This window comes from Primulina huaijiensis, unplaced genomic scaffold (assembly GCF_012295235.1).
Source record: "Primulina huaijiensis isolate GDHJ02 unplaced genomic scaffold, ASM1229523v2 scaffold43369, whole genome shotgun sequence".
Classification (NCBI taxonomy): Eukaryota; Viridiplantae; Streptophyta; class Magnoliopsida; order Lamiales; family Gesneriaceae; genus Primulina; species Primulina huaijiensis.
Window position 1 is genome coordinate 155,259 of NW_027360496.1, and position 139,873 is coordinate 295,131.

The window sequence follows — 139,873 nt, forward strand, 5'->3', positions numbered from 1 at the left end:
TACAAAAGGAGGGATATCAAATGATGTGTTGGGAACAAAGAACTGAAGAGTCTCCCCGAGGAGTGGCCAGCCCATTGAACCTGGTGGGAGGACTCCATTACACCTGGGATTTTTCCAATTGTAAAGCCAGGTTGTAGTGATGATTATTAATAAAGTTCCTATATAGATTACCATGGGAAACATGTTTAGAGGAAATCTCAGTAGACAATATACAAAGATATTCCCTGCTCTTTCCAGAGATTAGATTTGTGGTTGGAGGGACGACGAAGAAAAAGAGTTTGAAAATAAAATTCTGGTTTGCATCTGATATCCACGGGAATACTGCTTTATATAGGCAGTAAAGAATTTCAAACTATATTATAAAATAATTTTTTAAGATAGCCTATTTGGTACTTGAAAGTTGGTTGCTAAAAAAGCTGTACTTATTGTTATAATTATAAAAAAATATAATAGAATAACTTTGTCAGGAGCACTCCCTTCCTTTGTCAACGCATGTATAATTGTGTTGATACCCTAGCAGGATAATGAAACTTACAGGATACTTCCTCTAGTATCTCCCAGTCTTTCCGTACAAACACTCGGCACTATTTTCATTTTCATTGAAAATTTTTAAAAAAAAACGCAATGCAACATGGTGCAAAAATTACATTTGAGATTTCTTGTTTCATCTCTGCGGTATCAGTCATGTTGCTAAACACTTGTATACTTTTAAATTAACTTATGCACACACACAAAAACAAATGCATCATAGCTCTCACCGAACTAATGTAATGTGGGAAGTATCCCGGTATAGTTGGGGTAACCTAGAGTCTCTTCCTGAGGTTTAAAAAATAATGGTTCTAATAAATAAAAGTTTAAAAAATACCGTGTTTCTAATAAAAGTTCATTCTAGGTTCTACATACTAATTAGTTGGAAACGATCATATGAACCATAAAGCAATAGAATCGAAAGGATGTCAGTGCATACACAAATCTTTCCGTTATCTATGCTAAATACTTGAGTTTGTAAGTCAGTAAGTGGTGTTGATGCAAGAAGACCAGTTCTTTCTTTTTTTTAAGATCTCATTCTAGATCTTCATTAGCTCTACATGATCCGTGTCCAATTATCAATCTTATTGATATGATGTCTTCTAGATTTCCATACAACCAACTGTGTCAACATTTGTAATGAGATGAGATAGTAGATAAAGCTAGCTTGTTGAATCATATGACCATTCAATACATGGAGCACCGCCCCCTTGGCCCTTTGAGTCACAGGTTCAAATTCATTCAACAACAATTGTAGACAGGTTACTGTGTATAGTGACTCAATTATTGTCATTAGCAGCAGTTTATGTTTCATGTTTGCTTAGTTTGACTTCACATTTTCACTAAGTAATGGATCAAGATTCCTTTATGGGTGACTTTGCATTATATTTAAGGCCTTGGGTTACATTAGCACACTGATCAAGAAACTTTGTCTGGTAACTTTATGTATTAATACTACCCTCAACACTGGTGAGCTGATTGGACCATTATAGTCAAAGGAACATGAGATCTTGAACTGTAAAGGTATGGCAACAAGTTCTTGTGAAAACTGTATTAGATTAGAGGTGGAATTGTTGGATTTCAGATCATAGATCTCCGATACATGGGCATTGCCTCCCAGACGAGAAGGTCACGCATTGATTCACATGATTGAATGGAGAGTTTGAAACGACGATTCGAACATAATAAGTTTTATTATATTTTGTGTAGCATATTGTATAGTGTGCATGTATGTCTCTCAAGTAGGCTTATTAAGTTGGTACGTCCAACAGGGAATAACGCCAGCTCAATTCGTTTTTAGTTTAAAACTTCCTAATATAAAGAATCTTCTCCTAGGAAGGGTGTAAAAAACGTAGTTGAAGTCCAATTCTCTGGACCAAAGTTTTTATTTTTTAAAAATAAAATCCAAGAACTGTATACCTATGTATACGTATCTATACAGATATATGTATAGGAGCAGTTTTAATATTTTGGAACATTATGCTGAAGCAGGAGTTCAAAGTCGTATAAATTAGACAACTTTTTTTTTTAATCCGAATCCAATAAATATTGCTCAGGCTATTTTATGATGTGCCCACAAATACAAATCAATTAAACACAAAACAACTTTTAAGAATATTTCTATCAACAATGATTTTATGTTGTGATACATTATATTTTAATAAAAATATATGAAATGATTTAAAATATTTCATATAATATTTTATTCACGATAAAACTAATAACTTACCATTAGTTTAGGGAAAAAATATATTAACTCAATCAATTCTATTTAAAATGGAGTTTATATAATTATTTTCCTTTCAAAAAATATTTATCAATACATAATATTTGGAAAAAAAAATTGAAATGTTTTTAGCTTTCGTGTTGTGGTTTTTGACGTCGATATTATTCCGAATAATTTTGAACAAATGGGCAAAAATTCATACTTAGGTGTGTCCCTTGAGCATGAGAATTATCTAAAAGTAAGGACAATATCCTGGTCAACATGCGAAAGATGATGCAGCAATTTGCAACAACTTTTCATTTTATCAAGTGACTTTTGCCATAAAATTTGGACAAATTTGGAACAAACTACAGTAAATCTCTTTCGAGGTAAATTTCTTAAAGTGACCTAAATTTCAAACCTACATTCATATGATCTCTGGCCTATGAATATTCCCATTCTTGAGAGCATTATAATGCCTATAAATAGGTCGTTGTCGATTGATATAATATTTACTCAAGAATAATAAATAGTAAAATAATTGTGTTTATTTTCCCCCCAATTAAAATAGCAACTAATCTCACTAGCTTAATATACTCATCGATTGATATATCAGAAAAAATATTATATTATATACATGATATTAGCATGAATCCGGCCTATTTCAAATACATATAAGATTCAAACATACAATGGTATATATGAGGAGAATGTAATATAGATTAACTAATATGTTCTAATGATATGCTACAAGTACGATTTTTTTTTTATTATCCTTGAAAATAATGTATTTTCGTTTGTTAATTTATTGATTAAAGTTTGAGTAAAAAACAACAAAAAAACTTCAGTGAATAATGATGACAGCATGCATTTTTTTTATGCTGCGAGTAAGATATATTATTTTAATTCTTTAAATATTATATTATTTCAGCATTATATGTTTTATTTTATTATAATAATCCATATTTCTAACATTAATGTGTTTGTTTACTAAAGACAATGTTGACTATTTTATTGATTAAAAGCCAGAAATGTAAATACATTGCTTTATTTTAGTTAAGTTTTATTTTACTTGAGAAGTGAAAACTGTTTTGAAACCTCTCTAAAAAAATTACGGCATTGCTCCCTCCCAATTTTAGTTATTATATATATGCTAGAATTTTAGAAATATAATTGGCAATTGTTTTTTAAAAAGAAAAAATTTGCGATGACCTCTTATTTGAGAGTGATTGCCGACCAAGTGTTTGTATATATATATATATTACAACCTTTACAGCTTCGTATATTAAGATCAATTATAATTATATATTTCGTATATAAAATTGTTTAATATGCAAACATTAAGTTGTCGAATTAATTTAATGGATTGTGTAAATTCCCTAAGCATTTGTCGGGGCTCCCCCGAAATATTGGGTTTGACCATATTAACTCCGAAGCACGTTAGCCACCTACATTTTTTTGATGCAGTGATGAGTTTTAATAGAGTTTAAAAGAGATTTGCGCCACGTTCATACACTACGAACCATTCGTCTTATATGACTTTTTAAAAAATTAATTAAAAAAAGCTTTAAATTTAATAAACATTCATGAGTAAGTAATAGTGAACCATAATATTTAAGTTGAAAGTTTTTTGTTTCATAAAATTCATGAAACAAAATTGTAATGTTAGTGTTTGTGTGTAATAATTTCCTTTGTTAGGAAAGTGACATGCAAGTGAAGCTTTGTTAGATTTTTTTGATTTTTGGTGATAACAAACAATACTTAACTGTTATAGGATAAAACCGCCTGTTAATTATATTGATAGATATTGGAACCATATCTCAAATAATTTAAACTCATTTCTTGCAACCAGACTGGATCATAGTGGACATTCAACCGGACCAGACTACTTATGTTATACAACCAGACGTTATCCAATCCAACTGGTTTATGTGTGTTTTAGTGCATATGATATTAGAACTGTACTTCACAATATTCAAAGATATCTTACCTACCAACTCGGTTATATGTTGCAATGATTTGAACATTAGAATCAAGAACTACTATAAATCGAAAATGTCTTCATTTATTTGAGGTTTCTTGAACAACTTACAACTCAATAAGCTCTTAATTTTCTCAAGATTTTCGAGCTCACTTATTTGAATTATTCTTTAACTGCTCACAAGCCCCCACATTCAAGTTTATCACATATAATCAAAGATCAAACTGAGGCTTCTCACAACTTCTTAGTCTGGTGTTTAATCAATGTCCATAGTTATTTGAATCTGAGAATTCATTTACTTACAGTTGTTATATTTTTATTCAAGTAGAACTAGTAATTTCAATTTAGACAAGTGATAAGTCTTAAATTAAAGTGAGTTTCTATAAACCATTGTAAAACCAATGTCTTTTAGTAAATCTTTTTTAAGTAGAAGAATGAGAGACGATTAAGGATTTAACCTTATAACTTCCACAAAAATCCTCAGTGTTGCTTTCATTACAACATTTACTATTATCCAGTTTACTTTATTAAAGTTTTAGTCATTTTATTATATAATTATTCAAATCCAATCAGACTGTTTCACAATTTCAAAATCACTTTTAAATTGTCCAGTCACATATGTTCGGTCAAAAAAATGACTTTAACGGTTAATAATTGTTAAGTTCGATTTGAGAATCATATCAAGCTTAAATATTTTCGAGAGTTTATTCACCTCCTCTAAACCCGAACTAACACGCTTGAACTTCTATAAAATTTAAAATATTTTAATTGTGTTGCTACAATTATCTATAACTTTTAGTAAACCGATAAATATTTAATCTTACAATTAATTTTATTAAAAAATAATAAGTATTAAATTAAAATTATCTTAATTTATTTAATATTTTCATTTAAATGGATTTTTATGATAAAAAGATTACAAACATGATAATAACTTACTATATTTATTTAAAATATTTACTGAAATTTTAGCTGGCTAATTTTATAATATCGAAGGAAAAAACTTTCCATTAGTAAAACTGTCGCCGATGTAGATATAGCGACGAATTTACGAGAACAGCAGCTAAATTTAGCGACGGTTTTTGTATAACCGTCGCTAAGTTTAGCGACAGTTTCGGTAAACCGTCACCGATCTATAATCCGCGATATTTAATATTTAACCGTCGCTATATTTAGCGACGGTTTATTATAACCGTTGCTAAATAAAGCGACTGTTCTTGTAAAAGCATCGTTAATTTTAAATCGACGACAGTTAAAAAAATAACCGTCGCTAATTGCGACGGTTTAAGTCAAAACCGTCGCAAACTGTCTATAAATATCATCACCCTCAGTCCATTTTCTACCCTACCATTTCACAACACTTAAAATTTTTCTCCCTTACACAATTTTAATTTTGTTTTTCTCTTTAAAGTTTAATAAATTTTTAAAATCAAGAATATAGTATTTTTGACAGTAAATCAAGAATATAATTAGTATTGTTAGTTTTTTTTGTATATTTATTAAAATATTAAAAGTGAAATTTTTTTTATTTTACTGAAAAAATAGCGACGGAAAGCATAACAAACAGTCGCTAAATACCGTCGCTAATAGCGACGGTATATAAAACCGTCGCTCTTTAGCGACCATTTTAATTACGACCGTCACTAAACGATGATTTCCGTCGCAAATTAATTTGCGACGGTTATTTAAAAACCGTCGCAAATTGTAACTACGACATCACTCCAACACCGTTGTCTTTTAGCGAATTCTTTAACCACAGAACCTTTAACAACGGTTTTATATACCTACGACAACGGTTTTTCACCGTCATCTTTAGACGTACCGTTGTCTTTGAACACACCTTTTAACCACAGGGCTTCTAACAACGGTTTTAAAAGGCCTACAACAACGGGAAAAAACCGTTGTCGTAAGCCTTTTTTCTTGTAGTGATAGCTATTCAATTACTTTAAAATATTTGATTTAAAATTTTTATAAAATTTATATATTACGATTCACTAATTATATTATAACACCTAATTAAATGAACGAAGATTCAAGTACAAATATTTACGTTTTCACTTATGCCTAATGAAAATTTTTTTATTATCATTATTATTTATTTACTAAATGCCTGATGGGTTTTTGATACCATGAAAAATGGAGGATTTTTTCGGAGAGAATTATAATTAGTTTTATGGTTTTAGAATAAATAAGGTTTTATAGTGGATTTTTTTGATAAATTTCCACAAGTAATGAGAGTTTAAAAATAAACTTACATCTTATTATAATATATTCAAATTTTAACAACTACTAAATAACTACTTAAAGATAAGGGTGTCATGCCTGAGACCGAGTCGTGTCAACATCCAACGTTGTTTAACAATAACACAATCGTAAAACAATCAGCTTCATTGGACAATATATAACTAAACTAGTTTTTTTTCATAAATAAACATTGCATTTATAATGAAACAAATGTGAAATGCTTAAAGTGAGGAAGCGATTACAATTTAACATAACTAAAACATATGTCAGATCTTGAGCTCGATCTTTATCATCGTTTTAAAACATCTTTGGTTCCGCCTCGCCTAATTGTTTTTTAATTCTTATATGAGGAATGAGTGTAACAGTGAGTATTTTGTGAAATACTCAGCAAGTGGGACTGATCGAGTACATATAACAAATACGTACGAAATATTCGAAATATCACATAAAATAAGAGTAGTTTTCTTGCGGAGGTTGGTGGTGGAATTTGAACAGTTGGATTGGGCCGAATGTTGGAATTCAGAACATGGTTTGGTAAATTCTAAATGGTAGAGATCGAATTCAATGATCTATATCGACCGACAAAAAGTTCTGGACAAAGGTCGTTGTGGTGTGATTTTTTTCCTAGCTTGAGAGTTCTATTTATAGGGCAAGGACGTGAGTTGAAAGTGCGGGCTATTAAAACCATTAGTTTTGATTTTTATGGCCATTTATCAGCCATAAAATGTTTGTTACAAGGTTGATCTAAAGTGGTAAAATGTTTCCTTAATTTCGAATTTAAGGTGGCTTATTCTTCTCCGTGATTGCGGTTGTAATGGCTAATCGAAATATTGCCTGATTTCAGCCTGAACTGCCAATATTTGAGTCCATAGGCTGAACCATCTTACATGTAGGGACACTACCCATGATAGAATCAAGGGCCCAAATTTAACTACACATACATGTGGTCCACTAATTTTTTTAAAATCACATATGTGTGTGAATCTTGTCTATCCAAATCATGTGGGGACAGTGCCCCACATGTAGCATCAAAGCTACCGGCTGCAAGTATTCAACTTTAGGTGACTTGGTCTCGAAAATTTCGGGTGGGTTCTCACGAAAGGTGAACAAACATGATTGGTTTCGTTTGTTTTATAAAAATTAATTTGAACCATGCATGTCAATTGTATCGTCTTTACTAAATAGCAAGCCAAAATGATTTTATTTAACTTCAAAAGAAATTTTTTATTCTCTTCGTCTCATATTTTAGGGTTTTTTCAAAAAATAATGTAATTTTAAAAAAAATTTCAAAAATAATGTAAATAAAAAAACATTTCCAAAACTACTGCAATCCGCGCTTACGGAGCGCGGACGCTGGTCCACGTAAGCGACGGAATATATATAAAAACCGTCGCTAAAATGGAATCCGCGACGGTTTATAAACCGTCGCTAATTTTAGCGACGGTTTTAAACCGTCTCTTTATTGGAATCAGCGACGGTTAATAAGCCGTCGCTAAGTAGCGACGGCTTATTAACCGTCGCTGAATGCCAAAATACCACACCAAGCCAAATTATATCAACAGCGTTCACATGTACGTCGCGGATAATCTTGAACTTTCAACGGCTTGCAACTTTGCAGCGTGCAATATGCACTGCGGAAAAATAATTTGCGCGCTGCGAAAAACCATTTTTGTTGTAGTGAAGATAGAAAAAAAAAAAAGACAATAAGCTCATCAAAAAATAAATTTTTTCAGGAACCTCTACTATTCAACCTAGTTTTTTCAGTGATTCAGGGGTGGCTGACTTTGGTTTGTTTGGTCAGCAGGATTTTAAGACTCCGTCTTGGTCGAACATACACAGTTTTACAAATTTGCTTAATGTTGGTCCGCAGCATCTTGTACATGACATTCGACCACAGAATGATGTTGAGGATAATGAACAACATTCAATTGAGATATCTCAGTCTTGATGAATTTCTTGTTTGTTTTTTTCTCTGTCTTCACTACAACAAAAATGACTTTTCGTAGCGCATATTGCATGTTGCAAAATTGCAAGCCGTTGAAAGTTCAATATTATCCGCGGCGTACATGTGCACGCTGTTGACACAAGTAGGGTAGTATTTCCAATTTAGCGACGGTTTCCAATGCAACGACGGTTTTAATAAACCGTCGCTAAATGTAGCGACGGTTGATTCACTTTTAGCAACGGTTTAATAAAACGTCGCTAATTAGCGACAGTTTTTATATATATTCTGTCGCTAAAATATTCCGTCGCTTACGTGGACCAGCGTCCGTGCTTACGAAGTTCGGACGCTGCTCCACGTTAGCAGCGTCCGCGCTCCGTAAGCGCAGATTGCAGTAGTTTTGGAAATGTGTTTCTTTTTTACGTTATTTTTGAAATTTTTTTTTAAAATTACATTATTTTAAAAAAAAAAAAACCCCATATTTTAATTAGGTTTTTGTGTGTTTTCATACAATTAAGAAAAATATTAAAAAATCAAATTTTATAGAAAAAATTCTCATTTTACTCTTATTTAATGAGTAAAGTATGATATAAATACTTATTAGCAGTAACCACTGTATTTACTTAATATGAGTACATTGATAAAATAATAATAAATATAGATATTTGAGTACTATATATTTAATATGAGTGAGAAAAGTAATGTGATATTTATATTTGAAACATAATATAATATTATTTATATCGACTTTGGTTTGGATCTTCTTTATTCTAAACTTTCAAGCAAACAAATTATTTCGGTTTGGTTTATCCCATCCAATTAAAAGCATAATTGACTAAAAACCTACTTGAAATAAATGAATTTTTAATAGGAGCGCACTTAGAATAGGTCTATGCATTTTTCAGACCTAATTTACAAGCTCAAAATTACATACTTACTTGAAAAAACATGATACAAATTCGTAAAAACATAACAATATTAATGATAAATAGTATATTAATATGTATAAAATCACGATATTCAATTCAAGTCGGCAAATTATATTGACAAATTCGATTCCATTTATTGACATTTCATTAATATTGAATTTAGTGACATGATTTATTATTTTTACACATATAATATGGGATATATTTAAAATTAAAGGAGGCGTGGAGCCAACTCAAACGTCATTAACTTCAGCCAATTTTCCTGTGAAAAGAGAATATACATCGAATATTATTATGTATGGAGTGATATAAATAAATTCCTCATCTAAGCTAGCTATATAGCTACTTACTGATATAAATATATTATTTCTTTAAAGAATACTTTCAAAATTTTGATAATACATTTGGCTGAACTTCGCTAAAGTTGCAATAAATGTAATAAAAAGAATAAATATAATGATAAAAAGTTTCATTGATTCAATCCCAAATTGTTTTTGGTCTCACCAAACCTATGTGAGTAAGGTATTCACTCTCTGATTATATCTATCGGCAATACGAAAATTATGTGGTATTGCCTTATAATCAAGGCTTTCAAAATATCCAGTTGATAAATACAACATAAAAAAATGATTAAAATCATAAAAAAAAAAAACACAAAACAAACGAACATACATGATTGTTGGGAAATATTTATTTTTGTTTATGTGATAGTAAAATAGAACAGAAAAAACAAATTCATTCATATCGACATACCGTCATAACAGAAGACTTTTACTAGTTTTTATATCGATCTGAGAAAATAAATCAGTAGACCTCGTGAGATAAGATTTAAAACAATATCATAATTGCTTTTTTAAATGGTTATATATATTTTCAAAAGCTCTCGAATCAGAAAGTTTTTTGGAACATAAGACAAATTCATTATTGTTGTTTGATATCATTGTATTCGTCATTAAATGTGACATACTATTTTTGGTATAAGACAAAAAACATTTGGCATTGAGTACTATTTTTGGATAATACCCTTGTGCGAGCTGTTTATATTCGTTCAAATTTAAACGTTGCAAAATGTCTATAAAAGACCAATTCAAGACTCAGATTTCAGACACTACACTCTGGGATCAACATTATCTGAGATATATTTTTAAAATTCAAAAAAGCTCTACTGAAATCTTCAAGCACACACAAAATTCTTTATCAGATCATTTGAAGGATCCTCATGTGTTGATCTGTTGCAAACAATCTACCACACAGCTACGTCCATGGTTATAAATGTCAGTTGTGAGATTAAAAAAAGATAAAAATTTGTTTGAGACGGTCTCATGGATCGTATTTTCGTGAGACCGTCTCACAAAAAATCTACTCTAACAAAAATTAAAGTCTAAACTTTTTGGACACGGAAATTTGTTAGTTGTTAAGCGGCGATTAATCCAATGCGAAACGAATGGTGAAAATTAAAAAAAAAAAAAAAAAAAGAGTTTAATATATTATTTGAAAATAAAATATTAAAATTTTTAATTTGGTTATTCTTTCTTGAAATAAATCTAGTTGGGGGAGTGTTGAGTTATAAAAGTACACCTCGTTTGTAGAGCCAAAACCAGACAACTACGTCGTTGATTAAGAAGCACCAGCGTAGCTACAGTTGAACCACACGAAATCCGAACGAAGATAGACTGGAAAATGGAGCTGCCGGCGATGGAACCCTTGGCATCTGCGATCGGAGTCTCTGTGCCTGTTCTGCGATTCTTGTTATGCTTTGCGGTCACCATCCCGGTCAGCTTCTTCCACCGATTCGTCCCAGGAGGACCTTCGGGGCGCCACCTCTATGCGGCCCTATCCGGGGCGGTTCTCTCGTACCTTTCTTTTGGATTTTCGTCGAACTTGCATTTTCTGGTGCCGATGCTTTTAGGCTACTCGTCGATGGCACTCTTCAGAAAGTTCTGCGGGATTATGACCTTTTTCATTGCCTTCAGTTACCTCATTGGATGGTACCTTTCACTTTGCTTTATGTTAACGTCACAATTTTTATTTTTCGGTTCAAGAGTTTGGCCGTTGGAGTTTTGGTGATGTAATTGGCTGTTCTATTTGGTTTTTTAAAGGTAGTTCGTTGAAAATTATTTGTTTTTTAGTGGAAATTGTTCGTGTAGTCTGCGAATTTATAATGATGAGTGGTTAATTGACTGCATTGCTTTTAAAAAGAGCATTCTTGGTTGATTTGGTTGCTGAATTTCATGTTTCCTTTCCTTGGAAATTTTGATCCAAAACAATTCTCTGAAATTTGGTGACATTTTTTTATATGAAAGAAAAATATGTTTTTGTTACCTCGGTTCATTGATGCTAATGCATGTGGTTTTACGAATTCATAGATTTTCCTTTTGATAAACCTGGGAGTTGGGGGCCACTTTAAGTCTTCGGTCGAACCTATTTTATGTCCTTATGAGGACAACATGTGTAATTGAGCATCATTTTGAGATATTCTCATTTAATTGCAAACACTCAAAATGTTTTGACCATTGGTATGCACGTGTAGCCATGTATACTACATGAGTGGAGATGCATGGAAAGAAGGAGGTATTGATGCTACAGGTCTGCACCATCTCAATCAGTGTTTGTGCTTTTAGACTTTATATTTAGTTACATGTACAATTCATCCAAAGAAATTGACCAAGTTAGTTTCGAAAGGATTGGATGTGGAAAGTTTTAATGCATTGATCTTGAAATTATGCAGGATCTCTAATGGTGATAACACTGAAAATTATATCATGTGCCATTAATTACAATGATGGATTGCTAAAAGATGAAGATCTACGTGACGCACAAAGGAAAAATAGGTTGCTGAAGTTGCCATCGTTACTTGAATATTTTGGTTACTGTCTCTGTTGTGGAAGTCACTTTGCTGGTCCGGTATATGAAATGGAAGCATATCTTGAATGGACTGAGAGGAAAGGGGTATTATGTTTAAATTAAAATTTATTTAATGGTACCAATCCATATTAGTCATCAGTAATGAATTCTAATTGCCTTGACAGATCTGGAAACCTACAGAAAAGGGATCGCCTCCTTCTCCTTATTGGGCAACTCTAAGGGCTGTTCTGCAAGCTGGTGTCTGTATGGGATTGTATCTGTATCTTGTACCACATTTTCCACTTACGCGGTTCACTGAACCAGTATACCAAGAGTATGGGTTCTGGAAACGATTGAGTTACCAGTACATGTCTGGTTTCACTGCTCGGTGGAAATATTATTTCATTTGGTCCATTTCAGAAGCTTCTATAATTATTTCTGGGCTGGGATTTAGTGGCTGGACAGATTCTAATCCACCCAAACCTCGATGGGATCGTGCAATAAATGTTGATGTATTAGGTGTCGAGTTGGCTAAGAGTGCTGTGCAGATACCCCTAGTATGGAACATTCAAGTTAGCACTTGGCTTAGACACTGTAAGTGAACTTTTCCTTCAAATTACATTCTCTTTTTTGGTCCGTGACCCAAAATTACAAGGATGTCAAACTTATTTTTTTTGAATTTATCAGCTGACCTGAATAGATGTGCCATTCTTTATTTTTGGTTACTAGTTATTATTTTTAAGGGGAAGAAGCCATTGCCATGTGATTTTCAGAAACTGCTAGGATGAACAAGCGACATAACATAGTAAAAGTAAAAACATAAGAGAAGAACAAAAATTGACTAAGATTCAATTTGGATCTTTAATACTTTTTCAAATTTGATAAGAGAAAGAAAATGCTTGTCTATTTTGTTGTTAAAGAAACTCTTTATAGTAGTATGGAATCTGATGTCATTTTTTAGAACAGATTATATTTGTAGTCTCTTGTTTTATGATTATGATTGCAACCTAGACTACTTTGAGGAGCAAATATGTTTAAATGTTCAAATGAAAACGCTCGCGGACCAAACAGATGGTCCTTGACTCCTTATTGGCATTAGAGCTTCAAATTAACTTTATAATCGTTGTAGCTTTTTGTTATATGACTGAGTTAATGCTTGTAGACAGTAATCACTTGTGGTCCACTGATAATCATCCCACCGTAACAGCGTGCATCAGGAAATGCATCAATTAATTAGACCTATCTGAAGTTTTGGGGAAAGACACTTGGCTAATTTGGATGATATACATGTGGGTGAGGGGTAGGTTAAGGGTAATAAAATGAGGGAATTATCATGAGGGAAGCAGTTAAAAATGTTTTCACTCTTTACCTGAGGATTTGGAGGCAAACAACAGCTAAGGACATGCTAGGGATACACATTGATCTGCCGTAGTCCTGTAACTTCTCGGTTGTGTAAAAAATTTGATCAGATATATGAAAGTGGCTCTCAGCCTATGATATTTTCTGGTACAGATTCTATTCTACATATGATCCACTGGCTAGGCTAGTAAATGTGGGAGCCCCTTTTTGATGGAGGCTTCTTGTTATGTTGATGTTTAACTGTTAATGAAAAATTTACTCTTCTTTCAGGTGTTCTGATTTTAATGCTCTGATGATTTTAGTCACATGAATACCTCTGTGCCAGACTAACTTGTGCTGTTTTATTTAGATGTCTATGATAGGTTAGCTCAGAAAGGTAAGAAATCTGGCTTTTTCCAGTTGCTGACAACCCAAACCGTCAGTGCAGTGTGGCATGTAAGCATTAATATGCCGTTCTTATACAAATTCTGTATGATGATTTTGTGGTATGCTTTCTTTTCAATTTTTAGTGTAAGTGAATGAGCACAGCTTGATATTGAGATCACTATCGTATCATTGTCAATAATTTTCACGTTTTGAGTTAGGAATGTCACTTGCTGTTGAACTTCATGATTTGGGTGATGATGGCTTTTGCAAGGTGGGTTACATCATATATGTGTGACCCTATAAGACCATGCAGGTTAGGACCATTTATTAAAACAAAACCAGCTTAGTTGTAATATCGAAAGCTAATCCAACACAATTTAATAAATAATAATTGTAAGTTTCAAGAAAAAATAATTATCCTCCACACGTATCAAAGTCTTGTATATACAGGACCTTGTGAGAAAAAATACGAATGAAGGGATGTATACCCACCATGGATCACCATTCTGGCTCAACAATTTTCTTCCACACGGTCATGATGTATTTTCAAAAATAGTTAATCACTATGTTTCTTCCTCTCATCAGTATTCTACTTATTTTTGTAAGTATGCTCTTTGTGAGTTGCAATCTTTTATTTCCATTTTTGTGATTCTTCTGGCCATCAAGTGTGTTGAAGTGTGCACTCCTTGTTATTTCACTTGAGTCATACTAACCCTCCATTTTGAAATTTTGAGTTTGATTCAAAGTATATTTGAACGCATAAACGATATAAGTATTTCAGGGCAGACCAAAGATTTGTAATGCTGGTTGGGGCATGCTGAAGGGGTTAACTAAATGGTCTTGAGAAGCGAAACATTTATTTTAAAAAAATTTATGCATAAAATTTTAAATATATTTTGGAGGGGCCTATTGGGTTCACCTTTGACATGTGTCTTCAATAATAAGTCTGTTCAATTGATTCAAGAGGCCTTTTTTTTTGTTTGGCAATTTTATTGTTGAACTAACAAAGTATAGCAGCCTGACTCAGTATCATTTCACTGTTTGACAGGGATTGTATCCTGGGTACATCATATTCTTTGTTCAGTCTGCCATAATGATTGCTGGTTCAAGAGGTACCATATATTTGCTATGGTTTTCATTTGTTTGAAAGCTAGTCACATGCTTTTTAATTACTTTCCTTACAAATCATAAATTTTTAGACCACCGCAGAGTTTTATGGCAAATACAAATTATTTAAGTTCCGAGCATGGGCTATAATAGTAGGGATAAATTAGTTGAACCATTTATGAGTACCTACTGAGCTTGAGCTTCACGAGCAGCTAGTTAAGAGTTAAGACCACCTTGAGTACATTTAAATCTAGATTGAATGCTGGTCAGTGGTCAAGCTGTATCCAGATTTTTTTATTTTGTAATTTTAAATTTATTGAAGTTGTTGGAGCTGTGTATATGCCCAAACACAAAGGTTTTTTTTTTTTTTTTTTTTTTTTTTTTTTTTTTGTCTTTTTAAAATAGAAAACCATTTAATCCAGTCATTTTTATGACATAGTAGTTATTAAACTTGCAAGGCGCACCAAGTATGCACCCGAGCCTTGCCTTTGGGCTGCGCAAGGGCACACACCTCTTCCTTACGGCATGTGCCTCTGTGATGCCAGTGCACCTCGGATGTACCAAGGCGCACTGTCTTGGGCCATGTATGACAGGCGCCCTGAGTGCAGCTTTGACAACTATGACTGAATTTGTTAAGCAGTTTGATGATTGACTGACTTCATTCTATGAACATAGTTTCTTGATTGACTTCATTTTACAAACAGTTATTTACCGATGGCAACAAGCCAGCAAATCATCTGTATTCAGAAACATCCTTGTATTGGTGAACTTCGCCTACACCCTTATGGTTCTGAACTACTCCAGCGTGGGTTTCATGGTTAGTCCTTTCCTCCACTTTCGTACATCACTTTAGATTGTCAATGATAATGCATACTGCTTAAGTATATGATACTCTACTGTAAACAGGTTTTAAGTTTGCACGAGACACTAACTGCGTATAGGAGCGTTTACTTTGTTGGAACCATTGTCCCAATAGTTGTTTTATTGCTTGGAAAAATCATCAAGCCAGCGAGGCCAGCCAGTTCGAAAGCTCGGAAAGATGAGTGATACTTGAATTGCTTCTTGGATGTTTAAGATCTTGGGATGAGATTAGGTAATGAAAAATAGTTGGGTTTCTTGATGTTTAAGAGCTTGGGATGAGCCATTGGATCGTTGAACATAATTTAAATAATCGGTTTCGTCTTTCACTGATCTAACGTTGTTGGTCAGCTCGATAGCAGAACCGAGTTCAGAAGGACAAAACAACTCCTTTTGCTGCTGCTGGTTTTTGTGTGTGTGTGTGTGTGGATATTCTCTAAATTCTTTTCTTAGTTTATATTCTCAACAAAATCATTTTTATCACCACATTACGAAAATATGTATATTATATTATAATTTTTACTGTTTCCAAAACTCTTCCCCCAAAAATTTCTCAAATCAAAACCAAGCACTTTGTAGTTTTATGGTTTGGGTTTGTTTTCCCTTCCCTCCCAGGTTTCATTCCGTTAACTTTATTTTTGTTCCATTATCAAAATAATTATCTGATTATCACCATATTAACCCAATAACGTATACAACCCATATGTAAATTATTAAAAAAAATTTGAAGTATTTATTGACATTAGAAACATCATCGAGCACAAACTTAAAAAAAAAAAAAAAAAAAAAAACCTAACCTAAAAAAAATTGAAAATCAAATGCCTCTCTAACATTCCATATAGATGAGTTGTCATCATATTTTATTATATAAAAAACCAAAAAGTCAAAAGAACGATGAGTTTGTGATTTGGCGCAACCCTTGAACGTGGACGCTGTTCTTTTGAAGTGCTAGCTCAACATACATAATGACATCAATCAAACTACTCAATTTTCCATCAACATCATGTGTATTGTATTCGTATGGCATACTAAGTAACTTGTTAATTACAAAGGAAAGACAAAACAAGGTACCAAACGAAATCAACGAGCGTGATTATTCCAATATGTTTCCCGTAGGACCAATATGTCAATAGCTAAAACATATATGCCTGAAAAAAGGCAGCTGGATAGCTGACTTTGCAGCCATTTCCCCCCGATAATAAAATTCAAACTGGACCACTTCTCATGCGTAGCTGAACCAAGGTCGGAGCCATGTTCGAAGTGAAGGGGATAACATTTTTAATTCATTATTTATTTTAATATTTTTCTGGAGCTGAAACATTACAATATCAAATTAATTAGGAGTACGTACTGGAAAATCTTTTGTAAAAAAAAAATTTGACTTGTATATGGCTCAGCCACTGGCTGAAGCAAACAAAGATTGTTTTCTATGTGCAGTCTTAATTACACTGCTCATGCATGTGCCTAAACCCTTCATTATTGTGCAGTTCTTCTCTATCTGAATTCCATCAATGAACTGGCAACCAAACCCCACCACCTTTTCCTCATCATGTTATCAAAGGATAAGTTTATGGATTTTGTATCTTCTTATTTGAAATTAGGATAAGTATCAAGACATCGAGAGCGACCGTTAGTATAATCGAATAGTCAGAGTTTGAATACTTTATATCATTACCGCATTGAGTTATATATATGATAAATATTTGAATTGGTTAACAAGGTTTTATAGTTCATCGTACAGTCACGCAGGCACAGTGATCGAACCAAGACAACATAATAGTTCAAACTAGATATATAACAGTTACTTAGCTTGCTTAAATATTGTACCAATCTATCATTAATTTTCTCAATTGATAAGTCAGTCATGCATATAGATACACACGTTCCCCCGGATAATATGTTACATTCCAATCTTTGGCCTAGCTAAGAGTCGTTATACGAAGTGATATTGGTTTTGCCAAAAGCTACGAATGTTAAAGTTTTGGGGTATATAATACTCAAAGTTACATTTCAATTATGATTCCTAATACTATAGTTGGATGCTCTAGTTTTGTTGGCTATTATCTTGCACGCGAGACATGTTGGCTGGCATGTTTTTCTTCCTTTTCTTTTTAAAACAAACAATATTCATTGACTGACACATTTTAATTTGAAGGCCCGTGAAATGATAGGGGAAGATTACATTTTTTTATAAGTATTTCCCATATCTTTGTAAAGTTACACAAAGATGGATACTTCACATAGCAGTGCACTTGTGATGCATGTTTACTTCAACATTGTCATTGGAATCTTGAAATGACTTCAAACTAACTTTTTGAACTAATCTCAGATGCTGACTAAACGTAGATACTCCCTCCGTTCCAAATATGAAGACCGTATTTTTGGATTATTTTATATTGAATAATTTTTTTTCCTATGATATGGTCAAATGTTACTTGTTGAATCATAAATAGATATGTCAACTTCCATAAAAATATGATAAAATCACATGATCTAATGATATTGAAATAATGAGAAAAATATTCTCGGTAAAAAAAAAAAAGCATAGACTAATCTCACATTTCTTTCATTTGTCCCAAATATATGATACATTTTCCATATTTAGTATTATTTTCTCTATTTTTTTTTACCAATTTACCTTCATCATTAAATATTTTAACTGCTTTCAAAATTTTTTTATCTTATTATAACATTCGTTAAATAATGGTAAAATAGGATATCAAAATTGTATATATATACACCTATGGGGTGAAGAAATATATACTGGGATAACCCAATGCATTAATAAATGGAGTACTTGGATCCATAAAATTTAGATCTTCAATTTGGTTTACGGTGCGAGTAATTTTTTTTTTTTTTTAAAAAGAAACAAATTAACTGTATACTGAATAGGTTGAATATAAATCATTTCGGCATGTGTAATACCTAATATACACACACACATACACACAACAAAAATAGTATAAAATTCAATATTATGTCCATTTCTTGTGTTGCTTTTTCCTTTTCTTTTCTTCAAGATATAGTGAACGGGAATAAAGCAACAATGTGGTTGGAATTGGATGCAAGTAAAAAGCTCATTTACATCTAAATAAAATGGGGCTAAGAAATTTGCTAATTGAGTTACACACTAGCAAAAACACAATTGATATTTAACTTAATAACAAGTTTAGGGGGTTTTATTTTAACATCATTATGATAATTTAGTTAATTAAGAGAATTTTATTTGACAGTCACTATATGCACTCCATTTAAATACATTGTGATTTTGATTTTAGAAAAATTTACTATTCTCTTACTTTTATTTTTATTGTTTTCCATTGTGAATGATATTTGGATGAAAATTATCTTTGTTAATTTGAGAGCGTTGTCGTTATGTTATAATCATGCAAATTGAAAAATGTTATATAAATAAGTGAATATATTTGATTTATCATTATGATGTATTTTTATTTATTGTGTTTTGATATATTTAGATCAATAAATACTCATAAACAAGATGTTATTTAAACGATTTTATAAATTATTTAAATCTTATTAATATATATTTCATTATTAATCACCACGTGCATCGCACGTGATCATTCCTAGTATATATATATATATAAGAAAAAGTCAATGTCTAAGAAATACTAACAAATTTTGAAAAGAAAGAAATATTTACATTTAATGGCTGCCATTATTCGAGTTTATTATTCATATTCCAAAGTAAATGAATAGTCACACTCAACTAAAACTGTATGGGAGTGTTTGATAGGGTGACCTTATCTCTCGTTTGATACGCGTGATTATTTAACCAAGTCAATCCCTCCTATGAATGAGGTTATATTAGGTAGGTTAAAATAATACCTCCTCATCTCTTAAGATTATTTATCCCACTCTTAATCCATCCTATTTTTCCAAGTTTACACTTCTCCTAAATTCAAACTCACCACCACTTCCTTCCACCGACCGTCCACCGGCAACCGCCACCAAAGGCCGACCACCGTCGCGGCAACCGTCGGTCGCCGCCGGCCACCTCCGCCGCCCGCCGCCGACAATCTCCGTCGACCACCGCCGCCGCTTCCGGCCGATCCCCGCCAGCCACCGACAACCTCCGGCCGACCCCGCAGCCGCCGACCGCCGCCGTCGTCTCCGTCCGACCGCCTCTGCCGGACTGCCGCCGCCGGAAGTGGAAGAAGAAAAAAAAAGAAATGGCAATTTTGTCATTTCATCAAAAAATTCAAAATTATCCCACACTTAAAAATCATACCAAACATAATGCAATTTTACATTATATATTACATTTCTATCACAATAATTTCTTTTATCATTTACATACTAATCATTAGTTTATTTTATCCTCCAAACCAAACGTAGCCTATATATATAACACCATAGGGATAATATGATATATATCGAGGGTAAATGGAGGTGCCTCGTGTAAAAAATCCAACAAGACAACAGTAAAAAAAAAAAAAAAAAAAANCAAAACAAAATTCTCGTTTTGATATTTCCAAACAGTACAATTAAATATGAAAATTTCAGTAATTAAAAATTATATTTTTAGATTTAAATAACTTCAATATATAAATTTTTTGTATTTTTTTTTACGTGTGACGTGAATTTACACCGCGTCTAGTTAATAATGTGTCCACCGATTAAATCCTCAAAAACCAATATAAAAAACCAAGATTCCTAGCTTAAAAAACAAAAAACAAAAAAAAAACCAAGCTTCCTCCATACATTTTGCATTGACCATCTCTTTATAAATATTAAGGTCTGGTTTTCTCGAGTACAATGAATAAAGCCAAAATGTTGATAATGAAGCCTAAGGTCACCGGAGTTTCATTCCCATCTCCGGTCAGGTGTGGTGGCTCACCCGGTGGACGAGGCGGCTGCGAGGCGGCTGCGGGGCTGGAGGTTAGGCCTTGTGGAATGTATGTTCAAAAGAGGACCAAAGACACAAAACCTTGTGTTCCTAATATTACGGTCAAAGTGAAATATGGCTCATATTTTCATGAAGTGACCCTTAGTTCTCAAGCAAGTTTTGGTAATTTGATCCCTTGCCCACTATTTCATTCCATTTTTCGTTTCTAAATTTGGATCAAGATGGCAAGCCAATGGTTTATTTTGCTAAACATGGCGATGAATGCCACTGCATGCAGGGGAATTAAAGAAAATGTTAGCAGGGAAATTTGGATTGAATCCACAGGATCAAAAACTGATGTTCAAGGAGAAGGAGAGGGATTCAAAAGCATTTCTTGATGTTGTTGGTGTGAAAGATGGATCAAAGATTGTGCTTATTGAAGATGAATTAAGCAAGGAAAGAAGGATTCTTGAATCGCGCAGGAATGCCAAGATGGAGAGAGCATCAAATGACATCGCAGCCATTAGATTGGAAGTCAACAAGCTTGCAAAACAGGTATACTAATTTGAAATCGGTAAATGACCAAATTCGACCCCAAATTAACCAAAATCCGCCAACGGTAGATACAGTATATTTCTTACTTAAAGATCCCTGGTTTGAATACTGTTAATGAAAACGAAAGGTCTTGGAGACAGCTTGACCATATAATAAGTCTGATTCAACTCGACTCTAGGTCAGTATGATCAGTCCAGCATAGCTCCAAGAACCTAATGTGTAGACCAAAGCTCCTACTACTTTTTTCCCTAACAATTTCCCCTTACATTATATTAATCATTCTTATGATAAAAGTCATTTTATTTTTGTTCTTGATGTATTGGTAGGTGGCATCAATTGAATCAACAGTTAAAAGCGGCAAGATAGTTGAGGAGCTTGTTTTATTGAGCTTGACTGAATCATTGATGATTCAGTTGATAAAATTGGATGGGATTTCTGCCGATGGAGAAATCAAATTGCAAAGAAGAATGCAGGTCGATAGCTAGTTACAATAATCTACTTACTAGAAAAAATTTTGTTTATTCTTAATTTGATTTAAATATTGGAGAAATGAAATGTTCTTGTACATACTTGCTATATGATTATTAGGTGAGAAGGGCGCAAAAGTACATTGAAATTCTCGATTCCCTAAAGCCAATGAACTCTGATATTCTAAACAAACCGAGACAGGAAAATCTTCATGAACAGAGCAAACCGGGAAATTTCGATCCTAGGAATAACTCGGAGCGAGTGGTCATAACAACAAAATGGGAAACATTTTGATTTCATATATATACCGCCTAAGGGTAAGCTGAATCAGAGTATCCAATTATGATCGAGTTTTTCCCATGACTTGTTTCTCGTGTCATATATATCATTCAGCGGACGAAAATATACCCCTTCAAAATTTACATTTGGTGCACTCCATCCACGCTATTTAGGAGATAATGCATGTGGATGGTAAGGTGGTATATATCTCGTTCCAATGTGTATATTAAAAGGGTCTATATACACTGATTTTATTTTATATAAAGAAATAAAACTAGGTCTTATAAGTTTGGGTTTGGAATTTAATTTTCTTTATTTCCATAGGTAAAATTAGATTAGATGTCCTTTCTTCTTTTCTTTTTCTTTTTTTAATGAAATAATGGCATTTATTATTATTATTATTATTAATTGAAAAGTAATGGCATATTTTATTGTTACACTTGACATCTTATAAAATAACACGTACGTGAGATAAGCGAAATCCAACTTTTTTGGAAATATTAATTTGTTCTAGAGCTAAATACCCGGGATTAAGATATTTATATAGATTTTGGGATCTTGGTATCGGTTATGATATTCGGTTGAGATTTTGTTAAAATTAAAGAAGGAAAATGAAATTAATCTATCTTTTTTACCACTGTTTTAAAACATAAAAACATTTACAAGTTGGATTTGATTAAATTATATTTTTTTTTTAAAAAAAAGACAATTTTCGAATTGCAAGATCCATTTCTTGTTTCAAAATAAAGGATTGAAAATTTTTACTAAACATTATGATCTTATCTCAACAAATTATTTTTTCATTAAATTTTGAAGTTAGAATCTATGAAGTTATAATTGCAAAATAAAAATGTTTAAAAAATAATAAATATTGTTGAATATGCATGTTTTAATGCACATTTTTTTGTGGCAGACAAACTATATTGACTCTTATATACTAATAAATTAATTGAATTAAGAAAAAAAATGTAGGCTTAAAAAAATAATTGAACGTAAATTTTAATTCGATCTACAATCTAAATTAAACGTAACACGAATAAAATAAAATTTAACAATGTCAAAATTAGATAAAATAGTTGATGAAATACCGAATTATAAACGAGTATGATCACAATTTATTAAAAACAAAGGGTAATCATTCTTTTTATTTTATAATTTATTTTTAACATAGTGATCAATATGACCAGAAATCGAAAACCTCACTAAACATCATTTTAAGTTAAATAGGTTCTAAAACGATAGTATATAAAAATTGACTAAGACGGAAAATACCAAAGCCTAATAAAAGAAATTTAATTGCAACCGAAAGTTCTCCATGCCAAATCCTAAAACTTACCTATTTAAACCAAAACTAACAAATGTTTTTTCCAAATAAAAAAATATTATCAAGGCAAGTCCTTGACAATGGTGATACCCTCGGACATCTCAACTTTAGCATCCTTATTATCATTCTCATCAGTAACAAACTTCTTCCAGCGGGGGTGAGCCTTCCATATATCGGCCATCTCCTCGATCGGAATGCCCTTTGTCTCCGGGAAGTAAATGATGATGAAACATGTCATAACAAACACAAAGAACGCGAAAAAGACGAACAACAAATACCTCAAGTGACATAGCATCATTGTGAATATTTGGGCTATGACAAATGTGAAAAACATGTTCACACAAACATTGACACTCTGTCCCGCAGATCGAACCTCGAGTGGCAAAATTTCGCTCGGCACCAGCCATCCCAACGGCCCCCAGGACCACGCAAAACCAGCTATGTATACGCAGATTGCTATAACCACCGAAGTCGCAAACGGTTTCGACAGTTCTTCAGCGGGGTGCCCGCTTAGTCCAAACTTAGTCGCAATACAATAGGTGATAATAATCTGCATCAATTTTATTTAATTATATTTTTTTAAAAAAACAAAAAATGTTACATATGATGAAAGTTTCATGAATGAAAGTTAATATAATAATAGATTACCTGACAGACAAGCATCTGTACGCCGCCTTCGATAAACAGTGCCTTCCTTCCAAAACGGTCCGCAGATAAAATGGAGACAAAGGTGGCAACAGAATTGACACCCCCGGTAGCAACAGAAGAAATCAACGAGGCGTTGTTTTCAAACCCAATAGTTTTAAACAAAACAGGAGAATAGAACATGAAAACATTCATGCCCGTGAATTGTTGGAAGAAGGGAATAAGAATAACAAACATAAGTTGAGGCCTATATTTCCTTTTAAACAGATTTATCCAAGGGTTCTTTATTTTCTTGGATTCGATGCTAGCAACCACTAAATCATTGAACTCCTCATCAACGTCATGGACTCCTCTGATTTCTCTCAACCTTGTTTTGGCTTCCTCTTTCCTATCTCGTTCAATCAGTGAGTTGGGTGTATCTGGGAGGAACAACGACCCGATTATGAAGATCAAGGCAGGTACTGCGGCGCCACCTAAACTAATACGCCACCCGTTTTTGTGTGACGCTGTGAAATAGTTCAAAGCATATGCAGCCAGGATTCCAACGGTGATGGAAAGTTGGAAGCAGATATTCAATGCCCCACGATATTTGTATGGAGCCATTTCGGACAGATATAGCGGTGCAGACTGCGACAAGGATAATGAACGGAAGATTAGTTCACGTTTTATGCATAGAATTTAATTCGAAAAACTATACCTGATTGGCGAAACCAATGCCGAAACCGAGAAGTATACGACCCCCGATGAGCATAGCGCGGTTGTGGGCAAATCCGTTGACCATAGAACCAATGAGGAAGAGGCCACCTCCTAAAAGCATGGAGAGGCGCCGCCCACAAGTCCTAGTGACCCTAGAGGCGACAATGGACGCCAGCAGGGCAGCCAAATAAAGGGATGAAGTGAAAAGTGTCAAGATTGGATCGTTGAATTTGCAATATTGATTAGTGCTTCCCACGTTCAGTTCCTCCTTCCTGTACACCTTTGGAAAGAATTTCTCCAAGAAAGTAGGCATAGATGTCACCCCACCTACACACACCAAAAAACTCCAGTAATTGTAAAAAAAAAAAAAAAACAAANATTTTGTTATCAAATATTTAAATTTAACTTGACAATCCAAATTTAATAATATAACTTCATTTATTTTAAAATTTTACTCAACACTTAATAAAATAATATATTGTTTTTAGAAATATATTTTTAAAAAAGGTTTAGTAAACATTTAAAATTTTCGATCCGTCCTCCATTTTGAAAAAAAGGAATGGAACTCGTAAATGCTCTTAAAAAAAAAGAAAGTAAACATACAAATGGAATTTGATTTCCAAATCCTTGGAATTTTCAAATTCAGGTCAAATTCAAATCGATTTTTTTTAAAACATAGTGTAAAGCTAAACAAAAATAAAAAACAGAGATGTGAATTTCATTTTTCTTATCCTTAGTTTTAACAAAATCTCAACCCAATAGCATAACTAAATATATTTTACCAAGATCACAAAATATATAAAAATCTTAGTCCCAGACATTAAACTTTAGAATAAATTGATATTTCGAAAAACTTGCGTTTTGGTTATCGGTTCCGATTTAGTGGGTATTTTATGGATAGTCAATCACATATTTAAAAATGTAATGTAACGATATACCATATTGTTAAGTAACAATAAAAAATTTCAAGATATTTCAAAATTAATAATAAATAAATATATTAATTAATAAATAAAACATGGCTGTATTATTTCATAAAAATATCTAAATATCATAGATAATGTACTTTTTAATAATATATATAACAAAATCTCAACCGAATAGCATAACAATATATTATACCAAGATCACAAAATATATAAAGATATTAATCCCAGACATTAAACTTTAGAATAAATTGATATTTCCAAAAACTTGCATTTTGGTTATCGGTTCCGATTTAGTGGGTATTTTATAGGTAGTCAGTCACATATCTAAAAATATAATATAACGATATAGCATATTGTTATGTAACAATAAAAAATTTCAATATATTTCAAAAAGAAATAATAAATAAATAAATAAAACATGCCAGTATTATTTCAATAAAAAATGGAGGAAGACAAATCTAATTTCTCCTACGAAAATAAAGAAAATTAAATTTTCAATTATAACACCTATTTTATTCCTTTATATAAAATAAACTAATGATACATAGAAACTTCGCACAAGGTGGACCTTGTGCCTCATTCCACACCATTTTTAATACGCAAATTGGAATGAGATAGCACCTTAAAATTCGCATTTCCTAAATAGCATGGATGGAGTGCACTAAAGTTATTCAATGGTGTTATGCATTTAAATTTAGAGATTTCATAACAAATCGGATATAATAAAGTTTGTTGAGTACAAAAGTTCAAATCTTATCGTCATATAGTTTTTTAAATTCAAACATTACTTTTTATTATAGTTGGAATTAAACTAAATTTTAGTTGAAATCTTTTTTTTCATTTTTTAAAATATATTTAGTAGAAGTTATTCTAAAAAAATTGAAGTTTGTTCACTTTTTTTAGAAAATGTTAGGATCAAACTGTTATAATCTAGTACTTATCACTAAGTCAAAAACTTTAGCCATTAGCCAAGATGCAACTTTATTTTCTTTATAATCGTGACAGCGCATAGTGCATCTAATTGATAACTAATAGGTCGGGTTGCTGACTCATTAGCTGGGGAGGTGCATGTCTATCTGCTGGTGTTGCCTCATATCCTTTAAAGATCAATATTAACTGTTTCCTACCATTGACCATGTCTCCAGAAGAGACAATATTATATGTTAAGATCTAGTATCACTCTTTTACAGCCCATCTAGCCAACCATATCAAGTGGCACAACGTCAGCAGCTTAACGCACGGAGGTCATCCATCACAGTACTGCTCACACTCATGCACACTTAACCCAACAATCCCCTCAAAAAGTATATAAATATGTTTCTTGGGAGACTTAAACACACAACCTCTCTCTGATATCAATTGTTAGGATCAAGAGCTTATCAATAGGTCAAAAGATATAACTGTTAGCCAATGCACAATTTTATTTTCTTATACTCGTGACAGAGCATAGTGCACCTACTTAGATGCTAATGGGTTGAGCTGTTGGGCGCATGAGTCCAGGAAAGTTCATGTTTATTTGTTTGTGATTTCTCATATATCTTAGAGATCAGTCTTATTCTTTCTCTACTACAGGCCCCATCACCAGCAGAGATAGTGTTACCCTTTAAAATATGGTCTCACTTATTTATGGCCACCTAGCCAATCAGATAAAGCGGTGCAACGTCAGTAACTTGATGCACAAGAATTTCTCGAGATGACACTAATCTCATTACTTCTCTAACTCATTCACGATTAACCCAACATTCTTATCCCCCACCAAAGAAATATAGAAATATGCTTCTTGGAATACTTAAATCCATGACTTCTCTCTGATGTTAATTGATATGATCGATTGTTGTATAATCGTTGAGCTACAATAGCACAGATCTAGAAATATTGAACACCGATTAACTAAATCGAGTTTGGTTTTCAAACTAAGTGGAAGAAACTTAAAATAATATTTCGTAAAAATCGATTACACATTTTGGTAAAACATTGAAAATATATGTAAGTTGAATGTGTAAAAATGTTTTGGTTGAAACATTTTAGCATACACTTGGTATGTAATATTTTGGTATTTGAAGAAACATAAAATATTTCAACAATGCATCTTAAAAACATAACAATACGTAAATGCAATAAAATAAATATGCGCAAATTTATTTATGGATGTTCGGAAAATAATAACTCTTACGTCACCTCTTCTTCCCCCTATGAAGGTATCGCTAGAAACTTTGATTTATACAACGCTTGTACAAACTCATTTCAATTTATGACTTATCTCTTGCATATTTGAAATTCCTAACACACTCGATTGTAGGCCACAACTTAAAAATCCGCATAATGTTTAACGTTTCTTAGGTCAAAATTACAAGCACCATCTTTAATGTCTTTGTGTAAAGACTCACTCATCTAAATTTTGATGTTAAACTCTCACTTATTATATGTGTGAGTTATTGTGTGTGCATGTATATCTCAAATACTCTCACAGTTAAGTTTGCTTTCATTCTAGGTAATTCTTCATATAGTTTGCTCATGCTTTGAATCCCCTTCCAAAGATTATATTTGCTCTTCAAGTTGTATTTATAACCTCCAACAATGATATAAATGTTTGAAACATGAATATGATAGTTGAAAAAGTTTCTATACTGTTTCAGATATTGAAACATTCATATTCGTGTTGCTAGATATTTGCTGAATTTGACCGCTGCTGAATTTTGATGTGCTGAATATAGTATGAAAATTTTGGGCTCTACTAGACGCAGCAACTACTGGTTACAACGGCTATTGATTTTTAGTAGTCATCTCTACTTGTTTGGGCTCTGCTGCATTTCGAGGTCTGCTGTTTTTCAACACTCATGATTTCAATAGCCATGTTTTTTGTTTATAACTCCTGATTCGTTGCATTCTGGGAAAAGTAATGAACATGAAAGCTGTAGCGTTTTTTTAGCTTTCCACATAATTAAGAATCACTCAATTTAGAGCTTGTACAAGAGCGTTATGCTCGAAACTCTTTGTTGCACCAGAGATTCTGCTGTATTGAATTTGAGTAAAACAAATTTTCGTCCTTTTAGACTCTGATTCAGTCCTCGACTTCTGAATATGATTTGTATCATTTTGAGTTGGCTGTTAACCATTTTGACGGCTGGTCATTTGAATCATTGAGCTATGAGATATCTAAAAAATACTTCAACTCGCCATAAACTAAGTTGTGGTGATTTTGGATTTCAGAATCCAAAATTTCCAACTTGACCAAAAAATACACAATTAAGTAAATATGTTAAAAACATAATAACAAGTTTTGTTATCATCAAAATCAAGATTTGTAGCATTTTGAAAATCAACATCACTCGTTTTAGTACTGCTCTCACTCATGAACGCTTAATCCAACATTCTCCCTCAAGAAGTATAGAAATATGATTGTTTGGAAACTTGAACTCATGACATCACTCTGATACCAATTATTAGGATCAAACGCTTACTACTAAGTCAAAAGCTATAGTTGTTAGTTGAGGTACAACTTTATTTTCTTATATATGTGTCAGTACATAGTGCACCTACTTGAGCACTAATAGGTCAGCTGTTAGGCCCATCAGTATGGGAAGGTGCATGTTTATCTTCTGGTGTTATCTCGTATCCCTTAGAGACTGGTCTTACATTTTTCTTACTGCTGGCATTGTTCCTAGCAGAGATAATATTACTTGTTAAGATCTGATGTTACTCTTTTACTGCCCACTTAGCCAACAAAAACAAGTGACGCAATGTCAGCAGCTAGGGCACGAGAACTTTCTACGAGATCACCCATCTCAGTACTATTTTCGTTCATGCACGTTTAACACAACATTCCCACTGACATCTCTTTGATACAAATTTTTGGTATCAAACGTTTACCATTAGGCCAAAATTTATATCTAATAGCCAATGTGCAACTTTATTTCCTTATACTCGTGGCAGCGTAGAGTACACATACTTTGACGCTAATGGATCAGGCTGTTATATCCATGAGTCCAGAAAGATGTGTTCTATCTGTTGATGCTGTTAGGCCCATGAGTACGGGAAGACCCAATAATTGAATTATATTTTCAATGTTTTGTACCCATTTTCATCCGTAAAAAGACGTGAGAGTTCAAAGAGTTGCAATTTTTTATTTTTATTTTTGAATCAAGGAGTGTAGAAACTTGTTTCCCTAACAACGACTAACCCCAACCCCGAACTCAAGTTTTGTTTGGGATTTTAAAGACAATTTCCCCTTACATTATATTATTAATCATTCTCATGATAAAAGTCATTTTATTTTTGTTCTTGATGTATTGTAGGTGGCATCAGTTGAATCAACAGTTAAAAGCGGCAAGAAAGTTGAGGAGCTTGTTTTATTGAGCTTGACTGAATCATTGATGATTCAGTCGATAAAATTGAATGGGACTTCTGCCGATGGAGAAATCAAATTGCAAAGAAGAATGCAGGTCGATAGCTAGTTACAATAATCTACTTACTAGAAAAAAATTTGTTTATTCTTAATTTGATTTAAATATCGGAGAAATGAAATGTTCTTGTACATATTAAGTGAGAAGGGCGCAAAAATACATTGAAATTCTCGATTTCCTGAAGCCAATGAACTCTGATATTCTGAACAAACCGAGACAGGAAAATCTTCATGAACAGAGCAAACCGGGAAATTTCGATCCTAGGAATAACTCGGAGCGAGTGGTCATAACAACAAAATGGGAAACATTTTGATTTCATATATATACCGCCTAAGAGTAAGCTGAATCAGAGTATCCAATTATGATCGAGTTTTTCCCATGACTTGTTTCTCGTGTCATATATATCATTCAGCGGACGAAAATATACCCCTTCAAAATTTACATTTGGTGCACTCCATCCACGCTATTTAGGAGATAATGCATGTGGATGGTAAGGTGGTATATATCTCGTTCCAATGTGTATATTAAAAGGGTCTATATACACTGATTTTATTTTATATAAAGAAATAAAACTAGGTCTTATAAGTTTGGGTTTGGAATTTAATTTTCTTTATTTCCATAGGTAAAATTAGATTAGATGTCCTTTCTTCTTTTCTTTTTCTTTTTTTAATGAAATAATGGCATTTATTATTATTATTATTATTAATTGAAAAGTAATGGCATATTTTATTGTTACACTTGACATCTTATAAAATAACACGTACGTGAGATAAGCGAAATCCAACTTTTTTGGAAATATTAATTTGTTCTAGAGCTAAATACCCGGGATTAAGATATTTATATAGATTTTGGGATCTTGGTATCGGTTATGATATTCGGTTGAGATTTTGTTAAAATTAAAGAAGGAAAATGAAATTAATCTATCTTTTTTACCACTGTTTTAAAACATAAAAACATTTACAAGTTGGATTTGATTAAATTATATTTTTTTTTTAAAAAAAAGACAATTTTCGAATTGCAAGATCCATTTCTTGTTTCAAAATAAAGGATTGAAAATTTTTACTAAACATTATGATCTTATCTCAACAAATTATTTTTTCATTAAATTTTGAAGTTAGAATCTATGAAGTTATAATTGCAAAATAAAAATGTTTAAAAAATAATAAATATTGTTGAATATGCATGTTTTAATGCACATTTTTTTGTGGCAGACAAACTATATTGACTCTTATATACTAATAAATTAATTGAATTAAGAAAAAAAATGTAGGCTTAAAAAAATAATTGAACGTAAATTTTAATTCGATCTACAATCTAAATTAAACGTAACACGAATAAAATAAAATTTAACAATGTCAAAATTAGATAAAATAGTTGATGAAATACCGAATTATAAACGAGTATGATCACAATTTATTAAAAACAAAGGGTAATCATTCTTTTTATTTTATAATTTATTTTTAACATAGTGATCAATATGACCAGAAATCGAAAACCTCACTAAACATCATTTTAAGTTAAATAGGTTCTAAAACGATAGTATATAAAAATTGACTAAGACGGAAAATACCAAAGCCTAATAAAAGAAATTTAATTGCAACCGAAAGTTCTCCATGCCAAATCCTAAAACTTACCTATTTAAACCAAAACTAACAAATGTTTTTTCCAAATAAAAAAATATTATCAAGGCAAGTCCTTGACAATGGTGATACCCTCGGACATCTCAACTTTAGCATCCTTATTATCATTCTCATCAGTAACAAACTTCTTCCAGCGGGGGTGAGCCTTCCATATATCGGCCATCTCCTCGATCGGAATGCCCTTTGTCTCCGGGAAGTAAATGATGATGAAACATGTCATAACAAACACAAAGAACGCGAAAAAGACGAACAACAAATACCTCAAGTGACATAGCATCATTGTGAATATTTGGGCTATGACAAATGTGAAAAACATGTTCACACAAACATTGACACTCTGTCCCGCAGATCGAACCTCGAGTGGCAAAATTTCGCTCGGCACCAGCCATCCCAACGGCCCCCAGGACCACGCAAAACCAGCTATGTATACGCAGATTGCTATAACCACCGAAGTCGCAAACGGTTTCGACAGTTCTTCAGCGGGGTGCCCGCTTAGTCCAAACTTAGTCGCAATACAATAGGTGATAATAATCTGCATCAATTTTATTTAATTATATTTTTTTAAAAAAACAAAAAATGTTACATATGATGAAAGTTTCATGAATGAAAGTTAATATAATAATAGATTACCTGACAGACAAGCATCTGTACGCCGCCTTCGATAAACAGTGCCTTCCTTCCAAAACGGTCCGCAGATAAAATGGAGACAAAGGTGGCAACAGAATTGACACCCCCGGTAGCAACAGAAGAAATCAACGAGGCGTTGTTTTCAAACCCAATAGTTTTAAACAAAACAGGAGAATAGAACATGAAAACATTCATGCCCGTGAATTGTTGGAAGAAGGGAATAAGAATAACAAACATAAGTTGAGGCCTATATTTCCTTTTAAACAGATTTATCCAAGGGTTCTTTATTTTCTTGGATTCGATGCTAGCAACCACTAAATCATTGAACTCCTCATCAACGTCATGGACTCCTCTGATTTCTCTCAACCTTGTTTTGGCTTCCTCTTTCCTATCTCGTTCAATCAGTGAGTTGGGTGTATCTGGGAGGAACAACGACCCGATTATGAAGATCAAGGCAGGTACTGCGGCGCCACCTAAACTAATACGCCACCCGTTTTTGTGTGACGCTGTGAAATAGTTCAAAGCATATGCAGCCAGGATTCCAACGGTGATGGAAAGTTGGAAGCAGATATTCAATGCCCCACGATATTTGTATGGAGCCATTTCGGACAGATATAGCGGTGCAGACTGCGACAAGGATAATGAACGGAAGATTAGTTCACGTTTTATGCATAGAATTTAATTCGAAAAACTATACCTGATTGGCGAAACCAATGCCGAAACCGAGAAGTATACGACCCCCGATGAGCATAGCGCGGTTGTGGGCAAATCCGTTGACCATAGAACCAATGAGGAAGAGGCCACCTCCTAAAAGCATGGAGAGGCGCCGCCCACAAGTCCTAGTGACCCTAGAGGCGACAATGGACGCCAGCAGGGCAGCCAAATAAAGGGATGAAGTGAAAAGTGTCAAGATTGGATCGTTGAATTTGCAATATTGATTAGTGCTTCCCACGTTCAGTTCCTCCTTCCTGTACACCTTTGGAAAGAATTTCTCCAAGAAAGTAGGCATAGATGTCACCCCACCTACACACACCAAAAAACTCCAGTAATTGTAAAAAAAAAAAAAAAACAAANAAAAAAAAAAAAACCATACAAAAACATTTGGTATAAAATTGTTTCGTTAACATTTATTCTAAAAATGTAAACATTTAGTTTCGATGCTGAATTTGCAAGCGAAATTATTCATTTTCTGAAAGCAAATTTACTGACACACACATAATAAACAAATATGGATTACCTGAAATTCCAATATCGTAACCAAAAATCAGGCCTCCCGTTGCACCAACAAGACACGTGAGAAGAACTTTACAGGTCAGTTCGCCGGGGTAAACCTTACGACTTCCGGTGATAATTCCAGGGCCGCCCATTTTTTCTACTCACACACAAATCTTTCTGAAAACTATGGCTAAACAATGCAAATACAAATGAACGAGCCTTTTTCATTTATAAAAGATATTTCAGATAATATCGATTCCAATCTTATATCGATTTATTTAACCGAATATCTAAACATCGTAGATTTTATCTAAACATCTGTAGATTTTGGATAATACGTTTTTTTTTTATATAAAAAAAAAGGTGATGATATTTTGTTTAGATTGTGCATAAACTTTTGATTTTCTAATCTAATCTAAATGTCTACATAACTTAACTACGAAAATAATTATTAATCTAGAAAACTAATTACGCAAGCACGTAAACGTGAATAGGGTTACTACTTATTATTTATTTATTAATAACAGTATGCATAATAAATGTTAAAAATTGTACCAATTTTTTTGGTAATAATTTCTACTAAATGTTTTTAAAAAATCGCAAAAAGGTTTGGCCAAAAATTTAGTTTCATTCCCACTAATCATCATAATAAAAAAAATGTTTGAATTTAACAAATTTTGTAATGATAAGATTTGAATTTTTATAATCAACAAACTCCATCATATCCAATTTTGTTATCAAATATTTAAATTTAACTTGACAATCCAAATTTAATAATATAACTTCATTTATTTTAAAATTTTACTCAACACTTAATAAAATAATATATTGTTTTTAGAAATATATTTTTAAAAAAGGTTTAGTAAACATTTAAAATTTTCGATCCGTCCTCCATTTTGAAAAAAAGGAATGGAACTCGTAAATGCTCTTAAAAAAAAAGAAAGTAAACCTACAAATGGAATTTGATTTCCAAATCCTTGGAATTTTCAAATTCAGGTCAAATTCAAATCGATTTTTTTTAAAACATAGTGTAAAGCTAAACAAAAATAAAAAACAGAGATGTGAATTTCATTTTTCTTATCCTTAGTTTTAACAAAATCTCAACCCAATAGCATAACTAAATATATTTTACCAAGATCACAAAATATATAAAAATCATAGTCCCAGACATTAAACTTTAGAATAAATTGATATTTCGAAAAACTTGCGTTTTGGTTATCGGTTCCGATTTAGTGGGTATTTTATGGATAGTCAATCACATATTTAAAAATATAATGTAACGATATACCATATTGTTAAGTAACAATAAAAAAATTCAAGATATTTCAACATTAATAATAAATAAATAAAACATGACTGTATTATTTCATAAAAATATCTAAATATCATAGATAAAGTATGTTTTAATAATAATAATATATATATATATATATATGATGATATTTAACTACTAATATAATTCTTTTAGAAATGTAACTATACAAACACGTAACACGTGTATAGGGTTACTAGTTATTATTATTATTAATAAAATTACACATAATAAATGGTAAAATTGTATGTTTAATAAAACGAACAAAATCCAATTTTTTTGGAATAATTTCTGCTAAATTTTTTAAAAAATTGAAAAGGTTTAACCGTTTAACTAAAAATTTAATTTCATTCCCACCCATCATCATAATAAAAAATAATGTTTTAATTTAACAAACTGTAATGATAAGATTTGAATGTTTGTAATCAACAAACTCTATCATATCTGATTTTATTATCAAATATCTAAATTTAATCGCACAATCTAAATTTAATGCATAATCTAACTTAGTTTATATTAAAATTTTACTCAACACTCAATAAAATAATAATATGTTTTTTTAAAAAAATAATTTTTTGATTTAAAAAATAATGTGAAGAAAATTAAATTTTACTCAACACTCAATATTGAAATCGAATTTTCTTTTGTTTTAAAACATAATGTAAAGCTCAACAAATGAAAAAAACAGAGATATGAATTTCATTTTCTTTATCTTTAATTTTAACAAAATCTCGACCGACTAGAATAACTATAAACTATACCAAGATCCCGAAATATATAAAGATCTTAATCCCGAACATTAAACTTTAAAATCAATTAATATTTCCAAAAAAATTCATTTTGGTTATCAGTTCCGATTTATATTTTATGGGTTAGTCAGCCCCATATCTAATAATGTAATGTAACAACAAGCCTTCCGTCCTAGAATTTTCGTTAATAAAAATTAATATTTAGACTAAAAAATGTAAACAAAAATTCAAAATTTTACGCACAATCTAAAAAATATATAAATATTCTCATATATATAGATTATATGTTAAATTAATATTAAATTATATTTGTATTTGATAATATGAAAATATTTTTTAAAAATTTTGATATTTTTTAATTTTTAAGATATATGTATCGAATATTTTTTTTGAAAATATATAACATATTAAATATATATTTTTTAAATATTTAAAAATTTCTTTATTCGTCTGCTTAAGTTATTCTCTCCTCCATCATTTCCTTATTATTTTACATTACAAACTTATTCTAATATTTTTTCCATCCTCCAACAAATGTTCTTTATTATTTTGTATTAAATGATTTATTTTAATATATTTTATCCTTAAAAAAATTTATTATCCGGGATTATTTATAAAAAAAATAAAATATCACACACAATCAAAACAAAAATAGTATATTATAATATTTAGATATTCGGTTAAGTTATAAATCAAAAATTCAAAAGTTTACGCACCATCCAAACAAATTATAAATAATTTACAATATCTCCATTTAAAAAAATAGTATATTATCCAAAATCTACAATATTTATATATTCGGTCAAGTGAATCAACAAGATTGGATTGATATCTTTTGAAATTTCTTTCTTTTTCTTTTATAAATAATTTGGTTAGTCCATTTTACTTTTTCCCAAACATTTTTTCAGTAGAGACTATGAATTAAGATATTTTTGAAATTTATTACGTATAATTTTATTATTAATATTATTTTTGACCCAAACATTTTTTCAGTAGAGAAAATTAATTAAGATATTTTTTAAATTTATTACATATAATCTTATTATTAATATTATTTTTGACTCATGATCTTTGGGTTTCGAAACCTTACACCTATATTTGGGCTTTATCTAGTTTATGTGATAATAAAAGCAATTGATCTTAGTTCTTCTCAGAATCTTAATCTATAACATTAACGAAATTTGGTTAAACTATAATTTTCTCTTATTATCTACCTTGGTAAAAACAAAAAAATCAATCAACTTATATTTTCTTTATTTTCGGAATTATCCACTTTTTTTGTGCACAAAACACTTTTAAATGTGGGCGTGTTTATATATTAATCATTTTATATTTGTTTGTACTTTGTAAAAAACTATTGCCAAAAATTTAAATTTCCTATGATAAAAATATTCAAAACAATTAAAAGTACTCAATCGACATTAAATAAAATACATTTATTCCACAAATTATCACAACAAATAAGAAATCTATGAGCTCAAAATTTTATCCAAGATGTTCATGAAATTATATCAGAATTCGATTATCTTATATATAGCTATCGATATCGTCAAAACTTTGAAAAAAACATATCCGTATAATTAAGATTTTATATTGCATTTTCTAACTACATTTTACTTTCTAAAAAATAATTCCAATATTCTTGAAATTTGGAGTTCAAGAATATTATTGAAATCAATTTACAGCAATAATCAAAACCTCCAATACCAAATTACCCTATATGCTTCACTGTTCATTTTTCCACTAATAGACACACTTAAGTAATCACTAGCACACTCATTATACTTATATATGTAGTGGTATATACTAATTGTCATCAATATACACTCATGTACTACAAAAAATAAAAAATAAAAAAATTCTGTATGCTAATATAATGATAATTTCATTCACGGTCTATTTATTTATTTTAAAAAATTATAAAAAGATACTCAAAATCTAGTTTTAGGGCTTGTTTAGAATTTTGTATAAAAAGAAGACTTTATTGAAGAAAATATAATTTTGTTATATATTTTTATGCAACAATTTGTACTGGAAATTTTGGTTATTGGATTCTTGAGTGTTGCAAATGTGGTTGACTAGCTCCATTAATTATGGGTGGAATAACTCACTTGGTTGTCCTCTATAATTTTCTAGGAGCGACTATCATATGATTATATATTGTTCTAGAAAATTCAAAATTACACCTACATCAATTTGTACATGATAGATTGTTCTAGAGATCGAGCTCCCGAGTCATCTTTAGTTCTATAGAAAGTTCCATAATATTCTAGAATCTTTTAAGATCTTTTGTCGCATTCTAGAATCTAGATCGAGTCTTCAAATTTCGATCTTCTAGCATTCTTCATTTTTTCTAGAATATTTCAGACTTCTACACCATCACAATTTAAAAAGTACTTGTTCCTTACGATAAATTGATTTCTTTGTCGAAGAACTAGATCGTGTTCGGATTTGCGAAATGAATATCAAATTTAAATATTTTATCACAAAATATAAATTTCTAATTTGAGATTTTAATAATATTTTATTTGTAAAATTGGGTCAATGAGAGTACAATCGTGTATCCAGGGCCCATAGTGCTAATTTGACCGAACATAAGTTATAATTAGATAAATTGTTATGATAACATCATTAAGATATATAATTTGATCTTAACCGTGAAATCAGCATGAAATAAAAATATTTTAGAAAATTATAGAAAACACCCACTTCGGTCCTTGATTTCTAGTAGAATTAAATTAATTTATAATTAATCCAGAGGAGTACAATGATCTACAAGTAACTACGTGAATTTGTTCATATTTCATAAAATTAGTCCAAGGTTGTTTCTTATAAAGGTTTCTTTTTTTAAACTAAGCTATGCATTCATTTATGAACATGATCTGGGCTTCCTAAATATAGTATTATGTAATTCTAGCTTTATGTTTATGCAAATCAAGGGATCACCAAATAAAGATATAAAATTTTCGAAATTTTTATATTTTTAATTTTATAATTTGTATATTTTTTAACCATATTTTTCTTAGTGCATGACGCGTATCATTAATATATAAATTGTTATCCCGAAAAAAAGTCGGATGAAGAAGATGACAACAGTGTGTCTAATAATATAGACAACAATGCACAACAACTTGGGGCGACCATACTTGCCTCGAAATTTGTTGTAAACACGAAGAAAGGGACTATTCAAAAAGTTGCTTCGTCGAACCCGGTGAATCCAGATTGAGGATGCCATAACTGTTTAAACCAGACGAACCTGATTTCTAGGATGATCATGAAGATATTAAGGCCATCGAGCATATGGATTCTAAATGGCACAAGGATCCAAGTTTTCTTGAAATGGCACGAGGATAGAGAGAGAGTTAGTCTTTTGTTAGAATTGTTCTTCCAAGAGTCGATCCCTTGTTAAAGAACATCCAACTGCTCCGTACATCGTTGGAAGCAAAAGAGGCTGCAATTGTTTATTATTGGAAGAATATGATTCATAAAGACTACACGAGAACTCTAGTAATATATGTTGACACTTAAAACACTATGTAATTTTTTTAAATACAAATTTTATTAAAATAAAGCCAAGTTTTAAGATGAAAAGCGATGCACATATTGAAAAACATAAAACGAGATAAAAAATTAGTTCTGAAAATGGTAAATGCAGGTCGAGTTGTTTTATTGTGAGGCAATTCAATTTTCTAAAATCATAATAAAAATGAGTAAAAAGTAATTAGGCATATGAAATATTGAATAAATGTCAAATTGGTACATGAACTTTTATTAATGGTTTTATTGGTACATATCCGTGGGATTCCGGCCAATTTCCGATGAACATTAATATAATATATCTAATTATTTTGTTGTAAAGGATATAACCTATCTAATATAAAAAATATAATATACAAATATTCCTAATTAAAAAAAAGAAATAAATTTGTATTTTTTTGTAATAAAGGGCAAATTGGGCATTTTAGTTAAATGTCATCGGAAATTGGCCGGCGCGGATATGTACCAATAAAACCATTAATAAAAGTTCATGTACCAATTTGACATTTATTCAATAGTCCATATACTTAATTACTTTTTACTCTAATAAAAATGTAAATTTTTTGCGAGACTACTGCTTAATTCAAGGGTGATTTTAGTTGACCTTTGCTTTATTCCTATGTGATTGGCCCATAACTTATAAAGCCCGGTCCATAAGATGAGGTGGCCCACACGCGGATCCAGCTCATGGCCCATGTGAGATGTCCACCTACAAGTGGAATCCAATATAATCCATCGGCTCAAATTAAACACCAGTCCACCCCACCGAATCCAACGGCTGTAAGACGTGCTTTCCCTCCCGCTACGAAAACTTCTCATCCTATTTCTGAACGCACATTAAAAAAAGAAACCCTAATTTCTCAGAATTCGAAGAAGAAAACTTCGAAGAATTTGTTGCTCACTACCCCTCCAATCAATCGAATAAGAGGTTACGATTCCAATAACAATGAGAGGGACAAAACGTTCTGCAATACCCGACTCTACTCCTCTTTTCAGTTCCAACGACTCTTATGTAAGTGTTTCTGATAGGTTTAGCGAATTGATTGAGTTTTAGTATTTTTGTGTAGTTAGATTTCAATTAGGTGTATGTGTATGACCCGTTGCAGATGCAAAGCAAAAGATTAATAATGGGATCTCAGTTTGATGCACAGAAGGCTGAACCATCATCAATCCAGCAGCGGCATATGTTGGACATGAAGAGGGCTGAATCTTCGAGGCAGCACGTGAGAGCTCTAAATTCCCAATTTGCAAGGTTCATCCATCCTGTTATTATGAATTTATTCTTATTTAAACCATTATTCCTTCATTGCATCGGTGCCTCAGTTTACGTTTGTTGAAGTTATTTGGGTGAAATTGCTGTAGAACTGGGCTCAAACTTTGCTGCACATTTACATCCAATAATAAACCGCCAGTGTTATATGATGGTTTTAATTCATTGCGACAATCGAATTTTATATTCTTGGAAGTTGATAATACTAGTTTGTCGTTTACATTATGATATGGCTATCTTAGAGTTTGTGATCTGTTCTGTTAGACTGAATGAAAAATGACGTCTGGATTGATAATAGTCAGCTGATTTGATTGTTACCTTGTGTTAGTGGTCCAGAGTTTTACCCCTTTAATGGTAAGATAATTGGCAATGCTTCATGAATGTATATTGTTGTTGCAAATAAGTTTTAAAATGTAAGAGTTGAAGATGTTCACAAGTTTCTGTTTTTTTTTCTGTATACTTTGTGATTTGAATGAAACACGTTTAACGTGCTATTTTGTAGATCTCTTTTACATTTCTGGGTGTAACAGCACTGAAATTCTACATTTGAATATCTTAATATGGGCATGCTAACATCTGTAATTCTCATATTGACCAGTTGGATACAAGCTCAATTACAAAGCCACCCGGATGAGCTTTGGGAAGACGGAGTTCAGGATTACTTAAATCATGCTAAGAGCATTTTGGTCAGTTCCTAGTTCCTACATCTTCTTACTTTCTTGTGTCTTGAAGCAGAGCATAAAACCTGAAACGTGGGTTTATGCCCCATTATTTTCAACATGTTTTATTATAAGAACGATGAACTTGTGCTAGAAATTTAAAAACAAATTATAAAATATAAAAAACTGGAAAAATATTACGGAAGAGAAATTGAGGTGGAGGTGCAATAGGCATAAAGTAGCACTGCTTTAAGAATGATTAATTTTTATAGCACATGATTTGACATAGTTTGGATTTTAAAAATGTATAAATGACAAAGCCACGAGATAAATGTTTTTTTTTCAGAAGAAAGGTTATCAAGCTAGATAAATACTTATAATATTTTTAAATAAAAGAAAAGCTACTAAAATAAAAATGATAATAAACCCATTAACCAAGGGTAGCCTAGAGGGTGCCCTAGGCTGAAAGTATTGTGGCTGAAATGGTTGAGCTCCCAAAAAGGAGTTGTTTTGATATAACATTCGCAGAAGGAAAAGAAAGTAGAATACGATTATTTACAAGGAATTTTACTGTATTCATATTGAACCTCTCAGCACTCTCTATAATACTTGTATGATTGTATTCACATTGCAGAAACTCTTGAGGAATTGAAATAGGTTTTTCTCTAAATGTACCAGTGGTGGTTTTACATGTCCCTATAATTGCAGGAAAAATTTAGTGATGTTGTTAACTGGCTCAAGATAAATGCCTCAAAGGGGGAGAGTTCCCACCAGTCATTCGGTGATGCTCAAATGAAACCGACCTTTGGAATTGGCATAAACGGTAACTACTTGGTTTTGGAAAAACCTGTGTTTCCCCCTACTGTTACCATGGGCCTTGGTCTGAATTCCGGCAAGCTGCAATCAAATGATACTCAAACAAAACCAGCATTGGAAGCTGACAAAAACATTGCCAACTTGTTTTCCGTAAAACCTGAGTTTCCGGTTGCAACCGCAAGCTTTGGAGAGAGTTCCTCCCAGCTGCATTCAAATGATACTCAAGTGAAACCATTTTTGGAAGCTGACAAAATCAATCACAAACCTGGGTTTCCTCCACCAGCTGGAACTGCAACGTTTGGAACTTCATGGACCCCTGGAATTCTTTTTAATAATAATAATACAACATTTACATTTGGAGGTATTGTAACGTTCTCTGTGGATTTGCAACTTTTTCTAATGTGAATAATTATATATGCAGTGTTTTCCCGTGAGGTTCCAGTAAGTAGTCAAATACATTTGTTATGTGTTTCTCACTGGCTACTCTTTGAAGGCATGTGGAGCACACACTGGCGTTAGGATTTAGCAGATTTATGATATATTATTAAATGGATGGAAGAGGATGTGTTTTTTGCGGGATGAAAGTTGTAGCCTGTCTAATGTGAAAATAATGGTTTATTGAGAAATTAAATATGTGTCACTGAGTAATATTTATCAATAGGGGAAAGAAAATTTTTTCTTGGTTCAGTGAGCTGCAATGGTAGCAAAGGGGATTAACATTTTGTTGGTCCCAAGCTTAAGATGACCGTGATTCATGGAATTGATAACCAAGTACAAGCCTATTTAAATCTTTCACAACTCTCACTGACGTCATGGGAAAGTAATGACTTAGCTTTTATGTTAAATTCTATTTAAATTAAAACAAATTTTAATATAATTAACAAGTCAATTTATAGCTAGTATTCTTGTCTTTTTAATATGATTCAGACTTTGAATTTAAACATAGAGTGAGATTACCCCTCTCCAGCCAAACATGCGAGCCTTGAAACATGTGGCCCCTTTTAATTCATCTTAATGTTCATTATCCAACAAATTTTGAAGTGTGTATAAAATGAAAACTACCGTTTTCATCTGTGTATAAGCCAGAAAATGGGGCCTTTTCAGGCAGTAATCCAAGCCACACTCACTTTTTAGTACCCTTTGAAGCCACTTCGACATTTTTTTGTTCTAGGGCATACCGACTATCAAGATATTTTTGCCATTCAATCAAATGCTTTCTGATCTAGTTTCTTACCTGTGAATGATATGGCTTCAGTTAGAAGATTCTTTTCTTCTTTTGGCCCTCTGGACCATCATTTTTTATGTTATGGAAATGAAAATTAATGGATCGTCTGACTATATCTTCTTGTCTTCTAGGAAATCAGGTTTCTGCTCCTGCAAATGTGAATTTAGTTCCCGCTAATCATGAAGTTTCCAACGAGGAAGATGGTGGTAAGAGTTTAAGGTTTTAAATTTGAATGGATGAATTCATGTTTTTAAATTCTCATGCACCTAGATTGTCTTGGCATATGTTATACACTTATCTTGTTGTAACCACAAAAATATGCTAATAATCAGCAAAAATAAAGAAGGATATGAGCTGTGGAATATGATGGCATAAAATGAAAATAAGGTTCCCAGAGGTAATTCTTTGTGCCTGGGAATTCATCTCTAGGGCCCAATAAGTTTATCATGATACTTTCTTATGCTTTGTGTATGGACATTTATTTCCGGTTTTGGTTTTGCATGCTTGCATTTGTGGTAGCATAAACTTTATCTTCTTTATGAACACAGTTAGAATAGAACCGAAAATCAGATGTGGTTCTCATGGCATATGGATATATTTAATTTTTGGTGGTTTATGGGTGAAGCCTTAAGCTAATGAAGCCCTTCTTTTACAATGTTATTCTCTAGCATCGATGATTTAAAACTGACTAATGTATACACTCCCTTCATCTCAAAATGAAGATTTCATTTACTAGAATACTCAACAAAATGATTTGATTTTGACTAGCGTGTATAATGAAATTTTCAAATGTGATTTGTGAATTATATGATTAAATACTTGGAAGATTGATTAATTCAGTTATTTGTTCTTGCAAATTGTAATTAAAAGAATTAGTCGAGTTGGCTGATCGATTGCAACCATGTGAAATTCGGAAAGGGAGTATAATTTTTCACAATACAATTTTTCCTAAACATGTGAAAAATCACCTGATGAAAATTTACTCGATCTTCATTGTTCACCGTGATCCGATGATAGAAAAAAGGTTTTCGCATTCATGTTCAAAGCAATGGATTATACCATTCCTCAAACTTATGCTTACGTTCAATGTAGTTTGGTAGTATTCTCTTTATGTATTGAATCTTGATCTTTATCAAGTCTTTTAGACATAAGTGCCTGAACTTTGTACATGCAAAAGTCAATCATCCATGCCACATTAAATGCCTCGAGGAAATTTCGCAAATTTTATGATGGTATGACCTACAAAATTAAGATTTGTAATTTTTTTTTATGAAGATAATGAATGAACAATTTTTTAATCATACGTGCTTAGCAAATTGAAGAATTTCACAGACTTGTCAAATTCACTGCAAATGTTGCTAACCTTTTGTAGAGTGAAGTCTTGAGACATATGTAAACTAAATCTTGCTATCCCAGCGAAGAAGTTGCATGTTTCTCAATATATCTACAAAACACGAGGCCTAAGGGTATAAATGGACTGGGTCTTTGAGCCAATCCTAGTCCAGCTGGTTTAGGATTAAAAGCAACCTAACCAACCAGTCCAGATTGGGTTAGTCCAATTTAGCTTTTAATGTTAATTCTTAGTTATTTTTTAAATTATAAAAAAAAAAACTGAAATAAAATAATCAAATATACGATGTATATCAGGAAATTTTAATGAATACTTTAAAAAAGAAATTAACTTATTATCAAGTAATCGTTATGGATCAATCGCGCAGATAAAAATAACCCGCTTGAATATTAATTTGTTTGATTAGGGCAATATTGAATTGAATTTTCACCAGTGAGGATCAGATTTTTGGGTTTCTGAGTTTTGATAACAGTGTTACATACTCCCAGAGTATTATGGTTATTGGCACTACACATGACATTGTTTTTCTTTTTTCGCATGGATACTACTGTGATTTCAGTGAAGTGTGTGATTTAGGACTTGGACTAATATTGTCTAAGCTCTGTACTTCTTTGCTTGCCTATGTCCTTTATTGAAGATGATGCCGAACAGCCTAGCATCCCATCTCTAATAAGGAGTGAAGAAAAGGGAATTTGTGTCGTACATGAAGTCAAATGCAAACTTTATGTGAAGGTAATTATGTGCGAGCTGTAATACTCCTAATTATTGCTTGTTCCTTTGAAATGCACGTATCTAATCTGTTCGTTTGATATTGGTCCATACTGTTTTTCTTTAAATGGTAATTATTCTACTTGTAACCTTGAAATACTTTCAAGATTTATTCTTTAGGCGAGAACTGACTTCTTAGTTGATTCGTTGGTTTCCAAGCGAGTTAACTCCTTTAAGATCAAACAATTCCATCGAATTGGAAACTTCCAGATAGTTGTTTGCAGATCAACCATTTGATATTCGGGGGATATCATATCTCGTGTCCCTCATTAGCAATTTTGAAATCGATTCCTTCAAATCTATTGCTCAAATCAAATCATTCAAACCAAATGCGACTAAAGATTTTACCCAAATGGAAATTAATAAGTGATTTTCATATAAGAATCTTAAGATAATCACACAAGGAATATCAGACTTTATTTTAATTTTGCTCGATCCATCCATTCATGAGGTCAAGAAAGCTAATGGATTTTGAAAGAATTCCAAATCGAGATTCCTGCAAATTTCTACCGATCAAGGGGCTCTGATTGAATTGATTATGGTTGTTTTTTGAGGTATCTGGAGTCTTAACTGTTTTTTTATGTAACTGAATTTGGTGTAAAGCTACGTAGCTACCATGTATCAAGGTGGTCGAGTCCAAGCACAGTGCACAGTTTTCAGCTATTCAGTACCACAGACATACCAATAAGAAATAAAGGTCTAAAATGTCATTTGGCTGACCAGTTACTGTAGCGAAACCAATTATGATGCTGGCGGAGTGAGATTTTGTGCCATTTCCAAAACTGATAGCTGTAAAACTATGATTTCGTGCATGTTTTATGTTTCTATACCTCATGCTTTTATACAAACATATTTAATCGCACCAAGATTCAAAATAATGCGTATTGACTTGTGTTCTATCATGTGATAAAAACAAATTTTTGCTAATTGCAGAGTACGCAACATTAAATATTTTTTTCCAGTGAGGATGTGTATCACTTTACATGCATGCATCCTATTTCTCTATAAAGGAAAAGCTTTTGGTTGTTTGCTATCTTTTACTTTTTTCTTATGGAACTCTATTCTTTTTCGATAGAATGTGGCTTGCTAGATATGTTTATTTTTCCGACTGCATCAATTTTACTTAATGATTTTGGGGCATACCTCATTATTGATGTTACTGTATGCTCAATTGTTGAATGTCATTTGAGCTTCTTGTCATGGTTATCTTGTGTTCAGTCAATTGACCCAGCAGACAGAGATACATGGAGAGACAAAGGCATGGGTCAACTAAGCATCAAATGCAAGGAAGGTGTTACCAAGGGAACCAAGGAATCAAAGCCAACCATCATCATACGAAATGATGTATGTTCATTTCTTAGATATTTTGTATCCCATCGTTCAAAGAATCCAATATCGTAATACTACCTAATGTCTTCTATGGTAAATACCTCGTTTTTAATCCTTTCATTCCTTGTATATTCCTCTCCTTTATTTTGGATGTCTGAACTTTGTGGGGATTTTCCTTCCCTATTCGGCTATTCCATATCATGTTTTCATATTGATGCACTGTGAACACTTCATTAAGCAAGTAATGGTGTCAATATTTTTTGGGAGGAAAAAGTCTAACCTTGTTCTTTAGATGTACCTGTAAATTTTAGGGAGCGAGCTGTGAAAAAGAATGTATGTAATGCATTTGATGTGAATCAAATTAGTAGTACTATTTTTTTTTTTCTCAACATGTGGCATCAGTTACTGTTTTATCTTTCTTCTGTGTTTCCTTCAATTGTCGCAGGTGGGGAAAGTTTTGCTGAATGCTTTGTTATATCCAGGCATTAAAACAAACACGCAAAAGAATTCCGTTGTAGCTATATTTCATACATCGGTAATGTATCTTGACTTTTTAAAATTATTTATTTCTGCTGATCTATCCTATTTGTTCTGTTTATACCTAATGGTTGTGGCTTTTCTGTTTCTTTGAACTAAACTAGTAGAATTCTTGGTTGCAAGAACTATACGAGTACACTCGATTTGCGTACAGCTCAGGGTTCTAAATCATTTGTAGTTTGGTTCCACTTTGATTTCCATTTTTGTTGTGCTTTACATCACTACAAATGTCTACTAGGGCAGAACAGTTTTTAGATCTTTATTCATTAGTGGTCTGCTTGAGCACTTTCTGAATGTTGGTCTCTTTTTGGTTTATTAAAGACTGATGGCGACAACAGTGATAATGTTGTTGCACGAACATTCTTGATGAGAACTAAGACCGCAGAGGATCGGGATAAGCTCGCGGCTGTTATTCAAGAATATGCTCCTGTAGCCTGAGAATGAAAAGTACATGGAACAAACGTACGTTGTTGTAATCTTGTTCAAGAGTTCAAGTCCCTGCTAGCATCTCCAGGTTTTACTCGATGGAATGATTTTTCGTGGGTTTTGAAGACGGGGGAAATTTTTGAAGATTGAGGAACCATAAATTAAAAGTTCGAGGAAATCCCGAGATGTATACTACGCTAATATAAACTTCTATGTTTTGTGGAGATCAAGAAAAACACCTCACAAGCTAGGGCAGGCTGTCATCGAGCTGGGTACTTCTTAGTGTACTCGGTCATGTAAGAATCATACAATATTTTTGTGCGATTAGTTTCAGATTTATATTATTTTTGACTTTTATCTGCCTTTTCTTTTTGCCACTGATCTCTGTCAAAGTTTGTCGAGATAATAAGGACAACACTTTGTGAGATGAAGATATGCATGATTGCAAATTTAACGAGTTGAAATTATAATTTGAGATGTCATTTTATCCGTGGACGCTGAAGTGAACACGATAAGTTAGCAATATATTAAAACTTTTTATATATATTATATATTAAAAAATAGATGATTTGACATTATGAACAAAATTTAAAAAATATTATTCATGATAATTCTCAACTACTAGATTGATATGATGTTAGTATTTCTTTTACTTAGAAGCCCGAATTTATTCTAGAAAGCAAATAATACACTGAAGGATAAATCTTGATTAATATTTTTGAAATTTTCCATTTTAACAAAAATACCTTAAATTGATTAGCTAGAGTTTTGCAAAAAATTTATAAGCTTGTACATCTTAAAATATTATGAAAAAATAAAATTTTAAAACTAAATGCAGTATAATTAAAATAAGTTTAACTGAAAATTAAATCAAACGTGTGTGGAAATAATTTGTAGTTTTGTGCTATATTGTCAACATTTTACCTACACGGGATTTTTATTTTATTTTATTGTATTGTAACTGGATATTAGTTAATTGTAATTATTAATATTTAAACCTAATGCATGGCACTTAAAAATTATATAACATAAATGGAACTTTCGTGGAAATTTACCTTTAAAATTGCTGTTAATTATGTCTAGATTTAATGCAAATAATTTCACTGCCCTGTCAAAATTCTTGATCTTACCCAATAATTTAGCAAATAAATTTGTTCAAGTAAAAATGGAAACAACCATTGAATAGGGGATACGCAAAAATAAAAATTTAAGTTTTTAAAGATAATATTATTTAAAGAGTTTTATTTTTGTATGATTTGAAATTGAACTAAATAAATATTGAATTTATTGAGATCCCAAGGAATATATGGACTTTATCATNGATTACTCATATTTCAAAGAGCTTAGGGATTAATGAAAAGGAAGGTTTGACTTTGGTCGATTTTATATTATAATATAAACCCAAAGTGTCTTCGAGAATTGTACGATTTAAATTATAAAAGTAAAAAAATAAGAACAAAATTATTAAATAATTTAGATTTTCCAAATTCCTCGGACTTTTCGAAATAAATGAAGAGAGGACTTTGGCTTTCCCCACGGATCGCCAGCACGCCGCCGCCGCCCACCGTCCCTTATAAACCCCTCTCCTCTCTTCATCGCGCAGATCGCATTTCGGCTATAATCACTGGAAAAATTGATCATGGGAAGAACTTAAATGCGATTAACGCTCTAAATCTTGGCCCATTTCAGCCTGCTTTATTCTTGCACTCGGGAAATTGAGAACAATCCTAGTTTTTTTGGGGAATTTTAATGGCGCAACTGAAACCCATACTCTCCCATTTTGATCCGATAATCCCTTACAGTCCTGCAAAGTTCAAACCGGACAAAACGGCGGCGTATGGCTTCCACCGCGTGCGTTTTCCTCCAAGAATCACTCTTTGGTCCTTCCTATTTCTCTTTTTGCTGCTTCTTTTCTTCTTCTGCTCTCCGCCTTCCGCCACTTCTGCCGGGAAGCGCCGTAGCCTCCAGAACAAGGGTTTTTCGGGCCGGCATAGGTTGAGCCCGAATTGGGAAACCAAGGCCCGGAACTCGGCGCGTCCTCGTTCTAAATCTGGCTTCTCTGTTTTGGTAACTGGGGCTGCTGGCTTCGTTGGAACCCACGTAGCCATTTCTCTTAAACAACGAGGCGACGGAGTTGTTGGGTTTGATAATTTCAACAATTACTATGAAATCGGGCTGAAAAAAGCACGGAAGTCCCTCCTTGAGCGCCATTGCGTGTTTATAATAGAAGGTGACATCAATGATGCTGCTTTGCTTGGTAGGTTGTTTGAGATTGTGCATTTTACACATGTAATGCATTTGGCTGCGCAAGCTGGTGTGCGGTATGCAATGCAGAACCCCAGTTCTTATATTCACAGTAATGTTAATGGCTTCGTTACCTTACTTGAGGCATGTAAAAATGCTAACCCTCAGCCTAGTATCGTTTGGGCCTCGTCTAGTTCTGTTTATGGTATCAATTCTAAGGTACCCTTTTCGGAAAAAGATAGGACCGATCAGCCTGCTAGTTTGTATGCAGCCACTAAAAAGGCTGGTGAAGAGATTGCACATGCTTATAATCATATATACGGGCTTTCGATCACTGGGTTGCGGTTTTTCACTGTTTATGGGCCCTGGGGAAGACCTGACATGGCTTACTATTTCTTCACCAAGGATATATTGAGAGGGAAAGAGATAAAGATATTTGAAGGGGGTAATCATGCTACTGTTGCCAGAGACTTTACGTACATTGATGATGTGGTGAAGGGTTGTTTGGCGGCCTTGGACGCCGCTGAGAAGAGCACCGGGAGCGGGGGAAAGAAAAGAGGTGCTGCACAGTACAAAATCTATAATTTGGGTAATACGAGCCCCGTGCCAGTCGCTAAGCTTGTGAGTATCCTAGAGAAGTTGTTGAAGACGAAAGCTAAGAAGAAGCTGTTGCCTCTGCCTACGAACGGGGACGTCTTGTTTACGCACGCGAATATAAGTTTGGCTGCGAAAGAGCTTGGTTATAAGCCCAGCACTGATCTGGAGAGCGGGCTGCAAAAATTCGTGGAATGGTATCTCGATTACTATGGCTCGAAGAAAAAGAGCCCCTGGTGAATCGCCATTTCCTAAACGAAATGGTGATTTTGACTTGGTTCATTTTCAATGTTTTCCTTATCAAATGCACATTTCAGTTTATGCTCCTATCCGGTATAGCTTGTTCATTTCTGAGAATGGTGCAGCCTTTAATTTGCTAGAATGCTATTATTATTTTTTATGGACATTTTAGATGGGGTTTCTGTTGGTTAAGCTACCACATTGCTAATTTTAGCTATTTCAGTCGTAGTCGAGACAATATTGTACATTCTCTGATGGTAGAGAAGATGCACTCATTCTGTGGTAATAATAGATGAGTAAAATGCACTTGTGCTTGTGTTTCTGCTTATGTAATTTTGCACTAAAATTTACGTTTTATCAATCCCAAGTGTCTCACTTTGGGAAAAGTTCGAAATGGATCTCATATACAATAACAAATATTAATCTGACAATGTCAAATTTCCAGAATCACCGAACAAATAGTATTTTCTACTATATGTTTTGTTATATGATATGAGACATACCGAGAGGTCAAATATTTGTATTGATTTTTTTATATGGAAAAAAAAACTGAAGAAATGATTTAAAATTATTTAGAAACTAAGTTCGTAAATATTTAACCAGATATATAGGAGAATATATTTTTTAAATTTATATTAAAATAATATATAAACAAATTGGGCATTTATAAAAAAAAATTATTCAAATATTGTAATTAATTATTTATATTTAATAATAATGCCCGCCCGACCCGGAATAAGAAAGTCTAAGTAAGTAAAATGTTCGGGCTTGATCAGTCAAAACACACGGAAAGCCCGAATATGAGGTCCATTTATCATTCTAAACTCGAATATCAAACAAACCATTACCTATTTCTTTTTCACCTGAGATTTTCCTCCATCTCTCCCCCCTTCAAGAAGAGCTCAGGACCTTCGATCAACGACACTTGGGATCGATCTCCGGGAAAATACCAAGTCATAGCTTCTGGAACCTCGAATTTCTTGGCATGTCGATGTCTGATTCGGATTCGTCGTCGCAAGGCGGCGAGTACAAGAATTTCCGCCAAATTAGCCGCGACAGTTAGTCAATCTCTAATATCTCTACGCCTTTCTTGTCCTTCACGTGTTTATGTTTCAGTTTTTGGTGGTTTTTCTGTTTGCGTGGTTGAATGATTGAGTTGAGTCGTTATTTTGCTGTTGAGATTGATTTATGTTGCGCGAACTATTCCTAGAGTTTTCTGATTTTTTATGTAGTTGGTTTCTGTTATTATGTATGTTGAGTTTGAAATTCAAGTTAATTATTGTTTGTCGAACTTGATCTCTGTCAATTTGTAGTTTGTTTTGTTTTTGTCGATGCAAAAGCTGATGAGACATGTGTTATAGTAGTTCTGGGTGGTGATTTAGAATTAACTGTCGAAGAAAGGGTCATGGGATCATGGTGGTAGGGAAAAGACTGTGTTGTGGAGGTTTATGGCAGTGATCAAAGGAAATGGCCAAAGAAATGAATCGATGGCTTGTGTATGGTACGCTGTTGAGGTCAGAATTCAATGAACTAACAACATTACAATGGGTTAATCCAAGGGGATTTCTGATTTTTTGTGCAAGCTGCAGGGATGAGTGGGAGTCTAAAATTCCACAATGAATAAGATTGTGAACTTGAAGATGAATTGATCCTTCCAATTTTTGTTCTTACTGAATGGGGTGTTATAATCATTGGGTGGGATTTCTTCAGCCAAAAAAGTTGAAATTATTACTTATATATGGCCACAATATACGTAAATTCTCATGAATAACCTTGAAATTGGTATTGTGCCAAGTTTTAGAATCCGATATGCTCTTTGTTCCTTATCTTTTCCTGAAACAAGTGTTCTACATGAACGTTCATTTACTCACTTGAATGGACATGTGACTGGGATTCTCCCTGTTGAAACACGGAGTCAGTTAGTAGACATGTTCGAAATGCTTGGGCGTAGGTGGTGAAATTGTTGTTAAAAGTGGGAGTTTGTTAGATCACATAATGTAATGTTCTAAGAAATTCCTTCAGAAGAAAAATAGAGCTCTCACTCTAATATTATGAAATTAGTTTTTTTATTTTAATTAATCATACTTGTGAGGAATTTGTAATTATTTGCGGACTTTTCGCTTCTATTTGTTTGGAAAATTACTTAGAATCACTTGGATTAAGGATTAAAAGAAAGTGTAGAATTTATCTACAAGTGAAGTGTTGTGGCCATTACTTGGGAAACTTTTTAAAATAGCATTTTTCTCGGGAAGGTGAGAAGGTTCTCCTTGCTGTGTATCGTAAATTGTTGAGACTGCGATAATGATATTATTTTTTTTTTGAAAAATGAAATTTGCAATTCCTTTAGGGAATAAAGAGTTGTCGTGGAACACATAAATGTATTTTGTGTTTGTTACAGTTTGAGTTGACATTTCTTCACTTTAAGGCCTGAAATTTTTAATTTTAAATAATGGCTTACATATAATTCTGGGGTTGTTTGATTTTGTTGAATTGTCTATGCTATTCGTCACTTTTAAGTGTTTGTGTGATTTTCAGGATTATTATATGAAATGCTTCGATCAGCCAAAACAGGGGACTCAAAGTCAAGCTGGAAGGTAGAAGCACTGTAGATATGAATTTCCTTTTTGGTTGTCTTCATTGTTTGGGTTGATGTTGATCTTCATTGCTAAAAAAGTAACTTATTGGTGTCTATGTTTCAATGAAAAATAAATTAGAAAGTATATTGATAATCTCTGATATCTGTTCAGAACATCCTTGTATAAAACTTTACTGTTCACCAGAGTGATATAATCTAAATACCCCTATGTTCAAACTTTTATCAGGGCCATTAGATATGTTACGTTTGTTAAGCAATATTTTTGTCTCCTTCAACATTATATTTTTCTGCAAAATATCTCAGAGGAGCTAAATGTATGAAGGCTTACTAAAGACATACCAACCATGAATGCCATCCATTCGGAGTTTGGGGATGGAAATGAAGTTAATTTTGTCAGATTACTTAAGGTTTTGTTAAAGATTAATTTGTGCCGGGCTTGCCAGGCAGTTATGAAAACCAGTTTCTGTGATTGGAGCATATATTCTAGCAGTGATATTTTTTTTAATTTAGTTCGATCATGGGTTGAGCAACAAACAGCTTTATTTGCTTTGCAGCCTTACTTCTGAGCTTAAATTTGATAGAAAATCTATTAATTTTCTTATATCCGTTAAAGTCTACAACATTTGAAAGTAAACCAACGACGATTTAAAATAGTTTCTTGTGCTTGTTTGAATTTTCACGAGGATGTTACTAGATTTTGATTATTTGTAGTTTTTGTTCATTTTAAGTGTGAACAGTAAGATTTCGTCACTGTCCAGTTTAAACAATTGTAGGTGCTTATCATGGACAAGATAACTGTTAAAATAATGTCGTATGCATGCAAGATGGCGGATATCACGGAGGAAGGAGTTTCATGTAAGATATAGAAGGCCAGTCTGGGAAATCATATATTTATCACCTTGTATATTTCTTATAATTCTGCTCTTAGCCTGCTGTGAAATGGCGTTTTTTTGTGCAAAAGCCATATGCTTTTACAATTTTACAATTGTGAGTAGTTGGAACTTTGAACTCTAAAAAGGTCTTGAGCCATGTTTGTTACATGCGAATTGCTTAAGAATATATTTTGGGTATCAAAGTGTTTCTATCATTTTCAAGGGTTTGTAAGCCTTACTTCCCCACTTGTTTTTTTTAAATTAGCCACCATTCTGTTGGCAACCAATCAACAGTTTTTGTACCTTCTTGACTAGCAAATTACATTGAATCTTGTAATATATCGAATCTGGGCCATTAAATATCTGTTTTTGAGAACTTCTAGGATAGACTTGCTTTGATAATGTAGGGTTGGTGATTAACTCTTGCAGTTGGGAAAACAATACAGGAATGTGTCTGAATCCTCAATGATTGTTTTTATTTTTTATTCTTCTTTTCTGTTTTGCATTTTGACTCATTTGGAAAACCTTTGCTAAATTATTTTTGAATAACAAACAGGCACTTGATTGATTCTGGAGTATGAAAAATGTACTGACTACGAAATTTACCTTATCGGTTGTATCATGAACCAACTGTGGCACATGGTGCATCCTTTCTATTGTAATATGACATTGTTGAGTTTGAGTATGCAATGATTGTGTGATATTTGCAGTGGTGGAGGACATACACAAGCGAAGACAGCCACTGCCAACCATGGATGCCATATATTTCATCCAGCCAACCAAAGAAAAGTAATGGATCTTATTTCATCATCTTTCGATAAGTAAACCAATGAATTTAAATCGTAATGCTTGTATATAGTTCAATAATGTTCACATCTTTTTGTTGCCCCATAACTTTCTAGGTCTGAGTGGTTATCAATCACGTTTCTTTGATATATAACGCATTTTGGATACTATTGTTTCACAATTTTATAGGTGTAATCGTCTTTGACTGAGAATCTGAAGCGCTTGCTGTACTTTCTTGTGAGACAGATCATCTTTCTATATGAATGAATAAATTGATTTATGGATTAGTTCGTTATTTCCTCCGCCAGTGATTTTTCATTAGTGTGATCAATTTTTTTTTAAAGAAGAAAGGAGCCGGCAATGCACATTTTCAAGAGAGAATAAATACAATTATTATCAATTGGTGCTGAAGATTCAGGTTAAGGTTAAGGAAATTCAGAAAGGACAGAGTTGTTATAACACTTTGATGATGCCTCGACATCAACAAATCTTTTAAAATTTCATCCACCTTAGTTCCTTTATAGTACTGTTCATACAGCTCAACTATATGGGTATAAGTTCTGAATTCCATAAGCAATGGCTCTGGTCAAATTATTGCTGGTTTGTAGTACTCATTTGTGTTGCACAGCCTGTGCTGCTGTGAGATCTTTAACTGATGCGCAGTTGACCTTGGTTGTCACTCTGCTGTTATCTTTTCGGTTTTTCAATTTCTTGGTTTTAATATGTTTTTGCAGACGTCAAAGCTATCCGTCTCTCAAGTTTAAGGCATTTATAGTTTTTGTTTATTCTACTCAACCTTGCTTCTTAAATATATTTTTTCATTTTTAATATGTGTAACAAAACTTCTGGTTTTTCTGCCCGCTCCTGTCAACCTTTCATTCATGCTCTCATCTGTTTGTTTTCCTTGTTATGCAGCATCGTTATCTTTCTTTCTGATATGTCCGGAAGATCACCCTTGTATAGAAAGTATGCCGAGTATTTGATTATTTGTTTTAAGCTTTAAACAATTTTTTGAAGTCCTTTGCCTCATCTTTATAAAATTGATGCTTATTGGTCGTCTCTTTCCTTTTTCTACTTGCTTTTGTTTTCTGTCAGGGCATTCATCTTCTTTAGCTCACCTGTATCTCGAGAGTTGGTTAGTCACATAAAGAAAGATGGAACTGTTTTATCTCGCATTGGCGCCTTGAGAGAGGTTATAATTGTGTACTTAAAACTTTTTTGATGTGCAATCTTTATTGCATACTGTTGGTCTTTGTTCTCATTTTGGATCAGAAATCTGCAGATGAATCTGGAATACTTTTCCATAGATAGTCAGGTATGCTATCCCCCTGATACTTTCGAAATCTTTTGTCTCCAACTCTTAATTGCCTTTCAAGGAGAATGGATCCTGAAACTATAATGGGTTCTATATGTTTGAGTTGTGACAGTTTTCGAGTTTAAATAATATTATGTGACTTAAACATGAAAATAAGACGAGACAGAGGTGACTCTTAGCAATTGCTAGCTCTCAATTTTTCAAAACTGTTGTATGGTGTGAAATTAGAATATTCTTGTCCGTCTAGAGACGGTTGTGATAAATATATTGTAACCGCAGGGTTTTGTCACTGACAACGAGAGAGCTCTTGAGGATCTATTTGGGGATGACGAAAGTTCTCGTAAAGGTGATGCGTGTTTGAATTTGATGGCTACTCGTATAGCTACAGTATTTGCATCATTGAAGGTATGTAGGTTATTGATTATGCGGCCATATCCAAATTTGAAGTGTCAAGACCTGCATAACTTTGTCTTGTGACAGGAGTTTCCATCCGTGCGTTACCGTGCTGCCAAATCACTTGATCCTAATACAATGACCACTTTTCGCGATCTAATTCCTACAAAGCTGGCTGCTGCTATTTGGAACTGTCTCATGAAATATAAATCCAGCCTCCCTAACTTCCCCCAGTCAGAGACATGCGAACTGATAATTTTAGATAGATCTATTGACCAGGTTTGAACGGTCGATTTGTTGACTAAAATTACAATATACTTGCTGAATCCAAGTCGCATGCCCATATGTGACATTGTGCTTTTTTGTATGAAGATTGCTCCGATTATACATGAATGGACATATGATGCGATGTGCCATGATTTATTAAATATGGAAGGGAATAAATATGTTCATCAGGTAAGTCATTGAGTTGCTACTTACGTGTTGTTTGGGTGAGTTTAAACACTACAATCGCTAATATACTTCTCAGGTCCCGAGCAAAACAGGTGGTCTTCCGGAGAAGAAAGAAGTCCTTTTGGAGGATCATGACCCCATTTGGCTTGAGCTCCGTCACTCTCATATAGCTGATGTATGTAGAATATGCAGTAACATTACATTTATCTGAAATTCCTGGTTTTGAAAGGAGCAAGTTGTAAACTAATTTTATCGCTTTTTTACCATGTCAGGCAAGTGAACGGTTGCATGAGAAGATGACAAACTTTGTGTCAAAAAATAAAGCTGCACAAATCCATGGTTCGAGGTTGGTTCAAAGATTTAGGTGTCTAGCATCTGAAACGTGCATCTTCAAATTGGAAATATAGTAGGGAGCATGTTTATCTCCGTGTTGGAATAGATCGATTAAAAATTCTTATCTTTTTACAATCAAATAAAAGCGCAAAATTATGTTTTATGAGGGATATTTAACATGTACACCAAGTAGACAGTAGGGTACATGTTAAACTACTGGGATTTAAATGATTGATATTGGCTTCTGTTTGCTGTACTTCTATTTTGTAACTGGTTGCTTGTAACTTTTGTTATCTTGCCTGATGCACTCATGTTATGCGTAGGGATGGTGAACTGTCTACTCGGGATTTGCAAAAGATGGTTCAAGCTCTGCCTCAATATAGTGAACAAATTGAAAAGCTCTCCCTCCATGTTGATGTAAGTCTCTAGAATTTCTTACTCTGTCAACACATTGATCTCAGATAATGTTATTGGCACTTACAAAAGTGTCACAGTTTGATTTGTGTTTGGTTGTGTGACTGCTGCCGGTTCCACCTCTTGTTGTATTTATTACATTCAATGAACTTAACATGAAGCTAATTTTTTGTATATGATCGTATTCTTGGGAATCTATTTTGCGCCTCATGCATTGGCAGGTATGAGTATTGATGTGAGCACCAACAATATGCTGAAGATATCCAGTATATATGCTCCAGTTACTTTCCTCGTGATGCAGACAATCGAAACACAAACTCTAGCACAAATTGAAGCCAGATCGTGGTTTAACTTAAAAAACCGATTTTAATAATCGGAAATTAAATTCCATGAATTTTTGAGTTGATCTTTTGTATGCCACTGGTTCGTAGAACAAAGACAACGGAGTTTCACATGTATGAATCTTGATAATATTAAATTATTTGCAAATCTGTTAGAATTTTTAACAAGTCTGAGAGAGGATCGGAGGACTCACAATTTAATTGATGAAAAAATAAAATATATTTGAATTCAATCCTTAAAAATAGCATAATAAAATTATATGAAAATTATTAATATAAGACAGGTATAAGATTTTCTACTTTGTTTTATCTCAATGGCGGGCATGAAAAGGTACGGGTAGCCTCATTGACCTTGATTAGGATTACATCATTGAGCCTAAGTCCTATAGGTGCTACTTATTTGAAGAATTAATGGCAGAGGTTTGCTTTTGTTAACTAATATCTCAGTTTTACAATGATATATAAATTTTTGTGGCATTTAACCCTGATCAGTTTCAAAAATATAAACTGATATATCGAATGTTATCTTCTGTATAACATGTGGTAGCATTCCCTGGTTGATAATTTATCATGAAAACTTTAAAAGAATAACTCGTTTTATTTCATTAAAGACTGGTGTTGAACAAGTCAATGACAAATTCATATTTTTGGATCGCTTATTTTTTTCATTTGCTAATTATTTGTTCTTTAACAGATTGCAGGAAAACTAAACAAACTTATCAGGGAATTGGGGCTTAAAGAAGTTGGGCAACTAGAGCAGGACCTGGTTTTTGGAGATGCTGCTACCAAAGACCTTATTAATTTTCTTAGAGTAAAAGAGGTTAGTTTTTTTTCTACGTCTTTTTTTTTTTGTGAAAATACTCTTAATTCTTATCATATTTGGTGGTGTGATATTATCAGGATGTATCACGTGAAAATAAGTTGCGATTATTGATGATTTATGCTGCTGTTTATCCTGAGAAATTTGAGGATGGCAAAATTGGAAAACTAATGGAGGTTGGTGCCACTTGTACAATTATTTAGCTTATTTTGCATTATTTTTTATTTTTTATTTTTTATTTCGTTGTACATAACCCACTTTCATTTTTTATGTTTGAACTCTCATCAGTATGTTTCGAGGGGGAGGGAAAAGCAGTGCTTAACTTGAAAGAGTTTTGATGTTAGATTTACAATATGGAATACCTCTTTATGATGCATTTATTTTACTGATTTCTACCTCATGTAGACACTTCGATTGATTGATAGCTAATATCTTTTTGATGTACATGTGAGGCACCTCCTTACTGTTACTGATAAATAAATGGGATATTTATCTTTAAAAAAAAAACAGTGTGTCTCAACTGCACACACTTGTCTCTAGCTAATATGTGAGCAGTCAGACTTACTGCTATCTTATGCATTTTTTGTATCTGACATCTGCCATAATTTTCCAACAAGTGCTCAATATTCTTGAATGAAGAAACAACAAGAACTCATTCTTCCTATATCTATCAGCTTCTGATAAACTCAACACCTACTCTTAGCCCCATAATATCTATATTACAGTTGATACATCCAATAGAAAGATGTCTGTTCCACTCTTTGGAAGTTTCTTATTTAAGGATGTGATATTAACTAGGCATAAGAATTCTAATATGGAGGTCTGTAGAGTCTGTTTTACTGGTTTTCGCACACTCACACAAACGTCTCTACGCTTTAAATTTGTGCGGATTTTATCCTGGACAATGGTCATACAACAGGCTGCGCTCAAGTCTTTGCATTGTAATTTATAATTCTGATTTGTTTTGTGGTATATATCACTCATACTATAATAACATTCTGATGTATGTAATGTAGTTGGCAAGGCTACCGATGGATGATATGAATGCAGTTTATAATATGAAATTTTTGGAGGCATCATCAGACACCAAAAAAAGCTCGATTGTACCGTTTTCCCTTAAATTTGACGTTAACAAGGTACCAGATCTGTTGTCAAAGTGATTATCTTTTTTGAATAACCTGCATCTGATGCATATGTTTGAACCTTTTCTCCTTGTTTTTGCAGAAGAAGCATGCTGCTCGAAAAGACCGTCCCGGTGAAGAATCGAGATGGCAATTGTCACGTTTTTACCCTGTAATAGAGGTAGTTTATTCTCTTTTTGTATTTTTCTGGTTTCTAGTAACCTCGTGAAATAACCATTATTTGATTGTTTTTGTTGGGTAATGGGCGTAGAGCTCAAAACGAGAGACGGTGAATGCTGTATGTTGTGACAAATAAATGGAAAATTAATCATAAACAGGAGAAATTGCATTATTCTTCCTTCATGCAGGTGAGTAAGAGAAGAAGAATCTGACATTACTAAATCCCTTCAACATCACATGGAGGGTTGGAATCAAAGCACATAATCCCGAAGCATCAGTAACCCACAAATGTTCTGGCGAAGGTTACACCTTGGAAGAGACCTCTAATGGGTGGAATTATTATGTGCTTTTACCTATACCTATTAGGGTTTACAATTTTATAATGCTAACAAATCACCTGGTGAACTAGTCATGATATGACAGTATACAAGTGAATGCATTATTTCCCCCTCAAATAACTATTCATTTTGCATATTTTGGAGGTTATTTAACCTTTTTTATAGACAATTCGAAAAGGCAAAGAACGACATATTTTGCCCCGTTAGGCGGGTTTGGAGTTAGATGAAGTTTATCCCATTGTGTTATAATGTAGACCCTCTTTTGTCAATCGTGTCCATATTTCTTCCTTGGCATATTTGTGGTACTCTATTCGTGATCAATGGTAAAGCGGCTGAAACTTTTAGACTGATTTTGTTGCGATACTTTTAAGAACAGATTAGCAAGTACAAGGGCTTATTACTTCGTTGTGATAATTCTAAGAATGCATGAGTGAGATTAAAAAGGGCACTATAAGAGTCAATTATGAAATTTGGAGTTAAATTCAGGAGTTGCGCACCATGTTTATGTTGCTATTATGCCATCTATTTTACTTGAAATGAACCTTTTGCTCAAATGTTACTTGTTTCCGTGCAGGAACTCATTGAAAAACTTAGTAAAGGTGAACTACCAAAGAATGATTATCCATGTATGAATGATCCTAGTCCAACTTTTCATGGAACTGCTCAGGGAGCATCTGTAAGGACAGGTCAACTTCCACCTCCTCATTCAATGAGATCAAGACGGACAGCAACATGGGCTCGTCCTCGAAACTCTGATGATGGGTATTCAAGGTATTCTATGGCTTTTCGTTTGTTGTTTGTGTTGCAATTTTTTCCCTGGGTCTGGAATTTTGCGATACCCGAACTACTGTCAATCAAAACAGTTATGCATTGTTCATTTGTGTTTAGTTAAATAGCTAACACATTATGTTGTATTTCTTTGTATTCAGATCTTTCTTCGTATGTCCTATGCATACAGTAAATTTACCTCCACATCTGCCTTTTAAAAAAAGAATTGCTTTTCTTGCAGCGATTCGATTTTAAGGCATGCATCTAGTGATTTCACGAAGATGGGTCAACGAATTTTTGTGTTTATTGTTGGTGGAGCAACACGATCTGAGGTACTAATTTTGGGATGTCTTCTCTCTCGGTTTCTCTGCTGGGGCACACTGTGATCTCTTCTGAAACTTGTTTCATCGCAGCTACGGGTTTGCCACAAGTTGTCGACAAAGCTGAAACGAGAAATTGTTCTGGGATCATCCAGTCTTGATGATCCTCCACAATTTATCACGGTACAGAACTTGTTTCTTTTCCCCAGTACCCTTTACATTGCATTCATTTATTGACCATGCTGAAGTGGAAACAGTTTGGGTGCAATAAAAAATTGACTCCTAAAACTGTTATTGGACATACTAAAACTATTTAATTTATTAATCAAAGGACAGGGTTAGCTTTTTATTGGTTAAATGAATTTTATTGGCGGAGAATAGTTTTTCTTGGTTAAATTGAATATTATCATCTTAAAAACAAGGAAAATCCCACAGCTTGGGGGTATATAATGTATGCAAGGGATAAAAACGCTTGAACGCGCTATGAATTCATGCTACTTTATGCCTGTAGCACTAGTAGGCAAGTACAGTTCCTTTGTTTGTGATCTAACAATTTAACAAATGTTCCCATTGAGTAATCCAAAATTATGGGAAAAAAGAGTTCAGGCGAATCTTGGTATGCCTTAAAGGCCCAAGACGTGTTTTAATTAGAGGATTGTGTATGTCAAGTGAATTCTAATGTAATAGTCATTTATCTTGTATTTTCAAAAGTATTTATTTTACAAATGCGGTGTTATTTAAAGCGAAATCCAATATAATAGTTCTTTATCACCAGAGTAGAAGCGCTTTTTCTGCTTTCTTGCATAAGTGAATGGCCCCCTTACCTGTCTATGTGTATACTAGTTCTCACCATCAACATCTACCTTGTTTGGTCGTTTTGTGCAGAAATTGAAGCTGTTAGCTGCAAATGAATTGTCTCTTGATGATCTTCAGATCTAGATGCCCAATGCAGGTGAAGCAGAATGTGCAATATCATTCAGGCACGCTTACCAGTTGTAATAATAGTTGATGGGATTCTCTGCCTATGCCTGGAGAAGCGGTCATTGTGGTTGCCTGCTTTGAGAGGGGTGGGTTCATGGTTTTTCTTTTCAAAGGTTTCACTAGATTCATCGATTGGACATCGGATAGCTGTGTTTTGTAATTTATTTGTTGAGGTTCTCTGGAAATTGACATGTGGTGTGTGTAAGTATATTCTTTGAATTGGCGTGAAACTAGTGGGAATTTGGCAGTTTCAGATAGATAATGTCGTGAATTAATTTATACGGACCTCAAATACTATTGCCCACATTTGAGTCTCCCTGTGATTCAGTTCACCGATCCAGTAGTATTTTGTCTCAACTGAGGACCTGTGATTCGTCGCAGAATCTGACCGGTACTGCCAATGGAATTACAATTGATCGATTGAGATTAAATAGCTGTTACTCCCATTAACTGTCACAAAAAGGAAAAATAAAGTCATAAATTAGCACAATGGATTCTTAAATTTCTCATAAAATAGCTTGTCGATTAAACGGTAATAGAGAAGCGTAATTATGGGCTTAAAATAGTATATTAATTCTCAAATTATAGAAATAATCAAGTTTATTTTTTTCGTCTATTAAATTTAGATTTTTTTTAAAGTTAATAATATAATAACTACTACATATGTATTTTAATCTTTTTTGAAAGAAAACATTATAATTACAATAATAATAATAATAATAATAGATAAAAAGTTTTAAGTATTTACCGGGGATTTTTGGATATAATTAAGACTTTTATTGAATGAAAAAGAATCACTATTATTAATTGAAACCGATTTTTTTTTTCGATTTTTTTAATGTTGGGGCGGGGGTTTACAAGGTCCCATTTTTGGGGACAAAATCGATTATTTATAGTAGTTATTTTAATATCAATATCAACTAAATAAAAGACTAGCTTTATGTTAATAAGTAATTATTGATACATATATTAAATTCTTATGAGAATATATATTCGAATATTTAATTCGAAATGTAAAATAATTACAAATAAACAATTACGAGCTGATTTTTTTTAAAAAAATAAAATAAAAAAGATACTTGCCTAAGGAAAAAGATAGTGAATTTTCTGCCTATCCTGAACTGCAGCAACCCTCTCCATTTTCCTGCTGATGCTCTCTAACAATGTCTCTTCTCCATTCTTCATGTCTCCAATCCACGACTGATATATCTCAGACTTCTCTCAGGTATTTTTTCCCTTTTCTACATTTTTTTATGAATTTATTCTTGTCTTTTTTTCCTTGAAATGGAATTTATTCTTGTCTTTTTTTCCTTGAAATGGAATTTATTCTTGTTTTTTATGGACCATCATTTCTCTGTGTTTCTGTTTTGCAGCTGCGGGAGCAAAGTCTATGTGGGATTACGAGCGCAATCCCCAAGTCCGTATTAAGTTTTTTTTTTTTTTTTTGTTGATGGTCATGGTTTGATTTTCTTGATATATAGTTAAAATCTTTGTACTTTTGTCCCCTTCTGAAATTTCTTTCACAGATTCTTACAGGATTGAAAAGCCCAATTTAAATGTGGAATTTCACAATCAAGTTTACAAAAGCATTGCGTTGAGGTGAGATTCTCTGCTATTTGCAATTTGGGTTTTTAATTTCCAATTATGAAGTATCAGGATTGGACTATGTTCTACTAGATTTGTTATGCTGCCGTGTGCATATTTGCTGATCTGTCCCCTTCAGGATTTACGATTTTAAATTATCTATCTGTTTTGAGTTTAATTTGTTAGAATCAAATGGCCTCTTTTTCCTTTCCTCCTTGGTGTGACTGGAATATTGGGAAGAATGTCATTCTTGGTTTTCCTGTGTATTAAGCTGTTGGATTAATTTTTTATTATTGCTTACCGGACATGTGTTTTGGTTGTAAATGACTGCTCATGGTCTCTGGTGTTGAATTCCTCATTTTTTAAGTTTCACCTACTTATGTTGCACAAATACAGTCAAAAGATATGATATTTTTTAAAATTAGGGTAGATGTGTAGCACAGACATATATAATTATATAAATCAAGAGTTTTATGTTTTCATATATGATTTATGAGATAACATACATGATACAACCTGTTTGAAGATTAGAAAATAGCTCTCATAACATTAAGTATGGCTAAGAAATATGATTGTTAGCCGAGTTGGATACGGTATTCTCATTTCGTATGTTGACGGATACTTCTATTCAAGTTCGTTGTGAAATATACGTATGTATCGTATTTGTATCTAGATAGTATTTGATATGGTGCATGGCCACTTTTAAGAGTATCCATGCATCCTGAATTTTCACTTCTACAAATATAATGTTCTCTTACATAGTACGAAAAGCCCCCTTCTATTTGTTATTTTCTCTAACTCCAGATCTAGTGGCAGCAAACCGACTCGGGGTCGAGTCTCAATGATGCCCATTGGAACACCTAGAGTGCCATATAGGAATGTTGCCGAGGGAACATGGCAGTGGGTCGATCTATGGAATGCTCTTGTAAGTCATTCAACTCTGCTTTTCTCCGATAAATTTGATGGATAAATGACTTTGTCGATGAAACAATACACAAAATTTTGAATGGTATGTTTTTGTGTCTCCACTATCGTTTTTACTTCTACGTGTATTTGAATTACTAAGCTATAGTGCCTTTATCAGATAATCTAGTCCATTTCAATTTTTGAATCTATAAAATATTTCCGTCTTTTGTTCCCTAGTGCAAATGTCATTGATATAAAAATGGCAATACTTCTTCCTGTATATTGTGATCTGGTTCATTCATTCCAAGAAATTACTGCTATAGAATTTACCGGCGTCTTAAATTGCAGTACCGTGAACGTGTTATTTTTATCGGTCAACACATTGATGAAGAGTTCAGTAACCAGATACTTGCAACGATGTTATACCTTGATAGTGTTGACGATTCGAAGAAGCTTTTCTTTTACATCAATGGGCCTGGAGGAGATGTGAGTCATTACTTGCGACTCAATATAACTTCTTTATCTATTTTTATTAATTTGAAATATTCCCATTTGTCTGTGTCGACGCTCCCTTTCTGTACTCCTTTTTCACCTCAGCAAAATTGCTTCCTCTCTGCAGCTTACTCCTAGCATGGCTATATATGATACTATGCAAAGCTTGAAAAGTCCCATTGGCACACACTGTGTGGGATTTGCATATAATCTCGCAACCTTTCTTCTTGCTGCTGGAGAAAAGGTATTCTCTCCATAATTATTGCTATATATAGCCCTTCTGTTGGTCTAGACCCTCGTTTAAGGAGTGACGGTGGACCAAAACTAATCAAAATTGAGTCTTGTTGCCTCTATTTTGGGGGAAGCTCTCCCAACGCCTACCTCACACATCTAACCTGAGATCGTCATTAAAGAAATCGAGCTCGTTATAACTCGAACCAACATGTGTTCATATTGCTATATAGCTCTTTGTTACGATTTTGTGATCTCCATTTTAAGTAGTCAAATCGAGGTGATACTATTGCCTTCTACTTAGTTTTGTTGGTTTTGTGGTCCGTTTCTTTAATAAAATAACAGGCAGGGTGATACCTTTAGCATCATGGTAACTAGGCCTCAGTTTGGACATAAAGTATTTGCCTTAAAAAGTGCTTTATCAAGTGGAGTTTTTTTTTTTTTTTTTTAAATTTGTATTTTTTTCAACCAGATGCAAAAGGTCATTCATGTTTGATAGAGTAGTGAAAAGGTAGTTTTTAAAAAAAATTGAAAGAGGAACTGGAGCTAAAGCCTAGAAACAGCATTTTTTTTTAGCTTCTGGCTTGTCAAGTGCTTTTTTTAAAAAAAAATCCATCCAAACAAGCTACATAATTTAGATTCTTTCATGTTTGTTTTTTTTGTATTTATATTTTTCTTTGTTGAAGCAATTAGTGGCATCCTCTTTATCTATTAATTATGATGTTTCATATTACAAGGAGCCCAGAAATGAGAATATTTACCATTGTGTCATAATCTTGTTAACCATTTTTTGTTTTCAAGGGCTATCGTTATGCCATGCCTCTTTCAAGAATTGCGTTACAGTCTCCGGCTGGTTCTGCTCGTGGACAGGTTTCGCAAATTTAATTTCATCGTCCTCGACGCCTTATATTTGTCATTTCTTGCAAGTAGTCACTTGCGTCAAACATGTTTGTAGGCTGATGACATTCGTAATGAAGCAGATGAGCTTCTACGCATAAGAGATTATCTTTTCAAGGAGTTGGCTAAGAAAACAGGTCAGCCCATCGATAAGGTATATGTGTGTGTGTGTGTGTGTGTGTGTGTATATTCATCATAATAGTTGGAAAATATGCTCTGAACCCTAACATGGATACACAGGTTTACAATGACTTGAACCGAATGAAGCGCTTCAATGCTCAGGAAGCTCTTGAATATGGTCTCATCGACCGGATAGTTAGGCCTTCACGTATAAAAGCAGATGCCCCGCCAAAGGATTCTACCGCAGGTCTTGGTTAATTTAGTGATTGTGATAACAAATTGTTCGTAGGCTTCATGTGCCCATCTTTCCGAGTGATGCAGCAACATTCTTGCGCCAACGATGCTTAAAGTTACCTCAATATCTACCAATCTTTGTAAACTCCGTCGGGCAATCTGAGTTATGATACGGCTTCGATACAAGGATATTAAAATGGATTGGCAGAACTACATTACAATTTTCATTCTATTTCTTTCGTTCAAAAACTATAATCATGAGTTACGTTTATCGTACGTGACAAGTAGCACATGCATTTGGAACATGTCCACTGATTACAAACTGGTTTATCATGACTAATATTGAATTGAATGGTCTGTTTAATTAAGTACAATTTCGGAAAATAAACCCGCGGTTGCTATTCGTAGATGTGCACTCGGGTTTGGATAAATGCTCGAGCTGAACGCAGTAATTTGTAAATCACGTTAATCAGGTAAATCACACTAGACAAACATTGAGTTGCATGCTCGCCCAATGAAATATTGATAGGAAATAGAACATTTGACCAATTGGTTATAAATACATCTATTTCACTGACTTGAGCATCTTTCTTATAAAATTGTTTTTACATTGAGAGTAAAGTTGTCAATGATGTTATAAATTTGATATTCCATATTTGGTGTGTCTGAATTTGGAGTGCAACACTCAACCTTAATGGTGTACCCCAATTTGTTTGTTACGGATCGGAGGAGGAATACTGAAAGTTGAGGATTACGAGATTAGCTTTTACTAATTATATTTCAATAATTGAAAACATGGACGTCTCATACATTTTCCATTTTACATATATAAATCAATCACAGTTGAATTTATACATTTTTTTTACTTTAATATGTCAAATTTTAAGATAATTATATTTGTAATTCGAAAGGCAATTCAATCAATGAGTTTTTGGGATCTTTTGGGTAATATTTGTTTTTGTTTTCAATTTTTTTGGAAGATTTGATTTGAGATGCGAATTCTTATAAATAAAAAAAAATAAAAATTGAGAAGTGAAAGGGATATCTTGCTTTAAGAATTATAGCCTGAAATTCTCATTATTCAAAACTCACGTGGATTCAATTAGAAAAGTTCCACTAATGGGTGGGAAGGATAATAATGCTCTCAATCAATCTCCATTTTATTCACTAAATTTTTTTTTAAGTATGTGGGGCTTCAAAAAAATTTCGAGAAAAAATGATTTTTAAAAATCAACTAACTTTCTTTATATCCTTTCTCCATAACACTATTACATTTTTATTAGAGATCAAACATAACACGAAATTTGAAACTAAGTAAATAATACAGATATCACAAAAAATTTTGTGAGACGAATCTTTTATTTGTGTCAAATATGAAAAAGTAAATTTTTTATGACAAAAGTATTATTTAATATCGTAAATATAGACAGTATTAACTAGTCTCACGATCGCAAAATGACCTGCTATATAAAAAAAAATTGCTACATATTTGAAACATTTATTGATAACAATACCAACTTTTCTTAATCATGAATTAACGTTCTTGACATGATGTTCACAATCTTGTTGAGAATTACTAGTGAGCATCCGTGCCTTCTCCACCTCATCATCCCAATCAATCCTCGCAACAAACACAAAAACCAAAACCAAACAAACAACCATTCCACACAAGAATCCCATCAACAACCCCCCTAGTCCAAGATGAATTCTAAACCCTAGCACCACTCCGAGAGGCAACGCAACTAAATAGAACCCGCAAATATTAGCATACATCCCAAGCCATGGCCTAGCCGTTCCCCGCACGATGCCGCCGCACACGGCCAACGGGAAATTCACCACTTCCACAATGGCCATCCAAAGCATCATTCTCTTCACGTTTCTTACAATCCCTTCATCACCACTAAACAATGGTCCCCATACACCTCTCGCGGACACCATTATCGACCCACCGAGAAAGCCCAAAATTATGCTGATGCATAGAGAAACATAAGCCGAACGGTAAGCGATTCTAGCGTTTAACGCACCTAGTTCGTTGGACACACGAATTGAAGCACATGTGGCTAGAGATAACATGACCGAGTAGAGCAAGTAATCGAAATTCAGCACGATTGCTAGAACTCCGACGGCTTGCTTAGCGTTCGGTAATCGGCCCGTGAGCAAGACCATTATCTCGTAGCACCACCATTCGAGACAAGTTGTGAGGCAACATGGACCAGATAGCTTGAGAAGCTTAATCCAATCATCAATCCCACGTAACTCCCACCACCCTCCTTCTTTCCATTTATCTCCTCCTTTCTTCTCGGTTATCAAAACATACAAACCGAGTAAAATCACAACTATCAGATCAGTGATCCACGCTGCCATTGAAACCCCTTCAAGCCCTTTTGCTCGTGAAAGTAGCACGTTGATTGGGATGTGAAGTGCCACTGCGAAAGCCGAGCTTAACATAATCGGAACTGTGATGTTCTGTGTGCTTAGGTATGCTTTAAGTGGACACAAGAACGAAGTTATAACCAAATCAGGAAGGAGATAAGCAAGGTAATGCCTTGCAGTGATTGAGATATCTCTTTCTTGGCCGAGGTGGATTAAGATCTTATCCACATTGAGCCATAAGAAAGCGATTGGAATGGTTGCTGAGAGCAGTAACAATGTTGCCATGGTAAGGGTCCTGTGCAATAGCCTGAAGTTCTTTGCTCCAAAAGCTTGGCCACACATAGGTTCCATGGCTCCACAAAGTCCACTCAACACAGAAAAACCCGTCACATTAGCAAAGGTGAAACCGAGAGTCCCTCCCGCCAACGAAAGGTTCCCTAACCGGCCAAGAAACGCGGTGGATATGACCAATTTGGCAAACCAAGTTAAATTCATTACAGTCAATGGAATCGCGATCCGACACTGTGTTTTGAGCTCAGAGAGAGTAGAATTTTCAGCGCGTTTTAGGGTGCTATGGGGTGAGAGAGAAGGAGGGACGTCGTGATGATCATCAGCTTTCTCTGCTACTCTTTCTTCCATGAATTCTAAGTTGTAATTGGTGATATGATATGAAGCTCAACACGAGAATTTGGTGGGCTTCTTCCCTTTAATATGGGGGGAAATTGTGCTCATACACTTCTTCTCACATCAAAACCATTTATTTTAATATATATATATATTTTACACAGTGGAGGTTGAATATTTTTGGTGAGATTTTTTTTAATATTTTTAAATTGTTTGTACATCAATATATTAATATATTAATAAAATATCAAAATTTTAATACAAAGTGTCTCTAACTCAATGGATAGGACATTTCTTCAACAGAATTGTAGTATAGTCCATTATTAGTTTCCATAATTAAGTTATGTCTCTCATGTAAATATAATCAAATCAAATTGTAATACGTAATAATTTCAAAATGTGTATGACATGCCACTAATTTTTATAACCATGATATCACTTCTGTTTGAATATAAATCAAATTAATTTTTTTAAAAAAAAAAAACTGTGCGTGTGAAGAAACATAGATATATATAAGAGTTCTTCAAAAAATCGATATTTAAATTTTAAAAAATTCCATTTTCTTAAAAAATCTCCTTAAAAACATATGTAAAAAAATACTTAAAAGAGTCGATATCATCGATGACTTATAGTTCATTTGACATAAATATTTCAAATTTGAAATAAAATTTCGGATATCAATTGTAATAAATCTCAATCATCCAACTCAAACAAGGGCCAAATATTGATAAGTTTCTTAAAAAAAATTATTGTGTCTGCATTTAAAATGATCCGATTTTGGGACGGATGTTAGTATCAAGTAGTAATAGAAAGATGGCTGAACTTGAAGGAAAAAGGGTTTTTCGTTATTTATTTATTGCCTGGTTAGGCTATGATGCTTCTTTCTTTCTTTCTTTAAATCTTTCCCATGTGGATTCCATTATTTTGCATATATCGGTATTCGTTACGTGCGTAGAACTTCGACCTTCAATTTTGAATCTCATATTTCGGTTTTTCTTTTTTAGTTTATAGCATCTGAGTCATGTTGGGCTCAAACTAATTCTCAACTTAAGCTACTCCATAATATTGCACGAGTAATTATTAAAAATCTTGAATACAAATTAGTATTTTACCTTAATTAGTAGAAATATAAAAGGACACTCTGATTTTCTTTTTCATTTTCTTTTTGTACAAAAAGATATGGAAATAGTGGTGTCCGAGTTGGTGAAGTTAGTGAGCTTAGTCAATGGTTATGTTTTCGGATTCTCCTACCAACACTTTCTCGGACGAATCTATCGCACATGATTTAACCAATACGAATAACGTGATTTTACAAGTTGTTTATACCAAAAGATAACAAACGAAGATTCTATCGTCATAAATAAAGTTTTATTAGAAAAAGTAGATAATAAAGAGTGACCAGATTCACGGCGATGAGTGCTGATCTTTTATCCACATAGATACCACTTGTATCTGTTCCCCGTTACATTAATTTGTTTACTCAATGATTTGATTGCCCAAATCTGAAAAAAGTTCCGAGTCGTAGATAACAAATATTAATTTATATAACCATCTCTTTCGGCCTCGTTTTTTTTCCTTGGAAAGTGGAAACCATTTCATTTTAGCTGGGCTCCTCAGTCAACCCATTGGGCCCTAGATTCATTGGATTTTGTATCGGGCTCCATATTTGAGTTAGGCCCAACAACATGTTAAATTCGGGTGCAAGCCTTCATGGCGCCATGCCACGTGTCACCAAAGAGTTCTACTCTTTCCGTGACACTTCCCCATCTACTTCACAACACTTAATATAACCCATAAATTTAACACAGTATATCATTAATTTGTGATTTTAAAAAAACATTTATTTTGACAAAATTAAATTGAACTTCATCCAGAATAATTGTGTAGTTTGCTCATTTATTATTACTTAGGTTACCATATATTTTGACTGATTGAGATGGGCCTAATGCATTGTATAATAATGAGTCATACTAGATGTACACTCAAGATTACACTCCGGTCGATATTTTTCTTTTTCAAGAGTAACTGAGAAGAAAAAAATAAAAAGATGGAATTGGATTGAAGTCTATTTTTATAATTTATCATCTAAAATATAAATGTGTAGTGCATGCCAGAATTTTCGTAATATAAGTACCATCGAGTTTGTGACATAATTCAGTTTAGTGGATTTCTAGGACTTTCAAATAACTGACAGCAACATAAACAATTAATTAGAGACACTGATAGTATAATTAGAACATCATATTGGATTAATTGTTCGATTACCAGAGGCAATATGAGATTTGAAATTTTTTAATTCTAATTTGCAACTTGGGAAGAATCAAATAAAAGAGTTGAAATTTTAAAAAAAAAAAAATTTATATGTCATACACTTGAGAGGCGGTGACCACCCGTCCCAACTTAAGCTCGGCCCGCTTGATCTATATATTTTTATACAAATATAATATCGTGTTATATGTAATTTGACTCACAAAAAAATATTTTTTTTGGTTAAAAATCTGATCGACCCGTCTCACGAATATAAAGTTACGAGACTCACTAATATTTTTAATATATAAATTTTAATTTTTTTACAAATTATTTAATCTTCAAACATCTAATTATAACAAAAATCAAAGAAAAATTAAAAGAAAAACAAAGAGAGAGAGGAACAATGTTTATTCTTCATGCACGATCTTTATTCTAAAACATTTTACAAAGTTCTGATCGTCTCATGTATATATATACATAATATCTTCTTGTCCAAAATAAAAGTAGACAAAAAATTTTCTGCACATAGTAGATAAAATACATTGACCAACAATAAAACGTATCACGTACGTAATTTTATATCAAAAACCCCCAAAAAAAATATATAGGGGATTTTGTATATGAAATAAGAAAACAAAAACATCAAATATATAGAAAACAAATTAAATATGTACCCTAATTCTGTGTGGAGATCATGTCCATCAACAATTCTTCCCTCCACCCTTTTATCATCTTCGCTATAAAGTCTTCACTTCTTCCCACCAAATTATCATCTTCGAAATCGTCTTCTTCGCCACTCCAATCATTTTCCGTGTCATAACCATCTGAATTTACATTCGAATACACCTCTACATCTTCATGATCAGTACTAATACTACTACTGCTTATATTTTCATTTATTATAATTGCATGGCCATCATTCTCTTCGTCCTCTCGTTCGTAAACCAAGCCAAAGGAACTCATGAACTCGTCCAAATCTTCAACAGATCTCCCGTCATACTTGACATGCACAACACAAATTGTGATATTAAAAACCCAGAACACGAAAATCCGATCATATGAAAACACGTCGAAGTTTCCATACGCCGAAACCGAAAAATAACATATAATGATCAGCGCCACCAACGAAAAAATTATGAGTTGCCTGTCGAATACCTTCATAACCTTTTTGATTAACTTGCAGAAGAAGAATGAAATTTGGACGTATAATGCAAGGTTTATTGTTGTTACGTACATAGAGTACTATATATAGGTTATTTGTTTGCTTAATTAACCACAATTTAATGAATTTTCTTGGAAACTTAATTTCTAAATATTATATATCTTGCGACACGGCGTTGCTTAATCAATTATATATTATTAGTAAATTTCCGAGCATATTATATATTCTGTGCCGTTTTTTAAGTTAATATTATATATTTTGTTAATGTCAACTTTAAGGGTTATTTTTCAAATCTGAGCGGAGATAATCGTCAGTAGGATGACCTCATCATGGTTGATATATANTTCACCTATTGGATATACAATTTTTATATGTTTCATCACGTCCAATAGTTGAGTGTCACATCTTCAGTAGACATAGATATGAGCACAATAAATAGACATCATATCAAAATTATATATATATATATATGTGTGTGTGTGTGTGTTTCTTAGATTGAATTATTCAGCTTTGCTGAAATTCTGGGAGTTGACATGTAGACATAGGTCTTTCGATCAAACCACATCAATTATAGTGTATCCGCTTTACTTTACTTCCAAACTTTGCAGGGTTTATCTAAAATATGAATGAAATAAATAAGTGAAAATTATATTTTTGGTCATTTAATTTACATGTTTTTCATTTTTGTTCTTGTTAACAATGAATTTACATTTTAGTAACGTAATTTGTGTTTCTTTTTCATTTTTTTGTCATATTACGATGAATTTTCATTTTTAATCTAGTAACTTTTATGTTTTGCTTTCATTTTTGATTTTTTTTTTTTACTCGAGTCCATTGTGTCCTCTATTAAAAAAAAGAAAAATGAAAAAACATACAAGTTAAAGGACCCGAAATGAAAAAAAATATACAAGTTACAAGAATAAAAATGAAAATTTCACCATAACATAATCATAAATAAAAAAAAACGTGCAAGTTACAGAATTATAAATTCAAAATTCACCATTAACATGACTAAAATAGAAAAATTATAAATTACATAACCCAAAAATATAATTTTCTCAATAAATAAAACTGAAACAATAATCGACTTTCGTATCGTTCATGAGAATCGACGATATATTTTAAAAATCGATGTTTCATGTAAATCTAATGATATATACTTACGTCCAAGCATGTAGAAAGTGTGAAATATGATATTGATTAGGTGAAAACAGTTTGGTGAGAAATATGATATATAGTGATGAAACCCATCGAGTGAGTGATGAAACTCAATGAACTATTATTATTATTATTATTATTATTATTATTATTATTATTATTATTATTATTATCATTTATTTTTGAAAAATAAATAGCTATTATATCATCATCACCATTATATAAAAGTATAAAACTTCAACTAGGAGTAGTCAATTCAAGGGGTGGCTCCACGGAACATAATGTTGTCCCACTTTTTATGTTTTAGTCTTCAAGTACACTCCACTACAAAGAAATGTTAATTCGTAACGAAATTAGAGACCCAATAAAAAATAATCTCTAAGATCTAGGTGCTATCTTGAATGGTGTAGGTATTGTCATCGCTATCAGTTTCAAATTTTTTGTTGGTTGTTAAGCACCATTGTTTTCGGTATCCTTGACCATTTATTTCTGAGAGATAGGTACGGCCTTGATCGGTGTAGGCACTAGTCTGATTTTTGTTGTTATGGCTTTTTTCGCAAGAAAAGAAGGATTTGTTATCTCAGAGTCACTAGATTTCAAAATAAGTTTCTTCTTTGGCTGAAATATAGTTCCCTTGTCGCTCTTCTTTTCAACTGGTTTCTTTTCAGCAGCCAGTTCTTCTTTAATTTCTTTATCGATGAACATCATTCTAGGAGCAGAGATATTCAACGCTTGTCCTTTTTGCCTGAGAGAGATAATATTTGGTGCAGTGAGAGCCTTGAACTTGTGCAGAGTCACAGAGTCGCTCAGCAAGGCTCCTACATGTTCAAACAATATTCTCAAGGGGATGACGAATCCAACTGATTATTTTTCATTTTAAATCATCGTCTTCATCATATGGAACAAAATAACTGGCCGGTTAATTTTGATTCATGTGACAATTGTTGTCATTACCAGAAAACTTTCAGTAGCATAAGCATCAAAAGAGCACGTATTTGCATGGCCACGACATCCGACATAAGTTGTTATTCAAACTTCATTTTTTACTTCTTCCCATAAGTCTTGATAATACCACCAGATGCAGAAAACTTCAGCTTCATGTCCTCAACTGTTTGCTGAGGTACTAGAGAGAAGTCAGTTAGCTCTTCAATGGCATTGAAACAATGCAGAGAAATAATTTTGCTTGATCATCAAACTTTCTTCAACCAAATGCATCAGAATCTTCCCATCATCAGTGACTTTTCCTCTTGCATAGAAATTCTTCAGCTCATTTATATAGATGTCCAAAAATGAACTGATAAAGTTCTTGACTCCAGATGACTCAATAGCTTTGAAGACTTGGGAGACAGTTCTTATTTCATAGAGTAAATTGATTCGAAATCGATTGAAAGAGCTTTCATTATATAGGAAGGAGTTGTTAGAGCGATTATCTCTGAAATAAGTTTTTAGATATAGAAATTAGATGATTTTTTAGGTGAAATGGAGCAAGAAGTTTGAGAGCAGATATGCTTTGAATGAGAAGATGCAAAGGTAAAATGAAAGATTTAGATATTCCAATTATTTAACATGTGCGACTTTTGATCTGGTAACGGTCGAGACACGTGTCATGCTGTCGTTAAGATTTTTGATTTTTTTTTTAAAAAAAAAACACAATAAGTAGAACAAGCTCAAAAAGTAAGATAATCACACTCTATCTCTGAACTCTTTTGTTAACTTATCTCCTTTGAAAGAAGTTTTCTACGACCCAAACTAAAATGGCTAACACATGCTGATATGTCATTATCTGATCATTTTGATAATCAAATTTGTGCTTAGAATTTTTATGTGAAATCTGTGTACTTGATATTAAGAAGTCTTACTACACAAAATATTTATATTGAAGTTATACTAAGAGTTTCAATTAAGTAGTGTTAAGTCTTACTGAAATTGGTGATTTCAAATTACATGTAATTACAAAATTCATTAAATGTAAACCTTCCATGAGGAGGAAGGAGTGTCTTAGGAGTCTTAAAATCTACGCACATCCAGAAACAACTTTGTGCTTCTTTGTTTTTTAGTCTACCTACCTTACTGCTCTTTATACAAATTCAACTGATTTTCTTAATAAGTCATTTATTCAACCAGTTTCATTAAGCTTATTTCCGCACAATTCACATTGATTTACTTATTGGGACCCAGTTATCAAGAACAAAATTTCAGTGTTATTCGAAATATTTTGAGATAAATTTATTCGTCTATTCTAAATTTATTTTTGATCCTAATAATCGATCCTAACAAAATTGTAAAAAATACAAACAAAAGAAGGATAACATATTAAAACTGAAATTCTATAATATGATTGAACCAAAATCACAAAAAGAATGACATTGAAAACTGAATATACAATTTTACCAAATGTTATATTTACTAACCTTACATTTAGTCTTAGTTGACTTACTATTAAAAAATTGCTCTCACATGGTAGAACTAAAATCGTAAAAAACAAACATAAAAGATAAAATATGCAAGTTTCTCAAATTTTATATTTACTAACCTTACATTTGGTCATAGTTGACTTACGAATGATAAAGTTGCTTATGTAGTCATAGACTTAGTCATTTATTTTAGTCTATGCTATTTGGAGACCCATAGGTAATTATTGATGGTAAAATATTTTCATAAATTTTAATTTTGAAATGAGACTTTACTCATAGATACGAGCTCCATTAATTAATAACAAAATTTTAAGGAAAACTTTTTTTTACGTTTCGTAAGTGAATAAAAACTATTTGGATAAGATTTGTATAAACATTTTATGAAAATATTTTAAAAAATATAAAAACTATTTGGATAAGATTTGTATAAACATTTTATGAAAATATTTTTTTAAAAAAAGTGTTCTTCAAGTATTTTTTAAAGATATATTTTTTGATATTTTTAAAATAAAAAACATCTCAAAAGGGTAATAAATCGCAAACGAGAAAAAAAATTAGGAAAAAAGTTGCAAATAAAAAGTTTGTGTAGAATAGTTATTCAAATATATTGTTAACTATTTTTATCTATAAAAACATTTTTGTTGAATTATTTGTAAATTTTTTTTATAAGTATTTATCCAAACAAAGTTTTAAGTAATTCTAAAATTTTTAGAGCAAATTTTAGGAGATGGTTGGATAAGTATAATATCTATCATGTGTACTTATTGAAATTTAGAAACTACGTATATTTTTATTAGGGTCGAAATATAAAATAAAAATATAATTAAATAATCATTTGATTGTTCTTATCTAATTTATTTAAGAGAAGATTTACATAAAACTTATCGTATATTTATAAATAATTTTTTGTTAAACATAGATGCAATTTGCGTATTAAAAATTGTTCTTGAAATGGTTTCAAATTTATATTATAACCGAGATATTTTGTTATCCAACACTGATCAACTATTATTTTTAAAAATATATCTTAGGCAATATATTTCAAATATACTTAAGAAAAGTATTATTTTTTAGAGTGGGTCTCATGTGAGATCGTCTCACGGATCCTAATCTGTGAGACGAGTCAACTTTACCGATATTCACTATAAAAAGTAATACTCTTAGCATAAAAAGTAATACTTTTTCATGGATGATCCAAATAAGAGATCCGTCTCACAAATACGACCCATGAAACCGTCTCACAAATACGACCCGTGAGACCGTCTCACACAAGTTTTTATCTATTTGTTTTAAATGATTGACCATATTCGTTGTCTCAAATAACTAATATTATTATTTTTTGTTTTAAAAAAACTTTATTTTATCTTCGTTGAATTTTAAATTTTTTTAATCGAAATCAACTTTTTATTTAAAATTAAATCCGACAATTAAATTAACAAAAGTTTCATTAACCAAATCTACCTATGCCAGAAAATCTTCAAGATTTAGGGTTCAACATAGAAGTGTAAAATCTGACGACGAATTCATCCAACGGCACAACCGGCAGGACGAAAAAACGGGTTGTGATTGGCATGCGCTCCTGCTGCTACTTGGTTTACAGGCGTTGCCGAGGAAGAGAGATTCGAAGTGGAATGAACTAGAGAAATATGAATGGAAGAATCGATGCCAATGTGGTCAGTAAGAACTATGTTTGAAGAGTTGGGGCCAGTGTAGGCCTACTACTCGGGTAAAGATACGTTGATGTCAGTGGCGTTATTCTTCGATTCCAGAGGCATCGACGACCAGCTATCTCCGCGGAAAGAAGAGGAAGTATGATATGCGTCTTCCACCCCAGCACTCGAGATTGGAATAGCAGCAGTAGGTATGATGGCCAGGGACTCTGGTTTGTGTTTCTTCGTCTTCTGCTCGTGCTGGTTACCCACCAGAAAACTACCCACCACAATCTGGATCACGATAAAACACCAGCATGGGTTAGACTGGTAAGGTTTATTTTGTAAATCACGCAAGAGCTATATCCTGAAAAACGACATGGATGGAATTTACCTGCACAGGGCCGGCAGCTACTAATAAACCAGCGACTCCACCCCCGACAACACGCCCATCAGGACTAGCTAAAGAGACACTCATCCCACCAGATCGGTTTCTAATTCCTCCAGTCTCAGACGGCGTGAACGATCCTGTCAATGACAGTATCTCAAAACGACCCTAAACAACATGGGCAAACGGATGGATAAGAATACTGGTTACTCACATGCAACACCAATACGCCTAAGAACAGCAAACATCAGGAAAAAAATGTCAAAAGATATGATTTCAAAATCAGCTTGCACCTCATAGGTCAATGTACCACCGGAAGAATCGGGTTGACGAAGAGTGACACTCGATATTACACCATTAGCAGAGAGAACGCATATCGCTCGGGGCCCTTGTTGAGAGAAAGATATGATCTTCATCGTGACATCCTAAGATCACCAAAAGATAAAATGACGTAAATCCTAAGTTTGACATGAACAACTTCTGCATACTTAACTTCTACAGCGACGTAAAGTCGTCTTAATAAACAAAAAAATAATCAAAGAAATTTGGTAGTTAGTAATTGAGTTAACCTTAACAGGAAAGGAAAATACGATTTAAAATTCTGCTCTGTACAACTATTATTATTATAAAAATATATATACATTTAGATAAGCTCAACATTTTACCTCTCCAGCATCAACAGTGATGATATGAGGTGTAAAATTGGCACCGACAGAGCATGAAACCCACTGATCACCTGGAAAAGAAATATCAATATCAGCAACAATGACAGGAAAACTATTTACGGCTGCTATAAATTTGATCCGATTACATGTCCCGCAATCATTCTACAAGTAATTTTGTGTTAGCTTATAAGATCGAGAGGTTCTCTAGGCTGCTGTGGGTGTCCAAATCTCAAACTGATTCCACAAGTAGCTGTGGTGTGCCTAGTATGTTTATGAGACTTCCCCACCTAGAATCCTAGGGACTTTATTCACTTCCACAAGGAATATACATATTAGCTATCAAATTTGCAAGAGCCCATATCACGTGATAACTAATTGACAAAATTGAATCAGTCAAAGCTTAAGGTAAGCGCATACCACTGCATAATTAAGTAAACGCTCACTTAAGTGGAATTATCAAGAAGACAAATCATAAACCAAGATCCTTCACTGCAAAAGGAAAAAGAAAAAGCGCTGAAACAAAAGCCGAAATATTTCAAGATTCCTTGAATCCCACTTGACTCTTCAGCGACCCATTTGCGCCAAGAATATGACACATCAATTCACTGGTCCCACCTCTACATTCAAAATCCTATGTTTATAATTCCCCCGAAAAAAAACTAAATGCTCCGAAGACATAATTGACGCTAAGTAGGCTTCACATAACAAAAACAGATCACTAGACTAGCAAAGTTTCACGAACATCAATATAAATAGTAAAATGCTGCTCAACATCAAAATCAAACTCATTACCAGAACTCCCAGTCTCCACTCTGAGAGGTTGCAGCTTGGCTTCAGACCCAAAAGACCGGACCTTTACTCGTTTCTGAACGGCGGAGAAGTCGATCACCGGTGGTGGTGCCGAGGAAGCAAGTGGTTTGGGTGAAAGGGCGACTGCCACGGAACCATCAGGTCCATACTTCCTAGGCCTGCCCCTCTTCTTCTTCGAAGTGGCTGTGCCGCCCACTGCGGTCGTCGTATCCGGTGGAGTGATGGAAACTAGTGGTGGCGCCACGGTCACATGAGGTGGTGCTGATCCGGTTCCTTGAATTGGATTTTCTGTTGTGGTCCTGGGAGCTATGTGGTAATCTGAGGGTGCATCTGATCCCACCACAGTTACTCCGCTGCTAACCAGAGTATTAGCACCTTCCATAAGCCAAACGCCAAGAAAATAACTTCCAATCAAATTTTTCTCAGAACCCCATTATTTTCTTGCGAATAATTTGAGAAAACTCTACGAGATTAATTAGAAGTATTTGTTTTGCAAAAGAAATTAATGAATAAATAAAAATGGAAATGCCTCAAAACACACAAAAGCAAGTTCCAGAAGTTCCCAAGATTTCACCTTTATCACTTGACAAGCTACAATCAGTCTTAAAAGAGCTAAAAGAGAAAAACTATAACATAAAAGTGAGATAAAGCTGATGTTTTTGAACACAAAAATAGTTTACATATCAGTGAAAACAAGGGGAAAAAATAACAGAAAATAGCAAGGAATTTTCCAGGAAAAAAGATTAATTTTTGGGTAAAATTTTGAGATTGGGATCGGAAAAGATTGAATTTTGGGGTTTGCGGTAATGAGAAAATGGGAAAATATGGGTTTTTGTGGGGTTGTAGCTGATTTAATTTAATTTAGGTTCCCCTAACTTTACTCAGACGGTCCAAATTTGAGATTTAGAAAAATTGTTAATTATTAAATAATTTATTAATTATTGGGCCTTTCAAGGAAATTTTATTAGAAAGCAAAGAAATTATGAATTTTGGTTTATAATGGTTGAAGTCCGGGGAAATAAAAATTATAAAATAATAATAAAAAAAAGTAATTGTGGTTGGGAAAAGTGAAATATGGTCGCCAAGGCATGAAGACAGCAATCACTCTCTTTTAAAAAAAGATAATTTCAATAAATAAATCGAATACATTGGATATGTACATTAAACATTACATCTTTGTATATTATCATATTATTATCAATGTATATTATCATATTATTATCAATGAGTACCAAATACAAACAAAATGGAAAATGAATAAAAAGAAAGAAAAAAAATACGTGGTGATATTATATATCAACAGTTTCTTGAAGAAAAAAGACAAATATTTTCCACAGTAAAAAAATATATTTAAAATTTGCGAATAAAGCTGAGAGATGTACCACAATTAAATGGGTAAAAAATAGGGTAAATTCTATAAAAATGTATTTAAAATTTGTGAATAGAGCTTAGAGATGTATGACAATTAAGTGTGTAAAAAATAGGGTAAATTTTATATATATTATCTTGATTCAAACGATGACACTCTCTCGGTAAGAACTATAGCACTTGACAGTAAGTCAATAACAAACTAAATATTCTTTATTGTCGTTGTGTAAATATTATCACTCAACGAGAAATTGGCCTTCAAATCCCAACCGTCGATTTTTTTGTGTTCAGTCCCTGGATACTTTTTTAATACCACATTTCCACATGAAGTGTACCACATTTTGTATGACATAGTACCACAATTTTGTGGGTAGGGAGTGAATCCAAAGAAATATTTTGATTGGGGATTTTTCACCAACTTCCCCATCACTCAACTATTTTATGAAGAATATCTATATTTTGTGTGAGTGAATTTTCTTCAAATGATGTATTCTTCAATGCTTGAAATGGAATAGTGTTATGCAAATTTCTCTTTGAGTGGAGGATTTATGTTAGAATATTTCTATTATCTTAAATTTTGGTGATTGACAAATAACATCATCGAATTGTTTCGGTATTCAACCGTTTTTTTATTGTAATTACATGATTTCAGACTGCGAGATCCAATCAAGTCGTTCAAACAATTCTTCAAAGTTCAAGTTGCAGAATATATGTACTCTAGCTGCAATGGATTTTATATCAATATGACCAAATCAAATTATTGAATACAGAACAACTCCAAACACACTGCAGCTGGTCAGATATGAGAAAAAGATACTGCAAGTCAAGACGTCCAACAACTGTCAGATATAGAATGAGTAAACAATATCATAACAACTCACTGTGGTATAAAATTGTTTATTTTTTCTATGACCTATATGTTTTTCATAAGCAATGAGCTTAAGATCGCAAAAACACAAGGAATATCTAATGAGCATTTAATAATAGATACGGAGATTAAAAGCGACATGTTCATTTTGTGGGGTAACTGTAGATATGATTGCTGGAAAACAAATATAATTGTTAGAGCTTTTCAACTATAAATATGCAGACTCGGTATCAATTGAAAGCTTTTGAACTCTCGCGCATCTTTAATCTTTCATTCAATATTTTCGAGCCACTCAAAGATTTCATATTTCAAGCTGCTCACATAGCATATGTCTATCATATTATATCAGATTTTCATGCATCAATATGTGATATATTACCAACTCAAATCTTCAAGCTAATCATTGGTTATTTTGTATTGTTTTCTGATGAACTGAGGGTTTTTAAACATTCAGATCTTGTAAATTTATGACAGAGTTTCAATTTAGACAGTGCATGTCATAGCTGAAGTGAGTTGTTACAAGACATTGTAAAACTAAATTCTTTTAGTGGAATCATTATTAAGTAAAAGAAGGGGTGGCTTATGAGTGTTATATCCGAACATCCATAAAACATTTTTCTAATTTCATTACGCACTTTCCATCCTTGCATATTATTTTCAAGACTTTTTTGTTAACTGTCAATTGTATTTTATAGTTTATCACTAGTCAAGTAGGACTGTTTCTGTATTTATTCACTTTTTCAGTAGTCCAACAAAACTAGTCGTTTAAGAATATTTCTTAGCAGCCTAAATAATGTAAAGAACAACTCAAAATTTTGAACATTTTAAAAGAGTTTTATTCATCTCCTATAAATTATAATCTGATCCCAACAAGTGGTATCAAAGGGGTTTTTCTTGAACTCTTGTGACTATATTTTTAAATGACATATTTTAACAAGATTCCAATCTTTTATAAATAAGACTATGAAGATTAAAAAATACACATGCAAACATATTTAACGGCTCAAGATGATGATATGTGTAATGTCATCACTTGAGGTACAATGAAGATTTTGAAATTCAATACAACCAAAGCAATAACTGATGGTGCTTCATAGACGGTAGAAGAGTACCCATCTAAATGGAAGACTAAAGGTAAAAATAAGATCAACGCTGACAATGTGACCAAAAACATATACAAAACTCACAACAAAACATGTTTAGTAAGATTAAGACATGTTCAACTGCTAAGAAAACCTGGGAGAGCTGACACAATTCTGTGAGGACAACGATCAAACAAAAGAGAACAAATTAACATTTGCAATCCAAAAATTTGATAATGCCAAAATGAAGCCAGACGAGACTCTTAATGATTTTGATTAAGGGTTTAATAGTATTGTTATTGAACTAGCATATCTTGATGTAGAATATTCTAACTGCGAAGTTGCTTTGAAGGTTATGAGTGCATTGCCTATAGAATGAGATACAAAGGCGATGGCTATAAGGGAGTCCAATGATTTCAACAAGATCGAGCTGTACGACTTGCTTGGTGATATTAAAGCCTATAAGCTTGAGATGAGAATTCGATCGGACAGAAGAAGAGCCACCAACTTCACAGCCAACTCAAGCTCCAACCGCCACAACCCCAATTCAAACCACGAACAAAGAAGCTTCCAACATAAAATCTACTGACCAGATAAGCAATGAGACTTTGTCTTTATTTGTTAAAATTTTTGGCAAATTTATGAATATAAATCAGTCTAATTCTTATGGTAAAAAGGATCAAGATGATGATAATCAGGATTATTTTAATTGTGGAAAGCAAGACCATTTTATTGCAAATTGCAAAATATAGAAAAAAGATTATAAGAAGTCATTTGAAAAAAAAAATCCCAAATATGACAGAAGATCTTTCAAGAAAAAGAGATATAAAAGAGTACTTGTTATTGAAGAAACAAAGAACAAATGGGTCGACTCAGACTCAGATCAATGTAGTTCAGAGATATACTCAAGTGAATGTTGATGAGAATGTCAAGTATTTCATGGCAGATGTTGATTCGGAGACTTTTTAGATATTGAGTTTGAATCTGCTAATGAAAATTCAGGGCCTTGAAACTCACCTCCCAATTTTATTTTAAATTTTCTAATAAAGGGTCGAGGTCTTGAACTCGATTTTTCTTTGTATTTAATTTTTTATGAGGGCCAACGTCTTAAATCTTGGCTCCATTTTTTTTTAAAAAAAAAACTTTATAAGGATATTAGGAACGAAAATGCGTTCTAAAAGGGTGGATAAACACTTTAAAAATTTCAAGAGTTACTATAGATCATTCTTGAAATGTTCATAATTGAACCGAGCACCGAGATATTATATTGAGTTTGGTTATAAACTAATCGAAAGACACTCAATATAATCATCTAAAAACTAATTAAATATTTTGGAAATCACTTAAAAAGAATGTAAGTTGAAATAATAAAAATGTTTGGTTGGCACATTTTTTCAAATACATTGTATGTAAAAATTTGTTATTTTAGAGAACACATAAAATGTTTCAACAATAACTATTAAAAGAATAAAAATAAGTAAACACAATAAAGTAAAGATCCACAAATTTTCTTATGAAAGTCCGAAGACCAAATCTTTCTAAAAAATACTCAACTTGAAATGACGAGATTAACGCTAAAAAATTCTCAAATAATTAAAACATGCAACACACACATAAAAAATTAAGCAAATCAATCCATTAACGTACTTATTTATTGTATGCAGGAAATAGTATTTTTAAAAAACCATCTTTTTTTTTTAAAAAAAAACTCCTAACTATCTAACGAGTCCAACCCATGAAAATATACCATTTTTTAAAAATATTATTGACCTGAAAGAGTCAAATACAAATTACCTGTTAGGTTTGGTTCATTATCATCTCTGGTAGGTTGAATTCGTACTAACATCTTTATAAAAATATTAGTGAAAGATGCACATAAATTACGTATTTTATTATTTTTTTAAGTTGATTAAATGATATTAAATAATTAATACGAGATTGTCTTTAATTTAAGAAAATTGTTCAATTTTAAAAAAAAATTTGTTTAAAAATTTTTTACAGAATGACTCGAAGTTTGCTTGGATAACGTACAAGAAAGACAATTATGAAATTTTTCAGTGTCTTTCGTATAGCTAAATAACTTGTTGGACCCACCCGGGATTGAGCCCAATCATTCTCAGCCTCGTCGAGTCCCACTAATCCATGCACAGCTCACACCGATGTTGCATTTCTTAAATCCATCAAATTTGAGTCAAAAAATAAAAAAAAAATCCATCAAGCTCAGAAAACCCATCAGAATTACGTTGTTAATACGATCATTCATACATAAAATATTAGATTTGCAGACATACTTCGCTCGCGTGTTTGTGAGAACTGTGTAGGAGACAGCGTTGACATCAGCGATGAAAGGCGTCTTCTCGGCGCCTGGTGATTACATCTACTTCAAGTCTCAGGTCCCTCTTCACAAGATCCCTGTAAGATTGCTGTTTTTTTTAAACATATTTGATTGTATTTTTTTTATTTCTTTTTTTATTCAATTTTATTTCGAGTTTTTGAATGACGGGCTTTGCTGTTTAGCTTCATTTCTCAAATGTTCATTTTGCTGGTCCTGTAGTTCTTTACGTACTTGGATTAATCTTTTTTAGATTTGATCTCATGTTTGATTTGGTTGATCATTTGGACTCAAGAATCAAAATCTTATCTTTATCTGATTTCAGTTGTCCCAGAATCTTGTCTCATAGGAATTTGCTCCAAGTATTTAATATTGTTATGGGTTCTTGCAAGTATCGAGATATTTGCATTTCAATTTGTATAGAAATAAAATCTTGTGGTTTACAAGTTACAAAGATTAAAAGCTCGGAATGTGTGGTAGTTGGATGTAATAGCTTCTTATTGAGGTACTTGGTTCAACCGAATCATCTCAAAAAGGGCGTCCACAATTAAGTAGTATTGAAGAAACATTTGAGACTTAATCCTATACCAAAAGTGTAAAAGCTCCAGGTATTTGACAGAGATGAATATTTACTATTATTGATTTCTAGGAGTTGCCAATGCAGATCAAGGTCTATGATGTGCCGGGTATGTGCATTTATGTGTCTCTAGTCCCGTAATATTGCAAATGGACACTTCTTCTTTTGGATTACATGAAGCAAGCAGATTCCAAAGCTTAATCCTGGAATCATGCATCAGCTAACACCCCTTAACATAACCATTTCTGGAAGATAGGAAAATGGATAGAATGCCAGCAAAACAAATCTGAGAAATATATATTTTTGTACAAGCTGATCAAATGAAGGGCTGAACTTATTTGAGACATCCTTTTTATTTCTTGGACATAGGAATACTTATTGGCTAACTGATCAATACGATATTTTAATTAGTTAAATATTGTAACTTATTCTGGAAGAAGTAAAGCGTGTCAACGTTAAGAAGTTTGAAACAAGTGAATTAATTAATTTAAAATCACAGTTCTTAATTCTTATCTACCCTTTTATTTTTATGTTAATGAGGAGTGAGATCTTGCTACCTTTCTTTTTCCCATAGAGATTCATATCTTCAAGGAGCAATGGAGTCAATGGGGTATAAGTTTTTACTGGTACGAGGAATTTATATGTTCTGATAATCATATGTTTATGAGGAAGTTATCTATGTAGTTTGGTCTTTATTACATAATTGACGTCGTTTGTCGTTAGCAAATTTCAGTCGTGACTTTGATTATTCTTGAGCATTCAATAAATTGTAGAAATGATGTTTACTTGCAAAATTTGGTGTAGATTGGCTCAAAGCAATGGAGATACTATGATTTTGGGCCAAAAGTTGTGCCTCCACTGATCTGTCTTCCTGGTACTGCTGGAACTGCCGACGTGTATTATAAACAAATTATGTCATTATCTATGAAGGTAGTAAATTTTAATAATCTTATCGATCAGTATGCTTGTAATGCCCCAACCAGCGTTGGGTATGTAATTATTTTTTCCATTTTCAGGGTTATCGAGTGATATCAGTTGATATTCCCCAAGTGTGGAACCACCATGAGTGGATTATAGCATTTGAGAAGTTTTTGGATGTTATTAATGTTCATCATGTAAGATTTCCTTGTCATTATTGCACTATATGATGTTGAACATTAATTCCTTTCCTGTCTAAAAAGACTTTGGTTCATCCGTTGGTTCAATTTTTTGCATTGGGTATGTAAGTGCTATGCATTATGATATGTTTAAGCTGAATACACGGGTTTGATCTGAGCTTGCCAGGTTCTTCTGTCAAACTTCTGATCCTTCCCCGTGCCCTTTTTCATGTTGAGTTACTACCTTAACATGTTGAATTTGTCTTCCAAGTAGTGATACAATGATTCTATTGGAAGGTGTTCTTTATTGTAGGATGTGGTGGTACTCATTAGAAATTTGGCAGGGTACTTTCTATTTCATATAAAAAATGAAGGGGTCTTTCTACTTTCATAGACTGGTATTATCCTACCAAATATATTCTTGTTTTAGATCATTATCATTTCTAGCTGTTATCTTTGAGAAGGGTGTGGAAAATAATTACGTGGGTAATTGAAAACCATTTAAAGCTTTCCACACCCAGTTGCCATTTTTATCTAGGTATTGAAATAATAATCTAATGAAACACATAACCACCACTTCATTTCGAACTGTCAATTTATGTCATTTTTGCTTTCAACCTCTTAAAGAATTCCTACCACCTCTGTCTTTAATGTATCAATTTTTATTCTTATTTTTAAGTTTAGAATTTCTCTCACGTGATTGAATTAGGTAGATATGCTTTTATAAATTTCACTTCAAATATTCCAGTGAATGTGATGCATCAACTATGAAACGTGTTATTTTTAAGCCAGAGCAAAAAATAATCGAGATAGTGAAATTTAGAATAATATACAAAAATCATGAAATAAGATACCAATAAATCCTACCGTCTAAACTCTAAACTTTGGGATATCATAAAAGAATTATAAACATCAGGATGCAAGTGATAATTATTTGTACATAGATATTATTTGTTTGAAACCTTTGATGTCGAGATGGAATTTGTGGGAATTTTAAAATGGAAAGATAAATAATGTTTATAATTTTTAATAGATGGTGATGACATTCGGATGACATAGGGTTGAGAAACAAGAAAAGTTAAATATTTTCAAGCATCTATAGGTTTTGTTGCCCTTGCATTTACAAAATGGATTAGTATGGATACAACATTTTGTGGATAAAAGTAGGGATTTTTCTATGTTGGACTAGCATATACTATCCTATTCACATAATTCAGATCATTTCGCTGTACAGATATGTGTGACCTTGACTAATTTTGATTGATCAAAATGGGGTGGTTACTGAATTACATGAATATTGCATGAAATCAAAGCTGACCATCCACTTTTACTTTTTTCAAAAAAATTACTTTTTTTCTGTTTTCTCATACATCAAGCGCCCGACAACTAGTAAGTAGATGCTATTTGGAAACGTGAGAAATTATCTCCCTTTTGGATCCTAGAGATTTTACCAAGCATATCCTTGATTCCTTTCTTGTTATTCATTATCTTAGATTGACTGTTGCCTCTTCTCTTAGTATTTATTTATTAGCTCCCATCATGACAAATTACAGTGGTTGTTTTCCATATCGCAGATACATTTATATGGTACATCTCTTGGGGGCTTCTTAGCTCAACTCTTTGCTCAGCACCGGCCACGTCGAGTTCGATCTTTGGTTCTCTCTAATACATTTTTGGAGACAAGTAGTTTTTCTGCGGCTATGCCATGGGCTCCCCTGTACGTACTTTAATTTTCTCTCTGTTTCTTTTCCAATCTGGTTCAAATGCAAACGTCTTTTTCCCAAAAAAATATACCAAGATATCAATGATAATACTAATTACAATGTTACTGTCTTATGTTTCCCTGGAAATATTACATCATTCATGTTTAGAATGTTACTAAGTACTCTGCTTTATGTTCTCTTTCCTTTTCACTATCCAGTTTTAGATTCTCTTGCAGCGATATCAGGTTTTTTAGTCTATTATTGCTAAAATTAGTATTTATTTTAGTCGTGTGACATAGTTAATTTTCGAACAATATCTACCGTGAACCGCTGATGAAATCAAGTAAGCGACCTGCCTTTACTATGGCGATGCTTTATACACTTGGAGCATTTGGATATCGATGCTTGTATCATTAAAAATTAAATTTAGAAAAATTGTATGCATAATTTATTGATGTTGGGATGAACTTTTTAGTTTTACTTAAAGCACTTGAAAAACAGTAAGAACGGATTTAGAGAGGCTCAGATTTAGAGTTCTTGGTTATTTTACTCCAGCTTCTCTAAGAAACTCAAAAAGTAGAAAATGGCCTTTTAACCATTAAAGTCAAAATGTAAACTACTTCTGCTTCTACTGAAAAAGGCATGTCTTTAATGAAACCCTTTTTTGAGTGAGGTGCTTCTATGTATTAACAGACAACTAATCTTCCAAGTACCCTCGCACGGGAAGTTCAGGACTTCATATTATCATATATTCCCTTCTACCCTTTGGTCGCTGCTACGTGTGCTTCTGCATGATTTTTTACTTTTTAAGGTCTTTATTTGACTCATTATTTGCTAGAAAACTCCTCTCATGAAGTATAATATTTGAAAAGAACCCACATTTTGTGGTCTTGAAATTGCTTGATTATACCAACTTCAGCATTTTTTGGCTTTTGAACATATCCTCGTGTTATTTGCAACTGTTCCATCATCCCAGCTTTCAGCGTTTGAGGACTTTCTTGAGGCTTTAGTTGGGACAATACTGAAAATCATTTGTTACTTGGAGGTTTTTGATCTCTGTCATTCAATTTCTAACACCACAAAACCTTCAGAATATTTCTTAGCCCAGTTATTAGTTAGTTATAGTTGTTTTCCAAATCCTGTCTCTTAATGCTCTCAGAAAGGTTTTGAATTATTACTTTTGAGATTTGATTTCTTCACTCCATGCCTTTTAAGCATTTAATACTAGTGAATGATTTGTATTTCCACCTTCAAATTTACCTTGAAATTGGGGGATATTTAGCTAGGTGTGTTAAATAACCAAGTAATCATTTCAAAGATTTTTTAACCTGGTTGAGGTTTGAAGGGCCGTGGGCGCTGAAATCTATTTAACTATTACATATCAATGGTTTATGCAATTGTTGAAATGAGTGTGATTGTCAGTGGGATGAGTTGTTTGAATATCAATCTCTGTAGTTTATATTTATCCTAATGTAATTGGATTTGTTGTGAATTCAATATTTAACAGTGTAGGCTGGACACCTTCATTTCTATTGAAGCGGTATGTCCTAACTGGAATTCACGATGGTCCTCATGAACCTTTTATTGCAGATTCCGTGGATTTCATCGTTGCTCAGGTTAATATACCGTATGAAACTACATTAGTTCTTTTATTACTTTTAGGCATGGCTACTAGCATCTACGCGTACTTTCCGAGATGTAGAGATTCTGATCCAATCAGGGTCTTCTAGTATGATGTGACAGTCTTTTATGTTTTTGTTGATATTTTCACATCAATGGTTTACCGACAAGTTGCGTGTGAAAGGAAAAAAAGTGAGTGTGTGCATGCCTTCGGATACAAGAAGCCATTGATGTCAAAATCACCTCTGATCTCTATCCTCAACAGGTCCAAGTGGCTTGGGATGTAAATAAAATATTAGTTATTTGGTCGGTTACCTAGTGTGAGAACTATTCATTTACTCGAGGAGTGCTTGTTTTACAAAATTTATAGAACAAATTTCTTTTGATTCTTAAGATAAAATTGAAAGTGAACGTTTCTTATGATGTTAATTTGACTATGATGCAGGTTGAGACCCTTTCAAGAGATGACTTGGCCTCCAGGTTGAGTCTGACGGTTGATGCAGCATCTGTTGGCCCTCTTTTGCTTTCAGATTCTTTAATTACTATAATGGATGTAAGTGGACTGCTTAATACTTTCAATAATGATGGATGGTGAGCTCTTGAATTTAACAGTAAATTACCATCAGAAACTTATTGCAAAATTAAGTTAAGAAATTTGGATGAAGCTTATCTTGTTTAACTCCTTGGTTTGCAACCAGTCTCTTTAGGGATTCTCAGCAGGGTAAATTCAAAATTTAAAAGTCTTTCTGAACAAGTCTGAAGACTAGAGAGATTTCAACATTTCAAATACTTGTATGTTTTCCTTTCACATGTAGTATTGATCAGAGATTACTATCTAGAGGAGGAAGCTCTTATCTCTTGAACATTGTAGAGAGAGAAAAAAATTGCCTTAATAAATATTCAAGGTCTCCCATAGTTTCCTGGATTTCAATGAAGTGAATAACGAGGAGAACCTTTTATATATATTTAGTTTAAAGAGAACACAAAGCAAATGAGGATGAAAATAGCAAGGAAGACATTTTCCTATTAATGGGAATCAACAAAATCACATAAATTTGTGGACACTTGAACACATTTGATGAGTTTAACATTCCGAAATGCTTGCAAAATCAATATCCTGGAAGATAAGAAACTATATCTAGTTTTATTATGATTTATATTCACGTGGTTGTTATGGTGGTTGTGTTGCCTTGATTGGATCGCCTCTTATCCGATTAAACTTATTTCTGACTTCTCCCTCTCTTTTTTCGGGCGTGTTCATCCCCTGCCTGAAGACAAATGATTTCTGTGCAATTCCTGGACAACTTAAAGATCAAGTGACAGAAAGATACCCTGGTGCCAGACAAGCATACCTCAAGTCCGGTGGTGATTTTCCCTTCCTTTCAAGACCAGATGAAGTAAATCTTCATCTTCAGGTAGCACTCGGAAAATTCTTTCATTTTGTGATTTGAACAACTCTGTCAAATGTTTATTTGGGTCAGGACTATCGAACCTCTAAAACATGAGACTATTCTAAGTGCCTCGACAGAATGACGATTCTGATTGAGGGAGCCGGCAGCATTTCAATTTATAGAACCTATTTCGTTTAAGTAGTGGGGGGAAACTATGGAGATTTTTGGTATATTTCCTATATTTCCGAAAAAATAATTCAGGTACATTTCTAGGAAATGATTTTGGAATGTGAACTGTATATTTTTTTGTGTTTTTGGAATTGGAAGAAGGCATTTTTCTACCATAGATGTCACGCCATGTTATATTATTTTCAATCATTTTATTCCTTGAAATTTATTATGAATGTTAAATAGTAGTAAAATAATTTTTTGAATAGAAGATAATAACGGTACGAGGGAATGCGAAAGCCAGTTGAAAGTAAGTTTTTGGTAAAAATTGTTACAGAATATGGATATGTCTATGTTTCCACGGGAAAGAAAATATTTTTCTGAAAGATAAAAAAGTATTACGTATATTATCGAGGTAAAAAATTTCCTGTTAGGAAATGTACTTTTTAGTTTGAAGGTCTCATTCACCATCTCGTTTTATTCAGCTACACCTAAGGCGAGTTGGTGTGGAAGCTAAACCAGATGAAGTCCAAAATGATGTACCTGGTAGGAGTAGCTCAAATGACCAAAATGATGGTAGACATACCGATGATGCACCAGAAGATGGTAGGAGTGGCCCTGGAGATGCAAGTGGACCTCCTCCAGCTTCAGAAGATCCAAATTCCGGTAATCTTGATAATCAAAGTTTCAGCAACACCCAGATATCCAATGTCAGCATTGAATGCTTCAAGCTAGCATTGGCGCCCGAAGTTCTTTCACGGCTATCGTGTGAGTGTATTGTTCATAATTTGCTTAATCTTCACCTAGCCACCTTGTACTTTAACCAGAAGTGTTCTAAGGAAGTTTAGGCCAGTGCTGTAAATGTGTTCTTTGTCCACTGTCATCACCACTTGTAAGTTTTCCTGAGGGAAGATGTTTTGTCCTGAAATTTAAGTTCTTGTGTGATAAATGTATGACTACTACCTTGGGTGGTTGTATCAAAGCATGTTTTTCTTTACGGGTTTATCAATACATGAAAAATGTTGGTACTTGCGATTGTCCGTGGAAAAATAAGTTGATTGAGACATGGCAAAATTGGTTGATTCGATCCAACTTTTATGACAATGGTATATAATGAATGAGTCATATCTGATTTCCACAGAGAGATACATCAGACAACTTGAAAAAAAAAAAAAAATCATACGTGGCCCATCATTAAATCGAGTGTCTGAACAATAATCAAATAAATTGGCAAATTGTTAGAATACAGCAATTAGTTTGTGTGATACTTGCTACTTAGGAAGATAGATATATATTTTATGAAGTAAACATCATTTCATTTTTTCGGGGAGAAAAATCCGAGAATCTAAATCGCTTGCTAGAACTTCTACCTATGTATCTATCAAATTAACAAGTACAAGCTTTTCTTCAGCAATATCTCAGGCCAGAGCAAAAATTAAATCACAAAGAACAAATTTATATTGTTTCTTTGAGAGGAAATCTCAACTCAAGTGATTGTTCAAAAATTCGCTTCAATAAAAGTAAATTAGGTCTTTTAATCTTGCAGAATGATAATATCTAGTAAACCTCGATGTTTGTACTTTGTATGATGTTTTATTCAGAGAGTTTCGGAAACAAAATTTTTGGGTTTAGAGCGTGACAATTGTCCGGACCAAACCGAAAAGCTAGGTTTGATTTGATTATTGATTTGATTATTTAGTAATACCGATTGCGAAAGGTTCGAGTTTTGTTAAAAATCGAATCAATCTGCTCTTCTCAGGCTGGAACAAGTGATTGAACAAATACACATCATCGTCCTGCAAATTCAAGTGTTCTTGTCTGAGAGGAGGAAAAAAAAAAGGAAAAAGAAAAAAGAAGAAACCTAAGAGACCTTATCAAAACTCAAACTCAAATCTTCTGGTCTTTAATCTATCTCCAATTCCTCCACATCTCCAACGAGGTATGTCGTTATGCTTTTCGGCTTCTGATGCTTATTTGTACGGATATGCATTTTCCTGTGTAATTGCTGTTTTCTTTTCGTTTTTTTTTTTGGCGCCGCGTACCCTCTCAAGTCCCCTTCTTTTCTTTCTCTTCCCCACTTCACCCTACACACTCCTTCCATTTTCTCTCTGATTCCTGTCATTTTTCATCTCGAACTCTCATAAATCTCGTGGATTTTCGCTGGAAATCGCAAAAGGCTCACTCTTTTTCACGACCACATTCTCCGGAGAATTCCGTACAGTCCGGTCATCCTCCAGTTTTTCAAAAGAGCTAAGTTCCTAATTAAGCAAACTGCACCTAGCTCGGGATAACTTATTGAAATGGCAAATAGCAAGTACGAGTACGTGAAGTTATATGAGGTGGAGGATGAAGTCATGCCACCTAATATCATTGTAGTTCGTGTTGACGGCAGAAATTTCTGCAGATTTTCTGAAGCGCACGAGTTTGTGAAGCCAAGTTGTAAGAAAGCATTGGAGTTGATGAATGAGTGCGCCGGAGTTGTTTTAGAGCACTTCCCAGATATAATATTCTCCTATGGTTACAGTGATGAATTCAGTTTTGTATTCAAGAAGGAAACCAAGTTTTATCAACGACGGGCCAGCAAAATCCTTTCCATCGTTGTGTCGTTCTTTACATCTGTTTATGTCACTAAGTGGAAAGAAGTTTTCCCTGAAAAGGATTTGAGATATTCTCCTTCATTTCGAGCACGTGTTATTTTATGTGCATCTATGGAGGTTCTTCAAGCATATCTTGCATGGAGACAAAATGAATGCCACCTAAGTAACCTGTATAATACTTGTCTATGGCAGTTGATTAAGTGTGGAAAACCTGAAAAGGAAGCACGAGAAATGCTTGAGGGATCTCATAAGCAAGACAAAAATGAGTTGCTCTACCAATGCTTTAATATCAACTATAAGAAAAGCATTCCACAGATATTTCGCCAAGGAACATGTGTTCTCAAGACAGAGGTTGAAGTTTGTGTGAATTACAAAGATGATTACTGTCCCATAAAAAGATCAAAAAGGAGGGTCACAATAGTTCACATGGAAAACATTGCGTCCAAACGTTTCTGGAATGATCAGTTGTATCTTTTGAAAGAGCTAGGTCATTTCTCTAAAGATGTTAATAAAACCAAAACTGAGTATCTCAAGTCTTTTCAGTATGAGAGCAGGTTGTTGTTGTCCACTTGGATTGTTATTCGTATTGATGGTTGCCATTTTCATAGGTTTTCCGAAGTTCATAAATTTGAGAAGCCAAATGATGAAGCCGCTCTCAACCTCATGAATTCATGTGCAGTAGGCGTACTAGAAGAGTTTAATGATATTGTCTTCTCTTATGGGGTTAGTGATGAGTACAGCTTTGTTTTGAATAAAGAGTCCCAACTATATGGAAGGCGTGCCAGTGAAATAGTTTCCGCAATAGTAACTTATTTTTCATCGATGTACATCATGAAATGGAAAGATTTCTTCCCTCATAAAGAGATGATGTACGCACCATATTTTGACGGCCGTGCCGTTTGCTACCCCTCCTCTCAAATCCTTCGAGATTATCTAGCATGGAGACAAGTCGATTGCCACATCAACAATCACTACAATACGTGTTTCTGGATGCTTGTGAAGTCTGGAAAGACGAAAAGCGCAGCTCAAACTTATTTGAAGGGTACTCAAGTTCAAGACAAAAATGAACTTCTAGCTCAGTTATCCGGTGCTACCGATTATTACAACAAATTACCACCAATGTTCCGCCTGGGTTCTTCTGTTTACCGGAATAAGGAAGAAAAGAAAATCGTCAGCGATAAGGAAGAAGAGGGTAGTATTGATAAAATATGTGAAAAAGTTGTCGTTGAATATTGCAATATAATAGAGCTAGCTTATGAGTATGATTTAGATCCAAGTCTCAATCTTAATAATTACTTTTTTGATTGATTTTGTTTCCATTCATGCGGGTTACTGTAATGGGGAGCATGCTTCATTTTCATCTCTTGTGGAGGTTTCAACAGTGAAGTTCAATGCAGAATGTTTCAGCAAAGTGGACCAATCGGAAACGACAGTTCTGAGTTTACTTGATTTTATACTGTTTTTGAAGTTGTACGAGTTGGAATTTGAAGTTGCAAAATTTAATTGAATGTATTGTCTTCAGTGTTGATTATATTGCTGGAATGTATATGATTTCTTTTTGTGCGTGTTATGGTCTAATTTACCTTTTATATCACATGCGATTTGTAAGAATGAAAGGCGAGTGAGTTGGCGGCAGCCACTGGTGAGATTGAAAGTTTTGTTTTTCCTGCAACACACACCCTTGTGACTCGATTTAGAACTTGGTCCTGTTGGCTAATATTTTGGCTGTAGTTGATATGGCAAGTAAAATTTCAAATAAAAATAATTTAAAGGTTGTTCAACATTATGGAAGGATGTATTTTCTAGATTGCCCAAATGACTTTTATGACAGGAGGTATAAATTCCATTGGCACTTAGAGCCCGCATCCTCATCTTCTTGTTGTGCTTTTGGAATTTTCACATTCACTAGTCTGGATTAACCAATTGCACGGATTGTTCAGACGAGTTATTGTCACACATGTTTGAAGTCATTATTAAATGACAGTACCTGTTGGTGATCCGTGTGTGTGTTTGTATAATTGGGTTAGATTCTTTTTCGGTTAATGCATATCATGAGAAACAGTGTGCAACATACAAGATGTGTGACTTTAGTGGTTTTACTGAAACTGCAACTTTCTCAAGTGGTTGTGTTATTTTTTCACTATAATTTCTTTAATCTTGGTCTAGGTTTGGGCATGTTGGATTACACTGGATTCTCTTGAAATCATTTTAAGCTCTTTAGCCACTAAATTTCTTTTCTAGTTAAATAGTTTCTGTATAACTACATTTTTTGAAAAGAAAATTCAACGTTGTGCTAAAAGTAGATTGTCATTTTTTATGAATTGCAACATTTTCCACCATTCTTTTGCTTACAATGTCAATGCTAAGGAACATTCTAGTGTTATGAGATATAAAATTGTTCACATTATATCCAAACTCGTGGTATTGTTCTTCACATAGGTTTTTATATGTTTAGCTATGCTTTCTGCCACTGTATTGTCGGTAGGTGGGCCTTATTTGCTCATTTTCTCTCCACTTCTTTTTCAAATTAGACCTTTTTAATTAGAGTTTGGTTGTTCTGAAGCAAATTTTTTCTATGTTTAACCTTTAGTTTCTTAAATAGTTGCTTCCTTGGACATAGGAGGTCAGATGGGCATGCCATCTACCGTAAAAGAAATTACACCCTTAGTTGATTTATCAGAGACTGAATGCATAAAAGACCAAGTGAAATCAAGGACTCCAGGTGAATGCCATTTAAGTTATCTCATTATCAGTATTTTCTCATATAACAGTGAAATATGTAGGTTTTAATTGTTGAAAGATAGCACGAGTGTGAGTTTGCTATTTCTTGATTATTCTGTACTTATGAACGTTGTCTTTATTCTCATGTTTCCATCTTGACATCAGGGCTTTGTTATTGTCTCTAGAACTGCTGCTGTTCTTTTCAAACTTATTAATGTAGAGATAATGAATATAGAGTTATTTAGCATACTTGGTCTGGATATGCCCTCAAAGATATGTTTTCTGACATGGATGCTAAGTTTCAACTTTCATATTTAAATACTTTGAATATCTTTGACAGCAAGTCCAAGAGGTAAATTAAATGAGGAAGCTTCTCACTCAGGGGCAGACGCTCCACCGAATTCTTATCATGGAGTGGGAACTTCGAATAAAATGAAGAGGGCTGAATTGAATAATACCAGCTTCAGAAGATCCAAATTCCGGTAATCTTGATAATCAAAGTTTCAGCAACACCCAGATATCCAATGTCAGCATTGAATGCTTCAAGCTAGCATTGGCGCCCGAAGTTCTTTCACGGCTATCGTGTGAGTGTATTGTTCATAATTTGCTTAATCTTCACCTAGCCACCTTGTACTTTAACCAGAAGTGTTCTAAGGAATTTTAGGCCGGTGCTGTAAATGTGTTCTTTGTGCACTGTCATCACCACTTGTAAGCTTTCCTGACGGGAGATGTTTTGTCCTGAAATTTACGTTCTTGTGTGATAATGCATGACTACTACCTTGGGTTGTATCAAAGCACGTTTTTCTTTACGGGTTTATCAATACATGAAAAATGTAGGTGCTTGCGATTGTCCATGGAAAAATAAGATGATTGAGGCACGGCAGAATGGGTTGATTCGATCCAACTTGTATGACAATGGTATATAATGAATGAGTCATATCTGATTTCCAAGATCAATCGATCCGCTTTTTTCATTACATCGGAAGCAACGAGGTTGAAAAAGTAGCACAGCCAATCTAAGCAGCTTCACTCTGCTCTTGCTGACCGAGAAACCACTCGACGGGCCACCATTCGGGTTTAATGGTCTCTATATTGACATCTTCCTGGTCTTTTATGGTTAAGTTTCCAGTCCCTTTGAAAGCATAGTCCAGGTGTAGAAGCCCGAGACCACAAGACCCAAGTGCAGTTGTGAAAGTGCCAGCTTTCTTTTGAGATGATGCATCGATCACTTCGTTACCCAGAGCAACCTTTTGCGGGACCTCTGAGCTAATAAATTCAGGTATCATAATTAGCATCAATAAAAAAGAACGGCTATACATATTATCATTGATAATAACTCACCTACTCCACTATCATTCAGAAATCTGAGAGGGATCAAGCGCTTTCGATCGGACAACTCCTCGGTGGTACGTGTTAGCAACAAGTTCTTGGCCAATGTAACAACCTTTGTTGAAGCTTATAGCATTTAGACCAGCGAGATTGTACTCTAGAGGAATTGCCGAACCTAGAACGATTGTTCATTAAATAATTAAATCTAAATACATTCCAAATTAATATTCTTTACAAATCACATGAAAATAGTATTAACGGAATTAGCTAAAATTCTATTTTCATATAATGTTGGTGGTATCTGCAAACGATTCTTTTCACTTGCGGGAACTAGATTTCGATGACTATATAGAAGAAGAAAACAGGAAGAAAAAAAAAAAGAGAAAGTTCTAATTATGGGAAATAAGTTGTATTCTTTTATTTCATCTTTCATTTATTTTATAAAACTTTTAATTTGATGTTAAATTTTCATTGAGTGAAAGCGTTAATATGTAGCAAATTGTTAAAAAGTGAAGATTGGAGTGAATTTTGTGGAGTTTGAGAAGTTCTGTATGTTTGATTATGTTGAGTGGTTTTTTTTTTTAAAAAAAATTATTCTAATTAGTAAATTATGGTTGTTGTTGGCTTGTGGACTATTATAATAACGGTAAAGACTTGCTTGTATTGTGAATTTGTGATTTACGAATATATTCTGTTTGACAAAAATTTGTGTGACGGTCTTACAAGTCGTATTTTGTGAGACGGATCTCTTATTTGGGTCATCAATGAAAAAATATTACTTTTTAAGTTTTTATGTTAAGAGTATTATTTTTTATTGTGAATATCGGTAAGGTTGACTCGTCTCACAGATAAAGATTCGTGAAACCGTCTCACAAGAGACCTACTTATTATGTTAATGTATGAGTTTTTGGATTCTGGTTGCACTTACTTGGTTATTTTTTAAGAAAAAATTTGGACGATGAATTTATCTAAAAATTAGTAAATAAGTAACTATAAATAAAATTTAATTTTTTAAAAATAAAAAAACCGATTAATTGAAAAATCGAAATAATTTCGATTTTTAACCGAACCGAACATAACTGTTTAATTCGGTTTGATTTATCACCCCTTGTCGCTTAAGATTTCTCGTCTTTGTCCAGATGAAAAAAACGAAATAAGAGAATGATTAATGTGTCGAGTTCTTGTTAATATAAAATCAATTTTCTAAATTATAATGTTAGATGTAATTATCTAAAATTGATTAGGGCACAAAAGGTTGGTGAAAAAAAGAACCAGAGTAATCAAGTAAAAATTAGATCTTTTAATCTTCAATAATGATATTATCTAGTAAACCTCAATGTTATTGTGATGCTTTATTCATAGAGTGACAACTGACAAGTTTCGGAACAAACAAAATTTTTGGGTTCAAAATGTGACAATCGTCTGGACCAAATCGAAAATCTAGGTTTGGTTTTATTATTGATTTGATTTAGTTTTACTATTTGGTAAAACCGATTGCGATTAACATGAGTTGGTTCGAGTTTTGTTAAAAATCGAATCAATATGTTCTTCTTAGTTTGGGACAAGTGATTTAACAAATACACATCATTCTCCTGTAAATTCAAGTGTTCTTGTCTGAGAGGAGGAAAAAGAAAAAAAAAAAAAAAAACCTAAGAGACCTTATCAAAACTCACACTCAAATCTTCTGCTCTTCAATCTATCTCCAATCCCTCCACATCTCCAACAAGGTATGTCGTTATGCTTTTCGGCTTCTGACGCTTATTTGTACGGCTATGCATTTTCCTGTTTAATTGCTGTTTTCTTTTTGTTTTCCTTTATTATTTTTGGTTGATTTTGTTTCCATTCATGCTGGTTTACTGTAATGGGGAGCATGCTTCATTTTCATTTCTTGTGGGGGTTTCAACAGTGAAGTTCAACGCAGAATGTTTCAGCAAAGTGCACCAATCCGAAACGACAGTTCTGGGTTTACTTGATTTTATACTGTTTTTGAAGTTGTACGTGTTGGAATTTGAAGTTGCAAAATTTAATTGAATGTATTGTCTTTAGTGTTGATTATATTGCGGGGATGTGTGTGATTTCTTTTTGTGCGTGTTATGGTCTAAGTTACCTTATATCACATGCGATTTGTAAGAATGAAAGGTGAGTGAGTTGGCGGCAGTCACTGGTGAGATTGAAAGTTTTGATTTTTCCTGCAACACACACCCTTGTAACTCGATTTAGAACTTGGTCCTGTTGGCTAGTATTTTGGCTGCAGTTGATATAGCAATTAAGATTTCAAATACTAATAATTTAAAGGTTGTTCAACATTACGGAAGGATGCATTTTCTAGATTGCCCAAATGACTTTTATGACGGGAGGTATAAACTCCATTGGCACTTGGAGCCCGCATCCTCATCGTCTTGTTGTACTTTTGGTATCTTCACATTCACTAGTTTGGATTAACCAATTGCACGGATTGTTCAGACGAGTTATTGTCACACATGTTTGAAGTCATTATTAAATGACAGCACCTGTTGGTGATCAGTGTGTGTTTGTATAATTTGGTTAGATTCTTTTTTGGTTAATGCATATCATGAGAAACTGTGTGCAACATACAAGATGTGTGACTTTACAGGTTTCACTGAAACCACAACTTTCTCAAGTGCTTGTGTTGTCTTTTTTTACCGTAATTTCTTTAATCTTGGTCTAGGTTTGGGCACTTTGGATTACTATTGGATTCTCTTGATATCATTTTAAGCTCTTTAGCCACTAAATTTCTTCTCTAGTTAAATAGTTTCTGTACAACTACATTTTTTGAAAAGAAAATTCAATGTTGTGTTAAAAGTAGATTGTCATTATTTATGAATTGCAACATTTTCCACCATTCTTTTGCTTACAATGTCAATGCTAAGGTACATTCTAGTGTTATGAGTTATAAAATTGTTCACATTATATCCAAACTCGTGGTATTGTTCTCCACGTAGGTTTTTAATACGTTTAGCTATGCTTGCTGTCACTGTATTATCGTTAGTTAGGCCTTATTTGCTCATTTTCTCTCCAGTTCTTTTTCAAATTAGACCTTTTTAATTAGAGTTTGGTTGTTCTATGTCTAACCTTTAGTTTTTCATATAGTTGCTTCCTTGGACATAGGAGGTCAGATGGGCATGTCATCTGCAGTAAAAGAAATTACACCCTTAGTTGATTCAAAAGAGACTGAATGCGTAAAAGACCAAGTGAAATCAAGCACTCCAGGTGAATGCCATTTAAGTTATCTCATTATCATTATTTTCTCATATTACAGTGAAATGTGTAGGTTTTAATTGTTGTAAGATAGCAGAAGTATTGAATTTGCTATTTCTTGATTATTCTGTACTTATGAACCCCGTCTTTAATATCATGTTTCCATCTTGGGATCAGGGCTTTGTTTTTGTCTCTAGAACTGCTGCTGTACATTTCAAACTTATTAATGTAGAGATAATGAATATAGAGTTATTTAGCATACTTGGTCTGGATATGCCCTCAAAGATATGTTTTCTGACATGGTGCTAAGTTTCAACTTTCATATTTAAATACTTTGAATACCTTTGCAGCAAGTCCAAGAGGTAAATTAAATGAGGAAGCTTCTCACTCAGGGGCAGACGATCCACCAAATTCTTATGATGGAGCAGGAACTTCAAATAAAATGAAGAGGGCTGAATTGAATAATACCAGATATTTTATTATTAAGAGCTTGAATCATCAAAATATCCAATTGTCGATAAATCAAGGAATTTGGGCAACACAAGTCATGAATGAGCGTATTCTTGAAGAAGCCTTTCTAGTAAGATCTCTTAAATCTTTATTCTTGTAAGATTATTAGGCCCCCTTTGGTCCATGTTATCATTCTTATTATTATTATACACACACATGTCTCTGTGTGTGTTCGTGTGTAATATAAGGTTCTTAGTGTCAATAGTGCCCGCTCGTGGGTGGCAATATATATTATGAATGTAAATAATGCAGTTAAAGTAATTCTGCAGAATTCTAGCAAAGTGATTCTTATATTTAGTGTCAACATGAGTGGCTTCTTCCAAGGGTATGCCCAAATGATATCTTCCGTCGGTTGGAGAAGGGATGACATTTGGAGTCAGAGTAGTGGGAAAAATAACCCTTGGGGACGCAGTTTTAAAGTCAAATGGCTATGTTTACATGATCTGCCTTTCCAGAGTACTTTTCATTTAAAAAATCCATGGAATGACTACAAGCCTGTAAAAATCAGCAGGGACTGTCAGGTATTTAATTATTCTAGCTTTTGTAAGGTATCCAAATGTGTTATTTTTAATAAATTAATACCACCATGTTTTATTATTTTCAGGAGCTGCCTCAAAATATTGGTGAAGCTCTTTGTGACCTTCTTGACCAGGGAAATAATATGGTTGCTGGCTTGAAAAGGCAATTAATCAGTTATCAAATTGAAGCTTAATCGTTCATAGTTTTTGCGTGTGATTTTTTTTTTTGCCTTTATCAGTGCAATTTATTTTATGCAGGGATGAAGCCTCTGGGGACGATTTCCTGCAAAGAAGACCTTATATTGAGCCATTTCATTTTAAACAAGATGAAGATTTTAACGAACCTCTAGTGCACATGGCGCCCATGCTTTGTCCGCCTTTACTCTATCAGCATCAATCTGGATCAAGTGGATTTCATTTGCAGCAACAGAGATCCTGTTTACCTGATAAATCATCAATGTTTTATGGGACATCAAATGTAAAACAGTCAAAACATTGTCAAATTAATGGAAGTGCAACTAGTAGCTTGAATAATTCTTCTAGAATTGATAGCTGTGGCTTGTCAGCAGATTGGAGTCCCCTTGATGGCACTCTTACAGAAGACGATATACTGGAAATGGTATAGGTGTCTCATATCAAGCTTTATCAATGCATTGCTGTCATGGTGCATCAGAAATCACAATTCTTGTTCTTACCTTGTAACCTGCTATACAAGATTTCTGAAACCACTGCAGTGCACTGAGTCTTCTATTGATTTGATGTTGGGATGGTTCATGAAATTATGTGATGCTTTTCCATTTTATGTTGTTCACTTCTGTCGTCATTCGCCAACTTTTATTTCTAGATATTTCTGGTATGTTCTGGGGTTAAAACATTTTTGCCAGAGGTAAGGACTTGAGTTGAAAGTTCTCTTACTGATGATTGCCCTGTTCATTTCATCATGCAGAGCTATGAAGAGTACCTGGAAGCTCATAGCCAAAGCAGCAGAAAATTTCAACACTCTGTCAGTATGCCTGATACTTGCTGTGTTGCTACCTTGTGTGTTAATGTCAGAAAAAGACGATTTTAGTGGATACATCGGCTACTGAAACTTAAAGTTGAAACATAGTTGTGGATGCATGATCCTTTTTAATATTTTCTTGAGTATGTTACGATAGGGTGAATTATTAATTTTTTCTTGTCTTAAAAACACTTTGGCTATGTTCTTCACGTGTACCCACCCTTTCAAAAGCCCCATGATACTTGTAGTTTTGGTTTTGTTTTAGCATTTGTAAATTAGATGCTTTCTGAAGTGGGGGACGGACTTTAGGTGGATAACCGTGGGTTTGGTGAGAGAATTTGATTACTCCCACTTTCAAGAAATTTAAGCAAATTTATTGATAAACCTTCGTTGAAATCCAAAGTTATTTGTGCAGAATAACTTTAAATTCTAGTACTGTCGGTAACATTGCTCTTGGATTAACTTTCCAAGGGGCAGCATTCAGTCTTAAATTTTTAACGCCTAGGACCAAATCACAAGAAGTATGCACAAATTATGTCTGAGACGGTCTATATTGGGTACAAACTAGTTTAAGTGATAATCATGTTTTTTAACAGGTTGGTGGACCATCTGCGAGCTTCCAGAAGTCATCATCTAGTAAAGAACGTTCAGATGATTCGTAAGTGTACCAACATTTCACTCCAATATCTAACAATTATCTTTTCAGTGACTTTTTTTTTTTTGCTGGAATCACTCCATTAGTCTTCAGTTACCGACAATGGCAAATGCTAATACAACCGTTTTCTCAATCTCGATACTTAACTTTTAAACAACACCATGTAACAGCCTATGTTCTAAATGATGTGCTGATTTGTGACTTGATTATCGTTTTCTGCAGGCAGTCAGCCAGCAGTTCTAAGAAACGAACCTACCGCCAATCTCTTGAATAAAGAATAAAGAACAGGATTGTAAAAGTTTCCTGGTTAACCTCATGCCATATTATTATCAGTTTCATTTCTCCGCGAAGCTGCCTTCCTTGGGAGCTGTTATTAACTTTTTGAGTCGTTGAAATCGGAACTGATGCTTAATTCTTGCTGTATCAGTAGCGTGTACTGAATGATATCCATGAGCTCATTAGTTTACCTAGTGCTTTATCAATGATTTGTACAGGAAAACAACTATAATTTTGAGATGAAGCATGTGAGCTTTCAGTGTCTCGCATATCAAAATGCCTATGTTGTTTAAAGGTTCAGTGATGAGTAGATTTTTTGAGCCCTTTAATTTTTGTGTAACATGAGATTATTTTTGGGTTTGATTCAGTCATGTCATTTTATGATAATTTGTAGGAAATTATTACTGTAATGTTAGGGGTGACCGAATAATAAATTCTATATGCTTTTAGAATTGTACCTTTTTTATTGGTAAATGTAACTCTATTTTCAATTCCTATTATTTGTCGATATATCGAAATGTTCGAATCTGACTTTCTGAAAATAACTGAGGTTTGTGTCGGCTTTCACATATTTAAAAAATTATCGAAATAGTAAATTAAAAAAAAATTCAAAATTTTATTCTTTATTTAATGAATGTTTTAGTAATTAAATGAACTTATTGGTAATTAAAAAAATAAATTAAATGGACATATAAAGATGAAATAATATTAAATATAAAAATTAGATCTTATATTTGGATTTAGTACAAACGGAAAAAGAAATTCAACGTAAATATATAAAATGTTAATAACTAACATGTATTTTTGGAAGAAACAAACATTACCTACTGAAAGCCTCGTAAATGTATGCCGTTGACTCGCAAACTAGTAATTATGCTTATCACATAATTAGTTTGCAAATTGTTTTGAACCAAAATTTTAAGAGTAAATATTAACTCAAAAAATTAAGAAGAGAAGAAACTCAACATTTAAAACTTAAAAACGACTTTATATAACGTGACCGATAAAAAAATATTCCTTTTAATTTTTTTAAAAAAATATGTATGAATCGGATTATCCGTATAACATATCAATAAACTGGTCTGAAAATTTGAATGATGCAACCAGAGTCAGGTTTATTACGGAGAAAAAGTATCAAGTGCAATAATCTTTTGTTTCTTAAAGAAATTGAGTTCTTTTACTTCCAAATACAAATACCAAAAAATAATATTCCATGTTATTATTATATGTGGCAACATTTCTTGTCTAAAGACGGCAGTCAAAAGAGAAAAAGGAAACTCTAAATGAAGTTGAAGTAACAAAGATTATTAAAGTTCACAAAATTATTTTTGAATAATTATAAGAATTTAGGCCATGATCATGATCTTATATGCAGCAATGACAGCAACCATCAACACCAAAGATTTCAATGGAGAAATTTCACTGGCGGAAGAAGAAGAGGGCGGCGGGGCAGTAAGCCATGGTGTGGGCATGGGGGCAGGAGTCGGCCCCTGGACGGAGACGGTGATGGAGAGCTTCATCCCTTTGGAGCAATGCTCACCAACTCCACAAATGTACCATTTCTTCCCAGGGGTGGCGAGGTTAATAACGTCGTTTCCGCTGGTTAAAGGCTTGCTTGATGAGTCGGTAGACATGCATTGCTTGAAGTCGGATCCATTCACTTTCTGCACATTGTGGACTCCCTCTTTGTACATGAACGCTGCAATCAAAATAATATTATTATTTGTTCAACTTACCATGACATTTACGAAATGGAAAGATTGTACCATATATAACAAGCTAATTGAAGGCACAAAATTTTCACTGAACAAACCAAGAAAAATGAAAAACTTTGAACTATGTGATCACGTACTGAGAGTGTCGCCGACGTAAAAAATTTTGCCCTTAGGCCAAGCGGTGTAATCGACATCTAGTTTCCAACCATCGTTATCTCCAACCATATGATCAGTAGCCAAAGTCTGAGCAACCACGGTGGCGACGATGACTGCGATCAAGAAAGCTTTCGAGGCCATATCAAGGATATTAGAAAGTACTTTTTTTTTTTGATCAAAAGGCCTTGGATAACCAGCTTAGCTTGAATTGTATTCAGTTAGTTTTTGTGATTGGTGGGGTTAATGAATTAGAGTATTTATAATGTACAATGTACATAGCGAATTCTGTGGCTAAGAAATTAAACATGAGGTTCCGGCTGACAGCTGCTGCTTCATTGTTCTCTGCTCCAAGAAATTTCCTCTTAACAATACAAATGGCAGCACATTGAAAGTTGAAACGTTGACATATAGGTTCGTATGGGCACTTTTTGCTTTTCACTCATTAAAACTGTCGATTTCGAATTAAACAAAATTCACAAAAATCTTTATTTTATTTTATTTTTTGATTTTTTCCCAAGTTTCATGCTAATATCAAGCCAATTAAAAGATAGATTTGGTTGGATCGGTTTGGATTTTAGTTTTAATAGAGCGTGGAGAAAGTTTTAGAGTTTGGTTCGATTTAATCAGCAGATTATAGACTCGAATCTAACTATTTGTTTCGCTTTGAAACCAAACCAAAACTTTTTGATGCTTTTTGTTTGATTCTTCAAGTATTGGTAATTATGATGGTGATAATTTATGAAACATTAGTTGTAACTTAACCTGTATAACCTATCTTTCTTACAGCTTTCATGATTCTTAATATATTTAATTACATACCAATTTTTTTAAATCTTGGTGGTGCATATTTATATCGTATACAAAAAAATATTCACTTTTAAAATATCTTTCTTGGTACATTGATTAGAATTTGACATGATTTATTAGGATGTAACAAGCATATTGAGGGATATGGTAAAATGTTTCTCCCTCTGAACAAAGAAACCCTATGAGGCTATGACCAGTCACACAGGTTAAAAACACATAATTCTGCCGCCAATGGACACTTTTTTAATAGTTGCAAAACTCAATTTTTTAGTCCCTTCTCTTCCTGCCAATGGACAATATTTTTATGCACCTCGGCCTGATGATGTGTGACTATATGATTCATTTACTTTAGATACTGCCGAAATTTTTTTAATAATATATAGATATAATGTTTAGACAGAGCAAGTTTGTCATGGGAAAATCATACCTACTAAGGCAGATATAGTTTTGGAAAGCATGACTTAAACTGATAACAATATATCGGCAGTTCCAAAACTTCATCACCCAACAAAGTTGTGTTTGAGGCTAACTACAACATAAACTTTCTCTCCTATACATTTTATTAATGGATCAGGAGAAAGATTACATTTGAAACTGTATATCCAAAGGTAAATATCACTTGGGACAAATATTAGCATCTGTCTCTATGATAATAACCATTCAGAGTATGTTCAAGCATTCCCCTCTGTGCGCCATCTGTATGAGCTTCAGATTCTGACCAAATATATTGTTGTATCAGTATTCAGACACGGACTCCTTGCCAACTTCAATCAGATCGCAAGAATTTTACGGTCAAAGTCAAATATCAATATCACAGATAATGTTCTCCCCTTCAAACCTTCAATGAATGTTGTCACTCCTGAAGTAGCATCTTGTGAGCATAAACAAGATCGATGTCTAAGAATATAAAGGATATGTCAAGCTACCAGTTAAAGCAAGTAGACTTCAATTATGCAGCTTTATGCAGCTTCGACACCAATTTGCTGCATTCCAACAAGCACAGGAGGTATCGGCTTTGATGGTTGTTTTATCTGTTATAGAACGCACCATTACTGAAATTTATAAGAGCATGAGACAATTCTTCAAGGGAAAGCCTATTGTCAAAGGATCAAATCATTTAATAATATTTAAAGCATATGAGGGAGCCATCCAGTACCTCATTATCTTTCTGGAAGCAACCCAATCTATTCTCTTTTGAACCCTTGTAAAATATTAGCATATTTAGTCCAAGTCATTAATATGACGTGATTTTAAATTCTTAACATGATAAAGAAAATCTGAGGGAACCTTGGCAGATGTGCAGATGGAACGTTGCAGTTTAGACCCGTGATTAGCAATTTGTTGTGTTTCAGGCACCAGTGAGAGCTAGTTCAGAAAGAGAGAGGATAAATCAAATATGCAGTTTCCTTCAATGATTTACTAGATCAGTGACTACAAAGGATTACAGTAATTGCCCTAGACAGTCCAGATATTCAAAGCATTAGTATGCAAATTTCTTGGAAACGGTTTCACTGGAGTAGTTCGAAAATTATATATCAACTTACCTTGTTGAAAAGTTCAATTGGAGGATTGTGATTAAATCTCTTTTCCGTATGGAAATTAAATTCCTGTGACATTGACAAGACCCCGTATTTAGTAGTGGCATTTCACCATACTAATAATACTTAGATTCTAGAACTGAATTTTCATTGCAATTACCATTGGCACAGTTGTATCTTTCTTACTATTTCGGAAAACTCCAAAAGTGCCCTTGCTTGTCAATATCTACAAATATAGAGAATTAAATTTAAGATGCTTGCCTAAAGTATGATACTTGATACAGAGAGAAGTACCTTCTTATTTAGGGGAAGAGCTTTGAAGCCATGAGATGACTCACAAACCTCAGGCCTTGAACCATTCATATGGCTGGGTCTGAAGCACAAACAGTTTAGACAACAAGAAATTCAACAGTACAATAAGAATATGTTCACAGAATCAAGGAATAAAATATAAAGCGGCAACGACACCAAATCATAAAAAAAGGCATAGGGATGCTTTGGACATCTGAGGTTTGAAGCATCAATTCTGAATAATAAAAGACATGCAGCTGTTCATGGCTAAGCAGTAGAAATGAAAATTATGGCCTGAGGAACTCAATGGGAGGATCAACAAGTACTACCTTTCAGGTTCCCTGTTCCCTCGATCTGGTGTAATGTTAGTGGAATATTTGTGTGATGCCTGCGATGGAAAAAAAGGCTAGGAAAATAATTTAATTAGAACACAATCTTAATCTTAACTAGAATAAATATATCTGCATCACAGTAGCTTTAAGCAAGTCAAATCCCTAGCGACACTCAACAAGGAAGAAAATAAGAGGCCTCGTGTTGTCTGTCAATAAGTTGACCACAGCCTATATTTGGTCCATGAAATTGGGAGATTAAAACAGATAAACATCGTCGTATTAATAGACTCAATAAAATATGTCAAAACGTTGTGATCAAGTATACGATTAATAACCTTATCAGGCTGATGGCCTGGCACTGCAAATTTTGGAACTACTGACTTGTGTAGCATCGCCCTCTCTGATGTCTTCAAGTAAAATTCCTTAAGCCAAATTTGCCAAGGAAATGAGCACACGACTCAATTGAAATAAATAATTTCTCACAAGAAAATGTCGGAAAAGACATAATTTTTGCAAGCACTCACTTGAAAGTTTGGCAAAACAGGAATGCTTCTTTTTGGAAGTAAAGAAGGTGCCTCAAGAATCTTAAAATTAAGGAATTGAAAATTTTAATCTTTAAGTAATTTGAAAGTAAGCCTGCTACATTAATATAATTCAAATACTAACTTTTCTATTTAGTGGACGAGCTTTGAACATACGAACAGTGGAAGCCACATTTTCAGCTTCTTTAATAGTTTTTGGCCTGAAAATTGACCACCAAGCAGGGCGCTCAGAACACTAATGGAGTAGAATAATAAATCCCCCGCAACAACAAAAAGGTCAGAATAGAAATGCTTCTTGTGTGGATCAAACCAACCTTGTCTTCAGAGCCCGCTGTGCAGTTTCAAGATCCGGCTCTCTTGGAATAGTGATTCTCGTCTTGGTATGATTTGTGATCCCATCCTTTCAAATCATTTAAAATAAATTAGTTTAATCGAGTGCAATCTTTTAATTGTGAAGCTGTTTTGGTTGATTCTTGTATAATTGCATTGAAACAAATAATGAGAGAGGTGAGAGAACATTGAAACTGCAAAATGTACATTTCTGTAGTTATCAACAGGTATATTCATTAAGGAACTTTAGAAATGAGGGAAAACACTCAGATTTATACAGCAGATCCTGATTTTGATGCTGATAAAGTAAATATTCCAATGTACACAGCATACCCGCTTTGGCACCTTATGGACAAAACTAATTTGCTGCAGCTGCTCTGCGTCCACAACCTATTAAGTAAAGTTATTAAGCTTTTAAGAAACATTAAAAAGAAAGAAACTATTTGATTTTAGTCACTGAAAGTTTCATCCAATTACAAATAACGGATTGACTAAAAAAAGTTTGCATAGCATCATCTTGAAGGAAAGAAGATAGAAGATTTGTGATAACAACCTCTTGCCTACCAGTTATCACCCGAGATTTAATCCTAAAAAGAAACATTTTAGGTCATTTTACAGTATAGTCATCGGTACTTTCAAACGAGGTATCTACCTTGAAAACGGCGGCTATAGAGAGCAAAAAAAAGAAAAATTAAATAAGAGAACAAGAAAGACGTGATGTGTAAGAGGGAAGAGATGAATGTGTACCTTACAGAGAAGACCATTCTCAAGCTTTTGCCTTTTCGCAGCATGATTCTCAACCCCAAAAGTGCTAACTGAGCTTTTGTCTATTTTCTCTACAAACATATTTGACCTGCCAGTTAATGGAAGAATCGATCATATAGCAATCATGATATGAAAGAAGCCCATCTGATGCATCCTCATGACAGACAATTTTTCTATCATTAATCAGACCTAGTATTTGGTAAAATGAAGACTGGGCTTTTGTTGAAGAATCCCCCAATATAACAAGGTTAGTTTTGAGTTTTCAAATTTTCCCTTTGACATAACACAACAGGTATACAATGAAGAGAAAAGTCATAAAAAAAATTGTAACAGTCCTAAATTTATTAAATTGTAAATGCTACATAAACTAATGCTTTGGAATCAAAAGAGAATAATAACCTAGAATAACCAGCCAGGAGTGGGTGATTTTGCTTGGCCAATTGGCTTGCTGTTGGCTTCAGAAGAGTTGAAGTTCTTGGACAAGGCTTCATCAACAACTTTGTGTGAGGTTTTGATTTAGAATAGCCTGTCACGTGATTGTTAACCTAGGTCTATCATTGAAAGTACAAACAGATATATGCAAATAAAAATACGGAAAACCCCAAAAAACACACACACAAACACTGTTACGCAACAAAGGTAGAAGATCTAAGATCTTTGATCAGAAACCCTCATTAAATTTTAGATTGGAGTTAAATTAAACTAAATGAAGCACAGATAAAGGATTAGAAAATGGTTTTTTTTGAAGTACAAAACAATTTGAACAATTTTACCAAACAAAAATCATCATAGAAGAAATAAGACCTGAGGGTAGGTTTTTAGATGGATTCTGAAGCTTTATCATGCTGCCAATTTGTAGAGAGGCATTTCCTTCAAAATATATGAGAAGAATATATAAGATAGAATTAACCGAGGGGTGATATGGCACTCTGAAACGATATCATTGTTTGAATTACAAGAACAATTTTAGGGTTTTAATCTATTCCAATAAAACCCTTATTTTTTTCCAATAAATCCCTTTCTACCAGCAACCTTCAATAAACTCAACAAGAAACAACTTAGATTCACATTATTGATTTAACCTATGGCACTCTTTTATCTATGTTGATTGAAAACCTAGCAGCCAATAGATAACATCGATCCCTCCAACTATGATAAGGACAACCAATCCAAATAGTTTGTGGAACCTGGATTCTTCTTGGCAAGGCAGCACAAAAGGATCAGATTTCAATCTATCATCTACAACTATAGACCAAATTAGCTGTTTAAGTTAGGAAATCTAATAAAATTTAATTTCCTAGACCCACAGAAAAGCCATAGCCAAAAGATGCAATGCTTCTTCCTGTGAGCACAAAGTATGTTGCTGATATACAAAAATATGGCTTATAAATATGACTTCTTGTCAAGATAATGGTATCTGAGATCAACAATCTCTCAAGTGTTTGCCCATACTTTCTGATAGGTCAAGAACCTGATTAGAAACTAGAAATTATCATATGTAAAGAATACTCCAAATGTTTGATTGTTATCCAGGAAAAAATGCTGCAAATACAGTTCAGAACATCATCATAATTTGGATCTGTATTCATCTTATTTAGCATTATCATGGGTAAACCAATGCCAAAGGTACAAAGTTATAAATTTGTTAAAATTGGGACACATTCAGCAAAAAAGGAAAATATCACGTGTTTATGAATAGTAGTACCTCTGTAATTTGTGTCCACAACAGAAATTTCTTCGTCCTCCTCAATATCTGAGACACTCTCCCTCGGGTTCATGTTCTCCACACCTTTAAACTTGGGGGAGATACATATGTTTCCCATCAAAATTTCATCTCTTGGAACCAAGTTTGCCACAAAAGCTGAAAAAATGTACACAGATTGTTAAATACAATGAAACGAGGAAAAGGGAAAGATAAAAAAAATCACCATTTCAATACATATTATGGCATAGCTAATTATCAAAACCCAACACAGTCTTGAAGACTGTAAAACAGTTCGGTGCTGGTGCTACTACCTCAAGCTCCAAAAAGAGTACTTTTGATGGCATTACCATAAAAGACACAAAAATTCAAAAGTAACGGCAAGAAACAGCAGAAATCCCATATCCAAGTCGACTCATAAGTTTCAATTCGTAGCGTGCAACCCCTTCCGCCGGGCAAGAGATAGATTCGACAATAGTTAACCTTGAATGGAAAAGAGGAGAATAACAAAATAAATATTACGGGAAGGTGGGTAGCTTCCGGCTGAGTGGAACCAGACTTCCGCTTGACGCACCTCCAGAGGCGAATCTAGCCGGGCAAAGTCGAAGAAGCGAGCGGCGTCGAACTCATAATCAAGATCAATCTCATACACCGTGAAAGTGCATTCCATCTCCTCCTCCTGCTCGTACACAGTACACTTGGCAACTTCTTCCATTTTTAGCTTGCTTCTTTCTCCCAGGTCGCGCGCCTCAGGAGAATCGATAAAGTGTTTTGGGTAGCGATTTGATGGAGAAAAAAGCTGAAGTCTTGAAGCGAAGATTTCTTGAAATGCGAGAGGAGAATGAGTCGAGACAGGAACTTGTCTGTATTTGGTTTTGTCAGAAGGGAAGGGGATCCGGAAATTTGAAACATAATGGATATGGGAAGATTCGCACCCGATAACCCGGTTATATCCCCTCGTGGTATTTGAGATATTAAATAAATAATAGCATAATTAAAAAAATTAAAATTGGAAATTTTTTATTTTTTAAGAATGGGAAATTGTAGTTTTTGGATGAGTAAAATCTGAAAATTTTCAGGATATTTTGATGCATTGTCCAGTGAATAGAAAAGGATCTACGTATAAATGTTAAAATCTCTCGTATTTAGGAATAACGAAGGTTAGGGAAATGGGTCAGGATCCGGGTATTCATTCATTAGGAGACCGGGCGGAGTGTGATGTTACGAAAGTAGCCCTAACGGTTTAATTCGTTTGTCTGGTCCCATCATCGGATTTTAAAAAAAATGCATGCATAGGATACCCTTTTATGATAATTTTCGTACAGTCAACTCTCTATGCACTGACACCACTTGTATTTTTCCCAAGTGAGACTCGAAAGCAAAAAAAAAAAAAAAAATCTATTTTCAAAAACTTATTCGTTCGAAAAATTATAATATTATTCGAAAAAATATAAATGATATTTAAAAAAAATAAGTCAGTGCATAAAATATATTTTAACAGTTTAATAGGTCGATATGTCCATAATTTGTAAAAATGGTGACCAAAATGCGTGGAAAATTGAAAATCACTTCTCAATTTTTAAATGAATACGATATGGTTGAATATGATTTACAAATTAAGATAAATTAATGAACTTAAAATTTTGATTTGACTAGTGATGGGTTGATGTCATGCATTGAGTTTATATTAGCACAAGGATAGTATTCTGATACATAATTCAAGTGTCTAAAATTGATTTGGATATGTCGGGTCTATAAAAATACATGGATCTATATAGTCTAACTAAAATTAGAATATTAGATATAGAATGAGAATAATGTTTTTATCATATCATCTCTCTTCCCAGTTTGAGAGCAGAGGTAATTTATAAGTTCAACATAAATGTAATGTCTGCGGCCAAGAAACTAGCAAGATTTTCGTAGGTTTCAGTCCCAACCAAACATTTGCTAATCACAATACTTTTTGAGACCAAGTTCATTCAACAAACTATCAACCTTGGTAAAGAAAGGCTCGAAACGATGTGTATCGATATGAGTAGCTTAATACTTCCCTACAGCGAAAAAGTCGAACTAGAGCTGTGGGATAAGCCGTCGAGAATAGGCAGGATCATCGCGCTTCCGAGATTTTCTTGTCTCTGTGTTGAACCTGGGTGGTTTGGTCTATGCTTTACTTCATTATGTGAAAAGGGCATTCCTTTAGTCATGAGACGCATTCGGGACGTTTCTTAATACTGTAAATCTTCTAGTTGAAGTGTTGCTGATGCATATAATATCTGGAAGCTAAAGATTCAGATTATACAAAAACTGTATATTTCCTATGTAAATGATCATCGTTTCATTGTATTTCCAAAATCAGATGATTAGTATACATTTGTTGGGCCAAGGTAGCCTTAAACTGCCACGTACGATGCATATCATAAATAAATATATCATACATATACATGAACCTTTGATATCTTGTGTTTGTTTATATATAAAATCTTAAGTTAAAAAATGTATATATACATAAATAATGAAAAATACCAACACATCGATTAACCAGAATTTCAATCTAAATCGTGTACAACTCATTAAAAATGAATTTAAATGATCAACTATCCAACCAAAGTTGTGATAACGAAAACGCAGTGCCAAAAGGAAACAAAAATTGACAAATAAGACTCCCCACCTAATTGTTTTCTTTTAAAAAATAAAATCAAATCCACCCAGATTTTTTAATGTGGCTTACATATTCACAATGAAAGATGTGAGAAAACATAGGTAAGAACATTAAAAATTCATAGCACGGGTTTTTTTTTTGTTCAGTCGTTTAGTAAAACCCGTTTCAAGATCCACATTCTTCATATTTCGAAACATATATACGCGAGCTCATCTTCTTGGGGACCCGTTCTCATTGAGAGGTTGATCCAGGCAGCCGGAAATTTCGAAAGATTACTGCAGCAGTAGCTCCTCTGCCTTCTGCAATTCCCTGAGTCGCCTTTTAGCATATATGGTGACGACAACTGTTGCGGCCACAGTCGTGCAAAAGCCAAAGACATTGAAGATTATTTGAGGAGCTGACAGTGTGTGGTGATCGTGTGAAGCATCAGCTAAAGTTTTTATAAGTATGCCACTGCAAGTTGAACATAACAAAACACCCCATTAGTGTAAAGGAACTTGGAAATAGCAGAAAAAATAAAAAAGGTGCTAAGTTTTACACTTCATAACAAGTACGTATAATCACCAAAAATAAGCTACACCAGCACGAAAGAGACCATGATCTGAAGATGGATGGGCAAGGAATGTATTAGTTTAGTACGTCTAGGTAATTTATCTCCTTTTTTGGGGGGGAAGGCATCCACTAATTGATAAGCTTTGATTTTCAAAAAAGAAAAGAACAGTTTCTAAACAAACTAGCGATGTTGGAACGGAAAAGGTGTTTTAAAAATACTTGAAAAGGAATTCTCTAAAAGCCAGAGAATGTAGTGTCTAGTCTTCCGCTTCCACTTCTCCTTGAAACAGATCCATTTTCACTAATAGTATCTGAACATTAAAATCGCTTGTTTATTATTTTTTATTAAAAAAATAACCACTTAGAAACCCAAGATTATATAAAATGTTTCCTAAAGTAAAGCTCTTTTTATCCAATCTGTCTGCTGAAAAAGAAATCGGCAAGCTGAAGCTGATAGAGCAGGTCATTGAGATAACACAGACCAACCCAATAAATCATGCTTCAAAATACCGTTTATTTCTTTGAAGTATTCCCTGACACAAGATGTCAAGATCGAGAACAAAGAAAAAGTAGAACAAAAGACAAAATCAACATAAGAATAAGCTCAATGTCCAATATATACATTATACAACCACACAATACGCAGATAAAGTAAGGGGTGGGAAATTCATGGGCCACACACACAAGTTCATAACAGGCAGTTTCACTACCTATGGCAACAAATCTCAACATCTCCAAGGGAGATAGTCATGCCGTATGTTCGTTAGTCCAAAGGTCTCCTTTGTGTTGGAGAGACCTCGACACGAATATGCTAAACCAATCTGGATGTGAATTTTAACTTTCTGAATGCAAGTTCACTCAAAAAGATTGACACACTCATCAAATGAACGAAGAGAATTGCTATGTTACCATCAAAGAGTATACCAAAGATTAAAATTTTCTACCCAGAAGTTACTACAGCTGAACATCATACTGAAAGTCATGCCTTAACGTTAAAAGAGAGAGAGAGAGAGTTCTTACGTGTAAAGTGCGACAAATACTTCTGGCACCATTCCTGTCAATGTCCCCAACAAGTAAGGACAGTACTTGACATCTGTAGCAACAGCACAGTAGTTGTACACGACATATGGAAAAGGAGAAATCCTAATCAACGTAACGGCTCGGAACTGACTAAACCAATTTCCCTCGCCTGCTAGTCTTATGATAGAAGCTTTTTTGGGATGTCTTTCTAGCCACATCTGTATTAAAGAAACTTATGAACAATTTAAAACCCAAAATAAAACTTCGTGGAAAAAAAAAGCAAGGATATGCAAACATACATACTTGGATTTTGCGATAGAAAAGTGACCCAAGGAAATACGGAAGAGAGACACCAATTATCACCGCTCCCATGATAAGCAAAAATCCATAACCATAACCAAAAGTGATTCCAGCCACCCACATGGATGGGGTAGAAGGTAAAAGAAGAGAAGGAAATATTGCCAGAGAACCAAATACAATAAGGGCTAGCGTTCTGGCGCTGAATGTTTCCCTCTCCCAATTTATGATGGGAATGATTTCCTAAAAAGGTGTACATGAAACAATTATATAACGCTAGAATGAAAATGGTCAAGAGATGCAGTGATAGACTAAAGTGATTATGTTACAAATTGAACACTGCACATGCTAAGCTAAGTTTGTCATGATGTAAGATGCTGAACAAAGGAAGACAATGTAAACTCTGAAAGAATCTGTAAACGTGATTTCTAAATGCAAGGGCCAGCCCCACCCAGAGGTAAATCCTCCAGACTTGATGTGAATTAGCTCTTTGATTTTCGTCTCGGTTAACCAATATTCTGGCTCTGCCTGGGCAGCGAAGTATCATATATGGTAATATATTTTTCCCGTTGGGAGCTAATGTAAAAAAGCTAAAACGGCAGTTCTTTCATTTGTAACAAATGCATTCAAAGCTTCAGCAAAGTGACAATTACAAGCTGGATTAACGCAAGGACGAATTTAAAAGAAAAGAACAAGAAGATTTGCAGGTCAATAAAGTCCAAACATCGTAAGATCACACTCCCATCACTTGACCAAAAGCTAAAGCAGAAGGTAGCGATAAAATTCAAACATTTTTTCTAAAACTGTACAACAGCTCAAATTACATTTTGATTGCTCTGCAATTATTGTTCCCAACAATCCACTCCAAACAATTGCGCCAACTTGCAACTAGCAGGAATCGAACACATAAATTTGGACATAATATGAATTGTAAGACCAAAACATCCCAGCATCCAAACCTCATAAGAAAATCTTGTGTATTCACAAAGCATTTATATGCGTGTGTGAGAGAGTTTGTTGGTACTTAGATGAAAGAAATTTTGTGTAATTCATAAGAAAATTAACCTTATCCATGAAAAAGGGTCCGACCCATTTGAAGAAAACCGCACCCAACAGGCTAACAAACACCACCACCAGCACTAGTTTGACCCACCGCCACAAAGACCACCACCACCCTACACCGCCTCCACCACCACCGCAAGATGACGATGTTTCCGTATCGCATACAATCACCGCGTCACCACCACAACCACCCTCCTCTAACTTCACGTAATCCCCTGCAAGCCCGGGATCCTCATCGGCTACATTGTACGTCATCACACCCGGAAATCGATTTTCTGATCAAATTAAAAAAAAGACCCAATCCGATAATCCTCAAGTAAGGAAGAAAGAACACGAATTGGGTCCCCGCCAACCCACAACCCCCCAAAAGAACAAAAATTTAAGGGGTTTCCGGGTCAAATTAGCAACGGTCAAATAAATCAGTTCGATCTGTTCAAAAACTTCTGTCAATAAATGATAATACAGGAAGGATTCTTTGGGCAGTAATGGAGGTGAAAGAGAGGTGAAACAATTGATTCAAAGAGAATGGTTAGGAAAAACAGGGAATTACGTTTTGTGGAGAGTAATATTCCCTTGGTCGGTTATACAAGAACGAAGAAAGAAGGAACTGAAGACGATAAATAAAGGAAAGCATTTGATAATTCAAGAAATTAGTTAATAATAATATATAAATAATAATAAAAATCATAAATCTGATTTTTTTTAAAAAAAAAAATTAGATTTATGATTTTTCTCAACCGTAAAGATTTGTCGGAGCTAGGAAGACATGAGTTTAGTAGATACGCTCGGTACTTGTTGAAGTCGAGATTCCTTGCTTCAAAAATTGACTCTTCTTATTTCTAACCAAAAAAAAAAAAAAAAGTGCTGATTAGTGCTTTGCTGTCATTTTGCAAGCAAAATAATGAACTATATATTTTTTTTATGGTAATAATATCATTCGATAATATAAAATTTATTAAGTTTTTTGTGAGACGGTCTCACGAATCTTTATCTGTGAAACGGGTCAACCCTATCGATATTCACGATAAAAAATAATATTATTAGCATAAAAAGTAATATTTTTCATGGATGACCCAAATAAGAGATCCGTTTCACAAAATACGACCCGTGAGACCGTCTCACACATGAAATTTCACCACGATGAATTTCTCTCTATTTGGAATATGTTTTTTTTAAAAAATGAAATAAAATCAATAGTAGGAGAAAATAATCATGGTAAAACTAAATATTATATTAAATATTGTTTTCTATGCATCACTTGATCTTTCATACATAACAATCAAACTAAATACTATATTAATTATTTTTTATTATCATATTATATTATTGATCTTATATTTAACTTTATGAAAAAAATATTTAAAACATAAAAATTTATTAAAATTTAATAATATATGATATCAAAATTATTAAGAAACAAACATGTATAATAAATCTGCTATTTTTTGTATTTAATTAATTTGGGAAATTCGACCAAATGAACAATCTCCTCATACGGATTTTTTTTCCAGACACGTGTCGTGGAGGAAGACACGTGTGGGAAGGGGGATGAGAGAGACTTCACCGTCGAGCTTGGAATTGCGTGATGACTTTCTTTCTTGTATTTTACTGATAGAATTTGTTTACAATTACGTATCTTATTCGAATCGATATTTGGGCATCAGACAATGTCTCCAAAGTGACACCTTACCTCCAAATATCACTTTCATGCTAACTTAGCCTAAAAACAAAATGGACCTTTCTTTTATCTGCTTCTCCAAAAACGTATGATGTATAAATTTATGAACTTTTGGGCTGCTTTATTTTGTTTTTATTTTCATGATTTCTAGACAACATAGGGAAATTCTGAAAAAGTTGCAAATTCTCACCCACAAAAAGAGTACAACTATTTCAAGATTTTTACCCGAATCACTTCATTATTGAAAAATCTGTTGATTTTTTCAAGAAAATTATGAAGGATTGAGTTAACATAGACGGTTCACTTCAGCTTTGAATTACTTGAAAATTCTCCAAGGAATTGAAAAGAGTCGGTTCAATTGAGTGGTGGATCAGAAGATTTATGATTTAACAATGTCATTTCTCATGGTAAATCCTTTTTCTATTTACTAGTACTACATTGTAATACTTTTAATTATTATTATTATTATTTAATCATAGTACGGATGATTATGAATTTGATTTATCTAACTATGAGTCAGCGAGCATTATTATCCTAGCTCTTAGTCAAAATATTCCAAGAAAAAAAAAATTATAATAAATTTTTGGCTGAAGGTAAACAAACATTATTATTGAACATAATGGTATGATTATAATCACTAAATACATATACGATCTCATATTGTATTTTAGATAAAAATAAAATTTTTCAACAACATGTAGGTATAAACCATCAAAATGACGTTGATAGGTCCCGTCATCAAATAAGTGGATTGAACTAACAATTTTTTAATCCTGACGATCCGACTTGTCTAATAAAACTAAAAATTATTTAAGTCAGTTAGACGGTTTACGTTGACAATTTCTCAATCAAACTAAATTGTGAGTTGCAAGCTAGCTCATTTTGTCGGCTTTATATATATGTAGGCAAAATTTCAAATCTGTCTTCTGTTTTTTTTTGACAAGGAACTCACACCGTTATCGTACGAGCATTTGTCGGGTAAACCAAATAATGGGACATAGTAAACGTTCTTGGCATGGCAAAGTAGACTTACATAATTGTTCTATCCTCCAAAGAAGTGATTCAAAACATAATCTTTTCGTAATCACATAAACTTATCTGTCTTTATCTTCCAAAACCGATGATCTTCCGAAAATTCAAGCAAGCCCACTTCCCGTCCCATGCAATTTCGTCCAAATCTGACAATTTTGCTGCCAAAAGAACTCAACACACAACTCCAAGTCCCATTTGTGCGCACTTTCAACAGAGCTCGAAAACCAGTGCCCTTTGAATAGGATATGCTTATGAAACCAATTGGACTTCAAATATCGACACAGAAAAAATCCATAAATTCTACCCAATTCTCAAGAAATCACTCAAATAATAATCATAATTGCGGAAGCGTACCGGAATCCATTACTTGTAGACGATTATTGGAAATGATCTTCAATTTTGCAGTATTCCTCCAAAACCAGAGAGTTCTGTTGATGGGAAACAAAACAATACGTCGTTCTACAAAATTGGGACCATAACCTCATTTTATAATTAAACAAATTTCACTATTTCTAATTTGGCCCTTCAACAAACCAGAAATATCATATATGGTATCCACACAATAATATCATGACAATTAAGACATTAAGTCAATTCTTATTCTAAATTAGACCACATTAATTAATGACTTATTTAATTGATGACGTTAAACATTTATAATTACAATTATGGCCCTTAAAATTCTAACAATCTCCCACTGGCCATATGTGTAAACTTATAAATGTGTTAAACTTAACGACCTCAAAACTTTTGTCATCACAATCATAGAACTTCTTAAACAATCTCGTCCATTAAATATATCGACATAGGATCAATGCAGTTTTTGTTGTATCTATCACAACTGAACCATCAATGGTCACACATATCAATACAATCAAATGACATAGATCAATCATGAATGTGTGGCATGAAAATTACATGCAAGGTGATCTATTCATGTCAATTTTCAACTGGTCCTTCTTTACCAAAGTGAGATCAAAACCTTAATTTCAGTTAGACAAAGTGTAAAGTAAACAATGAACTTTATTTCTGATCAGAAAATATCCAAATACATAAGTTTGAACAACAGAACCAAACATAAAATGTATAGTACAAACTCCCACTAGATCTAGACTTCATCAAACTGAATAACACCCATATGAGTAGTGTGCTCATGGAAAACATTTCGTAAAAGGATCTGCTATCATGGAGTTTGTGCCTATGTGTTCTATCAAAATCTGTCCACTTTGTACTCTTTCTTTCACAACAAGGAACTTGATGTCGATGTGCTTCGATTTTGTCGAGCTCCTATTATTGTTGGAATATAATACAGCTGATCTATTGTCACAAAAAAATTTCAATGGTCTTTCAACCTCTTCTAGAATACGCAGCCCAGTGACAAAATTCTTCAGTCATATTGCATGATTAGATGCCTCGTAACATGCTATAAATTCAGCCGCCATGGTGGAAGAAGCTGTTAGTGCTTGTTTGGCACTTCTCCAAGAGATAGCTCCGCCAGCCAATAGAAATACATAGCCTGAAGTGGATCTCATGCTATCTTGGCATCCCGCGAAATCGGAGTCCGAATATCCCATGATCTCAAGATTATTCGACCTCTTATATGCGAGCATATAATCACAAGTTCTCTTTAGATATCTCATTACTCTTTTGGCTGCTTTCCAGTGATCCATTCCTGGGTTGCTTAAATATCTGCCCAACACTCCAACAATGTACGCAATATCTGGACGCGTACAAACTTGAGCATACATAAGACTTCCTACAGCCGAAGCATAGGGAATCTTTTGCATTTCTTGAATCTCGAGGCTTCCTTTAGGGCATTGTTTAAGACTAAACTTGTCTCCTTTAGCAACCGGGGTATTACCTGGCTTACAATCTTGCATACCAAATCTTTTAAGTACCTTACCGATATAGCTCTTTTGCGATAATCCAAGAATACCTCGAGAACGATCTCGATGTATTTGGATTCCTAGTACAAAGGAGGCGTTACCAAGATCTTTCATTTCAAAATGTCTAGAGAGAAATTTCTTGGTATCGTTCAACATGCCTATATCGTTTGTGGCAAGCAAAATGTCATCCACATATAAAACCAGGAATATATGTTTACTCCCATAGAACTTATGATACACACAATCATCTACTACATTTACCTCAAAACCAAACGAGATAATTATTTGATGAAACTTGTGGTACCATTGACGAGAAGCTGGCTTTAACCCATAGATGGATTTCTTAAGTTTGCAAACCATATTCTTTGGATTTCCAAATACAAAGTGTTCTGGTTGCACCATATAGATTGTTTCCTCAATGTCTCCATTGAGAAAAGCTGTCTTGACATCCATCTGATGGAGATCCATATCAAACTGTGCGACAAGTGCCATGATTGTCCTAAAAGAGTCCTTCGATGAAACTGGAGAGAAGGTCTCCTTAAAGTCAATCCCATACTTTTGAATATAGCCTTTAGCTACAAGACGTGCTTTGTACCTTTCCACATTATCTTTTGAATCCCTTTTGGTTTTGAAAATCCACTTACAACCAATGGGTTTCACACCTTCTGGTAATGGGACAAGTTCCCAAACTTTATTGTCTTGCATTGACTTATACTCCTCACTCATTGCCTCGGCCCACTTTTGAGAATTTGAATCTTGCATGGCTTGACGGACATTGATTGGATCATCCTTCGTCATCCCATCATTTTCCTCATGTTCTTGGAGTAGCACTATGTAATCATCTGGAATAGCGCTCTTCCTTTCTCTAGCGGACCTCCGTAAAGACACTTGTTCTTCAGACGCTGGTTCTTGAGGTTGTTGTGTTTGTTCGATTGGAACTTGATTGACAATGTCTTGTTGTTCGTGTATCATATCCTGATCAATGACAGGAATACAATCCTGAAAATTATCAGTATCAATCATAGGAATATGAATCATTTTCTCTTGAACAGTATTTGGATCAAATTCCTCCTCGAAGACAAAGTCTTTTATTTTATTCTTCCCCCCAAACTCAATATCCTCAAAAAATACCGCAGTTCCCGTCTCAAATATTTTCTTTACTTCGGGATCATAAAATTTATAGCCCCTTGATCGCTCAGTATACCCAATAAAGTAGCTACTGACTGTTTTGGAGTCCAGTTTCTTTTCATATGGTCGATATGGTCTAGCCTCAGCTGGACATCCCCAAATATGAAAATGTTTTAGACTTGGCTTTCGCCTTGTCCAAAGCTCATAAGGTGTCTTAATAGCTGCTTTAGTTGGTACTCTATTTAGAATGTAAGCTGCTGTTTTTAATGCTTCTCCCCAGAGTGACTCTGGTAAGGTTGAATGACTGATCATACTCCTTACCATATCCTTAAGAGTCCTATTTCGTCGTCCTATTTAGTCGGTTCAATTGAGTGGTGGATCAGAAGATTTATGATTTAACAATGTCATTTATCATGGGAAATCCTTTTTCTATTTACTAGTACTACATTGTAATACTTTTAATTATTATTATTATTTAATCATAGTACGGATGATTATGAATTTGATTTATCTAACTATGAGTCAGCGAGCATTATTATCCTAGCTCTTAGTCAAAATATTCCAAGAAAAAAAAAATTATAATAAATTTTTGGCTGAAGGTAAACAAACATTATTATTGAACATAATGGTATGATTATAATCACTAAATACATATACGATCTCATATTGTATTTTAGATAAAAATAAAATTTTTCAACAACATGTAGGTATAAACCATCAAAATGACGTTGATAGGTCCCGTCATCAAATAAGTGGATTGAACTAACAATTTTTTAATCCTGACGATCCGACTTGTCTAATAAAACTAAAAATTATTTAAGTCAGTTAGACGGTTTACGTTGACAATTTCTCAATCAAACTAAATTGTGAGTTGCAAGCTAGCTCATTTTGTCGGCTTTATATATATGTAGGCAAAATTTCAAATCTGTCTTTTGTTTTTTTTTGACAAGGAACTCACACCGTTATCGTACGAACATTTGTCGGGTAAACCAAATAATGGGACATAGTAAACGTTCTTGGCATGGCAAAGTAGACTTACATAATTGTTCTATCCTCCAAAGAAGTGATTCAAAACATAATCTTTTCGTAATCACATAAACTTATCTGTCTTTATCTTCCAAAACCGATGATCTTCCGAAAATTCAAGCAAGCCCACTTCCCGTCCCATGCAATTTCGTCCAAATCTGACAATTTTGCTGCCAAAAGAACTCAACACACAACTCCAAGTCCCATTTGTGCGCACTTTCAACAGAGCTCGAAAACCAGTGCCCTTTGGAAAAAAGCTGTCACAGTGGCCTTAATTAACTGCTATGAAGCACAGTGTAGTTTACCTCAATAACAGATGAAAATCGTGTAGAAAGCTTGGGATCTATATAGTTCGACCATACATCAGTTAACAGCTTGTTCAACCATTCACATTGTTGTAAAGGTGAGTTAATTGCACCCATTTCTTATTTAAGTCTTCCTCTAATATTTGGCATTGATAGCTTCCATATTGCAAAAGACCTCAGAAACAGTTTGACACCCAAAGCAGTTGAGTCATTAACACTTCTAGATATGTAATATTCATAAAGGTCAGTGAAGTTAGTACATCATCTAAGTGGCATTCTGCTGCTGACCTACTTTTGCCATGAATAGTGTGTTTGTTTGGAAATATTAGTTGCTTTGTTGAATTTACTGAATAGAATTAAATGGAAGTGAAAAAGAGCATGACTCAATCCATAAAACTAATCTTTCTCCCTAGTGCTTCTTCTCCACCTCTGATGCATATCTCCTACCATATTCTTACAATTCTATAGTCCGGATTCCCTCTTAACATTTCTTAATTTACATGTCATGATTTACTATTACTTTGTTTTATTTTATGGTTAACATATTATAAAAATAATTATAAAATTGATTTGGGTTGACCCAATCTCTATTTGATCTGGTTCCATTTTTAAATGAATAGTTTGTTTTTATTTCAACCAACGCGACCCCTCAACAATCATCTAATAAATTCTTAGAAGTGGTCTTTTCTGGAATAAAAATAACTAAATATAATAATACCAATAATTATATATATTAATATTAATGAAAAGTCTGGGTCGACAACAAAGAAAAGTTCAAAGCCAACCAAATTTACTCAATTCCAATTTCCACCATCGCAGCTTTATATTATTTGTATTTATACCATATTTTATATTTGTATAATCTGCCCATAATTTTGTATTTGTAGTAAAAATATTAATTAAAAATAACAAAATATTACTTTTTGCTCAACTTGTCCTGAAATCTTTGTCGTGTCATTCGTATGGATTTTTTTATATCACACATGAGATATTTTTTTCATATTATTTAGTGAAATTTAATATTAAAATACGGCTTTGTTCTTTATCTATTTATTATTTTTAAATTAAATTAAATTAATATATGAACGACGCTACAACTGATTTATCCGAATTATTGGATCACACTGAAATGTGACTTTTGGATTGGATGAATGATTGGAGTCGATAGAAATAATCTGATCATGAAAAAACTCACAATATGGGGGAAAAAACTAAATGGAAAAAATTCTTGTTAAAAAGATGAACCACAAGAAAACGTCCACAAGTTTATACAATCTTGTAAGTTTTTCAAGGATGATAATACCAAATTAATGAGTAAACAAGCTACAAAATGAAGCCAACAATGTCAATTTTCGATGAATTCGAGCTAGAACGGTGACTGGCCAGCAGCCCAAAATGGTTCGTTCGGCATCTGATCGGAGTTTAGAAAATTTGGTGGCATACCTTGAAACAAAGAAGAGTCAGCTGAAATTTGGTGCTGCTGCTGATTTTGTGGATGCGCCGGCTGCCCACCAAAGCTTGCCTGCGCTGGAGATCCAAGTGAGGTTCCCTCGACTGGAATAGCATCATCTTCTTCTTCAATCGGCAATCTTTCATATGCAGCGTTGCTGAATGAAGCAGCCATTAGAATAACCGGTCCCGACGCATGTAGCGGCCCCACCACACTGCCTCCCACCACCTGCCCCTGACCGCCGGGTAAATATACAGTAAGCCCGGTGGCTGCAGGCGGAGCAGGTGGCGGTAGAAACGATCCTGTCAAAGACAATATCTCAAACCGACCATGTAAAGTCACTGCCGACCTAGGGGAGGCAGGCTGCTTTAGGGTTACATTCACCACGTAGCCACTTCCGCTCATAATGCAAACACCCTTCTGGCGGCGGCGCGCGAAGTTGGAGACACTGTCGATGATATCGCAGCCATCGGATATCTCCATGACATGGGTTCGCAGCGCGTTTCCACCGTCACGGGTGATGATTACCGGTGCCTTAGGTTTGTTTTTCGAACCGGCGGGTCGTCCCCGAGGCCTTCTTGACCCAGACATTTCTCCTCCTCCGGCCGCTATGCCGCCATCCTTTCCGGAAGAATCAGTGTTTCCCTCCTCGCGACTTCGCTTCTGGCCCATGTTCAGGCCGTTGCCACTGGATTCGCTTTGCTCGTCTTCGGAGTTTTGGCTATGGATATGGAATTGATACCGTGAATAGTCATCCATTGTTTTCGTACTTTGCGGCTCTTAACCAAAAGCTATAAATAATCTAGAGATGAGATGAGATGAGACTCGCAATAAATCGATTCGAATCCAAAAAAACAATTGGATTCTAGATTTTTCAAAACATTTAATTCTGATCTCAAAGTCGACTTTCATCTCTCTCACAGAGAAGCAGACTTGTACACACACTTACCATGTGTATGTACATCATTACTTCTATCTCCATTCACACCTCAACTACAATTTCCACTTGCATGGCTTTTTGTCCTTATGTTTGACAAATGTCTCGACCTCCTCCAAGAACAGAGACATGCATTTTCTTTGTCTGCCGTGAATTTGAAGCTTCTGTCCCTTTTATACTTTGGATCGGTTTGGCTTGTTCACATTAATATACATACTAGTTTATTTCTCATTTTTCATAAATATATAAACATCTATTTATATTTATTAATGTTTTTTTTAAATAAGAAGTACTCAATAGATTTACCTCACAGAGTAGTTTACCTCAATAACAGATGAAAATCGTGTAGAAAGCTTGGGATCTATATAGTTCGACCATACATCTAGTTAGTGACTACGAGTTTCATTGTTTGTAAAAAGTTTGTGTATGTATCTATGTGTATAATTTGCAAATAAGTTCGTAACAAATTTATATAGAATTTAAGATATGAAACACGATTTAGAAACGGAGACGACCACCATTTTGCCGCATCCAACTCTCGCACATTGCTTCGATGCAAAAAGTTGATACCAGCAGCTGAATGCAAACATTTTTCCCGTTAATTTACTCAAAACTCTCACTTTTAAATTATTTGATTTAATTGACCTACTTGTGATGTAATATGTTTTCAAAGTGTAATCTTACTGTTAGGCCGATTTACCCAAGTCTATAAAAAAAAAATAACTAAATTGGGACCAAAGTCTAGATGGTATAATTGTGCATACTTATATTACGTCTGACACTAAATATTTAAATTTAAATCGAAATTTTGAATTCGATATTCAATTTTAAATCTTTCACAAAATTAAAAAAAATGTTTGGGATTGTCTCAAGCCTCATCTCATAAATGCAATTTGGTTTTTTGCTTTTTTTTATGAAACTATATACAATTAATTCAAGACAAAAATTTGTGTGAGACGGTCTCACATGTCATATTTTGTGATACAGATCTCCTATTTGGTCATCTATGAAAAATATTACTTTTAATGCTAAAAGTATTATTTTTTATTATAAATATCGATAGGGTTGACCAGTATCACATATAAAGATTAGTAAATCTGTCTCACATTTACTTTTAATTCAATGTAGAGGGAAGTAGCCAGATGTCTTCTTCCCCACTATCCGTGGGTCTATTCAATCAATATGAGCTTATCTTTTACTTGAGTATAGTATTAATGGTTTCCACTCAACGATATTTATTGATGCAGTTGGTTCCTAGCTCCAAGAAATTAATTGTATGGTCACTTGGATAGTTGAAATGGTAGTGTATCGTGGATATCTATAGAGAGATCAGATAATCAACTTCTGTTTGGTTGGTTTGATTATGTCATATGTAGCTTATCTAATACGGTTTATTTGATCAGAGTGATCTGCAGTTTGTGTTGTTCTTTTGAGTTTATCCAAAATACATACGAAATTAAAAAATGCATCGGAACAACATTATCACCAAATCAAATTTATCAATATGAAAAATCAATTATTTTATCTTTTTGTTTGTCACAGAGTCCAATAGATAATGTTGTCATCATAAATAACCATACAATATTTAGACGAAAAAAAACTTATGTAAGACGGTTTCACGGGTCGTATTTTGTGAGACAGATATCTTATTTGGGTCATCCATGAAAAAATATTACTTTTTATGTTAGGAATATTACTTTTTTATTGTGAATATCGGTAGGGTTGATCCGTCTCACATATAAAGATTCGTGAGACCGTCTCATAAGAGACCTACTCTATTTAGACTGTCTCAACTCAATTAGGTATCTGATGTAGAAAAAAAAATATTAATTTGAGAATATGCAAGCGTTGTCTATTTAGATTTTTGGATATTATTAGGAGTATTTGTTTGTATGTGTGTAGTTGAATATATAGGCAAATATCTCAATTAATACACGATTCATTTAATAATACGATTTTATCTTTTACCTAAATTGTTTTTTTTAAGTCTAATTACTTTTAAAAAAAATTAAATTAACTACACATTTTTTCTAAATTATTTTATTAATTGTTTGGTAAAAAATATTGTTTTTATTTAAATATATTTCCATATTGTATATAAACTAGAATTATTAATCATAAAATATATATCAATTAATAATTATATTCTCAAATTAATATAAATATATAATGAAATGATAATTTTTTTCTCTATATTATAGTATTAAAATGATATACTATATATTGATAAAATAAAAATAAATAAATAAAATATAAACACACTAAAATATATTTTGATATATTGATTGATAAAAATATAATAACATAAATATTTTTTTTTATCTATATTAAATTAAAATACACGTATTCAATCTACGAAACGTATTAAGAAGACATAAATCAAGTGCAAAAACTTTCACGTGCACCGATTTTTTATCAAGAGATTTGCTTTTCATTATTTATAACATGATGATAAATATTCTTTTATTTTTTAATTGATCAATATAATTAAAATGATGATTAATCTTGTTTTTAGAGTAGAAAACAATACAATTTCTTTGCATTTTTTAATTCAATTTTTATCATTTGTGACGTTAGAAAATGATATCAATAAAAAAAAAAAACAACGATACGTTGATAAGTGAAAAAACGACAAAAATTAAAAAACAAAAAGAGAAAAAAATGTAATTTCCTATGTCATCATGAAGAGTAGGTATCTTGTGAGACGGTCTCCTGTGAGACGGGTCCATCCTACTGATATTCACAATAAAAAGTAATACTTTTAGCATAAAAAAATACTTTTTTATGGATGATCAAAATAAAATAAGAGATATGTCTCACAAAAATACGACTCGTGAGATTGTGTCACTTCATTTTTTTTTTCACGTTATGAAATAGAAAGAAGCAACCAATCCCAACCAAATCACGAGATTTTCCTTGGAATCACGACAAAAAACTCCGACAACATATCTTTGTTTCCGTCCACTCATTCTTCGATCGCCTTATCTTCTACACTGAGCCTTCATTTACGCGGATGCACTGCTTATTTTCAGTCCCCTGCTCTCAATTCGGCTCCTTCCGCCGCCGCCGCAAATGGGTTCCAAACTTGGGTTCGCTGTAGCAAAGCCGAGATTTTTAATGGCTCACATCAGGAAACCATTCGTTTCTGTTTCTTCTTTACCGTCTTCTGCTCCAGGAGCTCACTCGATTCATTTTGGTGCCGCCAAGTTTTCGCTTCAACGTAGACTACTGGATGTTTCCGCCAAGGCCACTACTGACAAACCAGGTTAGGATTCTGATCTTGAGCCAATGACTATCGAGTTAGTTTCTAGGCGTTGATTTTTATATATATATAGAAATATTAATTGTAGAAGAATATGATACCAACTTATAGTTCGGCACCTGTGTCATTTTTGTGAAAGAAAACTCCTGCTTTGTGAAAGAAAACATCTTGTTTGTGAAAAAATCAATTAAGGTCAATCATGCAGATGTGTATCCCAGCCTGAACCACCATCTGTTGTTTAAATCAACGATACATGAATGAAAATTATAGGTCTACAGAATTAGTTAAAATCAACAGAGACATGGCTAGCGACTACTGAGCTTAAAAAGTTCTATTTGTTCAAGTTTTATCAAAGAAGACACTTCCCATGTGCAGTTTGAACAAATTGTTATTCTTTCTGTTTCATTGATCATCTTCAGGACTTGTATCGCAAAGCGTTATCTTGTATTTCCTGTGAAAATCTCTTTAACATGCCACAGACGTGGTAGATTTTCTTGATTTCTTATTCCGATGGCAAGATTTGGTCCTTGGAATACTTGCGATATTTAGGTTATTGAATCCCATCTACCCTTCAGGTCAGGCCCAAGAAGATGATGTGGTTGACAGCAATGTCTTACCCTATTGTAGCATAGATAGAAAACGAAAAAAGACTATTGGGGAGATGGAACAAGAATTTCTTCAGGCACTTCAGGTGATGATTGAAGGTCTTTTCCTCCGATTTTTACTTGTCGAATTCATAATTTGAAATCTGATCTGCTGCTTTATCGCAGGCTTTCTATTATGAAGGAAAATCCACAATGTCGAATGAGGAATTTGACAACCTCAAGGAAGAACTAATGTGGGAGGGGAGCAGTGTTGTAATGCTAAGTACAGTACTTCTATCCCAACTTTTATTCTTACTTGCTATTTGTCATGTTTGAATTTGAATCAGTTGTGTAATTTGTAAAATGGATTTTTTGCGATGAAGGTGCTAATGAACAGAGGTTTTTGGAAGCTTCAATGGCATATGTATCTGGGAACCAAATTTTGACAGACAAAGAGTTTGACGAACTGAAACAGAAACTTAAGGTTTGTTTAACTTAAGAATGAACTTCAGAAAGTGAATAATATATTTTAAATCAGTGACAGTGTTTATTATTCGATTAGTATTTCTTCAAAAAACATTTAATCAAGAAAGTAAAATATGTTCTTGCGCTATATCTTAGTACTTGAATGAGTCATCATCTTAGATAACCTATATTGTTAAGCTTCTGTCATATTATATGACTATCCGGCATATCTTTTGAGTATTCAAGTGATTCTTTATAATGTCTCACTTTTTCCCTGGCTTCCTTACATTTCTTCCATTTATCATTTCCATTAACATCTTGTAGATGGATGGAAGTGAGATTGTGGTTGAAGGCCCTCGTTGCAGTCTTCGTAGTAGAAAGGTTAGTTATTTTGCGTCGAGTTTTTTTCCTGTATTTACCCTTAGTTTTTTTTTCTTTATGTCCTAGGAAATTGAAGTTTTCGTTAGGCACTTGATGAGCCTTAGCTTTTGAAGGAGAAATAGGGTGTTTAACTCACTGAGTTTTTATTTGGATTTTAATCTATGAAATTTATCAACAATGGAGATTTTAGTTCATTTATTTTCTCAGGTGGTTTTTGGCTACAATTTTAGGAACATTCGAGTTTATAACTTATTAATTTTTCACAAGTCGGTATTCAGCTGGAAAAATTTAAGAATATATGAGATTTAGCTAATTGATTTTCAGAAGTCAGTTTTAGCGAATTTGAAATATTATAAAGGTGGTGATTTATCCATTAGATGACATTTATAATCGGGAAACATAGTTCCTCATTTCAGTTCTTCTTTACTAGCTGGATTGTTTCCTTGCGGTTCTCAACTTTTCTATGTTTTTCATGTAAGTGATTTACTTAGTTCTCTTGGTTTAGCTTATGGTATTTCGTCATTTGTATTTAGTCTTATTTTATGGTATCAGATGTGATGGATGCGATTGCAATTCGGATATTTAGCTCATTTGTGCTCTCTACTTAATTTTATTTCTTTATCTTGCAGGTTTATAGCGATCTCTCTGTTGACTACCTCAAAATGTTTCTTTTGAATGTACCAGCAGCGGTGGTTGCCTTGGGATTGTAAGTGACCAAATATTGGCATGAATGTTTATTTTATTGGCAAAATCGAATTTCATTGACCCAAAGGAAACTTCAATGAAGTAGTTTATGAATTACTCGATGATAGCATTCTAAAAGAATTCTTGCTAACAACAATGAATGAAGTTCGAGAAGATAACTTTTTACACGCAGAGTTTTTAAAGATTTTGTTTAATATGCAATCAAGATTAACTTTATTATTGGATTATAATATACCTACCCTGGTGTTGTATCATTTGTTTTTTCTTTCTGTGAAGAACATAATACTTGTGCTAACTGATTTATTCCACTCTCCTTTTTAGGTTTTTCTTTCTTGACGATTTGACAGGATTCGAAATCACCTATCTTTTAGAGGTAATAAAGTTGTACAAATTTGATTATCCTTTTGTATTCTCGATACCAAAACTGTTAATTGGAGACAGCTCTTTCTTGCATCTGACAGCGTTATACAAAATGTTTCTTGTATACGGTAGCGCGTATTGCTACAATTTGACACAAAGATTCACTTGCTCAAACTGGAATATTAATTCAAATAAATGTTCAGATGCTTCGGATAATCTACATTAACTTGGATACTCTCTTGCATAAACTCTAAAAGCATTATCTTTGCAGCTGCCAGAGCCATTCAGTTTCATTTTCACATGGTTTGCAGCTATCCCCGTGATATTGTGGTTGTCTTTCACGCTCACAAACTTCATTGTGAAAGATTTCTTGATCTTGGTGGTAAGATTTGAATAAAGATATGAAATTTGCAATCTCGCGCTACAAATTCTTAAACCGATGAAATTTGATATTTCAGGGCCTCTGTCCAAACTGTGGCACAGAAAACAATTCATTCTTTGGTACCATATTATCTGTATCAAGTGGGGGTGACACCAACAAAGTGAAATGTTCAAAGTAAGTTCGATGATTTTATGCCTTTCTCTAGCTATGACGATTTTTTTGATATCGATTCACAGTTCAACTGGAACTGTGCTCGGGTCTAGTTTCGGACTTTAGCTAAATTGTTCCGTTTTCCAATTGTGACTATGAAACATTGTTTAGTTGTGGGACGGAGATGATGTACGACTCGAAGTCACGGTTGATCACATTGCCTGAAGGAAGTGAAGCATGAGTTCTGGTACGTACACTCCGGCTTCCTCTCTCAAGTAAGGCAGTTTTTTCATTTGAATTCTGCATGAGATTTTGTGCTTCAGTCAATTTATGTAAATAACCGAAGATTTTCGAATTTTATGCAGAATACAGTGGGTTTGAAGTGGATACAATGGATGTGGAAGAGGAGAAAATGTACACATTATGTATATCTGAGGATATATTTAGAGAGGAGGAGTTTTCAGATCAAAAAAGATTATAGTGGCAAATGCTTGATAGTTTTGAGTGTTTATATGTAGCAGCTTGTATAATGCTTATGTTCATAACAAAATAAACAAATTAGAAATTTAACTGAATCAATTGTTCGAGTTTGAGCTTGAATTTTTCTAGCCAACTGGAATCTCAGAAAAGGAACTAGTTTCGGCTTGACTTGAAGTTTGAATTTCTGCGCAAGTTTTTATCTGATCTTAAATATTGAACTGATTTATATTTGCTTAAGTGGGATTTATTTTAAAAAAACAACATATGTCGAAAGCTCTGGGGTATTTTAGAAGATTTAAAAACATAATTTATTGTATTATGATAGGACATCAAAATCGAGATTTTTTTTTAAAAGATGATTGAGATTATTTTGACGAAGAAGAAAAGTTCCATTGAAAATAATGTAGTGAAATGTGAAGAAAAATGTTCTTAAGAAAATAAAGTGAAAGTGTTTTGGTGATACCCGGGAGGCTCGAGTCATGGGTACTGGATGATCTCGGGACATGAATTAGGTCATGACAAGTTTGCCGGACAAATGAATGTCTGAGACATCATCTCCTCGGGCAACCCAAAGCTCGGGCTTTCAGACGAGTCTCCGGGAGATGGCCTTTTAACTGGGTTACCTCGACAATAGCGCAACGTACTCGAGTGCACAAGCATGTGATACGTTATCTCGGTAATCATTATTGTCAAATCATATGGATTTGACATGGTGAAAGGGACAGTTGGACGTGTCAGAGAGTTGTGTATTAGAAAAACAGGAAATGAATAATCATTTTGCCATAATTAGTAATTGAGCACTGAAAACAAGTTCGTCTTTGATTTTCTTCTTATAAATACCAAGTTTTGTATATCATTTACATTCATTTACATATATATTGTCCACATCATTTACTCTCTAGATTTTTCATACACCATTGACATATTATTCTCTTTGCTACATCGGTTCTCTTCGTTCACCTGCTGACTTTAGCATCGGAGTGGTCACGCCGGACAACTCTCTGGCACCCATTCATGTGATTATTTTCGTGTTTGCAGGTAATATCCAGCCTTTCACGGGGAAAAATCTCTGGTTTGGATATATCTTGATGTGCTCTCATTCCCCATTAATTTTATATATGATCCAGTAAATTGCACGACTCAGCTCACACGATTTACCCGGATCGCATCATGTATGATTTCCAAAATGTAACCAAGTAATATACTTATATACCCATAATTGATAAATCGCTCCATATTATGCATTAATCATGAAAATCAACGTTTTTACATTTTTATATGTCATAAAATGTTTAGTATTCTTCTTTGACTTGAGCAGCAACATGTTCGTGATGGTCACTAAGGTTGTACTTTCATGTATTCTATTTCTGATATGTATAAATATTACATTCAAATTCAATTTGGACATGAAGAGATGAACTGAGGAAAAATCATGGTTTCTTTGCTTCATACATGGCGCCTGCTTATAGCTTCTTCTTGATGTTGATTGCTGCAACTGCTGCCGGATATTCGACACGGGTCTTCCGACAGAGCGCTTGGAAACTTGCTTATGCTACATTTTATGGTGATAGTTCTGGGAACGGAATGAGTGATTATAATTTCTCATTTATGTTTGGATTTAGCATTGATGTGAAATTGAAGTGTATAGCACTCACGATAAAAAAGACTAAAGTTGTAAAAAAAAATTGAAAGATATAAAACTAAAATTGAAATTTGATAATATAATATCAAAATAATAAAATAGCAAAACATAGATTATTCAAAATTAAATTTTCCCTTTTATTTTCAAGTCACACAATTATTGATTCATGTTATCATTTTATGGTTCTTATCTTAAATTCGGAAACTCGAAAATTTAATTTTAATTTGGTAAAATTCGATCTAATTAAATCCAACCGGATAAAATTCGATTTATATCCTTGCTGATTTTTTTTCCTATTTTAATAATATCGGTCCAATAAGGTTACCAAATATATAAATAAAAATTATTATTTTAAAGATTTTATATTTGCATTATCTTATAATTTTTTGCTCTTGAAATAATAAAATACTTATTTAGCTATTTATTTATACACAAAAACTTTCTAACTTTTATGCTTTTTTATATTATTTATGTAAAAAATAAATAATTATAAAAACCCAACTCAATCTAGATAAAATTATAATTATAATTCCTTAGAAAGTGTAATTTTTAAAAATAAGTATTTTGACATGAGTTTTTATTTGTGAGATTTTCCGATTTATTATCATCATAAAAATTATTATTAAAAATAATATATTTAACATAAAAATAATATTTTTTATGAGTTAAATTAGACCTAGATCACAAAATTTATGTGCAGAAAATCTAACAAACTGTTTATTCCAATTTCTAGTAAAATAAAATTATTTGTTATGGTTTAATTACCCTTATGCACCGGTTAATTTTCCCGCAACTCTGAACCGTGTTCTGTTATTTTTCCCGGTAAACATAATTGCTCAGCGCTCTCTCGAAGGCATCCCCCGATCGCCCACCGCATCCCATCCTACCACCAGACCCGCCGCTCCCAACCGCCGCTGGCGAAGGTACTACTTCCTCTCGAAGAGGAATTCAGAATGTCCCAGAAAAATATGGAAACCCCGAGCACAAGTTTATTGTCTACAGACCCAAAAACTCCAATGAGAATCACCGCATCCGAGCTTCTCAGCTCTTCCTATCATCGCCCCTCATCCTCCCGCACGATTTACAGTGACCGATTCATCCCTAGCCGTTCCTCTTCCAACTTTGCCCTATTTAATCTGCCTAATTCCAATGCCGATGCTTCTTCTGACGATTCTAATTCTGCTTACACTACCCTTTTGAAGTCTGCCCTTTTCGGACCCGAATGCGCTGGTGGTGCTAACGGGATTCAGCCATCGACTCCGGAGAAATCTGTTCACACGGGTCGATTTGGTGCTAATAACAACGGTAACGTTTGGCACATTACTCCTCCTAATTGTAACATTTTCAAGTACAAAACCGAGACTCGGAAATCTTTCCATTCTCTGTCGCCGTTTGGGTTTGATGATCAGCTTCCTGGGGTGTCTCATAGCCCTATTAAGGTTCCCAGAAAAGTTCCCAGGTCTCCCAACAAGGTTAGATTTTTATAATTCCTAGGGTTTTTTATTATTGTTTTTTTTCAGATTTCTTGTTATTAAAATCTCATGTTTTGTAAAAAAAAAAAAAAAAAGAATCTCTTGATAAAATTTTCTTTTGTTCAACGATTTGGGATTCGGATTTTGGATTTCTTAGATTATACATTTAAGTGGAGGTTTCCTTCGCCGATGGGTTTGGGATTTCGTTGAGGTGCGATAGTGTTTTTGTGTTTGTTTCCTTTACCTGAGGTTAACTGAATCCGGGTGCATAATTTACTGTTTCTTATGTGTTAGCTCTGTGTGAGGTATTTTTCTCGTTAGCGCGTTGTATTGACTATTTTAGTTACTTTTGAAAACTTGTGTTTTCCTTTTGGAGTACATTTTTGTTGGATACTATTGTCGGGGTGTGCCAATTTGAGCTGCTTAGAACTTATAGGTTGTATGGAATTTTGTCGTAGGTTTTGGATGCACCAGCACTGCAAGACGATTTTTATCTGAATCTTGTAGACTGGTCTTCAAATAATGTGTTGGCTGTTGGGCTGGGCAACTGTGTTTATCTATGGCATGCTTCTAGCAGCAAGGTAAGACTTGTCCCTTCACTCTATTTTTCTTGCCATTACACTCATGGGATGAAGGATTTTTTTATCAATAATTGTACAGGTTGTGAAGTTGTGTGAGTTGGGAATTGATGACAGTGTCTGTTCTGTTGGGTGGGCACAACGTGGTACACACCTTGCAATTGGCTCTAGCAATGGCAAAGTCCAGGTGTGCAATGGACAATTTTGTGTCTCTTGTTATATACTCTAAATATTTTGCTCTGAATTGTTTTGCTTTGCATTGAATCAAAATGCTTTTCGAACAGCCAAAACCAGTCATTGTTGTTTTGTCTAGTATTTATTTCCACATTCCGACGTTAACTGCTTCAACATTATGCCATGCAGTTGTGGGATGCTTCTCGTTGTAAAAAGATAAGAACTATGGAGGGACATCGGTTGCGAGTTGGTGCTCTTGTGTGGAGTTCATCTCTGCTGTCATCAGGAAGCCGGGACAAATGTATTCTTCAGCGTGACGTACGAGCTCAGGACGACTATGTTAGTAAGCTGAGTGGACATAAATCAGAGGTCAGACCCTTACCTACTTTTAGTAGGCGTTCTATTATGGCTAGCTGCATTAGTTTAACGTCAATCATTTGTGTTTTAGGTATGTGGTTT

At 33.5% G+C, this 139,873-nt stretch overlaps 19 protein-coding genes and 1 pseudogene across 33 annotated transcripts in view; 11 read left to right on the plus strand and 9 right to left on the minus strand.

Annotated features, from left to right (window-relative positions):
* LOC140970200 (cytochrome P450 87A3-like) overlaps positions 1–1,263 on the minus strand; it is a 3,338-nt pseudogene extending 2,075 nt beyond the window's left edge.
* A 9,628-nt stretch (positions 1,264–10,891) lies between these two features.
* Positions 10,892–16,263, plus strand: LOC140970175 (lysophospholipid acyltransferase 1-like). Its single transcript, XM_073431805.1, has 8 exons — positions 10,892–11,317; positions 11,860–11,915; positions 12,058–12,278; positions 12,359–12,767; positions 13,882–13,967; positions 14,947–15,010; positions 15,710–15,822; positions 15,912–16,263. Exons 1-8 carry the CDS (start codon positions 11,010–11,012, stop codon positions 16,050–16,052), a joined length of 1,398 nt encoding a protein of 465 aa, XP_073287906.1. The 5' UTR covers positions 10,892–11,009; the 3' UTR covers positions 16,053–16,263.
* Positions 16,264–20,580: 4,317 nt separating this feature from the next.
* LOC140970177 (BAG family molecular chaperone regulator 1-like) lies at positions 20,581–22,281 on the plus strand. Its single transcript, XM_073431809.1, has 4 exons — positions 20,581–20,895; positions 21,011–21,267; positions 21,594–21,740; positions 21,856–22,281. The coding sequence occupies exons 1-4, from the start codon at positions 20,643–20,645 to the stop codon at positions 22,027–22,029; spliced, it is 831 nt and encodes a 276-aa protein (XP_073287910.1). The 5' UTR covers positions 20,581–20,642; the 3' UTR covers positions 22,030–22,281.
* A 1,002-nt stretch (positions 22,282–23,283) lies between these two features.
* Positions 23,284–25,002, minus strand: LOC140970144 (sugar transport protein 1-like). The gene is made up of 3 exons (XM_073431750.1): positions 24,681–25,002; positions 23,987–24,610; positions 23,284–23,888 (listed from the first exon to the last, which is right to left on the minus strand). Exons 1-3 carry the CDS (start codon positions 24,990–24,992, stop codon positions 23,400–23,402), a joined length of 1,425 nt encoding a protein of 474 aa, XP_073287851.1. The 5' UTR covers positions 24,993–25,002; the 3' UTR covers positions 23,284–23,399.
* A 6,576-nt stretch (positions 25,003–31,578) lies between these two features.
* Positions 31,579–33,708, minus strand: LOC140970143 (sugar transport protein 1-like). The gene is made up of 4 exons (XM_073431749.1): positions 33,516–33,708; positions 32,976–33,301; positions 32,282–32,905; positions 31,579–32,183 (listed from the first exon to the last, which is right to left on the minus strand). Exons 1-4 carry the CDS (start codon positions 33,643–33,645, stop codon positions 31,695–31,697), a joined length of 1,569 nt encoding a protein of 522 aa, XP_073287850.1. The 5' UTR covers positions 33,646–33,708; the 3' UTR covers positions 31,579–31,694.
* A 6,155-nt stretch (positions 33,709–39,863) lies between these two features.
* Positions 39,864–47,835, plus strand: LOC140970152 (uncharacterized). The gene is made up of 9 exons (XM_073431767.1): positions 39,864–40,103; positions 40,198–40,343; positions 40,960–41,047; positions 41,729–42,197; positions 43,193–43,267; positions 45,050–45,144; positions 46,399–46,524; positions 46,955–47,044; positions 47,368–47,835. Exons 1-9 carry the CDS (start codon positions 40,038–40,040, stop codon positions 47,482–47,484), a joined length of 1,272 nt encoding a protein of 423 aa, XP_073287868.1. The 5' UTR covers positions 39,864–40,037; the 3' UTR covers positions 47,485–47,835.
* A 1,135-nt stretch (positions 47,836–48,970) lies between these two features.
* On the plus strand, positions 48,971–50,661 carry LOC140970199 (UDP-glucuronate 4-epimerase 3-like). The gene has a single exon (XM_073431833.1). It carries the CDS (start codon positions 49,222–49,224, stop codon positions 50,548–50,550), a length of 1,329 nt encoding a protein of 442 aa, XP_073287934.1. The 5' UTR covers positions 48,971–49,221; the 3' UTR covers positions 50,551–50,661.
* Positions 50,662–51,399: 738 nt separating this feature from the next.
* On the plus strand, positions 51,400–62,607 carry LOC140970151 (SNARE-interacting protein KEULE-like). Of its 2 annotated transcripts, XM_073431765.1 has the most exons (21): positions 51,400–51,608; positions 53,086–53,144; positions 53,920–54,001; positions 54,729–54,807; positions 55,720–55,770; positions 55,900–55,996; positions 56,087–56,119; positions 56,399–56,524; positions 56,600–56,791; positions 56,885–56,968; positions 57,042–57,140; positions 57,238–57,311; positions 57,622–57,715; positions 58,748–58,873; positions 58,954–59,049; positions 59,890–60,009; positions 60,098–60,175; positions 61,087–61,283; positions 61,522–61,612; positions 61,694–61,783; positions 62,486–62,607. In XM_073431765.1, the coding sequence occupies exons 1-21, from the start codon at positions 51,536–51,538 to the stop codon at positions 62,537–62,539; spliced, it is 1,995 nt and encodes a 664-aa protein (XP_073287866.1). In that variant the 5' UTR covers positions 51,400–51,535; the 3' UTR covers positions 62,540–62,607. The 2 variants fall into 2 exon arrangements, with proteins under 2 accessions (XP_073287866.1, XP_073287867.1); XM_073431766.1 differs by lacking the exon at positions 53,920–54,001 and having other exon boundaries at positions 51,551–51,608.
* Positions 62,608–63,676: 1,069 nt separating this feature from the next.
* LOC140970176 (ATP-dependent Clp protease proteolytic subunit-related protein 2, chloroplastic-like) lies at positions 63,677–67,320 on the plus strand. 2 transcript variants are annotated; one of them, XM_073431806.1, is made up of 9 exons: positions 63,677–63,806; positions 63,955–63,998; positions 64,108–64,180; positions 64,970–65,090; positions 65,420–65,557; positions 65,691–65,807; positions 66,596–66,664; positions 66,750–66,845; positions 66,932–67,320. In XM_073431806.1, exons 1-9 carry the CDS (start codon positions 63,745–63,747, stop codon positions 67,067–67,069), a joined length of 858 nt encoding a protein of 285 aa, XP_073287907.1. In that variant the 5' UTR covers positions 63,677–63,744; the 3' UTR covers positions 67,070–67,320. The 2 variants fall into 2 exon arrangements, with proteins under 2 accessions (XP_073287907.1, XP_073287908.1); XM_073431807.1 differs by having other exon boundaries at positions 64,976–65,090.
* Positions 67,321–68,399: 1,079 nt separating this feature from the next.
* On the minus strand, positions 68,400–70,167 carry LOC140970174 (protein DETOXIFICATION 56-like). The gene has a single exon (XM_073431804.1). The coding sequence runs from the start codon at positions 70,055–70,057 to the stop codon at positions 68,573–68,575; it is 1,485 nt and encodes a 494-aa protein (XP_073287905.1). The 5' UTR covers positions 70,058–70,167; the 3' UTR covers positions 68,400–68,572.
* Positions 70,168–78,453: 8,286 nt separating this feature from the next.
* Positions 78,454–81,407, minus strand: LOC140970131 (AT-hook motif nuclear-localized protein 1-like). Its single transcript, XM_073431724.1, has 5 exons — positions 80,521–81,407; positions 79,729–79,799; positions 79,357–79,488; positions 79,070–79,231; positions 78,454–78,969 (listed from the first exon to the last, which is right to left on the minus strand). Exons 1-5 carry the CDS (start codon positions 80,918–80,920, stop codon positions 78,745–78,747), a joined length of 990 nt encoding a protein of 329 aa, XP_073287825.1. The 5' UTR covers positions 80,921–81,407; the 3' UTR covers positions 78,454–78,744.
* A 4,609-nt stretch (positions 81,408–86,016) lies between these two features.
* LOC140970158 (uncharacterized) lies at positions 86,017–93,774 on the plus strand. 2 transcript variants are annotated; one of them, XM_073431779.1, is made up of 9 exons: positions 86,017–86,270; positions 87,340–87,391; positions 87,570–87,695; positions 87,782–87,880; positions 89,437–89,579; positions 91,073–91,181; positions 91,631–91,738; positions 92,460–92,600; positions 93,230–93,774. In XM_073431779.1, exons 2-9 carry the CDS (start codon positions 87,362–87,364, stop codon positions 93,590–93,592), a joined length of 1,119 nt encoding a protein of 372 aa, XP_073287880.1. In that variant the 5' UTR covers positions 86,017–86,270; positions 87,340–87,361; the 3' UTR covers positions 93,593–93,774. The 2 variants fall into 2 exon arrangements, with proteins under 2 accessions (XP_073287880.1, XP_073287879.1); XM_073431778.1 differs by lacking the exon at positions 87,340–87,391 and having other exon boundaries at positions 86,018–86,270.
* Positions 93,775–94,466: 692 nt separating this feature from the next.
* On the plus strand, positions 94,467–98,871 carry LOC140970160 (tRNA(His) guanylyltransferase 1-like). Of its 6 annotated transcripts, none has more exons than XM_073431782.1 (3): positions 94,467–96,811; positions 97,944–98,063; positions 98,403–98,871. In XM_073431782.1, exon 1 carries the CDS (start codon positions 95,045–95,047, stop codon positions 96,647–96,649), a length of 1,605 nt encoding a protein of 534 aa, XP_073287883.1. In that variant the 5' UTR covers positions 94,467–95,044; the 3' UTR covers positions 96,650–96,811; positions 97,944–98,063; positions 98,403–98,871. The 6 variants fall into 6 exon arrangements, with proteins under 6 accessions (XP_073287883.1, XP_073287886.1, XP_073287885.1 ...); XM_073431785.1 differs by having other exon boundaries at positions 97,962–98,063; XM_073431784.1 differs by having other exon boundaries at positions 94,467–96,773.
* A 1,879-nt stretch (positions 98,872–100,750) lies between these two features.
* On the plus strand, positions 100,751–105,898 carry LOC140970161 (uncharacterized). Of its 2 annotated transcripts, XM_073431787.1 has the most exons (11): positions 100,765–100,835; positions 100,947–101,125; positions 101,261–101,347; positions 102,503–102,622; positions 102,961–103,190; positions 103,390–103,641; positions 103,725–103,801; positions 103,897–104,257; positions 104,585–104,641; positions 105,235–105,296; positions 105,516–105,898. In XM_073431787.1, exons 3-11 carry the CDS (start codon positions 101,314–101,316, stop codon positions 105,565–105,567), a joined length of 1,245 nt encoding a protein of 414 aa, XP_073287888.1. In that variant the 5' UTR covers positions 100,765–100,835; positions 100,947–101,125; positions 101,261–101,313; the 3' UTR covers positions 105,568–105,898. The 2 variants fall into 2 exon arrangements, with proteins under 2 accessions (XP_073287889.1, XP_073287888.1); XM_073431788.1 differs by lacking the exon at positions 101,261–101,347 and having other exon boundaries at positions 100,751–101,118.
* Positions 105,899–106,915: 1,017 nt separating this feature from the next.
* LOC140970135 (blue copper protein 1a-like) lies at positions 106,916–107,618 on the minus strand. Its single transcript, XM_073431733.1, has 2 exons — positions 107,422–107,618; positions 106,916–107,268 (listed from the first exon to the last, which is right to left on the minus strand). The coding sequence occupies exons 1-2, from the start codon at positions 107,579–107,581 to the stop codon at positions 106,916–106,918; spliced, it is 513 nt and encodes a 170-aa protein (XP_073287834.1). The 5' UTR covers positions 107,582–107,618.
* A 1,091-nt stretch (positions 107,619–108,709) lies between these two features.
* On the minus strand, positions 108,710–114,581 carry LOC140970139 (protein TPX2-like). Of its 5 annotated transcripts, none has more exons than XM_073431738.1 (17): positions 114,270–114,581; positions 113,751–113,906; positions 112,850–112,915; positions 112,445–112,571; positions 112,028–112,133; positions 111,614–111,670; positions 111,265–111,350; positions 111,075–111,150; positions 110,933–110,992; positions 110,744–110,830; positions 110,406–110,464; positions 110,080–110,158; positions 109,946–110,011; positions 109,792–109,854; positions 109,535–109,612; positions 109,404–109,448; positions 108,710–109,278 (listed from the first exon to the last, which is right to left on the minus strand). In XM_073431738.1, exons 1-17 carry the CDS (start codon positions 114,460–114,462, stop codon positions 109,207–109,209), a joined length of 1,476 nt encoding a protein of 491 aa, XP_073287839.1. In that variant the 5' UTR covers positions 114,463–114,581; the 3' UTR covers positions 108,710–109,206. The 5 variants fall into 5 exon arrangements, with proteins under 5 accessions (XP_073287839.1, XP_073287841.1, XP_073287838.1 ...); XM_073431740.1 differs by having other exon boundaries at positions 109,404–109,438; positions 110,406–110,482; XM_073431737.1 differs by having other exon boundaries at positions 110,406–110,482.
* Positions 114,582–116,402: 1,821 nt separating this feature from the next.
* Positions 116,403–119,933, minus strand: LOC140970137 (uncharacterized). Its single transcript, XM_073431735.1, has 4 exons — positions 119,341–119,933; positions 118,282–118,518; positions 117,979–118,196; positions 116,403–116,859 (listed from the first exon to the last, which is right to left on the minus strand). Exons 1-4 carry the CDS (start codon positions 119,590–119,592, stop codon positions 116,679–116,681), a joined length of 888 nt encoding a protein of 295 aa, XP_073287836.1. The 5' UTR covers positions 119,593–119,933; the 3' UTR covers positions 116,403–116,678.
* A 7,643-nt stretch (positions 119,934–127,576) lies between these two features.
* On the minus strand, positions 127,577–128,858 carry LOC140970183 (AT-hook motif nuclear-localized protein 24-like). The gene has a single exon (XM_073431818.1). The coding sequence runs from the start codon at positions 128,599–128,601 to the stop codon at positions 127,759–127,761; it is 843 nt and encodes a 280-aa protein (XP_073287919.1). The 5' UTR covers positions 128,602–128,858; the 3' UTR covers positions 127,577–127,758.
* A 2,856-nt stretch (positions 128,859–131,714) lies between these two features.
* Positions 131,715–135,679, plus strand: LOC140970182 (PGR5-like protein 1A, chloroplastic). Of its 2 annotated transcripts, none has more exons than XM_073431817.1 (11): positions 131,715–132,044; positions 132,617–132,732; positions 132,812–132,908; positions 133,009–133,109; positions 133,415–133,471; positions 134,101–134,177; positions 134,498–134,549; positions 134,808–134,918; positions 134,995–135,092; positions 135,240–135,343; positions 135,434–135,679. In XM_073431817.1, the coding sequence occupies exons 1-10, from the start codon at positions 131,852–131,854 to the stop codon at positions 135,307–135,309; spliced, it is 972 nt and encodes a 323-aa protein (XP_073287918.1). In that variant the 5' UTR covers positions 131,715–131,851; the 3' UTR covers positions 135,310–135,343; positions 135,434–135,679. The 2 variants fall into 2 exon arrangements, with proteins under 2 accessions (XP_073287918.1, XP_073287917.1); XM_073431816.1 differs by having other exon boundaries at positions 131,716–132,044; positions 135,240–135,315.
* A 2,312-nt stretch (positions 135,680–137,991) lies between these two features.
* Positions 137,992–139,873, plus strand: part of LOC140970129 (B-type cell cycle switch protein ccs52A-like) — a 3,981-nt gene continuing 2,099 nt past the window's right edge. The window contains exons 1-5 of the mRNA XM_073431720.1: positions 137,992–138,662; positions 139,121–139,243; positions 139,323–139,427; positions 139,604–139,783; positions 139,863–139,873. The exon at positions 139,863–139,873 is cut by the window's right edge and continues 52 nt beyond it. Coding sequence (XP_073287821.1) covers positions 138,144–138,662; positions 139,121–139,243; positions 139,323–139,427; positions 139,604–139,783; positions 139,863–139,873 — 938 coding nt within the window. The 5' untranslated portion in view covers positions 137,992–138,143. The remainder of the gene's footprint in view (positions 138,663–139,120; positions 139,244–139,322; positions 139,428–139,603; positions 139,784–139,862) is intronic.

Excerpts from the sequence above, each read along its gene's own strand:
- LOC140970152 (XM_073431767.1), top strand. The coding sequence starts at position 40,038 with ATGAGAGGGACAAAACGTTCTGCAATACCCGACTCTACTCCTCTTTTC. Across the intron at positions 40,104-40,197 it reads TCAGTTCCAACGACTCTTAT|ATGCAAAGCAAAAGATTAAT; the intron begins GTAAGTGTTTCT and ends GACCCGTTGCAG. Across the intron at positions 42,198-43,192 it reads TACAACATTTACATTTGGAG|GAAATCAGGTTTCTGCTCCT; the intron begins GTATTGTAACGT and ends CTTGTCTTCTAG.
- LOC140970135 (XM_073431733.1), bottom strand. The coding sequence starts at position 107,581 with ATGGCCTCGAAAGCTTTCTTGATCGCAGTCATCGTCGCCACCGTGGTT. Across the intron at positions 107,269-107,421 it reads TTACGTCGGCGACACTCTCA|CGTTCATGTACAAAGAGGGA; the intron begins GTACGTGATCAC and ends TTTTGATTGCAG.
- LOC140970160 (XM_073431780.1), top strand. The coding sequence starts at position 95,045 with ATGGCAAATAGCAAGTACGAGTACGTGAAGTTATATGAGGTGGAGGAT.
- LOC140970143 (XM_073431749.1), bottom strand. The coding sequence starts at position 33,645 with ATGGGCGGCCCTGGAATTATCACCGGAAGTCGTAAGGTTTACCCCGGC. Across the intron at positions 33,302-33,515 it reads TTACGATATTGGAATTTCAG|GTGGGGTGACATCTATGCCT; the intron begins GTAATCCATATT and ends TGGTGTGTGTAG. Across the intron at positions 32,184-32,281 it reads TACAGATGCTTGTCTGTCAG|ATTATTATCACCTATTGTAT; the intron begins GTAATCTATTAT and ends AAATTGATGCAG.
- LOC140970183 (XM_073431818.1), bottom strand. The coding sequence starts at position 128,601 with ATGGATGACTATTCACGGTATCAATTCCATATCCATAGCCAAAACTCC.
- LOC140970182 (XM_073431817.1), top strand. The coding sequence starts at position 131,852 with ATGGGTTCCAAACTTGGGTTCGCTGTAGCAAAGCCGAGATTTTTAATG. Across the intron at positions 132,733-132,811 it reads AATTTCTTCAGGCACTTCAG|GCTTTCTATTATGAAGGAAA; the intron begins GTGATGATTGAA and ends GCTTTATCGCAG. Across the intron at positions 134,550-134,807 it reads AAATCACCTATCTTTTAGAG|CTGCCAGAGCCATTCAGTTT; the intron begins GTAATAAAGTTG and ends TTATCTTTGCAG.
- LOC140970151 (XM_073431765.1), top strand. The coding sequence starts at position 51,536 with ATGTCGATGTCTGATTCGGATTCGTCGTCGCAAGGCGGCGAGTACAAG. Across the intron at positions 51,609-53,085 it reads CCGCCAAATTAGCCGCGACA|GATTATTATATGAAATGCTT; the intron begins GTTAGTCAATCT and ends TGTGATTTTCAG. Across the intron at positions 61,784-62,485 it reads ATCCTCCACAATTTATCACG|AAATTGAAGCTGTTAGCTGC; the intron begins GTACAGAACTTG and ends CGTTTTGTGCAG.
- LOC140970144 (XM_073431750.1), bottom strand. The coding sequence starts at position 24,992 with ATGCCTACTTTCTTGGAGAAATTCTTTCCAAAGGTGTACAGGAAGGAG. Across the intron at positions 24,611-24,680 it reads GCATTGGTTTCGCCAATCAG|TCTGCACCGCTATATCTGTC; the intron begins GTATAGTTTTTC and ends TCCTTGTCGCAG. Across the intron at positions 23,889-23,986 it reads TACAGATGCTTGTCTGTCAG|ATTATTATCACCTATTGTAT; the intron begins GTAATCTATTAT and ends AAATTGATGCAG.
- LOC140970177 (XM_073431809.1), top strand. The coding sequence starts at position 20,643 with ATGAATAAAGCCAAAATGTTGATAATGAAGCCTAAGGTCACCGGAGTT. Across the intron at positions 21,268-21,593 it reads TCAACAAGCTTGCAAAACAG|GTGGCATCAATTGAATCAAC; the intron begins GTATACTAATTT and ends ATGTATTGGTAG. Across the intron at positions 21,741-21,855 it reads AATTGCAAAGAAGAATGCAG|GTGAGAAGGGCGCAAAAGTA; the intron begins GTCGATAGCTAG and ends TATGATTATTAG.
- LOC140970137 (XM_073431735.1), bottom strand. The coding sequence starts at position 119,592 with ATGACGTACAATGTAGCCGATGAGGATCCCGGGCTTGCAGGGGATTAC. Across the intron at positions 118,519-119,340 it reads GACCCTTTTTCATGGATAAG|GAAATCATTCCCATCATAAA; the intron begins GTTAATTTTCTT and ends ACACCTTTTTAG. Across the intron at positions 118,197-118,281 it reads TTTTCTATCGCAAAATCCAA|ATGTGGCTAGAAAGACATCC; the intron begins GTATGTATGTTT and ends TCTTTAATACAG.
- LOC140970158 (XM_073431778.1), top strand. The coding sequence starts at position 86,199 with ATGAAAGGCGTCTTCTCGGCGCCTGGTGATTACATCTACTTCAAGTCT. Across the intron at positions 89,580-91,072 it reads GCTATGCCATGGGCTCCCCT|TGTAGGCTGGACACCTTCAT; the intron begins GTACGTACTTTA and ends AATATTTAACAG. Across the intron at positions 91,739-92,459 it reads CTTTAATTACTATAATGGAT|ACAAATGATTTCTGTGCAAT; the intron begins GTAAGTGGACTG and ends CCCTGCCTGAAG.
- LOC140970175 (XM_073431805.1), top strand. The coding sequence starts at position 11,010 with ATGGAGCTGCCGGCGATGGAACCCTTGGCATCTGCGATCGGAGTCTCT. Across the intron at positions 11,318-11,859 it reads TTCAGTTACCTCATTGGATG|CCATGTATACTACATGAGTG; the intron begins GTACCTTTCACT and ends ATGCACGTGTAG. Across the intron at positions 11,916-12,057 it reads AGGAGGTATTGATGCTACAG|GATCTCTAATGGTGATAACA; the intron begins GTCTGCACCATC and ends GAAATTATGCAG.
- LOC140970199 (XM_073431833.1), top strand. The coding sequence starts at position 49,222 with ATGGCGCAACTGAAACCCATACTCTCCCATTTTGATCCGATAATCCCT.
- LOC140970176 (XM_073431806.1), top strand. The coding sequence starts at position 63,745 with ATGTCTCTTCTCCATTCTTCATGTCTCCAATCCACGACTGATATATCT. Across the intron at positions 63,807-63,954 it reads ATATCTCAGACTTCTCTCAG|CTGCGGGAGCAAAGTCTATG; the intron begins GTATTTTTTCCC and ends TCTGTTTTGCAG. Across the intron at positions 65,091-65,419 it reads TCGATCTATGGAATGCTCTT|TACCGTGAACGTGTTATTTT; the intron begins GTAAGTCATTCA and ends CTTAAATTGCAG.
- LOC140970174 (XM_073431804.1), bottom strand. The coding sequence starts at position 70,057 with ATGGAAGAAAGAGTAGCAGAGAAAGCTGATGATCATCACGACGTCCCT.
- LOC140970139 (XM_073431737.1), bottom strand. The coding sequence starts at position 114,462 with ATGGAAGAAGTTGCCAAGTGTACTGTGTACGAGCAGGAGGAGGAGATG. Across the intron at positions 112,134-112,444 it reads CTCCTGGCTGGTTATTCTAG|GTCAAATATGTTTGTAGAGA; the intron begins GTTATTATTCTC and ends ATTAACTGGCAG. Across the intron at positions 110,831-110,932 it reads CTGTTTTGCCAAACTTTCAA|GAATTTTACTTGAAGACATC; the intron begins GTGAGTGCTTGC and ends ATTTGGCTTAAG.
- LOC140970161 (XM_073431787.1), top strand. The coding sequence starts at position 101,314 with ATGTTTCAGCAAAGTGCACCAATCCGAAACGACA. Across the intron at positions 101,348-102,502 it reads TGCACCAATCCGAAACGACA|TTGCTTCCTTGGACATAGGA; the intron begins GTTCTGGGTTTA and ends TTTTTCATATAG. Across the intron at positions 104,258-104,584 it reads AAGACGATATACTGGAAATG|AGCTATGAAGAGTACCTGGA; the intron begins GTATAGGTGTCT and ends TTCATCATGCAG.
- LOC140970131 (XM_073431724.1), bottom strand. The coding sequence starts at position 80,920 with ATGGAAGGTGCTAATACTCTGGTTAGCAGCGGAGTAACTGTGGTGGGA. Across the intron at positions 79,489-79,728 it reads TCACTGTTGATGCTGGAGAG|GATGTCACGATGAAGATCAT; the intron begins GTAAAATGTTGA and ends TGGTGATCTTAG. Across the intron at positions 78,970-79,069 it reads TAGCTGCCGGCCCTGTGCAG|ATTGTGGTGGGTAGTTTTCT; the intron begins GTAAATTCCATC and ends ATCGTGATCCAG.